The 144,179-nt window shown below is 44.6% G+C and overlaps 5 protein-coding genes and 1 long non-coding RNA gene across 10 annotated transcripts in view; 3 read left to right on the top strand and 3 right to left on the bottom strand.

The window, feature by feature from the left end:
- LOC310754378 overlaps positions 1 to 2,842 on the top strand; it is a 5,052-nt gene extending 2,210 nt beyond the window's left edge. Inside the window, exon 2 of the long non-coding RNA XR_014543779.1 lies at positions 808 to 2,842. This is a non-coding gene — a long non-coding RNA (uncharacterized lncRNA). The remainder of the gene's footprint in view (positions 1 to 807) is intronic.
- Positions 1 to 17,740, bottom strand: part of LOC310754289 (putative G-protein coupled receptor 34) — a 439,102-nt gene extending 421,362 nt beyond the window's left edge. Inside the window, exons 1-2 of the mRNA XM_083596101.1 lie at positions 17,690 to 17,740; positions 3,599 to 3,745 (exon numbers count right to left, since the gene is read on the bottom strand). Coding sequence (XP_083452227.1) covers positions 3,599 to 3,745; positions 17,690 to 17,735 — 193 coding nt within the window. The 5' untranslated portion in view covers positions 17,736 to 17,740. The remainder of the gene's footprint in view (positions 1 to 3,598; positions 3,746 to 17,689) is intronic.
- A 42,372-nt stretch (positions 17,741 to 60,112) lies between these two features.
- On the top strand, positions 60,113 to 67,121 carry LOC310754271 (40-kDa huntingtin-associated protein-like). Of its 2 annotated transcripts, none has more exons than XR_014543694.1 (2): positions 60,113 to 64,214; positions 64,382 to 67,121. XR_014543694.1 is itself a non-coding variant. In XM_083596056.1 (2 exons), the coding sequence occupies exons 1-2, from the start codon at positions 60,936 to 60,938 to the stop codon at positions 66,474 to 66,476; spliced, it is 1,269 nt and encodes a 422-aa protein (XP_083452182.1). In that variant the 5' UTR covers positions 60,113 to 60,935; the 3' UTR covers positions 66,477 to 67,121. The 2 variants fall into 2 exon arrangements, 1 of the variants encoding a protein (XP_083452182.1); XM_083596056.1 differs by having other exon boundaries at positions 60,113 to 61,998; positions 66,271 to 67,121.
- Positions 67,122 to 70,923: 3,802 nt separating this feature from the next.
- Positions 70,924 to 86,238, top strand: DKC1 (dyskerin pseudouridine synthase 1). Its single transcript, XM_083596703.1, has 15 exons — positions 70,924 to 71,016; positions 72,808 to 72,872; positions 73,349 to 73,435; positions 75,546 to 75,637; positions 76,509 to 76,693; positions 76,826 to 76,890; positions 78,207 to 78,333; positions 79,146 to 79,276; positions 80,383 to 80,526; positions 81,011 to 81,131; positions 82,609 to 82,727; positions 83,243 to 83,349; positions 83,713 to 83,776; positions 84,489 to 84,647; positions 85,145 to 86,238. The coding sequence occupies exons 1-15, from the start codon at positions 71,001 to 71,003 to the stop codon at positions 85,211 to 85,213; spliced, it is 1,551 nt and encodes a 516-aa protein (XP_083452829.1). The 5' UTR covers positions 70,924 to 71,000; the 3' UTR covers positions 85,214 to 86,238.
- A 2,483-nt stretch (positions 86,239 to 88,721) lies between these two features.
- MPP1 (MAGUK p55 scaffold protein 1) lies at positions 88,722 to 133,023 on the bottom strand. The gene is made up of 15 exons (XM_083596021.1): positions 132,937 to 133,023; positions 129,139 to 129,478; positions 125,483 to 125,612; positions 119,969 to 122,842; positions 106,104 to 106,247; positions 104,660 to 104,738; positions 102,705 to 102,790; positions 101,687 to 101,755; positions 96,353 to 96,549; positions 95,072 to 95,178; positions 94,554 to 94,634; positions 93,705 to 93,785; positions 92,412 to 92,614; positions 91,539 to 91,613; positions 88,722 to 90,023 (listed from the first exon to the last, which is right to left on the bottom strand). The coding sequence occupies exons 4-15, from the start codon at positions 120,068 to 120,070 to the stop codon at positions 89,847 to 89,849; spliced, it is 1,401 nt and encodes a 466-aa protein (XP_083452147.1). The 5' UTR covers positions 120,071 to 122,842; positions 125,483 to 125,612; positions 129,139 to 129,478; positions 132,937 to 133,023; the 3' UTR covers positions 88,722 to 89,846.
- A 1,863-nt stretch (positions 133,024 to 134,886) lies between these two features.
- The window catches only part of F8 (coagulation factor VIII), a 76,710-nt gene continuing 67,417 nt past the window's right edge, over positions 134,887 to 144,179 (bottom strand). For all 4 annotated transcript variants that reach the window (XR_014543675.1, XR_014543676.1, XR_014543677.1 and 1 more), the window contains 4 exons: positions 142,776 to 142,920; positions 141,988 to 142,136; positions 137,189 to 137,365; positions 134,887 to 136,375 (listed from right to left, as the gene is read on the bottom strand). Coding sequence is in view for 1 of the 4 variants with exons in the window: in XM_083595791.1 (XP_083451917.1) it covers positions 136,220 to 136,375; positions 137,189 to 137,365; positions 141,988 to 142,136; positions 142,776 to 142,920 (627 nt within the window). In the remaining 3 variants the exon portion in view is untranslated. The remainder of the gene's footprint in view (positions 136,376 to 137,188; positions 137,366 to 141,987; positions 142,137 to 142,775; positions 142,921 to 144,179) is intronic.

Genomic DNA, 144,179 nt, shown 5'->3' with positions numbered 1-144,179 from the left:
CGGTGCGCACCGACCCCTCTCACTCTCCAGGCTTCAGGGATGGCCTCTGGCAGGGAGAGGCTGTACATGGATATGGCTTCTTTAGCCCCGCGCAGCCTCTCCCAGCAGGGAGAGGTTGCACGGGGCTAAAGAGAAACCCAAAACAGCAAGCGGGATCCATCCTGCTGGCTGCCTTGGCTTGTGACATAACCGTGCGTAACCCCTCCGGCAGGGAGAGTTTGCCGCGCGTAACCCCTTTGGCAGGGAGAGGTTGCGCGGGGCTAAAGAGGAAGCCAAAACAGCAAGCAGGAGCCATCCTGCTGGCTGCCTTGGCTTGTGACATAGCCGTGCGTAACCCCTCCGGCAGGGAGAGTTTGCCGCGCGTAACCCCTTTGGCAGGGAGAGGTTGCGTGGGGCTAAAGAGGAAGCCAAAACAGTGAGCGGGGTGGATCCCGCTGGCTGTCTTGGCTTGTGCCATAGCTGCGTGCAACCCCTCCAGTAGGGAGAGGTTGCGCGCAGCCTACACGCTGCTCTTTGGGGCTGGGGGGGAAATAAGATTTTTTTTCTTGATTTCCCCCCCCTAAAAACTAGGTGAGCCCTATGGTCCGGTGCGCCCTATGGAGCAAAAATATGGTAATTTTTGCTTCAAATTATGGATGTATTTACATAGCAGAAAATTCATCACAAAGCACTGGTCCAATGTGGATTACTTCCCTGGGTGGCAATCAACGCTAATTACAGTCCTGTTATCTGCGGAGCTCCGAAGCCTGCTTGCTAAGCCGTCGCCATCTTGGAACCGCCCATTCCACAAGAGAGTACTGGGTATAGTCCCTTTGAACTTTTACTAGGGCGCAAGGTCAAAGGACCTTTAGATCTACTCTGAATGAATTGAGAGGATCACCCAGATAGTGATCCAGATTCAGTAATGGAATATCTGTATAAACTGCAAAACACTTTACACCGTTGCTTAGAAATAGCAGAAGAAAATTCAAAAGCCGCCCAGTCAAAGCAAAAAGTCTGGTATGATAAAAGGGCCAGAGAGAGAACCTTTGGGCCAGAAGATGAAGTGTTGCTGCTAAGGCCAATAAAGGGAAATAAATTGCAATTAGCCTGGGAGGGACCGTACAAGATTGGGTCCAAAATGAGTCACGTGAACACGCTAAAACCCTACCATAGAACAGAAAGCTGGGCTCTATATGCTATAAGAGAGGACTCAGAAGAAACAGACAACATACTGTGCTGGGAAGGGAGAGGGGTGCAACGTTGTAATCAGAAAGAAGTGAATCTAGCCCCGTCATTAACCCAATCACAGCGGGAGGAGGTAGGAAGTATCCTACAAAAATAGAAAGCCGTCTTTAGTAATGTTCAAGGAATAGCAAAGGGAGTGATCCATTGCATAGACACTGGGGATGCTAAACCCATTGCAGTGACCCCTTAGAGGATAACTGGGACATACATGGATAAAATCCACAACGTGGTGCAGGAGAGGCTGAAGGCAGGGATCATAACCCCCTCAGAGAGTCCCTGGGCAGCACCACTAGCTTCAACACTGACCGACTTGACTCGTAAGAAAGAACCGGAGCGTGTGGAGTGGCAGCAGTCATTTGAAGCACTGAAGAATGCCTTGACTACCGGACCAGTCCTCGTTGCACCAAAGAGTTCACCATCTTTACCCACCCACCACGCTCTAGGACAGCACAACTCCATTGGTTTGATAGACAATACAAGGTGAGAGACACAGGGCAACCCGGATGGGTTGGCAGGTAATCACCCTATATTGTAGATACGCAAGATGGCTAGCTTAAAAGCAATTACATTAAATGTGAGGGGGTTGGGAAACCCCATCAGAAGACAATGCATCACTTCAAATATAAACACCAAAACTGACTATGCCTACCTTAATGGATAAGGAACAGGAATTCATGGACAGTCCTATAAACATTGCAAGTTTTTGCACAGTTTCTGTATGCACATCAGGTATATGTATAAATGATCATCATCTTTATACCCCACCCATTTCGCTGGCTTTACCAAGGGACTCTGGGGGACTTAGAGCCTATCTAATAACATAAAGCATTAAAAATCTCCTGATACACGGCTCAGGATATAGAGAGGGAGAAGAAAGAGAAGGCAGGAAGGGTAACCATGTCAGACCACTAACTCCTTGAAATACAAATGTCTTCCGGATTGATTGCCCATAAACTCCACCCTTGGTCTAACACTGTTACCTCTTCCGTGCTTAGCTAATCTGTTCCTCCTTCCCTCTCTGAGTAAAATTTCTTTTTCCCGTTTTTCCATACAAATGTTTAACTTTAATATAACAGTATAAAAGACACACTAATATAAGCATCATCAAAATACCAAATAGAAGTATAATCACAGGTTGCCAAGCCAATTTTGAAATGTTGGTCATTGTAGGGAGCTATCCTGAATATATGTCCCACCAATGGTACTATGAAAGAGTTACTCCAGAGCTCGAAAAGAAGTATCCTGAGGGTACTGGGATACTGGAGCAGGACCTAGCCCCCTGTCACACATCAAAAGTGGGGAAGAAATTCATAGCAGAGCAGCAAATACAGGTACTTGATTGGGCAGGGAATTCCCCGGTTGAAAATCCCATTGAGAATTTGTGGGCTATATGCAAAAGTCGCCTCCGTGCTGTAGACTGTATGACTATGGAGAAACTCATTCAGGCGCTGATTCAAGTGTGGTACAGGGATCCAAAAATCAACAGTAACTGTTCAAAAATAGTAGACTCCATGCCAACCCGTATTCAAATGCTGCTTAAAAATAGCGGAGGTCATATCCATTACTAACGTACGTTTGTGTGAGTTTTGTACAATAAACTACTGTACTAAAGTCATTGTTTCAATTAATTTGTACACCACATTGTTATGTGTTTAGTAAGACATGGACACACACTAGAACTGTTCACATTATTGAACCTGAAACAGGTCAAACCCCCCTTAATTCAGAGGTGTGAGGAATTCACAATGTGAGTTCCTGCACTAAAACAGCAGTGTTTGCTGTGATAACCAGATAAATAAATCAAATTGACTTTCAGGTAATACTGTCTAGAATGGCCCCTGGGGCGCTGCTTCTACCTTTATGATATTCTACCGATTTTGGCCTAGATTGAGTATTATTGTTTCAAATCAGTATATATTAAATGTTTGGGGGGGAATTGAAAGGAATCCCACATCCCGCCCACCTTAGAAGTCCAAAGTTGGTTAAAAGATGAAGGTCTAGTTAAAAAGGAATTACTCATTTTGCTAAGCTCACATATTAACAGTTTCACCAAATTTAAGAAACTCAGGAAGAAGGATGGGCATGTGTGTACTTCCTGACCCTCTGAAGATACCCAGCCTCCTGTGCCTAACCCCAACTGGAAGGCCTTAGGACCAGTGGCGTAGCGTGGGTTGTCAGCACCCGGGGCAAGGCAAGTAATTTGCGCCCCCTAACCCGTGGATTTGCGCCCCCTAACCCATGGATTTGCCTTAACCCCAGATGTTGCGCCCGGTGCGGCCCGCCCCCCCTGCACCCCCCACGCTACGCCACTGCTTAGGACTTCTCAGCAGAAGCTCCACCGGCCTGGAAGAAGACCCACAATGCCACGTACCTTGTAGGGCCACTGCATTCTGGGTGGCAAGGAACTTCAACTCCATACCGGCCGATGGAAGAGCAGCTCCATGATCGACCAGGCCATGGCTGGGTATTGCCCCTCCATCTTCCAGAAGTAGCACATCAGGTGTCTTGGGATACATACCTGCAAATACAGTCCTGTGAAAACAAGGCCCTCCATGACAGCTGAGACCTAGGACCAAACAGCTAAACCCCAGATGGCCCAAGATAGCCCAAATAAAAACCTATATGGCTACATATAGGATATTTTCTGCAATCTACCCCCCCCCCACTCTTTAACCCAAATCTAATTCTAACCCCCTACTCCCCCACCCACCACACTCTAGGACAGCGCAAGTACATTGGTTCGATAGACAATACAAGGTGAGAGACACAGGGCAACCCAGACGGGTTGGCAGGGAATCACCCTATACTGTAGATAAGCAAGATAGCTAGCTTAAAAGCAATTACATTACACGTAATTATGTCTGTATTGCATAAATTGGGAAACCTCATCAAAGGAAAACACATCACTTCATATATAAACACCAGGACTGACCATGCCTACCTTAATGGATGAGGAACAGGAATTCATGGACAGTCCTATCACCCAAGAGGAAATAGATATGGTCCTCAAAAACCTCAAGCCACACAAAGCTCCAGGCCCAGATGGCTTTACAGCAGAATGCTAAAGGAAATTCAAAGAACCCCTGATGACCCGCCTATTCAATGATATCATAAAAGGGGGGCACATTCCCCAAACCTGGACCTACTCCAAAATATTGTCCATCCGAAAAACACTGAAAGACAGCCTCAAAGTAGAATCAGACCGCCTAATCTCATTAATAAACCAAGACTTCAAGATATTCACACCAAACTTGGCTAACCGCCTAAAAATTTTCCTACACAAATTAATAGCCCCAGACCAGACTGGATTTGTCCCTGGTCGCAATATAACAGACCCCATCAGGAAACTACTGAACATGATTGCACACAGTGCATGATTGCAACTAAATGCCCACTGACAATGATGGCCATAAACATCCTCAATGCTTTGGACTGCTTAGAGTGGAAATACCTATTAGCAGTACTAACATGAAATTTGGCCCCAATTTCCTGCAAATCCTCAAACAAATATACTTCCAAGCCTCAGCAATATGGAGGACTAACAATTGGGACTCCAATACCATAGCATTCCAAAAAGGCACAAAACAAGGATTCCCACTGTCTCTCTTCTTATTCATCCTGCCTCTGGAACCTTTAGAAATCTGAATCTGAGCAGCCACAGACATGAAGGGAGTGGAAATAAAAAGCAAAACCTACAAATTAGGACTCTTTGCAGATGACAGCACCAGAACTCATAACCCAACTACTCTCAGCAGCCAGAAATGTCATAACCAGACACTGGAGAGACCTGTCAGGAGTAAACATGGACCAATGGTACCAAAAACTATGGGAAAATAGTCCTATATTTTTCTAGCCCTACTAGAAAAATTAACCAATAAACTGAAACTGACACGGGAACAAATAGAAGGAGACACTTTCACCCCGGTATGGCTCCCCTTTATCACATATGTAGCCCAACAAGACAGTGACAAAAACCCACCAAAAGAATACAAATCAATATGGCTAACCTGATCCAAAAATCCCACCCACCCCACTCACACATGAAAACAAAGACCACCACAGCCAACCACAAATGAACAGCCACACCCTAGGCCAACCCCAACCTCTCTCACCGCCAAAGGAAGACAAGCGGACAGCAAAGAACCTGCACAAGCAACGCTGACACAAAACCCCACATATATTAAGTAAAATAGAATCACCCCCACCCCACCCCACCCCACCCCCACTCATCTCTTTTTTCCCTCCACCTTTTCCCCCCTATTCTTCCTAATGTCTCAACAAATGGGGGAGGGAATGTGTTATCTGGGGGGGGGGGATACAAGACAGAGACATTGCACATACCTTTGTAAATCAAGAAAATCTTTACTAAAAATACATTTAAAAAATACAAATGAAACTGACCTGTAGTAAACGTAACTTGAAAAAAGAAACATTGCACATACTTTTTTAAACCAAGAAATCATTAATAAAAAAGACATTTGAAAATATTTACAGTTTTGCCACATTTTAGAAACTCGGGAAGAAGGATGGGCGTGTGTGTACTTCCTGACCCTCTGAAGATACCAAGCCTCATGTGCCCAACCCCAGCTGGAAGGCCAGCCTGCCTTAGGACTTCTCAGCCTGGAAGAAGACCCACAGTGCCACCTACCTGGGAGGGCCACTGCATTCTGGGTGGCGAAGAATGTCAACTCCACACTGGCCTATGGGAAGAGCAGCTTCGTGATGGAACAGGCCATGGCTTGGGAGTTCCCCTCCATCTTCGAGAAGCACTGCATCAGGCGTCTTGGGATACATCCCTGCAAATACAGTCCTGTGAGAAGAACACCAGGAAACGTTTTGCTAGCACAGAGCCTGTCCTCTAAACAGAGAGGCAGAACCTAGGGTGCTCAGAGACTTGGGGCGCTTTGGCAAAGTAAAAGAGGAATATTGGAAAAGCTCTAAGGTGGAATCTAGATACACATAAAAAACCCACTAGTAAAACACATATTTAAAAAATACCAGAGGCCTTTTTCTTAGGTTTGGTAGGAGAAGAATTACCGAAGGATAAGAAAGTACTGTTTATGTATGCGATGACAACGGCAAGAATACTACTTGCCCAGGGATGGAAAGAAGAAAGACCCCATTGAAAGAATGGATAATGAAGATGATGGACTATGTGGAGATGGCAAGGCTGACCGGCAAAATCAGGCACCAAGGGTTTAACCAATTTACTAAAGAATGATATACCTCTAAAGAATATATTAAAGAACACTGTCAACATTTTAAAATGTTGACAGGATTGACAGAGCACTTGTAGTTTAAAATAACAAAGGATAAAAATGAAGTACCATAATTTGGATAAATGCAATTAGATGCAGTTTAAAAAGGAAGATAAATTTTGGAAGCCAAGGGAGGGGTGGAGGGAAGTCCGGGGGTTCAGGGAACCCCATAAAGGTACTGATATGGACTGTGGTTTAATGTAGGCATGTGTGTGTGTGTGTGTGTGTGTGTGTGTGTGTGTGTGTGTAAAAAATGTTTTGTTTTGTTTTTGAAACATTGAAAATAAAAACTGAAAAAAGAAAATACTTTAAGTGTTTTGAAAAATATATTGAATTTGACATAAGCGCACCCTCGCCATCTAGTGTCTCATTTGTATAGTGCACTTAAAACATTGTATATGCATCTGTATACCCAAGTCTTTAGTCTGTGGCTGTATTTTTGGCACCGTTTCCTCTCTTTCCACCAATCAAGGGTGGACCACATGCTTAACATGAGTCAACAGTGTGATGCAGCAGCAACAACAACAAAGCTAACACTGTTCCAGGCTGCATCAACAGAAGTATAGTGTCCAGATCAAGGGAAGGCATAGTTCCTTGCTATTCTGCCTTGGTCAGACCACACCTGGAATACTGTGCAATTCTGGCCACCACAATTTAAGAAGGATGTTGACAAGCTGGAACCTGTGCCAAGGAGGGCAACCAAGATGATCAAGGGTCTAGAAACCAAGTCTTAGGAGGAACGGTTGAAGCAGCTGGGTATGTCTAGCCTGTCTTTAGACAGTGGGACAGCCTGCTTTGGGAGGTATATGGGCTCTCCTTGCTTGGAGGTTTGTCAGTAGAGGTTGGGTGGCCATCTGTCATGGATGCTTTAGTTGGGATTCCTGCATTGCAAGGGATTGGACTAGATGACCCTTCAGGTATCTTCTAATTCTATGAAATCCCCATCCCCATCTGATGGGTCTGTTGGTATTCACAATCTGCTTTTAACAGTCCTGTTCTTAACAAAATGAATAACAGAAAGGGCTTATAGGAGAACCATGGTGAATGGTTTGAACAACTCCCAGCAGGTCCAGTCAACATGATGGGCCTTGTGGGAGTTGCAATCTGAAACACTTGGAAGACACAAACTTGGTGAAAGCTGCTGCACAGTGAGGCCTCTGCTCAAAAGAGCATGCCTTCTCTGTCAGAGCCAAGGTGTATCTAGTCCAGCACCCTGCTTCCATCAAGGACTAACCTGATCCCCCTGGATGTTCTTAAGTGGCTCCCCAGCAGTTGGTATTCAGTGGTAGACTGCTCCTTCAACAGGAAGTTCTATTTGGCTATTCAAACCACTGACCATTGATAGACTCAACCACACCCAGGTTCTAGAGAAGGCTTCACCAACCTGGTATAGCCCAAAACATCTCAGGGGGCACTATGTTGGCAAAGGTCCAACACAGGGTGTTGGAAAAAAATGTGGGGGAAAATTGCATTATTGCACTTTGAACGGAAATAATCTAGGAGAAAAGAGGGGAATTATTTTTAAATGACACCTTTAACCCAACAGAGCAAAACACTTGCTTTGCTACCAGGTACATAAGGGAATGCAAGCAGGACGTTTTCTTAAGATCAGCCGTATCAATGGAACAACTCCCCTAGGAGGAAAATATACAGCTTTCAGAACTTTGAAACAAGTTTAGAGAAAAAGCAAGTTAGAGGCAATGGAACCAGAGGTTCTAAAATCCTGCAGAAAGTGGGAAGGAAAAATGTTTTTCTCCCTCTCTCATAACACCAGAACTCGTGCAGGAACCAATGCAGGAAGATTCAGAGCAGATAAGAAAGTATTCACAAAAGAAAGTAAGAGGAGTCTACTGGATCTGGCCAATGGCCCCTCTACTCCATCATCCTGTTCACAGTGGCCACCCGGATGTTCCTTAAGGGAAACCCACAAACAGGACAGGAGCACAAGAGCAACTCTCCCCTCCTGCGGTTTGCAGCAGCTGGGATTGAGAAGCACTCCTGTCCTGCCCATGCAAGCAGTGCAGCCCTTAAGATTTCTAGAGACTTGCGCCCCCTAGTGACAAAAGTTCCTGCTCCTCTGCAGGTGCTCTGGGTTAGCAGTTGGGCTCCAGAAAATAAACATTTCGAGGAAAACCAAGAACACAACATAAAGAGGAGCTGCGCTGTACCAAATCTGACCACAGGTGCATCCAGAGTTCGGTACTGACTGTGAGGAGCCCACCATAGCATCAGGCAAGGGGACATTCCCAACCCTACCCAAGGATTATCCTGTGGAACTCCTGCCTGCACCTCAACTACCCCACAGAAGCTAAAGGCACCAAGGAGGAGGGCATGGGACGTGGGGCGCTCAAGCCAAAAAATGGAGGGGTTGGGGGGGACCAAGACGCAGCGGCTTTGCGTCCTTTTTTTGCGCTGGAGTGCGCGCGGCGCGTGCCAGGCCAACACAACCCACCGCGCCAGGCGCTGCCCTCGCCACCAACTTGCCCAGGGCGGGAAGGGTTCCGCGCGTCAACTCAGTCTGGCCACCAGAGCCAAGCGGGGCTGCGCTTCGCCCCTGCCTGCCCTTGCCAGGAGAAGCTTGGTCGGCAGGCAAATCCCGCTCCCCCACGCTGGCCTGGGACGCGCGGCGGCTAGTCCAAGCCGGGTCCTGGCGGCACTCAGGTCGGGACAGGGTTCCCTGCGTGGGGGCGCCTGGCTCCTGCCCCCTAAAAGTTGCGCGCTTGGGACTATCCTCCCCCGGCCCAACCCCACACGTCACTGCCCATGTCCATACACACGTGCTCTTCGCATTTTCAGACCGGACTCTTTCCCCAGCCCTGCCTGGAAATACTGCGGGTAGAGTAACCCTGGCCTCACTCTTCCCCCCACCCCCGCAAAGCTCTATATCCGCGCAGCAGCCCTTCCTCCTGAAACCAAGGACCCAAGATCGAGGGCCAACCGGACACATTCCCAAAGCCACAACGAAGTTGCTTGGCTGAGCGAGGCGGCTACCCAACCCCACTACCCGAAATGCCCGCCCCCACCCGCCCCTAACCCCCGCCAGAACCCTACCTACCCCAGGACTCTCCACCGTCCCGCAGCACTTGGAAAGGGCACGGATGCGCTCCGCCCGGATGCTAAGCGGAGCCGCGGCCAGGCGCGCACCCTTGGCCAAGGAGGAGGAGGAGGTGCAGCAGCGAGCGAGCTCCAAGCACCCATTGCCACCCTCCCTCCCGCAGCGCCAGGCAGATGGAAGTAGAGAAGACGCGGAGGACGCCCCAGCTGTTAGAAACAGAGATCCGCAGCCCCGCCCCCTGGCCAGTTTAAACTCCAGCGAGTTTAAAGGGACTCTGCTTCCCCATTTCACCCCCACGGGGACCACACACCCTCCAACAAATTAAACCCCTATATCTTGCAAATACACGTGTATTCAAGCTTATAGCCTGGTTCCCCAAGGAAATCCAAAAGACCCCATGGCCGCCAACTTTTCAGCCTCCTCCAGACCATGCCTTGAGGCTGCATTGTTTCCCTTTCTGTCCCTGGAATTGTCACCTGCAGATTTCTTTCTACCCCTGCGTTTCCCTTAAAGGCACAGGCACACCTGGCAGGCTGAAAGACAGCAGGTTAGCGAAGGCTGACTTAAGCATGCAGGTGGGAGCCACAGGCACAGCAGAAAGATACAGAAGCTTTAGCAAAAATCTATAATCTAATTTCCAAAGAACATCCAGCGTTTAGGGTGGCGATTCTAGGAAAGACCAGCTGTCCATCTGGGTCTTCTAACCAGCAGTCAAACAAACAAGAATTAAGCCCGTAAAACTTTTCTGTTTCTTATTCACCTCTCTGCCCCCAATCTCAGCTAAATAGGAGCTGACACTACACAAGTGGGAGAAGGTGGCACTCTGCACATTGTCGTAGTCATTGGGACTTTGGGACCCTGGCTGAAATTGGCTTTCAGCACACAATTACAGTGGTCCCTCAGGTTACATACACTTCAGGTTACATACGCTTCAGGTTACAGACTCCGCTAACCCAGAAATAGTACCTCGGGTTAAGAACTTTGCTTCTGGATGAGAATAGAAATCGTGCTCCGGCGGCAGCAGGAGGCCCCATTAGCTAAAGTGGTGCTTCAGGTTAAGAACAATTTCAGGTTAAGAATGGACCTCTGGAATGAATTAAGTACTTAACCGGAGGTACCACTGTACTTGGGAGTAAGTCCCATTGGACTCAACAATAGTAACTGTGGTTTTAGAAAAACTACAATGTTTAGAGGAGTGGCTGGTTTAGCAGATTTGGCTGCCACTGAGTGCTACAATGACAGAGTTCCTGGTTTGTTTTAATTGTTGCATTGGTGACCAGCTCAAAGTGAAGAAGCCTCCAAGCCTTGACAGAAACATGCTAGGAGAACCCATGAACTTTGGACACATTACCCACGTTGGAACAAGAGAGGGCAAATTCAGGAACAAATGAATTCCAAAGGAGGTTCCAACAACAATAATCCTTCAACTGCAAAGGTGTCAGATGTTTGAATGAGAGAATGTAATGCCAGTTTGGGGATGTGATGCTTTGAAAGCAGCTGGCTGTAAGGAGGAGAACTGACCAATTTTATTTCATACATTGTTATATTGAGACTACTAATCTGCTAGTAAGGCTGAGAAATGCTAAATTTAATGCCACCTCTTGTTTCTGTGGAAGCCTGTTCATGTTGGAGATTGAATCTTGACATAACCATTTAGCTATAGCATCATGACCACAATTTGTTGTCTAAAAGCAGCACTGAAGACGGTAGCTACATTTTAATGAACAACTCCACTAAAGATGCCTCAGGTTTTGTAGTTCTGCTGGGGGATTGGAGAGACTAGGTTACACTGCTTTGAATTTAGAAAATTGCAGAGTGATTCACAAACTTTGGCTCCCATAAAATAAAAACCTTCCAGTAAGAATCTTCAATTAAAAATCAATAACAAAAAACAATAGTAATTGTGAAGCTCCCGGTCATGAGAGGGTTCCTGATTCAACAGAATGCAATAAAAAAGAGATCTCAAAATGAGAAGAAAGCGAAAATTCTGGAAAAAATAAAACAAGGGGAGAAGAAGTTAAGAGTTAAACCAAACTCAAAAGAGATTTTAAGAGAGATTAAGTTATATCAGGTGCAATATATGAAATTGATTAATGAAGAAATAGAGTGGAAAATTAAACAAATGAGACAAAAGACTTTTGAGTCAGCTAATAAATGCGGGAAATTATTGGCGTGGCAATTGAAAAAAAGACAGAAGTTAAATACGATTACAAATCTTGAGATCGAAGGAAAAAGCATACAGAACCCGGAGGAGATTAGAAGGTGCTTTCAGAGATATTTTAAACAACTTTATACGCAAGGGCCGCAGAAAGAAACTGAGATAGACCAATTTTTAAGAACCAATGGATTACAAAAAATATCTTCAGAAAATAAATTAGTATTGAATCAGCAAATCACAGAACAAGAAATTGAAGGTGCCATTCAGAATATGCAACTGGGCAAATCTCCAGGACCGGATGGACTAACCTCCAAATACTACAGAACTTTGAAAGATCTCTTAATTCAACCATTAAAGGAGGTGTGCAATGAGATTTTGGAAGGGAAAAAGGCGCCTGAATCTTGGAAAGAAGCATACATCACATTGATACCCAAGACAGAAGCTGAAAAGACACAACTAAAGAACTACCGTCCCATCTCCCTTTTGAATGTGGATTACAAAATCTTCGCAGACATTTTAGCTAGCAGACTTAAAAAAGTATTAATGGAAGTGATACATAAGGACCAGGCAGGCTTTCTCCCAGGTAGACATTTGTCTGATAATACAAGGAATATAATTGATATTCTGGAGTTGTTGCAAAGGAATATTAACACGAAAGCTGTTTTAGTTTTTATTGATGCAGAGAAAGCCTTTGACAACATCTCTTGGAGTTTTATGAAGAAAAATTTGAAAGGGATGGGAGTGGGTCAGGGGTTCGAAAATGGTATAGGAGCAATATATTCAGAACAAAAAGCGAAATTGATTGTAAACAATGTGGTGACTGAAGATTTCAGGATAGAAAAAGGAACACGTCAGGGCTGCCCTATCTCTCCATTATTATTTATCTCGGTCCTGGAGGTGCTGCTAAACATGATAAGAGGGGACCGGTTTGTAAAAGGCATTCAGGTCGGAGCCAAACAATATAAATTGAAAGCTTTTGCAGATGACCTGGTTTTAACTTTACAGGAGCCGGAATCCAGTATGAAAAGAGCTTTGGAATTGATTAAAGAATTTGGTCATGTGGCGGGATTTAGATTAAACAGGGTAAAAACTAAAGTATTAGAGAAGAATTTAACTCCAATGGAAAAGGATAGGTTTCAGAATGAAACAGGTTTAACGGTGGTCAAGAAAGTGAAATACCTAGGGATTAATATGACGGCGAAAAATTTGAACTTATTTAAAGAGAACTATGAGAAATGTTGGGCAGAAGTTAAAAAAGACTTAGAAATCTGGTCTAACTTGAAGCTTTCCTTGTTGGGTCGAATTGCAGCTATAAAAATGAATGTATTGCCTAAAATGTTATTTTTATTTCAATCCCTGCAAATTTTGGACAAGATGGATTGTTTCAAGAGGTGGCAGAGAGACATCTCTAGATTTGTCTGGCAGGGCAAGAAACCTAGAATTAAGTTTAAAATTTTAACTGATGTAAAAGAAAGAGGTGGATTTGCCCTGCCAGACCTTAAATTGTATTATGAATCAGCAGCATTCTGCTGGCTGAAAGACTGGCTGCTTCTTGAGAATACAGACATTTTGGATTTAGAAGGTTTTAATAATGTTTTTGGGTGGCATGCATATCTTTGGTACGACAAGGTTAAAGCTCATAAGGCATTTAAAAACCATATTGTCAGAAAATCTTTGTTCAATGTCTGGATAAGATATAAAGACCTGCTGGAAAGTAAAACCCCAAGGTGGTTGTCACCTATGGAAGCTAAGGCTCAGAAAAAGCTCAATATGGAGGCTAAATGGCCAAAATATTGGGAAATTTTGGAACAAGAAGGTGACAGATTGAAACTGCAGAGTTTTGAAAAATTAAAAGACAAAGTGCGAGATTGGCTTCATTATTATCAAATAAGAGAGGCCTATAATTTGGATAGGAAAATTGGCTTCCAGGTGGATAAATCGAAATTGGAAACAGAACTGTTAGAGCCAAAAACTAAGATTTTGTCAAAGATGTATAACTTGCTGTTGAAATGGAACACGCAGGATGAAACGGTCAAATCAGCAATGATTAAATGGGTGCAGGATTTAGGTCATAATATTATGTTTGCTGATTGGGAGCAGTTGTGGACCACCGGTATGAAATTTACGGCGTGTATTGCCTTAAAGGAGAATATTATGAAAATGATTTACAGGTGGTACATGACCCCAGTCAAGCTTGCCAAAATTTGTCACCTGCCTGACAATAAATGTTGGAAATGTAAAGAAGCTGAGGGAACATTCTTTCACCTTTGGTGGACATGCCCAAGAGTTAAGGCTTACTGGGAAATGATATATAATGAACTTAAGAAAGTATTTAAAAGTACCTTTCCTAAGAAACCAGAGGCCTTTCTCTTGGGCATAGTTGGCCAATGGGTGCCAAAGAAAGATAGAACATTCTTTATGTATGCAACAACAGCAGCAAGAATACTTTTAGCCAAATATTGGAAGACACAAGATCTACCCACCGTGGAGGAATGGCAGACGCAAGTGATAGACTACATGGAGATGGCTGAAATGACTGGCAGAATCCGTGACCAGGGAGAAGAATCGATGGAACAGGACTGGAAAAAGTTTAAGGACTATTTACAAAAATACTGTAAAATCTTTGAGTGTCAATAGGATGTGGGAAGTAAAGGCAACAGGGTTTGTGTGACTTTGGTCAAAGGTGTGTGAAAAGAAGAATCTAAAAAAAGGATAAGGGGTTATGAACAGAACAATATTATGTCATATTTTATAAGATGAGGTACGGACTAAAATAATGGAAAATGGGGACATAATAATTAGAATATAAAATTAAGTATGGTTTAAACAAGGTTTTGAACTTGCTGAACTTGATTGGAATAAAGTGGAACACAAAAAAGGGGGATGTGAGGAGGTCAAGACAGAGGGGCATGGAACTTTATAAATTTAAGAAAGAGTGTATTTCTTTTTTCTTTTTTTCTATTTTCTCTTTTTTTTCTGTCATATATTTTTGTTTTTCTTGAGCTTTATGTATGGAAATGATACAATTTGAAATGATGAATTTTTTGTTTTGTAAAACTTTAATAAATATGTATTTTTTAAAAAAAAATTGTGAAGCTCCAACACCTTCTGAACCCAGGAAGGGCACTTAAATTCTAAGAATTAACAAAACTGCAATGTTTAAAATGTCCACTGTTTCTTTGCAAAAGTGGAGGATAGGGAGAGAATCAGAACAGGTAAGGGCCACACTACTTTTCACTCTTTTAATTAATCTGAAGAAGCACAAACTTGAGGAATATCCACTTTATGAAATCATGCTTGCCTACTGAACTTTTGAGAGCTGATCTAAGACATTTTGCTGAGGGAAAAGGAGTGGCCAGTTTCTTCTAGCACATGAGGCAGAAAAGCAACAAACAATGGGCAGGCAAACTAAGACCCGGGGGCTGGATCCGGCCCAATTGCCTTCTAAATCCGGCCTGCGGACGGTCTGGGAATCTGTGTGTTTTCACATGAGTAGAATGTGTCCTTTTATTTAAAATGCCTCTCTGGGTTATTTGTGGGGCATAGGAATTCCTTCCCCCAAAAAAATTTAGTCCGGCCCCCACAAGGTCTGAGGGACAGTGCTCTCCTGCTCCTTGTCCATAAAACATACAATAGTAATAAATTAAAATCAAGAACAACCTGTTGCCCCTCTCAGGGCATCTAAAATCAGCTGCCTGAGGCAGCCATCCTATAGAGCGAAGAATACGGTACATAGGCTGCCGCTCAGTGAAGTGCAACTTAAAGCCTAGACAGCAGATCAGCACAAGCCTCATAAACCTCAGAGACTTTACACTGTATTCAACAAATGTCTGCTTCTCAGAATTGGGATTGTGAGAGCTGGCACACATAATTGCTATACTGGGGGTGCTGCTGGCTTGGTGGTGGTTTTTTTAACTTGGCCGTGCCATGGAGAAGAATGGTTTGGAATGGCAAGCCAATATGCACATTATACCTTCCGGCACAAAGGTAGCCATCGCATGGAAACACCTTCATGTTGCTCTTTGTGGCTTACATTTTGTGGCGTCACTTGTAAGTGCTCCAGCCTTCACACTTGGTCAATTCTGTACTGCCCTTACAAATGTTGCTTTCTAGTGCTTTTTTGGTCTAAGAAATCATGGGCTAACTTGGTTTCATCAAGGGACAATAATATTAGATGTTTAGAAAGTGGGGGGGTGTTTGCAACTGTGATTGTAGTATTCATTTTTTTAAAATATAAACTTCGCAAGTTTTTGCACAGTTTCTGTATGCACATCAGCTATATGTAATAAATAAATCATCATCATCATCTTTATACCCCACCCATTTCGCTGGCTTTCCCAAGGGACTCTGGGGGGCTTACAGCATATCTAAAAACATCCAGCATTAAAAATCTCCTAATACACGGCTCAGGAGATCGAGAGGGAGAAGGAAGAGAAGGCAGGAAGGGTAACCATGTCAGATCACTAACTCCTCGAAATACAAATGTCTTCCGGATACTTTGCTCATAAACTCCACCTCTTGGTCCAACACCTCTTCCAACACCTCTTCCATGCTTAGCTAATCTGTTCCTCCTTCTCTCTCTGAATAATACAATGTTACCTCGGGTTAAGAACTTAATTCATTCTGGAGGTCCGTTCTTAAGCTGAAAATGTTCTTAACCTGAGGTACCACTTTAGCTAATGGGGCCTCCTGCGGCGGCTGTGCTGCCCCGCACAATTCCTGTTCTCATTCTGAAGCAAAGTTCTTAACCCAAGGAACTATTTCTGGGTTAGCAGAGTCTGTAACCTGAGGTACTACTGTACTATATGATTTCCATTCAAATGTTTAACTTTAACATATAAAATATATATATGTATGTTTAACTTATAACATATAACATACACACTAATATAAGCATCATCAAAATACCAAATAGAAGTATAATCACAGGGTGCCAAGCCAATTTTAAATGTTGGTCATGGTAGGGTTCTATCCTGAAAATATGTCCCACCAATGGATCTACAAAAGAGTTACTCCAGAGATGGAAAAGAAGTATCCTGACAGTACTGGGATACAGGAGCAGGACCTAGCCCCCTGTCACACATCGAAGGTGGAGAAGAAATTCATGACAGAGCAGCAAATAGAGGTACTTGATTGGCCAGGGAATTCCCCAGATGTAAATCCTATTGAGAATTTGTGGGCTATATGGAAAAGTCGCCTCTGCGCTGTAGACTGTACGACTATGGAGAAACTCATTCAGGCACTGATTCAAGTGTGGTACAGGGATCCGAAAATCAACAGTAACCGTTCAAAATGAGTAGACTCCATGCTAAACCATGTTCAAATGCTGCTTAAAAATAGTGGAGGTCATATCCATTACTAACATACGTTTGTGTGAGTTTTGTACAATAAACTACTGTACTAAAGTCATTGTTTCAATTAATTTGTACACCACATTGTTATGTGTTTAGTAAGACATGGACACACACTAGAACTGTTCACATTATTGAACCTGAAACAGGTCAAACCGCCCTTAATTCAGAGGGCACGCAATGTGAGTTCCTGCACTAAAACAGCAGTGTTTGCTGTGATAACCAGATAAATAAATCAAATTGACTTTCAGGTAATACTGTCTAGAATGGCCCCTGGGGCGCTGCTTCTACCTTTATGATATTCTACCGATTTTGGCCTAGATTGAGTATTATTGTTTCAAATCAGTATATATTAAATGTTTGGGGGGGAATTGAAAGGAAACCCACATCCCGCCCACCTTAGAAGTCCACAGTTGGTTAAAAGACAAAGGCCAGGTTAAAAAGGAATTATTCATTTTGCTAAGCTCACACATTAAGAGTTTCACCAAATTTAAGAAACTCAGGAAGAAGGATGGGTGTGTGTGTACTTCCTGACCCTCTGAAGATACCCAGCCTCGTGTGCCTAACCCCATCTGGAAGGCCTTAGGACTTCTCAGCAGAAGCTCCACTCTCCTGGAAGAAGACCCACAATGCCACCTACCTTGGAGGGCCACTGCATTCTGGGTGGCAAGGAACTTCAACTCCATACTGGCTGATGGGAAGAGCAGCTCTATGATGGAACAGTAATAAATAGAATTATTGACGAAGAAAAAGAAATTATTGACCCAAAACAAATCAAAGAAAGATTTATAAAGTATTACAAAAATTTATATAAAGTAGAATTGAAAGAGGAAAAGAAAATCCAAAAATACCTATTAGAAAATAGATTACCAGATAACGAAGAAGAAGAATATGCAATTTTAAATTCAAATATTGAACTTGAATAGATCAAAAAAGTGATTAAAAATATGAAGGATGGGAAATCGCCGGGACCAGACGGAATTTCAGTAACGTATTATAAAAAATTAGAGGAAATAATAACACCCAAATTTAAATTAATTATGAATGAAATTTTAGACAAAGGAGAAATACCCAATTTGTGGCAAGAAGCATTGATAACCCTTATCCCAAAGCAAGGTATGGATTTGAGACTTATAAAAAACTACAGGCCAATATCTTTATTGAATATAGACTATAAAATATTTACTGGAGTTCTTGCAAATAGAATGAAAACTCTGCTAAAAAGGATAATTAAAAAAGATCAGGCAGGATTTTTGCCAGCCAGACAAATAAAGGAATATGCCAAAATGAATCCAAGAAATTTCAATGCTTTTGTTAGACGCTGAAAAGGCATTTGACAGTGTCTCTTGGAAATTTATGATTAAAACCTGCAAAAGTTTAAATTTAGGTAAAAGAATTATGAATGGAATTCAAGCAATTTACAAAAAACAAAGAGCCAAATTAATCCTTAACAACGAAATTACAGAATAATTTGACATCGAGAGAGGGACACGACAGGGATTTCCTTTATCCCCACTCCTATTTATAACAATATTAGAAACTCTATTAATAGCCCTGAGAAAGGACGAAGAAATAAAGGGCATATCTTGGTACACAGTGTTACAAAGTAAGAGCATTTGCAGACGATGTGATTATTATAATCGAAACACCAAAAGAAAGTATAAAAAAGCATTAGAAAGAATGAAAGAATTTGGCGAAGTAGCAGGATTCAAATTGAACAAAGATAAATAAAAATTGATAACAAAAAATATAGGCGAGAAAGGGAAAAAGGAATTAGAGGAAACAACAGCACTAAAAATAGAAAATAAAGTGAACTACTTAGGGATATGGATTGCAAATAAAAATATAAATTTATTTAAGGATAATTATATCAAAAAATGGAAAGAAATTAAAGGGAGTATGGATAAATGGGGCAAACTAAAATTATCATTAGGAGGAAGAATATCTATGATTAAAATGATGATACTCCCCAAAATTCTATTTTTATTTCAAACGATTCCAATTGTAATAGGAACTAAATATTTTATAAGCTGGCAAAGAGATCTTGCAAATTTTATATGACAGGGGGAAAAGGCAAGGATAAAATTAGAAGTAATGACAGGCCCAAAGGAAAGTTGGAGGATTCGCAGTGCCAGATTTAAGAAAGTATTTTGAGGCAGCGTGTTGGTGTTGGATAAAAAAATAATGATGATAATGAAGTCCTAACACTAGAGGGTTGGGACAAAATATACGGCTGGCATGGCTATTTATTTTATGACAAAAAAGAACAACATAAAAAAATTATAAATCACATAGTAAGAAAGGCTCTATTGGATGTCTGCGAAAGAACCAAAGGAAAAATTATTGAGAAAACTCCCCAATGGGTTTCACCAGTGGAGACAACCACAACATAAAAGAGTAATGCAAAAGAGACTTGGCCAACATATAGAGAAATATTAGAAGATGCAGACAGAAATATTAAATTAATAACTTATGAACAATTACAAACATTTGGATTAAATTGGTTACAATATTATCAATTAAAAGCAACATATGAAAAAGACATAAGAAAGGGGGGATTTGGAAATAAAACTTCAAAATTAGAAAAGGAAAATTGCAAAGTGATCAAAAATACTTGCAAAAATGTATAGATTAATAATGAAAACCACCTTAGAACAAGAGACGAAAGGGGAAAACATGTTAAAATGGGAGCACGATTTGGGATATGAGATATATGTGGAAAGATTGAAAACTTTTGGGGAGAAAAACATAAATTTTACTGCGTGTGATTTATTAAGGGAGAATTTCAGAAAAATTCACCACAGATGGTACCTAACCCCTGACAGATTGTCAAAATTAAATAAAAGGAACAATGACAAATGTTGAAAATGTAACAGAACAAAAGGTACGTTATACCACATGTGGTGGACTTGCCCAAAGATTAAAACCTTTTGGGACATGATCCACGAAGAAATAAAAAAAATTGATAAGGACATCAAACAAAAAAAAGGCAGAGGCTTATCTATTAGGAATTCTAGATAAAGATATCCCAAAAGATAAAACTAACATTTCTATACGCGACAGCAGCAGCAAGAATTTTGATTGCTAGCTATTGGAAAGAAGACAGCATCCCAACAAAAAGAGAATGGTTGGGGAAACTTTGCAAGAACCTGGAACCAGTAAAACTGATGGATATAATAAGGAGAAAATCCAAAACTATGGTTATGAAGCAATGGGAGTTCTTAAATGATTATTTACAAAAACAGGGCTCGACTACAAAAATCTGGTTGTGTTTAGAATAATCTTGTGCATAATATAAAAAATACAAAGTGAGACATTAAGGAAAGCCAAAGGGAAAATACGAAGAACAGAGGATCTGACAAACGGATTATTAAAAACGTGTGAGGCAAATGGTGAAAGTCTCTTTTAAAAAAACACACTTTACTTAAGGTAGATAAGGACAAGATGAAATTATACAATTAAATATAAATATAGATGGGAAACGGCTATGTAAAGTGAATACTTATCTACTTTAAAACATTTCCACCTATGATCTTTTTCTTTTACTTCTTTATTTTTTCTTTGTTTTTTTCCTGATATCTTATCTTTCATTTCACTCCTTTATTGTGAATAGCATTTTATAGAGGTATATATATAACTGTAAATATGAAAAGAGACAAAGTATTCTCTAATTTTTTTTCCTTGGTTATATGTATTTTCTTTTTCTTTTGTATTTTCTTTTGTTGTAAATATGTATGTTTTCTAATTTGTACTTAATAAAAATTAAAATTAAAAAAAAAGAAATTCAAAGCAATGGCAGGTGGAAGGGAGGACACCTGAGGACACCTGTGAAACATGGCCCTCCATGCCAGCTGAGACCGAGGACCAAGCAGCTAAACGCCAGATAGCCCAATAAAAACCTGCAATTTCTGCAATCTACCCTCCCCCCCACTCTTTAAGCCTTAATCTAGTTCTACTGCCTTACTCCCCCCACCACCACACTCTAGTTCAGCGCAACTCCATTGGTTCAATAGACAATACAAGGTGAGAGACACAGGGCAACCCGGACGGGTTGGCAGGGAATCACCCTATATTGTAGATAAGCAAGATGGCTAGCTTAAAAGCAATTACATTAAATGTGAGGAGGTTGGGAAACCCCATCAGAAGACAATGCATCACTTCATATATAAACACCAAAACTGACCATGCCTACCTTAACGGATGAGGAACACAGGAATTCATGGACAGTCCTATCACCCCAGAGGAAATAGATATAGTCCTCAAAAACCTCAAGCCACATAAAGTTCCAGGCCCAGATGGCTTTACAGCAGAATTCTATTGGAAATTCAAAGAACCCCTGATGCCCAACATGAACCGCCTATTCAATGATATCATAAAAGGGGGGCCCTTCCCCAAAACCTGGACCTACTCCAAAATAGTCTCCACCTCAATAACACTGAAAGACAGCATCAAAGTAGAATCAGACCACCCAATCTCATTAATAAACCAAGACATTTATATTAAACTTGCCCAAACGCCTAATCATTTTCCTATACAAGTTAGGAGCCCCAGACGACACTGGCTTCGTCCCTGGTGGCAATATAACAGATCCCATCAGAAAACTACTGAACATGATTGAACACAGCACGGCAACTAAATGCCCACTGAAAATTATGTCCCTAAACATCCTCAATGCTTTTGATTGCTTAGAGTGGAAATACCTATTAGCAGTACTAACATGAAATTTGGCCCCAACTTCCTGCAAATCCTCAAACAAATATACCGTATTTTTCGCACCATAGGACGCACCGGACAATAGGACGCAACTTGTTTTAGAGGGGGGAAAACAAGGGAAAAAAATTATTCCGCTCTCTGCCCAGCGCCCCTTCAGCGAAGTGGCAGGAGGCGCTGCGCAGAGAGTGGGAGAATTTTCCCCCTCTTGTTTTCCCGCTCTAAAACAAGGTGCCGTTTAAGGTGCGTTCAGGCGGCTACCTTGGAAGCCTGGAGAGCGAGAGGGGTCGGTGCGCACCGACCCCTCTCGCTCTCCAGGCTTCAGGTTCCTTTCGACCTGCGCTTTGGGGCTGGCGGGGGGAAGCCCACCACCAGCCCCAAAGAGCAGGTCAGGGAGCAGCGGAAAGGCGCAGCGGAGAGGCTGCTGCCATAGTCACGCGTCACTTCTCCAGCTGGGAGAGGGTCGCGGGGGGCTGCTTTAGCCCCGCGCGCGCTCTCCCGGGTGGAGAGGTGACGCGCGCCTATGGAGGTTCCTGCCATGGGCGCGCGTCACCTCTCCAGCCGGGAGAGGGTTGCGGGGGGCTGCTTTAGCCCCGCGCGCGCTCTCCCGGGTGGAGAGGTGACGCGCGCCTATGGAGGCTCCTGCCATAGGCGCGCGTCACCTCTCCAGCCGGGAGAGGGTCGCGGGGGGCTGCTTTAGCCCCGCGCGCGCTCTCCCGGGTGGAGAGGTGACGCGCGCCTATGGAGGCTCCTGCCATGGGCGCGCGTCACCTCTCCAGCCGGGAGAGGGTCGCGGGGGGCTGCTTTAGCCCCACGCGCGCTCTCCCGGGTGGAGAGGTGACGCGCGCCTATGGAGGTTCCTGCCATGGGCGCGCGTCACCTCTCCAGCCGGGAGAGGGTCGCGGGGGGCTGCTTTAGCCCCACGCGTGCTCTCCCGGGTGGAGAGGTGACGCGCGCCTATGGAGGTTCCTGCCATGGGCGCGCGTCACCTCTCCAGCCGGGAGAGGGTCGCGGGGGGCTGCTTTAGCCCCGCGCGCGCTCTCCCGGGTGGAGAGGTGACGCTCGCCTATGGAGGCTCCTGCCATAGGCGCGCGTCACCTCTCCAGCCGGGAGAGGGTCGCGGGGGGCTGCTTTAGCCCCGCACGCGCTCTCCCGGGTGGAGAGGTGACGCGCGCCTATGGAGGCTCCTGCCATAGGCGCGCGTCACCTCTCCAGCCGGGAGAGGGTCGCGGGGGGCTGCTTTAGCTCCGCGCGTGCTCTCCCGGGTGGAGAGGTGACGCAAGCCTATGGAGGCTCCTGCCATAGGCGCGCGTCACCTCTCCAGCCGGGAGAGGGTCGCGGGGGGCTGCTTTAGCCCCCGCGCGCGCTCTCCCGGGTGGAGAGGTGACGCGCGCCTATGGAGGCTCCTGCCATAGGCGCGCGTCACCTCTCCAGCCGGGAGAGGGTCGCGGGGGGCTGCTTTAGCCCCGCGCGCGCTCTCCCGGGTGGAGAGGTGACGCGCGCCTATGGAGGCTCCTGCCATAGGCGCGTGTCACCTCTCCAGCCGGGAGAGGGTCGCAGGGCTATGGCGTCTTCGCTCCATAGGACGCACACACATTTCCCCTTCATTTTTGAAGGGGAAAAAGTGCGTCCTATAGAGCGAAAAATACGGTACTCCCAAGCCTCAGCAATATGGAAGATTAACAATAGGGACTCTGATACCATAGCAATCCAAAATGGCACAAAACAAGGATTCCCACTGTCTCTCTTCTTATTCATCCTGGCTCTGGACCCTTTAGCAATCTGAATCCGAGCAGCCACAGACATCAAGGGAGTAGAAATAAAAGGCAAAACCTACAAATTAGGACTCTTTGCAGATGACAGCATCAGACCCCATAAACACAGCAACCTCCTTAATCAGAGAACTCAACATATTTGCAATGGTGTCGGGCCTATAGGTAAATTTTGCAAAGTCAGAAGCTATGTGCTTCCCACACCCAAAAAGAACTTGCTAACGTCGCCAAGATAAAACTTTGCCACACCAAGTTCAGATACCATAGGGTACAAAGAACCAGAAACCTCAATGAAGTATACCTCCACAATTACAACCCCTTGTTGGCGGCAAATTAACAAAGACCTAAAGAGATGGAACAACATCAACTTCACTCTCTCAGACAAAATAGCCAAGATCAAAATGATCACCCTCCCAAAACTAACCTACCTATTCCAAACAAAAAACCAAGAATAAGCCCCAAATACCTGCACCTCCCCTCCTCAGAGGGAGGATGGGGAATCCCCAACACAGAAGCATATTACATTGCCAACCAAGTATGCTACATAATCCCATATATAGTAGAAGATGAAACAAAACAGCGGGTACACCTGGAGAGAGACACAATTGAAAATACCTGCACCACAGCATACCCAATTCCAAACAAACTAAGGAAAATTCCCACAATACTTAACAGGTACACACAGACCATGCTTAAAGCAGGGAAAGCAGAAATAGGCAAACTGTCCCCAACCCCATCCCCACTAATTCCCCTGCCACACCACCCATTATTCCATCACACAGCACAAAACCTCCAGATAAAAACCTGTCAAACAAAAGGCTTATATCGCCTAATCAACCTCTATAAAAACCCTTGCCAACACAAGAAATACAAGACAAACTATAAGACGCCCAAAGGCCCTGGTTAACACACCAACAATTACATGCCCTCTTAAACAATCCAGTAGTGGACTTCCGGCGAGGCAGCATGGCGGCTGCAACAGCAGAAAAGAGCTCCTGAAGCCAGCCAGAGTAAAAGGCTCTGTCTGGCCGACTCCGGGACTCCCAGGACTGCTGCCGCCAGCACTGCCAGCGGAGAGGAATTGGGGGTGCCCGGGGCGTCTATCAAAGGAGCCAAAACACCCCCCCCACAACCTTGATTGAGCCGGTAAGGCACCCGACCACCCCCCCCCCCAACAGCCGAGAGGAGCTCCAAAACCAGGAGGACAGTGAAGCTAAGGCAAAGAGGAAAGGGGGGAAAGAGGAAGAAAGAGGAAGAAAAAGAAAGAAAGAAAGAAAGAAAGAAAGAAAGAAAGAAAGAAAGAAAGAAAGGAAAAAGAGCCCCAACTTTACCGCTGCTGCCCCCATCTGTGCCTACGGGAAAGAAGAGGAGACGTAGGTGAGCAGAAAAAAGGCTCCAGAAAAACACGTGGCTGAGCCGACTGCAGCCTCCAGCGGCAAGGAAAACAGAGGAAAGCCGCATGACAAAGATCGCAGAAAGGAAGAAACTACCCTTTTTTTTTCTTTTCTTAAATCCCTTTTTTTAACCCCTTCCTCCCCCTCTCCCTTTTTTTTTTAAAAAAATTTCTTTTTTATTCCCCCCCCCCGCCATATACCTACTTTTATCACTTCTCTTTTTAAAAGAGGGGCCACTGCTGCAGCAGGCACCCTTACTTTTTTACAAACAAAAAATAATAATAGTAATTAGGGGGAAATAGGTTGTTTTTTAAAAAACAACACACCCACACAATTCCCCCCCCCCTCTTTTTAAGGCCCTTTCTATTCTATTTGTTAGCTTGTTCTTGAGGGGGGAACCTTTGGCCCCCAGCTACGACCACCACTCTCTTTTAAAACACAAATTTCCTCCATATCACTACTATTGCTATTGATACTCTCCCCCCCCCCGTTTATTTCTCTCTCCCTTTTTGCTCTCCTCTCTCTCTCCCTTCACCCCCCTTATTTTTTCCTTTTATCCCACCTTTCACTCCAATCCCCCCTCTCCCCCCTCCGTCTCCCCCCTTCTTCTTTCCTTCTTCTTCTTCCTTTTTCTCCCTCCACCCTTTACATATAGCCTATTTGTCTGTCTCTATTTCTGAGCGCACTCCCAACCCCAACTTCCACCTTAACTGGACCCCAATACCCCTTTTGGGTATATACAACCCCCTCCTAAACACATATTTCCCCTGGCCCCACCCCTCTAATCTCTTGTATCTCTACCTGCTAACCCTCCCCCTTTATATGCACTGTCTGTCCGTTAGTCTATCCATCTCTGCCTACCTGCCCCCCCCATGACCACCTAATCCAAACGCTCTGTAAAAGCCACCAGCCAGCAACGCCTGATCAGCCCAGCAACCCAACAATACCCAGGAATCACCACTGCCACAACTCCTAACCACCACACGCCCTACTCCAAGAGGACGCCAAGCCAACCTCAAACCAAAACCATTAGGGAGACTGAGATGACACCAACCAGGGAGATGGCAAACAATGCTAATACCGTAACTCCCCTTCAAGATGATGACCACCCAGTAACGAAATGAGATCTGAGGGAAATGGAAGCAAGATTAGAAGCACGATTAGAAGAAACACTGAAGGCCACAATGGCTCCCATGCAGGTACTAATCAACAATCTAACCTCCAAAGTGGAAGCTCTAGAGAACAAGAACCAAATGCAAGAAAGAATAATAGAGCAATACCGGGAGGAGAACGCACATGTGAACAAGAAACTGGACGAACTGGTAAACCAAATGGAAGCAGAACACAGAGAGATGAAAATTAAGCAAGCCGACCTTGAAGACCGCAATAGACGTTGTAACATCCGCTTCCGCAACTTTCCTGAAAAAACAGAGGAGAAAAGCCCAGCAGACCTAATTATACGCTGGCTGAAAAACACAATCCCAAACCTGAAACTTGAGGCAGATGACTTGGAGAGGGCTCACAGAGCCCTAAAACCTATGCCAAAACCCAGCGCCCCCCCAAGAGACATCATTGTATGCTTCACACGCTACAAAAAGAAGGAAGAGGTATGGAACAACCTCAGAAACTCAACCAACCTTCGATATGGAGAAACCCCCATTCTGGCCCTTCAGGACCTATCTCAGGATACCCTAAACCGGAGGAAAAGCCTGCGCCCATGCACCCAGCGTCTCCAACAAGCAGGGATCAAATACCGATGGGGCTTCCCCTTCCGCCTCATTGTAACAACCAATACAACACAACACATGGCTACCAACATACCTGAGGCCCTGCAACTACTAAAGAACCTTGAACTCGACCTCCCACCGGAATGGCAACCGACAAACCCACCAAGTGACAGCCCCAACCACGAGGAAACAACAGCAAACAACTGGACGACGGTACAGAAGAAAAAGAGACAACAGAAGCGGCACAACAACGCAAACCAATACAGACAAGCATCATGCTCAGAACCGTCCCGCCGGCCATACGACACAAGAAACCAGACCAAGATTAACCAAACCAATTCATCGCAGATGGACAACCCTACAACAGCAACAACCGCAGCTGAATGAAGCAACCAGGAAGAAACCACAAACTGAAGGACTGGTGATTTCCCCCCCCCCGTTCCCCCTCTCTCTCCCCCCCCAAAACATAGATTTAGTTAACACCATCAACATCCCCCCCAGCCCCGCACCCCCACAGAAATCCCCACCCCAACACCAGTCCAGACGACCTCAACCACATTCCCCATCACCCACACCTTCAACATCTCCGTACTAAGGAAAAACAACTCCTCCAACCTTAATAACACAACCCACAATCAGGCTAAAATCTGATAAAATCAACCAGCACTATGGTGGCACCAGAGCGTACCAGCACCCACACCCCCACCCCAACACACCAACAATGTTGCTCATAACATTGGCAACATTGCTTATGAACCTTATACTTGACAGCGACGTTACAAAGTCACTTCACACTGTCTCACTGATCTCCCCCTATCGCAAACAACAGGGGGGATGGCCTGTCCTTGAACACGGCCTTCCACACCAGCTGAGACCTAGGACCAACCGGCTAAATGCCAGATGGTCTAAAATACCCCAAACAAACACCTATATGACTACATATAGGAAACTCTCTACAACTTACCCCCTACTCTTTAACCCAAATCTTACTCTAATCCCATTAGCCCTCCACCCACCACACCCTAGGTCAGCGCAACCCCACTGGTTCTTTAAACAACACGAAGAGAGAGACACAAGACAACCCGAACGGGTTGGCAGGGAATCGCCCCACATAATAGACAAGCAAGATGGCTAACCTAAAAGCAATTACATTAAACGTGAGGGGGCTGGGAAACCCCATCAAAAGAAAACGCATCACCTCATACATAAACACCATGAAACCACATATCACCTTCCTACAAGAAATACACAACCCACCCAAAGGCAGCAAACTCCTGAGCGACCCCCGCTTCAGTCAACAGTGGGTCGCACGAGGCTCAGGGAAAGCTCGCGGTGTAGCCATAATACTCAGTAGAGACCTGAACTTCACTGCCACAACAGTCCTCAAGGACAAAAAAGGCAGATTCATTTTCGCTAAAGGGACACTAGATGGCAAAATCAAACTGACAATCGGCTCCATATATGCCCCAAACGCGAAACAATTAGAATTCTTCCAGAAGACACTAAACAAATTCCTCTCCTTCTCTGAAGGGGAAGCAATCCTAGGAGGGGACCTCAATCTAAATATGAAAGGTATATCCCTGAAAGACATCCACCCTACAACCCCATGGGCAACCTTCCTCCGAAGGAAACCCCCAACAACTAGGAACTCCTACAAGTTACTAAAAATGCTAAAAAACAGGGGTCTCTATGACATTTGGGGTGAGCAAAACCCGGGAGACATCAGCCATACATTCCAATCGGGACGTCACAATACAGTGTCCAGACTGGACAGCATTCTGCTCACACAGGGTCTGATCCCCTCAGTGGAATCAACAAACATAGGTAACATTAAAATCACAGATCATGCCCCAGTAGAAGTCACCGTTAAAATAGGAGAAGGAACACAAACCACCCCATCATGGTCCTTCAGTCCCATCCTAACTACAAACAAACAAATTAGAGAGAGTCTCACAAAAACCCTCCAAAACTACTTCAAGGAAAACGATGTAGACAATATAACAACCCCCCTCCTATGGGACACAATGAAAGCGGTCACCAGAGGAGCTTGCATAAAAGAGAAAACATCCCTTAAAAAACAAACCTCCTCAAAAATTAGCAAAATAGAACAAGACATCACAGCCCTCTCAACACGCTACAAACAAACAGGATCTAAAAAACTCCTCAAACTTATAGAACAAAAAAGGAGAGAACTAGACTCCCTAGAAATTAACAAAACAATGATCAACATTCTATATTCTAAACAACGTTTCTATGAATATGGAGGGGAAAACTCCAGATTACTAGCAAATAGATGTAGGAAAAAAGCACTCAAAACAAGAATACACTGCATCACCAAAAAAGACGGCAACATAACATTCTCCCCTGAAGAAATATCCTCAGAATTCGCAGAATTCTACTCCAACCTATACACCTCCCATAACCCACCAGAGAAGGAAATCAGAACATTTCTAGCAGGACTGACCATGCCTACCCTAACTGATGAGGAACAGGAATTCATGAACAGCCCTATCACGCCAGAGGAAATAGAAGTGGTCCTCAAAAACCTGAAACCACACAAAGCCCCAGGCCCAGACGGCTTCACAGCAGAATTCTATAGGAAATTCAAAGAACCCTTGATGCCCTACATGACCCGCCTATTCAACAACATCATAAAAGGGGGCCCCATCCCCAAAACCTGGACCCACTCCAAAATAGTCTCCATCCCAAAACCACTAAAAGACAGCCTCAAAGTAGAATCATACCGCCCAATCTCATTAATAAACCAAGACTACAAGATATTCACATCAATCTTGGCCAACCGCCTAAAAATCTTCCTACACAAGTTAATAGCCCCAGACCAGACTGGCTTTGTCCCTGGCCGCAATATAACAGACCCCATCAGGAAACTACTGAACCTGATCGAACACAGCAAGGCAACTAAACTCCCATTGACAATTATGTCCCTAGACATCCTCAAAGCCTTTGATTGCTTAGAGTGGAAATACATATTAGCAGTACTAACTAACATGAAATTTGGCCCCAACTTCCTACAAACCCTCAAACAAATATACTCCCAAGCCTCAGCAAAATGCAGAACTAACAATATGGATTCTAATACTATAGCTATCCAAAGAGGCACGAAACAAGGATGCCCACTGTCTCCCTTCTTATTTATCCTGGCTCTGGAACCCTTAGCAATCCGCATCCGAGCAGCCACAGACATCAAGGGAGTGGAAATAAAAGGCAGAACCTATAAATTAGGGCTCTTTGCAGATGACCTAATGGTCACAACACCAGACCCCATAAGCACAGCAACCTCCCTAATCAGAGAACTCAACACATTTGCAATGGTGTCGGGCCTACAGGTAAATTTTACAAAGTCAGAAGCTATGTGCTTCAACACCCCTCCTCACACCCAAAAAGAACTCACGAAGGTCACCAAAATAAAACTCTGCCACACCAAGTTCAGATACCTAGGGGTACAAATAACCAGAAACCTCAATAAACTGTACCTCCACAACTACAAGCCCCTGTGGCGACAAATTAACAAAGACCTAAAGAGATGGAATAACATGAATTTCACTCTCTCAGACAAAACAGCCATGATCAAAATGATCACACTCCCAAAACTAACCTACCTATTCCAAACCCTCCCAATCTGGATCCCCTCAACCCAACTCCGCAGTTGGCAGAGAAAACTACACTCTTTCATCTTCTCACATAAAAAACCAAGAATAAGCCCCAAATACCTGCACCTCCCCACCTCAGAGGGAGGATGGGGAATCCCCAACATAGAAGCATATTACATTGCCAACCAAATACGCCATATAATCCCATACATACTAGAAGATGAGACAAAACAATGGGTACACCTAGAGAGGGACACAATTGAAAATACCTGCACCACAACATACCCACTCCTCCCAAACAAACTAAAGAAAATTCCCACAACACTTAACAGGTACACACAGACCATGCTCAAAGCATGGAAAACACAAATAGGCAAACTATCCCCAACCCCATCCCCACTAATCCCCCTGGCGTACCACCCATTATTCCACCATGCAGCACAAAACCTCCAGATAAAAACCTGGCGAACCAAAGGCTTATATCGCCTAATAGACTTTTATAAAAATAACAAACCCTTGTCAACACAAGAAATACAAGACAAACTAGAAGACACCCAAATGCCCTGGTTAACACAACACCAACTACATGCCCTCTTAAACAACCCAACAGTAAAATCAGCAGCAACTAGACCCCTGACAACCTTTGAAAACCTCCTCCTAACAACAAAGGGAAACGGTAAAGGGGCGGTATCCGCAATATACAAAATACTACTCCAAAACCCCGCAAATCCCCTAGACGCAATCAAAAAACAATGGGAGAATGACATAGGCTATGAGATTAACCCCACTCAATGGACCAGAATGTGGTCTAAACCCCCCTTTAAATCCATATCAACGAAAAGAAAAGAACTCACACTGAAACTCACCTACAGGTGGTACCTAACACCAAGGAAACTAGCGCTAATACACCCAGGAACCTCACCAAAATGCTGGAGAGGGTGCACCTCCACAGGCACATACCTCCACATGTGGTGGGAGTGTCCCAAAATCCAACTATTCTGGACAACAGCCATACAAGAAATATGTAAAATAACTAAACAAGTATTAGACGTCACCCCAGAATTGGCCCTACTAAACATCTTCCAAGACAACAATGCCCATTTACACCACAAAGAACTCATAACCCACCTACTTTCAGCAGCCAGAAACACCATAACCAGACACTGGAGAGACCTGTCAGGAGTAAGCATGGACCAATGGTACCAAATAGTATGGGAAACAGCCCTACTAGAAAAATTAACTAATAAACTGAAACTGACACGGGGACAAACAGAAGAAGACACCTTCACCCCGGTATGGCTCCCCTTTATCACATACACAGCCCAACAGGACAACGACAATAATCCACCAACAGCATACAAATCAATATGGCTAACCTGATCCAAAACACCCACCCACCTCACTCACACACGAAAACAAAGATCACCACAGCCAATCACAAACAAACAATCACACCCTAGGCCAACCCCAACCTCTCTCACCACCAAAGGAACACAAGTGAACAACACAAGCACGCTGACACCAAACTCTACATACATTAAGCATAACAGAAACACCGCTACCCGACCCCACCCCCATCCATCTCCCCTCCCTCCACCCCCTTTCCTTTTTTTTTTCTTTTTTCTTTTCTTCTCTCCCTAATGCCTCATCAAATGAAACAGATTTGTAAAATTGTTACATGGAAGAAAAAAAAAATACGAGGCATTACACTTACACTGTAAAACAAGAAAACCCTTAATAAAATATTTAAAAAAAAAAAAACAATCCAGTAGTAAAATCAGCAGCAACCAGGCCCTTGACAACCTTCAAAAACCTCCCTCAAAAACCTCCTATGAGATTAACCCCACTCAGTGGACCAGAACGTGGTCTAAACCCTGCTTTCAATCCATATCAAAGAAAAGGAAAGCACTCACTCTGAAACTCACCTACAGGTGGTACCTAACACCAAGGAAATTAGCGCAAATAAGCCCAGGTAATTCACCAAAATGCTGGAGAGGTGCACCCACACAGGCACATACCTCCACATGTGGTGGGAATGCCCCCAAATCCAACTCTTCTGTACAGAAACCATATGAGAAACATGTAAAATAACTAAGCAAGTATTAGAAATCACCCCAGAACTGGCCCTACTATACATCTTCCAAGACAATAATACCCACTTGCACCGCAAAGATCTCATAACCCACCTACTCTCAGCAGCCAGAAGCATCATGACCAGACACTGGAGTGACCTGTCAGGAATAAGTATGGACTAATAGTACCAAATACTATGGGGAAAAGCCTTACTAGAAAAATTAACCAATAAACTGAAACTGACACAGGGACAAATAGAAGAAGATGCTTTCACCCTGGTATGGGTCCCCTTTATCACATACATAGCCCAACAAGACAATGACAAAAATTCACCAATAGAATACAAATCAATATGGCTAACCTGATCCAAAAATCCCACCCACCCCACTCACACATGAAAACAAAGACCACCAGAGTCAACTACAAATGAACAGTCACACCCTAGGCCAACCCCAACCTCTCTCACCACCAAAGGAACACAAGTGAAAAGCAGAGAACCCGAACAAGCAACGCTGACACAAAACCCCACATATATTAAGTAAAATAGAAACATCACCACCCAACCCCAACCCCCACTCATCTTTTTTCCCCCTCCACCTCTTTCCCCCTATTCTTCCTAATGTCTCAACAAATGGGGGGGAAATGTGTTACGTGGGGGGGGGGATACGAGACAGAGACATTGCACATAGCTTTCTAAATCAAGAAAATCTTTACTAAAAAAACATTTAAAAAATACAAATGAAACTGACCTGTATATTTCAAGAAAATGTAACTTGAAAAAAGAAACATTGCACATACTTTTGTAAACCAAGAAATCTTTAATAAAAAATACATTAAAAAATATTTGGTAGGAGAAGAATTACCGGAGGATAAGAAAGTACTGTTTATGTATGTGATGACAATGCCAGAATACTACTTGCCCAGGGATGGAAAGAAGAAAGAGCCCCATCGAAAGGAGAATGGATAATGAAGATGATGGACTATGTGGAGATGGCAAGGCTGACCGGGAAAATCAGGCACCAAGAGTTTAACCAATTTACTAAAGAATGACATACCTCTAAAGAATATATTAAAGAACACTGTTAACATTTTAAAATGTTGGCAGGATTGACATAGCACTTGTAATTTAAAATAACAAAGGATAAAAATGAAGTACCATAATTTGGATAAATGCAATTAGATGCAGTTTGAAAATGAAGATAAATTTTGGAAGCCAAGGGAGGGGTGGAGGTAAGTCCAGGGGTTCAGGGAACCCCATAAAGGTACTGATATGGACTGTGATGTAATGTAAGCATGTTTGTCTGTCTGTCTGTGTGTGTGTGTGTGTGTGTGTGTGTGTGTAAAAAATTGTGTTTTTTTCTTTTTGAAACTTTGAAAATAAAAAATTGAAAAAAGAAAATAATTTAAAGTGTTTTGAAAAATATATTGAATTTGCCATAAGCTCACCCTCGCCATCTAGTGTCACATTTGTATAGTGCACTTAAAACATTGTATATGCATCTGTATAGCCGAGTCTTTAGTCTGTGGATGTATTTTTGACACCGTTTCCTCTCTTTCCACCAATCAAGGGTGGACCACATGCTTAACACGAGTCAACAGTGTGATGCAGCAGCAACAACAACAAAGCTAACGCTGTTCTAGGCTGCAGCAACAGAAGTATAGTGTCCAGATCAAGGGAAGGCATAGTTCCTTGCTATTCTGCCTTGGTCAGACCACACCTGCAATACTGTGCAATTCTGGCCACCACAATTTAAGAAGGATGTTGACAAGCTGGAACCTGTGCCAAGGAGGGCAACCAAGATGATCAAGGGTCTAGAAACCAAGTCTTAGGAGGAACGGTTGAAGCAGCTGGGTATGTCTAGCCTGGAAAAGACGAGATTTAGAAGAGATATGATACCCATCTTCAAATATCTGAAGGGCTGTCACATGGAAGATGGAGCGAGCTTGTTTTCTTTTCTTTTTTTTAATAAAATATTTATTGAAGTTTTCAAAAAATTTTAAAAAAACAAAACACACACAAAACAAGAAAAAAACCAAAAACAAACATATACCTTTCAATAACATTTTTCCTTGACTTCCCCACATCTCCCCTTCTTGTATTCCAATTCAATTTTTAATTCAACAAGTTCCTATCCCCAAATTTTACCTTATTATATTTAAATCCTTTTTGTTTAACCAATTTTAACATAAATCTCAATCTTGATACATCAAATCTTATTCTTAATACCTTTTTTCTAAAGTCAACCCCAATTCCATTTCACGATTTCCCCATTTTAATCTAGAATAGCAAAACAAATTATTTACAAGAAAGAAAGAAAAAAAGAATATATTTGTACCGCCTTTGGATACCCAAAACCCCACTCCCCGCTTTTCCCGGTTTCAATCTCCAACCAATGTCCATCAATCCATCTGGTATCAGCCTGGTGATCTCACATCCGAGGCCCTTAAGTCTCTCTCCTTTCCTCTCTGCCGGTTTTTTTGATAGTCCTTTATGTTAAACGCCAAATCTCGGAGAAGCTCTGTCCCCATAAGGTCCATACTTCTTCCTGCCAGGCCTCCATATTTAAAATTGTAATCCAAATCTTGTTTTTTACTTCTTTTAAGTCCAAATGTCCCAGAGACTCCTGCTTCCACTTTGATCAGATTTGTCTTTTCCTTTAAATCCATCTTTACAGGCCTTTGGCCTGCCAGGTCTCCATATTTATGATTGTAATCCAAATCTTGTTTTTTGCTTCTTTCTTTAATCCTCTGCTGCATTATAGCTCCTCCTTCCTTTCCCTCTAAATTGTCATGTGTAGCTTCTTCAAATTTCTCAAATTCCTTTTCTTGTTCAGCTGCAAGAGTTTTTAGTTCAAGGGCACAGTCTTTTTGTTCTGGTACAGAGACTTGAGTCAAGTCCCTTCCAATTTCCGCAGGTTTGTTTGCTTTTTCATTCAATATTGTAACATTTCTAGCCAAAACAGTGCTTTGTTCTTGAAGTTTTCCCAGGCTACGAAAGATCTTCTCAAGTGCCGTCTGTATTTTTCCACTTACAGCCATTCTGTAATGTCCCAGAGCCCCCTCTAGGGGAGTACTGGTTACTTAATGTTCCTTCCAGTTGTAAATCCAAAAGTCCTTTATTTTCCTTGATTTTCGACAATTTGTTACCTAAATGTAACAAATATGACCAGCCGAGGCAATAGAAACAATGTTCTCTCTCTTTTTTTCCCCTCTCAGCTTTGACAGCTAGTTTGACAGCTGTCAAAGTCTTTTAAATCTCTCCAACAGGCTCCCTCGCGGATCGCTCCCGGATCCTGGGGGAGGGGTAACAATCCACTTTCAGAATTAACTCTTATCCTCCAGCACATTCACTTATACTGCCAAAACGTGAAATTAGTTACTTTTGACTTCTCACGAAGAAGATGTTCTTTTCAACCTTAGTTATCTAGTCCTTGCTTTAAAATGTTTACAAGAGGGGGAGACGGACTTCCTCTTTGCGCCTTCCCCGCTCGTGCCGAATCAAAAAAGGGGATTTTTAATATCCAATTTCCGTAATACTCACGGGTTGTTACTTTTAGTCCAAATTTCAAAGGAAGAAGTCAGCGCTCTCCAACCATGGCATGCGGCTTCGCTTCGCGGAGACGGGTAGACAGCTCTCAGCTCCGCGCCGCTCACCCCCGGTATGTTCCGGAGCCTTTAAAAAGGCTCCTTTGCAGCGGGGGGGGGACACAAATGGAGCCCGCCGAGCCTTCAGTTCACAGGCTTCCCCGCCTGTGATTTTTTTCGGGTCCCCGCTTCGCCGTAGCGGTAGAACCCTGGCTCCACGAAGCAGATTTCCTCCGGAGATCGGAGGAAATCCGCCATTACAGTTGCTGGCGCTGACCGGAAGTCTGGAGCGAGCTTGTTTTCTCCTGTTCTGCGGGGTAGGACTCAAACCAATGGCTTCAAGGTACATGAAAGGAGATTCAAACTAAACATCAAGAAGAATTTGCTGACAGTAAGAGCTGTTTAGACCATGGGACAGCCTGCTTTGGGAGGTATGCGGGCTCTCCTTGCTTTTGAATTATGGTGCTGAAGGAGGGGGGGCACTATGTTGGCAAAGGTCCAACAAAGGTTGTATGTGAAAAATATGGCATTATTGCACTTTGAATGGAAAAAATCTAGGAGGAAAGAGGGGAATTATTTTCAAATGGCACCTTTAACCCAACAGAGCAAAATGCTTGTTTTGCTATTACTGCCTTGCCATGGCAAAGGGGCTTGAACAACTCAGAGAAGCTATGAGCTATGCCATGTAGGGCCACCCAAGATGGACAGCTCATAGTGGAGAGTTTTGACCAAACGTGATCCCCCTGGAGCAGGAACCAGCAAGCCACTCCAGTATCCCTGCCAAGAAAACTCCATGGACAAAGACAACAGGCATATAAAAGTTATGACACTGGAAGATGAGCCCCTCAAGTCGGAAGGCGTCCAACATGCTATTGAGGAAGAGCGGATGACAAGTACAAGTAGATTCAGAGCTGATGAAGCGGCTGGGCCAAAGCCGAAAGGCCACTCAGTTGTGGATATGCCTGGAAGCAAAAGGAAAGTCCAATGCTGTAAAGAAAAATATTGCATAGGAACCTGGAACATAAGTTGGATGTGGTCAAAAATGAGATGGCAAGAATAAATATTGACATCCTGGGCATCAGTGAACTAAAATGGATGGAAAAGGGCGAATTCAGTTCGGGTGACCATCATATCTACTACTGCGGGCAAGAATCCCATAAAAGAAATGGAGTGGCCCTCATAGTCAACAAAAGGGTGGTGAAAGCTGTACTGGGATGCAATCTCAAAAATGATAGAATGATCTCGATACGAATCCAAGGCAGACCATTTAACATCACAGTAATCCAAGTTTATGCACCAACCACTGGTGCTGAAGAAACTGAAATTGACCAATTCTATGAAGACTTACAACACCTTCTAGAAATGACACCAAAGAAGGATGTTCCTCTCATTATAAGGGATTGGAATGCTAAAGTAGGGAATCAAGAGATAAAAGGAACAACAGGCAAGTTTGGCCTTGGAGTTCAAAACCAAGCAGGGCAAAGGCTAATAGAGTTCTGCCAAGCTGGTCATCACAAACACTCTTTTCCAACAACACAAGAGACGACTCTACACATGGAGATCACAAGATGGGCAGCATCAAAATCAGATTGATTATATTCAGCAAAAACAAGACCTGGAGCTGACTGTGGCTCAGATCATTAGCTTCTTATAGCAAAATTCAAGCTTAATCTGAAGAAATTAGGAAAAACCACTGGGCCGGTAAGATACAATCTAAATCAAATCTCTTATGAATACACAGTGGAAGTGAGGAACAGGTTTCAGGATCTAGATTTGGTGGACAGAGTGCCTGAAGAACTATGGATGGAGGCTCGTAACATTATACAGGAGGCAGCAACAAAAATCATCCCAATGAAAAGGAAATGCAAGAAAGCAAAGTGGCTGTCCAACAAGGCCTTACAAATAGCGGAGGAGAGAAGGCAAGCAAAATGCGAGGGAGATAGTGAAAGATACAGGAAATTGAATGCAGATTTCCAAAAAATAGCAAGGAGAGACAAGAAGGCCTTCTTAAATGAGCAATGCAAAGAAATAGAGGAAAACAACAGAATGGGAAAAACCAGAGAGCTGTTCAAGAAAATTGGAGATATGAAAGGAAAATTTCATACAAAGATTACCATAATAAAGGACAAAAGTGGTAAGGACCTAACATAAGCAGAAGACATCAAGAAGAGGTGGCAAGAATATACAGAGGAATTATACCAGAAAGATACTGATGTCTCGTACACCACAGGTGGCGTGGTTGCTGACCTTGAGCCAGACATCCTGGAGAGTGAAGTCAAATGGGCCTTAGAAAGCACTGCTAATAACAAGGCCAGTGGAAGTGATGGTATTCCAGCTGAACTATTTAAAATTTTAAAAGATGGTGCTGTTAAGGTGCTACACTCAATATGCCAGCAAATTTGGAAAAATCAGCAGTGGCCAGAGGATTGGAGAAGATCAGTCTACATCTCAATCCCAAAGAAGGGCAGTGACAAAGAATGCTCCAACTACCGCACAATTGCACTCATTTGACACGCTAGCAAGGTTATGCTTAAAATTCTACAAGGCAGGCTTAAGCAGTATGTGGACTGAGAACTCCCAGAAGTACAAGCTGGATTTCGAAGGGGCAGAGGAACCGGAGACCAAATTGCAAACATGCGCTGGATTATGGAGAAAGCTAGAGAGTTCCAGAAAGACATCTACTTCTGCTTCATTGACTATGCAAAAGCCTTTGACTGTGTCGACCACAGCAAACTATGGCAAGTTCTTAAAGAAATGGGAGTGCCTGATCACCTCATCTGTCTCCTGAGAAATCTCTATGTGGGACAAGAAGCAACAGTTAGAACTGGATATGGAACAACTGATTGGTTCAAAATTGGGAAAGGAGTATGACAAGGCTGTATATTGTCTCCCTGCTTATTTAACTTACCGTATTTTTTGCCCTATAGGACACTTTTTCCCCTCCAAAAATGAAGGGGAAATGTGTGTGCGTCCTATGGGGCGAATGCAGGCTTTCGCTGAAGCCTGGAGAGTGAGAGGGGTCGGTGCGCACCGACCCCTCTCGCTCTCCAGGCTTCAGGAGAGCCCCACCGCCAGCCCCGCAAACTCGGGGAACAGCGGGAGGCGCAGCGCGCCTTTCCCGCTGTCCCCTGACTTGGTTAGAAGGCTGGTGGGGGGGAGAAGCCTGCTCCTCCCCTTCGCCAGCCCCACAAACTCGGGGGACAGCGGGAGAGGCACAGCGCGCCTTTCCCGCTGTCCCCCGACTTGGTTAGAAGGCTGGTGGGGGGGAGAAGCCTGCTCCTCCCCTTCGCCAGCCCCACAAACTCGGGGGACAGCGGGAGAGGCACAGCGCGCCTTTCCCGCTGTTCCCCGACTTGGTTAGAAGGCTGGTGGGGGGGAGAAGCCTGCTCCTCCCCGTCGCCAGCCCCGCAAACTCGGGGGACAGAGGGAGAGGCGCAGCGCGCCTTTCCCGCTGTCCCCCGACTTGGTTTGAAGGCTGGCGGGGGGGAGAAGCCTGCTCCTCCCCGTCGCCAGCCCCGCAAACTCGGGGGACAGCGGGAGAGGTGCAGCGCACCTTTCCCACTGTCCTCCAACTTGGTGAGAAGGCTGGCGGAGGGCTTCCCCCTCCTCCAGCCCTGCAAGCTCCCAGAGCGATGCCAAAGCTGCACGCAGCTTCGGCATCGCTCTGGGTCCCGTTCTGGGGGCTGGGGGAGGGGGAAGCCCGAGCTTCCCCCTCCTCCAGCCCCGCAAGCTCCCAGAGCGATGCCAAAGCTACACGCAGCTTCGGCATCGCTCTGGGTCCCGTTCTGGGGGCTGGGGGAGGGGGAAGCTCGGGCTTCCCCCTCCCCCAGCCCCGCAAGCTCCAAGAGCGATGCCAAAGCTACACGCAGCTTTGGCATGGCTCTGGGTCCCATTCTGGGGGCTGGGGGAGGGGGAAGCTTGGGCTTCCCCTGCCCCAGCCCCGCGCCTGGGGTGGGAAATAATTTTTCCCCCTTTATTTCCCCCCCCCCAAAAAATCTAGGTGCGTCCTATGGGCCGGTGCGTCCTATAGGGTGAAAAATACGGTATATGCAGAATTCATCATGTGAAAGGCTGGGCTGGATGAATCGCAAGCCGGAATTAAGATTGCCGGAAGAAATATCAACAACCTCAGCTATGCAGATGACACAACCTTGATGGCAGAAAGTGAGGAGGAATTAAAGAACCTTTTAATGAGGGTGAAAGAGGAGAGTGCAAAATATGGTCTGAAGCTCAACATCAAAAAAAGGAAGATCATGCCCACTGGGCCCATCACCTCCTGGCAAATAGAAGGGGAAGAAATGGAGGCAGTGAGAGATTTTACTTTCTTGGGCTCCATGATCACTGCAGATGGTGACAGCAGTCACGAAATCAAAAGACGCCTGCTTTTTGGGAGAAAAGCGATGACAAACCTAGACAGCATCTTAAAAAGCAGAGACATCACCTTGCCAACAAAGGTCCATATACTTAACGCCATGGTTTTCCCAGTAGTGATGTATGAAAGTGAGAGCTGGACCATAAAGAAGGCTGATCGCCGAAGAATTGATGCTTTTGAATTATGGTGCTGGAGGAGACTCTTGAGAGTCCCATGGACTGCAGGAAGATCAAACCTCTCCATTCTGAAGGAAATCAGCCCTGAATGCTCACTGGAAGGATAGATCCTGAAGCTGAGGCTCCAATACTTTGGCCACCTCATGAGAAGAGAAGACTCCCTGGAAAAGCCCCTGATGTTGGGAAAGATGGAGGGAACAAGGAGAAGGAGAAGACAGAGGATGAGATGGTGGGACAGTATTCTCAAAGCTACCGGCATGAGTTTGACCAAACTGCGGGAGGCAGTGAAAGATAGCAGGGCCTGGCGTGCTCTGGTCCATGGGGTCACGAAGAGTCGGACACGACTAAACAACTAAACAACAACAACCTCGGGTTAAGAACTTAATTCGTTCTGAAGGTCCGTTCTTAACCTGAAACTATTCTTAACCTGAGGTACCACTTTAGCCAATGGGGCCTCCTGCTGCCGCTGCGCTGCCACCGTGAAATTTCTGATCTCATCCTGAAGCAAAGTTCTTAACCCAAGGTACTATTTCTGGGTTAGCGGAGTCTGTAACCTGAGGTACTACTGTACTATATGATTTCCATTCAAATGTTTAACTTTAACATATAACATACACACTAATATAAGCATCATCAAAATACCAAATAGAAGTAAAATCACAGGGTGCCAAGCCAATTTTAAATGTTGGTCATGGTAGGGCTCCATCCTGAAAATATGTCCCACCAATGGTACTATGAAAGAGTTACTCCAGAGCTGAAAAAGAAGTATCCTGAGGGTACTGAGATACTGAAGCAGGACCTAGCCCCCTGTCACACATCGAAAGTGGTGAAGAAATTTATGACAGAGCAGCAAATACAGGTACTTGATTGGCCAGGGAATTCCCCCGACGTAAATCCTATTGAGAATTTGTGTGCTATATGAAAAAATTGCCTCTGTGCTGTAGACTATACGACTATGGAGAAACTCATTCAGGCACTGATTCAAGTGTGGTACAGGGATCCAAAAATCAGCAGTAACTGTTCAAAAAAAGTAGACTCCACGCCAAACCGTGTTCAAATGCTGCCTAAAAATAGTGGAGGTCATATCCGTTACTAATGTACATCTATGTGAGTTTTGTACATGTATGTGTGAGTTTTGTACAATAAGCTACTGTACTAAAGTCATTGTTTCAATTAATTTGTACAGCACATTGTTATATGTTTAGTAAGACATGGACACAACTAGAACTGTTCACATTATTGAACCTAAAACAGGTCAAGCCGCCCTTAATTCAGAGGGCACACAATGTGAGTTCCTGCACTAAAACAGCAGTGTTTGCTGTGATAACCAGATAAATAAATCAAGTTGACTTTCAGGTAATACAGTCTAGAATGGCCCCTGGGCCATTGCTTCTACCTTTATGATGTTCTACCGATTTTGACCTAGATTGATTATTGTTTCAAATCAGTATATATTAAATGTTTGGGGGGAATTGAAAGGAAACCCACATCCCATCAAATGAAAACGCATCATTTCATATATAAACACCAAGACTGACCATGCCTACCTTAATGGATGAGGAACAGGAATTCATGGACAGTCCTATCACCCCAGAGGAAATAGATATGGTCCTCAAAAACCTCAACCCACACAAAGCTCAAGGCCCAGATGGCTTCACAGCAGAATTCTATAGGAAATTCAAAGAACCCCTGATGCCCAACATGACCCGCCTATTCAATGATATCATAAAGGGGTGGGCCCTTCCCCAAAACCTGAACCTACTCCAAAATAATCTCCATCCCAAAACCACTGAAAGACAGCTTCAAAGTAGAATCATACCGCCCGATCTCATTAATAAACCAAGACCATAAGATATTCACATAAAACTTTGCCAAACGCTTAAACATTTTCCTACACAAGTTAGGAGCCCCAGACCAGACTGGCTTTGTCCCTGGTCACAATATAACAGACCCCATCAGGAAATTTCGGAACGTGATTGAACACCAGACGGCAACTAAACGCCCACAGACAATTATGTCCCTAAATATCCTCAATGCTTTGGATTGCTTGGAGTGGAAATACCTATTAGCAGTACTAACATGAAATTTGGGCCCAATTTCTTTGAAAACAAGGCCCTCTACACCAGCTGAGACCGAGGACCAAGCAGCTAAACGCCAGATGGCTCAAGATACCCCAAATAAAAACCTTTAGGACTACATATAGGATATTTTCTGCAATCTACCCCCCCCCCCACTTTTTAACCCAAATCTAATTCTAACCCCTTACTCCCCCACCCACCACACTGTAGCTCAGCGCAATTCCATTGGTTTGATAGAGCATACAAGGTGAGAGACAGGGCAACCCAGACGGGTTGGAAGGGAATCACCCTATATTGTAGATAAGCAAGATGGTTAGCTTAAAAGCAATTACATTAAATGTGATGGGTTGGGAAATCCCACTAGAAGACAATGCATCACTTCATATATAAACACCAGGACTGACCATGCCTACCTTAACGGATGAGGAACAGGAATTCAATTTTTTAATTTTTATTACAGTGGTACCTCGGGTTACATACGCTTCAGGTTACATACGCTTCAGGTTACAGACTCCACTAAACCAGAAATAGTACCTCAGGTTAAGAACTTTGCTTCAGGATCAGAACAGAAATCGTGCTCTGGCGGCACGGCAGCAGCAGGAGGCTACATTAGCTAAAGTGGTGCTTCAGGTTAAGAACAGTTTCAGGTTAAGAACGGACCTCCAGAATGAATGAAGTATTTAACCTGAGGTACCACTGTAACTACAAATTAGAAAACATACATACTTACAACAAAAGAAAATACAAAAGAAAAAGAAAATACATATAAGCAAGGAAAAGAATTAGTGAATACTTTGTCTCTTTTCATATTTACAACTATTTATACCTCTATAAAATACTATTCACAAGAAAGGAGTGAAATGAAAGATAAGATATCAGAAAAAATAAAGAAAAAATAAAGAAGTAAAAGAAAAGGATCATAGGTGAAAATTTTTAAAAGTAGATAAGTATTCACTTTACATAGCCATTTCCCATCTATATTTATATTCAATGGTATAATTTCATCTTGTCCTTATCTACCTTAAAAAGTGGGTTTTTTGTTTTTTTTTTAAAGACTTCCACCGTTTGCCTCATGCGTTTTTAATAAGCCGTTCATCAGCTCCTCTGTTCTTCATATTTTCCCTTTGGGTTTCCTTAATGTCTCACTTTGTATTTTTTATATTACACACAAGATTATTCTAAACACAACCAGATTTTTATACTTGAGCCTTGGTTTTGTAAATAATCATTTAAAAACTCCCATTGCTTCATAACCATAGTTTTGGATTTTCTCCTTATTATATCCATCAGTTTTGCTAGTTCCAGGTACTTGCAAAGTTTCCCCAACCATTCTCTTTTTGTTGGGATGCTGTCTTCTTTCCAATAGCTAGCAATCAAAATTCTTGCCGCTGTTGTCGCGTATAGAAATAATTTAGTTTTATCTTTTGGGATATCTTTATCTAGGATTCCCCTGCCTTTTTTGTGTCTGATGTCCTTATCAATTTTTTTATTTCGTCGTGGATCATGTCCCAAAAGATTTTAATCTTTGGGCAAGTCCACCACATGTGGTATAACGTACCTTTTGTTCTGTTACATTTCCAACATCTGTCATTGTTCCTTTTATTTAATTTTGACAATCTGTCAGGGGTTAGGTACCATCTGTGGTGAATTTTTCTGAAATTCTCCCTTAAATAAATCACACACAGTAAAATTTATGGTTTTTCTCCCCAAAAGTTTTCAATCTTTCCACATATATCTCATATCCCAAATCGTGCTCCCATTTTAACATGTTTACCCCTTTCGTTTCTTGTTCTAAGGTGGTTTTCATTATTAATCTATACATTTTTGCAAGTATTTTTGATCACTTTGCAATTTTCCTTTTCTAATTTTGAAGTTTTATTTCCAAATCCCCCCTTTCTTATGTCTTTTTCATATGTTGCTTTTAATTGATAATATTGTAACCAATTTATTCCAAATGTTTGTAATTGTTCATAAGTTTTTAATTTAATATTTCTGTCTGCATCTTCTAATATTTCTCTATATGTTGGCCAAGTCTCTTTTGCATTACTCTTTTATGTTGTGGTTGTCTCCACTGGTGAAACCCATTGGGGAGTTTTCTCAATAATTTTTCCTTTTGTTCTTTTCTTTCGCAGACATCCAATAGAGCCTTCTTACTATGTGATTTGTAAATTTTTTATGCTGTTCTTTTTTGCCATAAAATAAACAGCCATGCCAGCCATATATTTTGTCCCAACCCTCTAGTGTTAGGACTTCATTATCTTTTAATAATATCCATTTTTTTACCCAACATAGGAACAGGAATTGATGGACAGTCCTATAACCCCAGATGAAATAGATATGGTCCTCAAAAACCTCAACCCACACAAAGCCCCAAGCCCAAATGGCTTTACAGCAGAATTCTATAGAAAATTCAAAGAACCCCTGATGCCCTACATGACCCGCCTATTCAATGATACCATAAAAGGGGGGCCCATCCCCAAAACCTGGACCTACTCCAAAATAGTCTCCATCCCAAAACCACTGAAAGACAGCCTCAAAGTAGAATCATACCGCCCAATCTCATTAATAAACCAAGACGACTAGATATTCATAATTACGTCCCTAAACATCCTCAGTGCTTTTGATTGCTTAGAGTGGAAATACCCATTAGCAGTACTAACTAATTTAGCCCCAATATCCTGCAAATCCTCCAACAAATATACTCCCAAGCCTCAGCAATATGGAAGATTAACAATAGGAACTCTGATACCATAGCAATCCAAAATGGCACAAAACAAGGTTTCCCACTATCTCTCTTCTTATTCATCCTGGCTCTGGACCCTTTAGCAATCTGAATCCGAGCAGCCACAGACATGAAGGGAGTGGAAATAAAAGGCAAAACCTAGAAATTAGGACTCTTTGCAGATGACAGCACCAGACCCCATAAACACAGCAACCTCCTTAATCAGAGAACTCAACACATTTGCAATGGTGTTGGGCCTACAGGTAAATTTTGTAAAGTCAGAAGCTATGTGCTTCCCACACCCAAAAAGAACTTGCTAACGTCACCAAGATAAAACTTTGTCACACCAAGTTCAGATACCATGGGGTACAAAGAACCAAAAACCTCAATGAAGTATACCTCCACAACTACAACCCCTTATTGGCGGCAGATTAACCAAGACCTAAAGAGATGGAACAACATCAACTTCACTCTCTCAGACAAAATAGCCATGATCAAAATGATCACCCTCCCAAAACTAACCTACCTATTCCAAACAAAAAACCAAGAATAAGCCCCAAATACCTGCACCTCCCCTCCACAGAGGAAGGATGGGGAATCCCCAACACAGAAGCATATAACATTATGCTACATAATCCCATATATAGTAGAAGATGAAACAAAACAGCGGGTACACCTGAAGAGGGACACAATTCAAAATACTGGCACCACAGCATACCCAATTCCAAACAAACTAAGGAAAATTCCCACAATACTTAACAGGTACACACAGACCATGCTTAAAGCAGGGAAAGCAGAAATAGGCAAACTGTCCCCAACCCCATCCCCACTAATTCCCCTGCCACACCACCCATTATTCCATCACACAGCACAAAACCTCCAGATAAAAACCTGTCAAACAAAAGGCTTATATCGCCTAATCAACCTCTATAAAAACCCTTGCCAACACAAGAAATACAAGACAAACTATAAGATGCCCAAATGCCCTGGTTAACACACCAACAATTACATGCCCTCTTAAACAATCCAGTAGTAAAATCAGCAGCAACTAGGCCCCTGACAACCTTAAAAAACCTACCCCCAAAACCTCCTATGGCATTAACCCCACTCAGTGGACTAGAACGTGGTCTAAACCCTGCTTTCAATCCATATCAAAGAGAAGGAAAGCACTCACTCTGAAACTCACCTACAGGTGGTACCTAACACCAAGGAAATTAGCGCAAATAAGCCCAGGTAATTCACCAAAATGCTGGAGAGTGTGCACCTCCTCAGGCACATACCTCCACATGTGATGGGAATGCCCCCAAATCCAACTCTTCTGTACAAAAACCATATGAGAAACATGTAAAATAACTAAGCAAGTATTAGAAATCACCCCAGAACTGACCCTACTAAACATCTTCCAAGACAATAATACCCACTTACACCACAAAGAACTCATAACCCACCTACTCTCAGAAGCCAGAAGCATCATAACCAGACACCTGGAGAGACCTGTCAGGAATAAATATGGACCAATGGTACCAAATACTATGGGAAACAGCCTTACTAGAAAAATTAACCAATAAACTGAAACTGACACAGGGACAAAGAAAACAAGTGAACAGCAGAGAACCCGGACAAGACACGCTGACACAAAACTCCACATATATTAAGTAAAATAGAAACATCACCACCCAACCCTAACCCCCACTCATCTTTTTTCCCCTCCACCTCTTTCCCCCTATTCTTCCTAATGTCTCAATAAATGGGGGGGAAATGTGTTACGTGGGGGAGGGGGAATACGAGACAGAGACATTGCAGATACCTTTCTAAATCAAGAAAATCTTTACTAAAAAAAATTAAAAAAATACAAATGAAACTGACCTGTATATTTCAAGAAAATGTAACTTGAAAAAAGAAACATTGCACATACTTTTGTAAACCAAGAAATCTTTAATAAAAAATACATTAAAAAATATTTGGTAGGAGAAGAATTACCGAAGGATAAGAAAGTACTGTTTATGTATGTGAAGACAATGCCAGAATACTACTTGCCCAGGGATGGAAAGAAGAAAGAGCCCCATCGAAAGGAGAATGGATAATGAAGATGATGGACTATGCGGAGATGGCAAGGCTGACCGGGAAAATCAGGCACCAAGAGTTTAACCAATTTACTAAAGAATGACATACCTCTAAAGAATATATTAAAGAACACTGTAATCATTTTAAAATGTTGGCAGGATTGACATAGCACTTGTAATTTAAAATAACAAAGGATAAAAATGAAGTACCATAATTTGGATAAATGGAATTAGATGCAGTTTGAAAATGAAGATAAATTTTGGAAGCCAAGGGAGGGGTGGAGGTAAGTCCAGGGGTTCAGGGAACCCCATAAAGGTACTGATATGGACTGTGATGTAATGTAAGCATGTTTGTCTGTGTGTGTGTGTGTGTGTGTGTGTGTGTGTGTAAAAAATTGTGTTTTTTTCTTTTTGAAACTTTGAAAACAAAAATTGAAAAAAGAAAATAATTTTAAAGTGGTTTTAAAAATATATTGAATTTGCCATAAGCTCACCCTCGCCATCTAGTGTCACATTTGTATAGTGCACTTAAAATATTGTATATGCATCTGTATACCCAAGTCTTTAGTCTGTGGCTGTATTTTTGGCACCGTTTCCTCTCTTTCCACCAATCAAGGGTGGACCACATGCTTAACACTAGTTAACAGTGTGATGCAGCAGCAACAACAACCAAGCTAACACTGTTCCAGGCTGCATCAACAGAAGTATAGTGTCCAGATCAAGGGAAGGCATAGTTCCTTGCTATTCTGCCTTGGTCGGACCACACCTGGAATACTGTGCAATTCTGGCCACCACAATTTAAGAAGGATGTTGACAAGCTGGAACCTGTGCCAAGGAGGGCAACCAAGATGATCAAGGGTCTAGAAACCAAGTCTTAGGAGGAATGGTTGAAGCACCTGGGTATGTCTAGCCTGGAAAAGAGGAGATTTAGAAGAGATATGATACCCATCTTCAAATATCTGAAGGGCTGTCACATGGAAGATGGAGCAAACTTGTTTTCTCCTGTGCTGCGGGGTAGGACTCAAACCAATGGCTTCAAGGTACATGAAAGGAGATTCAAACTAAACATCAGGAAGAATTTGCTGAGTAAGAGCTCTTTAGACAGTGGGACAGCCTGCTTTGGGAGGTATATGGGCTCACCTTGCTTGGAGGTTTGTCTGTAGAGGTTGGGTGGCCATCTGTCATGGATGCTTTAGTTGGGATTCCTGCATTGCAGAGTGTTGGACTAGATGACCCTTCAGGTCCCTTCTAATTCTATGAAATCCCCATCCCCATCTGATGGGTCTGTTGGTATTCACAATCTGCTTTTAACAGTCCTATTCCTAACAAAACGAATAACAGAAAGGGCTTATAGGAGAACCATGGTGAATGGTTTGAACAACTCCCAGCAGGTCCAGTCAACATGATGGGCCTTGTGGGAGTTGCAATCTGAAACACTTGGAAGACACAAACTTGGTGAAAGCTGCTGCACAGTGAGGCCTCTGCTCAAAAGAGCATGCCTTCTCTGTCAGAGCCAAGGTGTATCTAGTCCAGCACCCTGCTTCCATCAAGGACTAACCTGATCCCCCTGGATGTTCTTAAGTGGCTCCCCAGCAGTTGGTATTCAGAGGTAGACTGCTCCTTCAACAGGAAGTTCTATTTGGCTATTCAAGCCACTGACCACTGATAGACTCAGCCAAACCCAGGTTCTAGAGAGGGCTTCGCCAACCTGGTACAGCCCAAAACATCTCAGGGGGCACTATGTTGGCAAAGGTCCAACACAGGGTGTATGTGAAAAAAATGGCATTATTGCACACTGAATGGAAAAAATCTAGGAGAAATGAGGGGAATTATTTTCAAATGGCACCTTTAACCCAACAGAGCAAAACGCTTGCTTTGCCGCCAGGTACATAAGGGAATGCAAGCAGGACGTTTTCTTAAGATCAGCCGTATCAATGGAACAACTCCCCTAGGAGGAAAATATGCAGCTTTCAGAACTTTGAAGTTTAGAGAAAAAGCAAGTTAGAGGCAATGGAACCAGAGGTTCTAAAATCCTGCAAGACTTGCAGAAAGTGGGTAGGAAAAATGTTTTTCTGCCTCTCTCATAACACCAGAACTCATGCAGGAACCAATACAGGAAGATTTAGAGCGGATAAGAAAGTATTTACAGAAGACATATGAAAGACAACATTAGAAATGCTGGGGATATTTTGGAAAAGTTAGAAGCAAGAAAGAGTTGTAGAGCAATATTCATGTTTATTGTTGCAGAGAAAGCCTTTGACAATGTATCTTGGAGTTTTATGTTACATAATTTAGAGAGTATGGGGATACGCCATGATTTTTTAAATGATATTAAACCGATCTATCTAGAACAAAAAGCTAAAATTATTGTAAACAATGTGGTTTCAGAGGAAATTAGAATTGAGAAGGGAACCAGGCAAGGGTACCCACTTTCCCCTCTGCTGTTTATTTCAGTCCTGGAGGTCTTGCCAAGTATGATTAGAAAGGATGAACAAGTCAAAGGTATTACAGTAGGTTCGAAACAATATAAATTAAAAGCCTTTGCTGATGATCTAGTCCTGACATTACAAGATCCAGACTCCAGTGCAGTCAAAGCACTGGAGCTGATACAAGAGTTTGGTCAGGTAGCAGGATTCAAATTATACAAGAGCAAGAGCAAAGTAATTGAGAAAAATCTGGATAATTAAGAAAGAAAACTATTACAAGAAAAAACGGGCCTAGATTTTGTGAAAAAAAGTTAAATATTTGGCGGTGAACCTGACTGGGAAAAATTTGAATTTATATAAAGATAATTATGAGAAATTATGGAATAAAATTAAAAGAGATTTGGAGATATGGTCAAACCTAAAACTGTCATTAATGGGCCGGATTTCTGTGATTAAGATGAATGTGCTGCCAAAGATGCTTTTTTTTGTTTCAAGCCCTCCCAATTATAGATAATGTGAAATGTTTTAAAGAATGGCAGAAAACACTATCCAGATTTATCTGGCAGGGGAAGAAACGCAGAATTAAATATAAATTACTTACAGACTTTAAAGAAAGAGGGGGATTTTCCTTGCCAGATTTAAAAATTTATTTTGAAGCTGCTGCACTTTGCTGGATTAAAGAATGGATGCAATTAGAAGACATAGATCTATTAGATTTGGAGGGATTCGACAATGTGTTTGGTTGGAATGCATATTTATGGTATGACAAGGTAAAGGCCCATAATGCATTTAAAAACCATGTAATTAGGAAATTGTTGTATAATGTTTGGACAAAATATAAAGATCTTTTAGAAAGAAAGATGCCCAGATGGCTTTCACCAATGGAGGCGAAGGCCCAGAAAAAACTAAATATGGATACCAAATGGTTGAACTATTATGACTTATTAATAGAAGAAAAAGGTTACAAATTAAAACCATTTGATCAAGTTAAAGATAAATTAAATTGGTTACCAGATTAATGAATTGTATAAATTGGACAAGAAAAATGGTTTTCCTTTTAAAAATCTAAGTTGGAGACGGAGTTGTTCGATACAAAAGGTAAAAAATTATCTAAAATGTACAAGTTATTGTTGGAGTAGCATACAAAAGATGAACAAGTTAAATCTGTGATGATAGATTGAGCAAGAGATGTAGGACATAATATAATGTTTGAGGACTGGGAAAGATTGTGGAAGAAAGGGGTCAAGGTCTCTGCATGTACTGTGTTAAAGGAAATATAATGAAAATGATGTACAGATGGTATTTGACTCCTGTAAAATTAGCAAAGATATATCATAACTGTGACAATCTATGTTGGAAATGTAAAGAAAAGGAAGGAACCTTTTATCATATGTGGTAGACCTGTCCCAAGGAGAAAGACTTCTGGGAAAAGATTTATAATGAATTGAAAAAAATGTTGAAATATACATTTATAAAGAAACCAGAGGCCTTTCTTCTTGGAATAACAGGTTTGGAATTGCCCAAGAAAGATGTTATTTTTGTATGCCACAACTGCTGCTCGTATTTTGTTAGCTAAAAAGTGGAAAACCCAAGAATTACCAACAATAGAAAAATGGCAGATGAAGATGATGGATTTTTCGGAGCTAGCCGACCTAACCGGAAGAGTCCGTGACCAGAAGGAGGAGGAGTATCAGGAAGAGTGGATTAAATTGAATGATTACTAAGTTAAGTATGTTAAGTTAAATTAACTGAAAACAGCTTGCAGATACTTAATTGGCTTAGGATTTTATTTATGTTAAGTGATGAATTAATATGTTTAATTTCATAACGTGAAGATCTAAGGATGTTAATGTTTCAGTTAAATTTTATAAGAACTGTGATTTGGAAAACCATTAAAAGGATATGCAATGAAATCCAACCAAGGGGAAGCGAGGAAGTCACATAACAATGTTAATAAGTGTAATTTTCAATAAGGCCAGTGGCGTAGCGTGGGGGGTGCAGGGGGGCCGGCCGCACCGGGCGCAACATCTGGGGGTTAGGGTTAGGGGGCGCAAATCCACGAGTTAGGGGGCGCAAATCCACGGGTTAGGGGTGCAAATTACTTGCCGTGCCCCGGGTTCTGACAACCCACGCTACGCCACTGAATAAGGATATGATTTATGTCTGTTTGTCTTATGTGTTTGTTTGTTTGTTTGTTTGTTTATAATGTTGTGAAAACCAATAAAAAAATTTGAAAAGAAAAGAAAGTATTTACAGAAGAAAATAAGAAGAGTCTACTGGATCTGGCCACTGGCCCCTCTACTCCATCATCCTGTTCACAGTGGCCACCCGGATGTTCCTTAAGGGAAACCCACAAACAGGACAGGAGCGCAAGAGCAACTCTCCCCTCCTGCGGTTTGCAGCAGCTGGGATTCAGAAGCACTCCTGTCCTGCCCATGCAAGCAGTGCTGACGGGCAGGGAGGCTTCTTCCCTGTGCATTAGCTCTGCCCATCCACAGAGCAGCCCTTTGGCTGACATCTTGGTGGTCACGGTGGGAACAGGATGCTCAACTAGATGGTCCCCCTTTGGCCTGGTGCAGAAGGCTCCTCTGACATTCCTATACACTGCTGCTGAAGACAAGTTGCATGTGTTGCCTCAGAACATGGTCACTCCATCCCTGCAAGGGAGGGAGAAATATAATGCCAGATGAAACCTCAAACCATCTTAGTCAGCTCAACAGAAAAGTCCAGGCAGGAGAGTTCTCTATTCCCAGTTCAGCCATGGAGAGCCCAGCAGCAGCTAGATATTGAGAGCCAGGCCACCAGGAGCACATGCCAGCTTTCTTCCTGGGCACATTTGACAAGGCAGTACATCCCACTGAGCACTGCAGGACTCAATTCCAAGTAAGCATGCGCAGGATATGGACAGCATAGCTGCACTGCAGAAAGTCTCTCTCCAGGGCCAGGCAGGCTGCTGCACTTCAAGGACTAAGGAGAACTAAGATGCTGGTGAAAGGCAGCCCTTAAGATTTCTAGAGACTTGCGCCCCCTAGTGACAAAAGTTCCTGCTGCTCTGCAGCTGCTCTGGGTTAGCAGTTAGGCTCTAGAAAAAAACATTTCGAGGAAAACCAAGAACACAACATAAAGAGGAGCTGTGCTGTACCAAATCTGACCACAGGTGCACCCAGAGTGCTGTACTGACTGTGAGGAGCCCACCCTAGTATCAGACAACGGGACATTCCCAACCGTACCCAAAGAGGCCAAGGATTATCCTGTGGAACTTCTGCCTGCACCTCACCTACCCCACAGAAGCTGCTTCCAACTTCCATGTGCAGTACCCAAAAACGTTTTTCCCTCTAAGTGTACAGAAAAGCGTGGTGTTGTTTTTTAAAAGGAAAGAAACCATCATAGAGCAGCAGCATAATCCTACACATTTTTACAAAAGAGTAAACTGCAGCGAGCGCAGCAGGCTTTGCTCCCAAATAAGAAGACATAGGATTCATCTAACATCCATCACAACCAAGGATAACGTAAAAGAACCTCCATGGCCAGAAGAAATCTACCCTACCCAAAGAGCCAGGGATTATCCTGTGGAACTTCTGCCTGCACCTCACCTTCCCCACAGAAGCTAAAGGCATCAAGGAGGAAGGGATGGGACGTGGGGTGCTCAAGCCCAAAAATGGAGGGTTGGTTGGGGGGAAACCAAGACGCAGCGGCTTTGCGTCCTTTTTTTGCGCTGGAGTGCGCGCGGCCAACACAACCCACCGCGCCAGGCGCTGCCCTCGCCACCAACTTGCCCAGGGCGGGAAGGGTTCCGCGCGTCAACTCAGTCTGGCCACCAGAGCCAAGCGGGACTGCCCTTCGCCCCTGCCTGCCCTTGCCAGGAGAAGCTTGGTCGGCCGGCAAATCCCGCTCCCCCACGCTGGCCTGGGACGCGCGGCGGCTAGTCCAAGCCGGGTCCTGGCGGCACTCAGGGCGGGACGGGGTTCCCTGCGTGGGGGCGCCTGGCTGCCGCCCCCTAAAAATCGTGCGCTTCGGACTACCATCCCCCGGCCCAACCCCACACGCCACTGCCCATGTGCTTTCACCAGGGCTTTGTCAGGTCTCAGCCCCAGGACATAGTAACCATGGGGTCAACAAGCGAATAAGTTCCTTTTCTAAGAAAGCAGACCCCGAGTTCAGCGGTGTTCATACACACGTGCTCTCCGCGGTTTCAGACTCTTTCCCAAGCTCTGTCTGGAAATACTGTGGCTAGAGTAACCCTGGCCCCACTTGTCTCGCCCCCCCCCCCCCGCTCACCGCAAAGCAAATGCCCTATCGCACCCAAGGTTGGGGTGAAGAGCCAGAGGAGAATTTGGGGTCTCTGAAGTTGCGCAGGACTCCGGAGTTGCTCCGCGAAGGGAAGCGGCTACCCACCCCCACCCACCCGAAATGCCCCCTCCCCGCGCGCCAGAACCCTACCTACCCCAGGACTCTCCGCCGTCCCGCAGCACTTGGAAAGGGCACAGATGCGCTCCGCCCGGATGCTAAGCGGAGCCGCGGCCAGGCGCGCACCCTTGGCCAAGGAGGAGGAGGAGGTGCAGCAGCGAGCGAGCTCCAAGCACCCATTGCCACCCTCCCTCCCGCAGCGCCAGGCAGATGGAAGTAGAGAAGACGCGGAGGACGCCCCAGCTGTTAGAAACAGAGATCCGCAGCCCCGCCCCCTGGCCAGTTTAAACTCCAGCGAGTTTAAAGGGACTCTGCTTCCCCATTTCACCCCCACGGGGACCACACACCCTCCAATAAATTAAACCCCTATATCTTGCGAATACACGTGTATTCAAGCTTATAGCCTGGTTCCCCAAGGAAATCCAAAAGACCCCATGGCCGCCAACTTTTCAGCCTCCTCCAGACCCTGCCTTGAGGCTCCATTGTTTCCCTTTCTGTCCCCAGAACTGTCACCTGCAGATTTCTTTCCCTTAAAGGCACAGGCACACCTGGCAGGCTGAAAGACAGCAGGTTAGCGAAGGCTGACTTAAGCGTGCAGGTGGGAGCCACAGGGACAGAAAGATACAGGAGCTTTGGCAAAAATCTATAATCTAATTTCCAAAGAACACCCAGCATTTAGGGTGGCAATTCTAGGAAAGAATAGCTGTCCCTCTGGGTCTTCTAACCAGCAGTCAAACAAACAAGAATTAAGCCCGTAAAACTTTTCTGTTTCTTATTCACCTCTCTGCCCCCAATCTCAGCTAAATAGGAGCTGACACTACACAGGTGGGAGAAGGTGGCACTCTGCACATTCTCCTATTCATTGGGACTTTGGGACCCTGGCTGAAATTGGCTGTCAGCACACGCATACTTGGGAGTACGTCCCATTGGACTCAACAATAGTAATTGTGCAGTACCAACACGTTCTGAACCCAGGAAGGGCACTTAAAAACTGCAGTGTTTAAAGTGTCCACTGTTTCTTTGCACTAACCTTCCACATCTGCCCGCTAGCCCTGCTTCTCCTCTCAGCTACCCTCTGAGGTAGAGGGCAGTGGCGTGTCTTTCTCTCCAACAGTGGCTGGACGCCTTGAACTGATGTGCCGCTTCAACCAGCCTGGAAGGGACCTCAAGAGCACCCGCGAAAAAGTGCCTCAGACAGACACATACAGGAGCTGCTTCGCTCTCCCACGAATAAAAGGTTTCCCGGGTTGTTTCTCCTCACTTTCCTTGACAGCCGGGCGCTGGCGGCCTCTCTTTGGGTCCCCTAACTTTGCCCAAGGAAAGGGGGGGAAGTATCCCGTTTCCCCTCCCCACCTCCTCTCTGCCTTCCCCAGGACCAATAACAAGCTGCTCTGAGGTACACTAGTGGCGGGAGGGGGGCGGTGGAGGGAAGAGAAGGGAAGCGCTGTCCTGTTCTCAGATTGGGGACAGCCTCCCCCCCTCATTCTCCCCAACCTGTGGAACAACCAGATTCAAATCCTCGCCTCTTCACCCCTCAGCAAACCTTTTAGGCTGCATTTTAATGTTTTAATGTATTTTAATCTTGTTTTTTAAGTTTTATTTCAATCCATTTTTTTATTGGTTGTTAGCCGCCCTGAGCCGGGCCTTGGATGGGGAGGGCGGGGTATAAATAAAATTATTATTATTATTATTATTATTATTATTATTATTATTATTATTATTATTTTCCCCCTCTTCTCTTCTCCCCTTCCCCCCAAGTTTTTTTTAGGCTAAGAGGCTTTTCCTCACGCCCAAGTCTGAAAATCACCCAGAGGGCTACTGAAATTTCATGTTGGTGTTGCTGAAAGAGGAAAGGGGATGGGGAGTTGTGTGAGGAAGGTGGGGGTGGGGAGAAGGAAGTAAGGGCCAGTGCCACCACTGCAAGGACTTCCAGAGGGGGGGTGCCCTTGACTAGGGGGGCGCAATCTGGATGGTTCTGCCAGGTGCGCATGATCACATAGTGCACCACCTGATGACTTGTTTTTCAGCAGTCATCCTGGTTTGCTTACACAGCAATTCGACTATGTCAAATATCTACTATTTGTTCTGATATGTTTGTAGGAGTTACAGGACAACGAACTGCATTCATCCTGATTTGCTTGTGGGGTGTTTTCTCATTAGCCATTCATTCATCCCACACTTTCTAGTGAATTTTCCCATCACTTTTCTCACAGAAGAAAAATACATGTGTATTTTTTGTTGTTTTTTTAAACATGAACTTGTTATTCACACTTTTGCTTGTCCTGTATTTTTTTCCCAAAATTTTTATTGGTTTTCAGAATATTATAAACAAACAAACACACAAGACAAACCAACATAAATCATAGCCTTATTGAAAATTACACTTATTAACTTTGTTAAGCGACTTCCTCGCTTCCCCTTGGTTGAATTTCATTGCATGTCCTTTTAATGGTTTTCCAAATCCCAATTCTTATGAAATTTAACTTAAACATTAACATCCTTAAATCTTCACCTTATGGAATTAAACATATTAATTCATCATTTAACATAAATAAAATCCTAAGCCAATTAAGTATCTGCAAGCTATTTTCAATTAATTTAACTTAACAAATTTAACTAGATAATCATTCAATTTATTTAAATGTGCTTGTCCTGTATTTTTACCCTATTTGTGTACTAATCAGTTTATCTGGGTCTGAGAGCTTTTCTCGTTGTTCCACAGCTGTCTTAGGGGAAAAAACAATATTATCTGCTGAATCAGAAAGTTGACCAGCAAAATCTGTCTTCAGATTTTCTGCACATCTGATTAAGATCCAATCCAGCAAGTAAGTTCCTATTTTCACAAGGCACAGTCGTGGAGCAATGAGAAAAGGTCTTGGAGTTAATTGCTACACAACTTAATCAAAATACAGGTCAAGCAAAAGTGTGGACAAACCCAGAGTGCTTTAATCAATTTCAATTATAGAAAGCTAAAGTTCTAGTACACTCTTAAATCTCTCCTGCATAATACTGACAGTTTGGAGAGACCTCCAGATTCCTGCATCTGTTTTCTATATGTAGAATCTCAGCCATTTGTCAACAGTATTGCATTAAGGATAAACACAATTCAAATATAACAGAATTATCAATTGTGAACACACACTCACAAATATAATGAGCCTGTTGCACCAGCCAAATGGCCCATCTAGACTCCATTCACATGGTAGTTCATTCTACTTCCCCAATGTTTCCCTAACATTATTAGAGACAATGTGGTATAGTGGTTAGAGTGTTGGATTTGTACCAAGGAGACCAGGGTTCAAATCCTCACTCAGCCATGAAGCTCACTGAGTGACATTGGCCCAGCCATTGTGTCTCAGCCTAACCTACACCACAGGGTTGTTGTGGGAATTAAATGAGGAGGTGGAGAACCATGTGTGCTATCTTGAGCTCCTTGGAGAAAAAAGGTGGGATATAAATGAAATTAAGAAACAAACTATTAATTGCGGCATTCTCTTTGAACTTTAACACAAGGAGAAAGCTAGTTCCAGAAAATAGAAAATAGAGCATGTTTAGCACTCATTTCTGTGTTATTTGTTTCTACACAAAAAATCTATTTGCAGCCCCCTTAACACGGAAAAAAATCACATGTGTAAGGTGATGAGATTTGGAACAGTATGTCAGCATACCATTCTTAGTTGTTTGCAGGGAGGCACAACAGTTTTGGGGGAAGGTAGGTCTTGTTTATATATTTCTGGAATGAGAAAGTAAATCATATTTTTCCTTTTAATTTATTCACACTTTGATAGAGTTTTTATTATGTTATTTATCTCTTCATATGCCATTTCCTTGTTTTTCCTTTCCATTTCTTCTCTCTTTTTTATTTTATTTTGCATGAGAAGCAAGAACTTTTGATGCATAACAGTTTTGGTTACATATTGTCACAACATATTAATAAAAATTATTTAAAAATATATAGAGAAAATATAGATAACACAAAGAGAACATAAATTCAGACAGAAGTGCCAGTGTTGCAATCAGGAAAACTAACAGAGCATCACCTACATGTCTGATTGCAACCTAAGAGGACCAGGCCACTTTATGGTGCCGCCACACTTCCACTTGTCCAGTGCCGAGAAAGAACGGGTCTCAGCATTTTCCCCTGATATAGAAAAAATAGCGGTGGTTGGCTTTTGCTGCCCAACTCCCCAAGGGAGATTTTACAAAAACAAATATACAAAAACACATAATAATAAAAATTAAAATTAAAAAAATAATTAAAACATACAGAAGAAACCAAAAAAATTTAAAAACAATTCTTTTTCATAACTTAAAACTCATTTGCTTGTTTCATTGACTTCCTCACACCTCCCCTTCTTGTATTCCCATTTAACTAATCAAATCAGCAAATCCTTACCCTCTTTCATTCATCTTATATATATAATTTAACATTTTATAACTCAGTATTTTCATCCCTTATCAATTCCTTTTTCCATATTCTTAAAGCATTACAGCTGGAAACCACTTAATTTCTATCCAACATCATTCTAACATTCATTAATTTTGCAATATTTCTGTAGGTAGTCTTTAAATTTCTTCCAATCTTCTTCCACCGCCTCTTCTCCCTGGTCCCGGATTCTGCCAGTCATTTCTGCCAGTCCCATATAATCCATCATCTTCATCTGCCATTCTTCCAAAGTGGGTAAATCTTGTGTCTTCCAATACTTTGCAATAAGTATTCTTGCTGCTGCTGTAGCGTACATAAAAAAAGTTCTGTCCTTCTTTAACACCAATTGGCCGACAATGCCCAGAAGAAAGGCCTCTGGTTTCTTCAGGAAGGTATATTTAAATACCTTTTTCATTTCATTATAGATCATTTCCCAGAAAGCCTTAATCCTTGGGCACATCCACCAAAGGTGAAAGAATGTACCTTCAGTTTCTTTACATTTCCAACATTTATTATCGGGCAAGTGATATATTTTTGTAAGCTTGACTGGGGTCATGTACCACCTATATATCATTTTCATAATATTCTCTCTTAAGGCATTACATGCCGTAAATTTCATACCGGTGGTCCACAACTGTTCCCAGTCAGCAAACATAATGTTATGTCCAACATCTTGTGCCCATTTAATCATAGCAGATTTCACCATTTCATCCTGAGTATTCCATTTCAACAGCAAGTTATACATCCTTGACAAAATATTAGTTTTGGGTTCTAACAGTTCTGTTTCTAATTTTGATTTTTCCACCTGGAAGCCAATTTTCTTGTCCAAATTATATGCCTCCATTATCTGATAGTAATGAAGCCAATCTCGTACTTTGTTTTTTAGTTTCTCAAAACTCTGCAATTTTAATCTATCTCCCCCTAAGTCCATAATCCGTCAGAGATGAATGGATGGTGGCAGGATGCAGTGAAAGCAAGGCAGATCTTTATTTTTCAGTTGCAACAGAGTTCCTTCCCCTCCTAGCAAGGAGGCAAGAGACCCAGAACCCAGAAGAAACATCTCTTTTAAGGGTTTGCATTTTGGCGTGGAGAAGGAGAAACCCCCTCTACAAACAGTCAGAAATTACATCTCACAGAAGGTGGGGTTCCTGTGGCTCAGACAGGCTGAGTGTGATATTCTTGAGGATGATATTCTTGAGGAATATCAAGTGTGATATTCTTGAGGATTTAGCAAGTTTTACATAATTCCAGACACAGTTTGGGACGCGGGTGGCACTGTGGTGTAAACCAAACCAAGCTTTGGGCTTGCTGATCAGAAGATCGGCGGTGTGAGCTCCCGTTGTTCAGTCCCAGCTCCTGCCAACCTAGCAGTTCGAAAGCACGTCAAAGTGCAAGTAGGTAAGTAGGTACCACTCCAGCAGGAAAGTAAACGGCATTTCCATGCACTGCTGTGGTTTTGCCAGAAGCGGCTTAGTCATGCTGGCCACATGACCCGGAAAAACTATCTGCGGACAAATGAGCGCCGCAACCCCAGCATCGTTGGAGACTGAGCTTAACTGTTAGGGGTCCTTTACTTTTCTGAGACACAGTTTACACAAAACATTAGCATTTGATAAGACAATCAGGATGCCCATCCCTCAATGCGGAGCATCTGGGCAGACAATGACAATACAAAGGAGGTTCATAGATGTAGGAGAGGAATCCTTTCTCAGGCAAGGGGAATTAAGGAGGCAGAGGAAATATTTAGAGTCTTTAGGAGAGTCAAGATGGCTTTTGGATTGCTTTCCTGTACTATTTTAGACATGTGGTTCATATACTTATGTATGTGTGTTTACCTTGTGCAGTTATCAACGTTCATTCTATATTTGAAACCTTACAATTCCCATAACACCCCCTTGCCCTGCTCCTTTCCCACGGAAAACCCACTCTAACTTCAAACAGGAGAAAACGGCTATCCCACGGAAAACTCAACTGCTCCGACTGAGCGCTAAAGGATGATTTCCCCCAGAAAGACACATCATTTTGTGCTGTGTTTCTAGGCACGGGTTCCGTGTTCTAAAGTGCTGCGTCTGGTACGTTGTTGGTTGTTTCGCCCCAGCGCTTTCCCTGTGACAACCTCTTTTTGTTCCACCTGGATCTGTGCCTGGAAAGCAAAGTACAGGTAGGAGTGCGCTGAGATGAGCCCAGGGATGGGAACGGCTGCCTCCGCGGTCGCCATGGTTACACGGCCCTTTGCAACGCCTTCTTCTCCACTTCCTGTTCCGTCGCCTGGCAACCCTCTGTCGCCATTTCCTGCGGGGCCTAGCATAGGAGAGCTGTCGGTGAAGCCGAAGCAGTCGGGAAGATGCTGTCCGTCCCGGGTACCGGCGGTGGCGGCTTGTCGCCTGGTTTCAGCGGAGGGGAATCCGGGTCGGGATCGGGCGGCGGAGGCGACTTCCTGACCCGCTACCGGCTCGTGTCGGCCAAGCTCCGCCGGCGATTCCTGCGCAAGCCGAACGTGTCTGAGGCGGCCGAGCAGTTCGCGGCGCTGGCCAGGGAGCTGCGGGCCCAGGAGAGCCTCCCGTACGCGGCCTGGTGCCAGCTAGCGGTGGCGCGCTGCGCCCAGAGCCTTGGGCACGCGCCCGGAGAAGCGGCGGCGCTGGGCGAAGCGGCGCGCCTCTGGCTCAAGCACGAGCGGGAGCTCCGCCTGCGCCAAGGCCCCGGGCTGGGACTGTCTGAACACCTGCCGGCTGCCCAGAGCTGCGTGGCTTTCGGCTCCCGCCTGCGCCTCGACCTGGGCCAGCCCGCGCTGGCAGCCGGGCTTTGGCTCGAGCTGGGCAACGAGCTGCGCTCCGGCGGAGAGCCGGGCCAAGCCGTGCCGGCCCTTCTGCGCGCCGCAGACCTCCTGGCGGTCGCCCAGCTGCCCCTGGAGGCTCTGCGCTGCCTACGCGACGTGGCCTCCTGCCTGCTGCTTTGCCGCGACCACGATGGTGCTTTGGCTGTGCTCACCCAGGCGCAGCTGATGGCTCAGGTCGGCACAGGACCCTCTGCCGCTGGATCGACATCTTCGGCTGCCGCAGCCGCTTCTTCATCCGTTCCGGTCAGCCCGCCGCCGGGAGCCTTCCTCGACGAGCTGCTGCACTGCGAGGTGGCCCGCGTCCTTCTCCTCCTGCTGCTCCAGCCGCCGCCTTCCAAGCTGATGCCCGAGCACGCCAAGACCCTCGAGAAGTACTCCTGGGAGGCCCTGGATGCCTCGCCGGGCTACGTGCCCTCAGAGCTCTTCCTGCTGCTGCAGTCCGCTGTCATGGCTTGCCAAGAGAAAGACCTGGAGGCGCTCAAGGTGCTGCAGAAGGAACTCTGGCCGCTGCTCACTCCGGAGCAGAATCACCTCCTCCATCTGGTGGTACAGGAAATGATCAGTCCCTCAGGTCAGGGGATATGACCAAGGGTACTTTGGTATAGCGTACGGTTCTTAGACAACTCTTTTTTGTTTTTCACAGAAGTCTTGCAAAGAAGGTTTGCTTTGCTGATGGAAGTGACACTTCAGTCTCTGTCCTCCTAGCTTCCAGCCTGCATTTTCCATTAAGTCTACTGCACCTTTTCTCTGCATGAAGGAAACACGGTGGCAAAGCACTGCCTTTCATTCTATTGGGGCTTACTTTCTTCCTACCCACATCTATTCTTTCCTAACATTACTTAGACTTCACTAAGGACTTGAGAGAAAAACACGAGGTGTCCCACATTTCCCCCCGCTGTTGGGCTGATTTTATCATATTGGACTTTATAAAACACTTTCTTCATCGTTGGTTCCAGAAATTACACTTAACTTATAACACATTGTAAACTTGAAAGTAATGTTGCGGAATTTTAAATGTTGATACTTATTTATATTTTACATTTTAAAGTGTAAGTACACATATGAGAGGTAGCTGTGTTCTCTTGCACAGGGCTTTGTGTTGAACTGCTGGATTCTTGCTTGAAAACTATGCTGCCAGTTTTCTTCTTACGTTATTGGAACCGTCCACAACCAAGTGTCCTCTAGATTGCTTTGCACTACAACTTGTCTCAGCCCCAGCCAGCATGGCTTGATGGAAGCCGTAGTGTAGTCTAAAACATCTGGAGAGTACCAGGTTGGGGAAGGCTTTTTTAGTGTTTGAATACAAAATTCATTACAGTAAGCCCACAACATACGCAGGAGTTACATTCTGGGCTTCACACCTGGTTCAATGCCAGATGGGATTGCCAGTGTCATTTCCCCCATATATACACAAATTGCTGCGCACGTAAAGCTGAATGCACGAAAGTTAAATGCACTTAAGTTGCAGGCTTACTGTAATCATTATTCAAGTATCAAAAAAATCCTGTCCGTTTAAAATCAGATTTAAGAGACTTTCATGTAGGCCTAGACTGCATAAAGCCAGCAAATTGAAAACCAAGGCTGATGCTTTAATGTGTGCTTGTGCCCCAAGGAGATCACTTAGGTGGTGAAAACTGAGCAAAATAAAAATGATATTGTGCAGTGTCACAAGTTGCTGATTTGAAACTTAGCCTGAGTGCACCACACTTTTCCTTTGCCTTCCAGCCTTAAATCCAGATGAGAGTAAAAATGCCTGGGACTTGCATAAATGCCTCATATAGTCCTGGTCTTGTATTGCCTTATGAAGCTTTGTTAGAGAGCAAGCCTATTTGTTACTTATATCAGTAAGTAATGGGTAGGAGGGGGAGGTCTTCTCTGCGGCAGAAAAGGATGAGGGTGGTACTGGTAATGCTTGAGGTGTGTGCAGTCTTATTTCCTAGTACAGTCGTACCTTGAATCCTGAACACCTTACAAGTCAAACGTTGTGGCTCCTGAATGCCACAAACTTGGAAGTGAGTGTTCCGGTTTGCAAACGTTCTTTGGAACCCACCTTCCAATTGGCTGCAGGAGCTTCCAGCAGCCAATGAGAAGCCACACCTTGGTTTCCAAACGTTTTGGAAGTTGAACAGACTTCAGGAACAGATTCCATTCGACTTCCGAGGTATGACTGTATTGTTGTAATCGCTGATGATGCTAACGATAATATATGTAGTAACTTTTGAAAATAATCCCTTTATATATATCATAGACTTTAAAAGAGGCAACAGCAAAAGATGCATCTGGGAAGTGGTCAAAGTACAGATTTTGAGCAGGAATAGGTTGCTTAATTATTTATGCAGGCAACCCCTTACTTACGCATGTTCAATAGGTGTGCAATTGTACATACAGTGGTACCTCTGGTTACGTACTTAATTAGTTCCAGAGGTCCGTTCTTAACCTGAAACTGTTCTTAACCTGAAGCACTACTTTAGCTAATGGGGCCTCCCGCCACCACCGCGCAATTTCTGTTCTCATCCTGAAGCAAGGTTCTTAACCCGAGGTACTATTTCTGGGTTAGCGGAGTCTAACCTGAAGTGTATGTAACCCGAGGTACCACTGTACGTGCATCACATCGAACCCAGAAGTGACCTTAAACATTCCAAAAAAAGGGGTGGAATGGATGTGTGTGTGCACAGGCTTTTTCAATGGTGTTTCAAATATATGATTTCACTAACATGCACGGTGCCTCAGAACGTAACCACCACATAAATGGGGGGGGGGGTGCCCTGTATTTCAGTCCATTTTTAGGCTCATGCCTTTTCTACTTTAAAGGTCACTCACTGGAAGTTACATGAAGTGTCAAGTTAGACAACTGAGCTCACAAATCTTAGCCCATACTTCATTTATGTTGTGAGCTTGCAGTCTGAAAAAAAGAAGTGTTGGAAGAGCATAAGAGCCAGCTTCTTGGGGCTGAGGTCTGTTTGGGCCCTCTAATAAAATATTTGAGGGGTCCACCCCACACACCCCCGTTGATGGGCTTTGCCATTCAAATGGTGTATGTGCGCTGTGTCATGTGTTTGGTTATGCATAGTGGGGCTTACCTGCCCCCACCCCAATATTTTATTTAAGTTGGTACCCCTGTGGAAGAGGGTGCTTCTACTCACTTCTTTATACCACCCAGACTGCTTTATCACCACCAAACAACTCTAGTGCCAAAGCAATCTCAGGTATCTTGGCAGCATATATGTGATGGAAGTAATAAATAAATGTTTCTTATTCATGTTGCGGTTCCAATCCAGAATGAAAAACTTTTTCATTCTTAGTGTTGTGCTACACAAAAGATCAGTTTGAAATTTGGCATATTCATAGTCCACAATGGGTAGATCACGTAGGACAGACAATGTGGTGCTCCTCAGATATTCTATAGAACATTGGGGCTTATAATAATGGGACTTCCTTTGTCTTTTTTTCCTACCCTTCTTAACTAAAGGGAATTCCTGTTCCTCTTTGATTGTAAAAATAACTTGCTTTGTTTGGAATTTACAGAGAGTAAGGTAAACATTTTGTGCCTTTACCACTCAATCCTAAACCAGTTAACTCAAATGTCAGCCTTGTTTTATTATTTGGACACAGCTTAAGTCATATGCATACTAGATGGTAGAGATGTCAGGCGCCAAAAAAAAAAAAAACCCCAAAAAGACTTCAGGTGCCATCCTGGCACCTAGGCATCTTCACTTGGTTGCAAGTGGCTGATAGCCAGATGCAAAATGAGGTACATTTAAGCAAATCTGTTTATTATATTACAGGTGCACTAGCATCTACTTCTATGTGTAAATGCCTAGCTATCACTAGATTGTAGTGAGCAGTGTTAGAAACTCAGATATATAAGGTAGGCACAAAATGGCTCCTTAAGCCAAGGTTACAGTTGCCCAAATGGAATATCTGGTTGCCATTTTTGGGCAAGATGGCTTTAAAAAGTCTTATTTTTCAAAGGATGGACAGACTGATTGATTCTCAGTTAAACATCTGGCTAGTTCAGATGACAACCTTGAACTAGGTTAAGAACTTTGAGAACATAAAAGGGAAAAAATCACTTTATTCATAGACAGTCCACACTGGCCTATTCCTACCTCTTTTTCTTAATGGTGACACAGACAGTTCGTAGCGTAGGAATATTCTTCACAGTTGTGAGCAGGGTAGTGGGGTGGGGTAAATGAAGACAAGTGACAACCATTAACTATAACGTGCACTGCTCCAGCTCAGGCTGCACAGAAAAAGCATTTTGGTTTCTGAAATCCATTCTGATTGTGCAGATAAAATATAACTGATGGAATTATACGGGATGTGGTATTAGTATGTGAAAACAGTCAAGATCCAGGCATGCACCTCCAGATAGTGGAGATGTCAGGCACCATCCTGGTGTCCAGGTATCTTCAGTTGGTTGCAAGTGGTTGATAGTCAGGTGCAAAATGCACCTGGTGCCTGGCTAATTTTGAACACTAGTGGTGAGATGCATTTAAGCAAATCACTGTTTATTATATTACAGTTGCACTAGCTTGGCTTGGCAGAAAGATTGTCTTGAGTTTCAAGTTTTGAGGAATTACATTATTCCCTGTTTACTTGGACTCAAAGTGAATTCACCAATTCATCAATAGCATAACAGTTGTGGAAGCATCCGCGTGGAGGGAGGGTAGCCTCCCACGCCCACCTGCCCACGTCTCCCCCCCCCCAGGCCCTCCGCTCCCTCACCCAGCCCCTCAGTTCCCAACTGGATTGTGGAACGTCCAGCTTCTTGTTTCTGTGGGAGGAAGGCGGGAGGGCCCAGAGTTACAGTGAGTAACAGTCCCACTGATCTCCCCTCCAGGCTCTGGCATGAAAGCTCCTGCGGGAACCTCGCCAGAATGCCAGGTGAGCGGCAGGTACAGGAGAAGGTGCTCCACTGCGAAGCTATCATCGGTGAAGTTCTGCAGAGGGGTCTCCAGAGGGTTCTGGAGCAGCAAGATCAGGTCTATGAAAATGTGGCTCAGTAACTTCAGCTCAATAATATTATTGAGTGGTTGCAGGAGATAGGAAGCCAGGAGCTGACGACTCAAGTGGATCTAGGCTACAATTTCTATGTCAATGTAGAAGTGCCTGATGTCTCCACCATATTGGTAGCACTGGGTTATGGGTTATTTGTGGAGTTGACTCTTCCTGGGGTGCTTGCCTTCATTGAGAAGAACAAGAAGCTACTAACAGAGTTCAGTGAAGCCCTTACCAAAGACTCTGCCAAGATCAAAGCCAATATTAAGATGGTTTTAGAGGGCTTGCATGAACTCCAAGGTCTCCAAGATTTGCCTGAGGAGACCAGAAGGGACATCTTCCTTTAGGCACCTGCCCTTCCTAGAGGGAGCGTTTTCAATGTGATATGCTGGAAGAAGAGTTAGTCTCTTGGGCATTTTGGTGGTGGCAGCAGGAACTGTGTTTGTAACTGAGGAAACCCTTATGAGTTGGGTAGGGTGAATGTGCTTACAGGGATAGCAGATCAGAGAGTTTGAGAGAGAATAGTTTCTCTTGGGGTGGTTGATTTCACTGCTTCATATATTCAACCCTTCTCTGCCTCTGTTTCCCCAGAAACTGTGTCTTAGTTTTTATTCTGTGTTCTTAGTTCTGTATCTTATAAGTTCATATCAGTTTGTGAAAGTAATAAATAAAGCTGATTATTTTAAAAAACAACCCAAAACAGCAGTTATTGATTTTTACCAGCCATGACTTTGGCAACCCACTACACAACTATGCAGAGCTGATCATTTATGCCAATGCTTCACCCTTTGAATACTGCAAAGGATCATTTTAAGCTTTGTGTCTGGTACCTCTCTCACAGCCATGCTCAATGCTGTGATGTGAAGCATGGAGGTTCTAGGTTGCAGTGAGGTCTCTGCAGCCATGATGAATACATCAGCTCCAAGATCTAAAAATGAGGGGGTCCAAGCCCCATACAATGAAAATTCTGTTCAGTGGTAGTGAACACTGCCCTCCGCAAAACTTTTTTCTTCTATTTTACTCCAACGCCCATCAGCCCCAGCCAGCATGGCCAATTCTCAGAGATGCTTAGATTTGTATTCCAGCAACATCTGAATAGCCCTATATTGGACCTATTGGCTACTCCTGCCTTAGGTCCATATACATTGCTATTGTTTTATAGCATTTACCTATTGTTTTATTAAATATACACATAACCTGACACTTCAGAAAACTTTCTATGCAGTTCACCATGAGTACAAAATCATTAGAATATGAAATCAATCAACTCAAACACTCATGTAATAAAACAACAGAGGGTTTTTTTAATAGCGTAAAAGTGAAATGAGAACCCAAGAGATTAATCATTCAAGAGACTTTTCCAATACTTTACCCTCAAAGGATAAACAAAACAAAAATTTTTTTTTCCTTCCAGTAGCACCTTAAAGACCAACTAAGTTCTTGGTATGAGCTTTCATGTGCATGCACACTTCTTCAGATACACTGAAACAGAAGTTGCCAGATCCTTCTATATAGTGAGAAGGATAGTTAAGCCCCTGGCATCAATAACAACTTTTTAGAAGCCTACACCTTCTGTCCGGCTCAAGTAAACCAGTTTTTTTAAAAAACAAAAAACCAGGCCTAAGTTATAACAAAATTAAAATAGACCAGGAAAAAAAGATTGAAGAATGGTACCATTCCTCAATCTTATTTTTTCCTAACAAGAACAATGATTAGACAAACAGGATATGACTTATCAGAAAACAATCATGACAAAAATGTCACATACTCAAGGACGAAGTCTCAGATTAATAATCAACAGTTTCTTGATTATACATTGGCTGTGAGTCTGGCATTTGCACATTGGATTTGAGGCACACACCATTGGATTTTTTTATTGGAAACCAGATACGAACTGGAACTCGCTTTCACCTCTAACAGCCAATGCAACGTATAAAGGAAGGAATACTTCTTTGGCGATCACTCACAGCCAAGTAAGAATGTCTTCCATAAACACGGTTTTAACAATGAGTCCATAAGTGACTGTGGAGGCCAATTCTGGAACCACACAGCCTTCCACAGTAGGGACATTGGTCTCCAGACGGGAGTTGATCATGGTATGGATTTGCCAATCGTGCCTTCCTCTTAGTACATTTCTCCCTTGCATCCTGAGTTCAAGTGTCTTCAAAGTCCATGACACCTTTGGTAAAGGCTGTTCTCCAATTGAAGCACTCGCAGGCAAGTGTTTCCCAATTGTTGGTGTTTATACTACATTTTTAAATATTTGCCTAGAGAAGGAATACAAATGCAATGGGATAAAGCAACACTACTGCACCAATAGAAAAAGAGTATGTTTTAATTTATTAATCCCCTTTTACATTGTTACAGGGAATTTTTACAATGATGGGGGGGTTGCTCCTCCAGCACACAGTGTGCACCCCCTCTTTGTTCACACACACAATGTCTCCTCAAAGCACCAGATAACACACGACACCACACAATTTCCAATGTTCTGTTCAGGAAGGAAATGGCTACCAAGGAGGGAGCTTGGGACATGAGTGAGGGCAGCCATAACCCATAAAGCGTGAGCTCAGGTACTCAGCAGCCCCTCTGCCTGAGTGATAATCTCTGGCATCCTGATACCTGAGTTCCAGACAGGTAATAATAATAATAATAATATTTTTTTATTTATACCCCGTCCTCCCCACGGCTAACACCAAATATAAATTACAATAAAATGTAATAGAAAAGAGTTAATTAAAATACAACTTAAAATACAGCCTCATTTTAGTGTAGCCCATAAATCAAGACCATAAAGGGAGGAAACATCAGATATTCACCCGAGCCAGCTATTCATGCTGGTCCTACATGGGAAATTTCCATGCGAAATCCCATATATGGGATCAGAGTGAGTCCATGCCGAAGGCCAGGCAAAACAGCTCCGTCTTGCAGGCAGCCATTCCAGAAACAATAGCAAACCCAGATCAAGACAAAAGGTTGTGATTAACTTAGCTGGGAAAAAGGGACATCTCTTGTGTTTGGTGGAGGTCAAGGTAAGGGATGGGCAAGCCCTGATCCTCAAGTTTCTGTCGCCAGACCCTTCCAACACGTGATGTATTTGTGATATATGCATGATGTAATTTTAGGGGTGTTGTGGGTATCTTTGTAAAACTGATAAAAGTGGGAGCCACTCTTTGTTCTCTGCTTCTTCCCCCTTCTCCCATGTGGTGGGTGGAAGTCCTGTTTCAACAGTTATTTGAATGAAGACCAGGCCTATTGGCTGCTGTTTTGCTCCTATATTCCTGGCTGGTGTCTTTGTTTGGTAATCCAAGTGAGCCCAAGGATTTTCCTATAACAAACATGTGCATCAAGGCAACTTACAAAACATTTAAAACAGCTAGAAAGAGTTTTTAAAAACAGTAGAAGTAAAAGGTAATGGTAAAGGACCCCTGGACGGTTAAGTTCAGTCAAGGGTGACTATGGGGTGCAGCACTCATCTTCCTTTTCAGGCCCCTTTCTGGGTCATGTGGCCAGCATGCCTGGAGGCTTTTTGATTTTATAGTAGACCAATATTTTAAAAAATTATTTGCCGTTTAAGCCTTATGGCATGCAAGTGGTGTTAAAACGTAGTATAAGTCATAGCTGTCAACTTTTCCCTTTTCTTGCGAGGAATCCTATTCGGAATAAGGGAATTTCCTTTAGAAAAAGGGAAACATTGACAGCTATGGTGTGATTACTTTGCTTCTCCACATCTGATCACTATGTGTTGCTGGATGGTTTGGATTTCCAGGCTGTAATGGGAGAATAAATGCTCAGTTGGAAGAAGTCTCTTGATTTGCTGTTTCTTTTTCATCCAGATGTCCCACCCTAATATGTTGGTCTATCATTTTCAAAATCAAACATCTTTATTAGGACACCTTTATGAGGACTGGCCGAAATACCATAAAAAATGTGTGGAAGCGTCAGATTTCCAGAAATTTTCATAATACTACATACGCCTGGCAGGTGTAATTTGCCCACGTTTCTCTACCATAAAATAACGTGCTCAACACACAATCCTGGTTACACACCTAGGATCACCCCCCATTATCCACTTGGCCAAGCCGCCTGAGCCTTGTTTCCACGAGATCCCCACTTTCTGTACAGCCCTGCACCTCTCCCAGCGGGGTTTTATTGCCATCTGGCTCGTGCAAAACCTGCTGGGTGCCGCTGGGTAATTTACAAAAAAAAAAACCGCCTCTGCCTCTTGGACTCCAGCTCCCATCTTCCCTGGCTCGCTGACTGGGGGCTGCTGGGAGTTGGAGTCCCTTCATAGCCTGAACTCCGGCGCTGTTTAAAAACCCGCCTCTCGGAGGGGAGGGGGACTGTAGGCACCTAGCCTCTCTAGGGCTTTCCTGCCCTCTATGGTGCACCCCCCCGCCCCGCCCACCAGCTCCCTGCTTACCCAATCGCCGCTCCGTCCCTCTTTTCCCGCGCGCCGCGCCGCGCTGCTTGTCGGGACAGGGAGCGGAAGTGGGCGAGGGGATCCCTTTTTCGCTGGCGGGAGGCGAGGTGCGCGCGTGTCTCTCAGAGGCAGCGCGTGGCGAGGGCAAGATGGCGGACGGTCCAGGTGGGTGCGCGGCGTGCGCTCGGGGTCAGGGCTGTCTTCTCCGGACCTGAGGCGAGCTTCGGGCGTGGATATGACCTTTTCGGGTGCCCTCCATGCGGGCGCAGTGGGGCCTCCTGTAACCTGAGGAAGGATCGCGCTTCTTTCGGGTCGCGGAGAGGATCGCCTCCGGGGAAGAACGGGAATTAAATGCTTAGTTTTTAAGGGGGGGAATGGGGGCGTAGGAAGAGTTGCTGAAGTTCACAGATTTAGCGGAGGGTAGTGTTTAGCTTTCTCAGCCCTGTCCTGAGTCCGATCGTGGCGAAACACGTGGCTACTTGTACAGTGTTTAGAAACGACTCTGTGCATGCTCGGATGTAGTGGGTTTTTTTGGGGGGGTGAGCGATTCCACAAAGCGAGATTGGCCCTCGCCTCCGTCTTTCTTTTTGGGGAGGAGGCTGTTGGGGAAACTTTGCCGCCGGGTAAGGGTGCATGGGGCAAAACCCGTTTTTACTCCATGGTGCAGCCAAGTCTGAACATGCTCCTTTAAGTCCTCATATTCCTTCAATTTCCACTTCCCTTCTTGTTATGTTAATAAATCTCTGTGTGTTGGCCAACCTCCTTAAGTGATGATGCTTCAATAGGAGATAGCCACCATGGGGTTTTGGGTTCTAATAATATATTTCCCCCACACTTTAATCATTGATTTTTTTATTATGTGATTATAGAACCCTTTATGTACTTTATCTTTTCCATACCAAAGATATGCATGCCAACCAAATCTGTTATCATGTCCCTCCAACTGTTGTTTCCTCCTCCTCTAACTCCTGTCTCCGCTTGTGCGCCTCCGTCTTTCTTTTTGGGGAGGAGGGTGTTGGGGCAACTTTGCCGCCGGGTAAGGGTGCATGGGGCAAAAACCGATTTTGCCGTGGATGTCCGCATCTCAGCGCCGGTGGGGGGAGGGAGAGGTTGCAGTTCTCCCACCTTGGAGCCGATTGTAACGTGTTCAATGTTTCACAGCATGTTTGTTTCCTGGGGGGTGGGGGGGCAGATTCGCAGGAACTATCGATATTCCGTGGCTGCAGGAAAAAATGCATTTCGAGGAAACGGGCTATTGCTTTCCAGTTTGCCCACTTAAGGCACTAAGGCGCTTGCCCACGTGGGTGGCTTGCATGAGCATTGACTGCAGCCAATTTATCCCATGCAACTGTTTCCTCCAGTACCTCTCTTGCAGGTTTCTTTGGTCACCCACAGCACGCTCTTGGTTTCTCATAGGTTGGAGTGCTTGTTATTTGCAGCGCCTGGCAACAATTCTCTTGCAAACCTAGAATAATGGTATTAACTGTAATAGCGCCATATATAAGGAATCTTGCACTGTACTGTAAACTCTTACAACCGTTTTCATGCTAAGGGCCCTGTTCCTTTCTAGGTGCCATGTGCCAGTGGTAGGTGGGGCCAGAGGAAAAAGGAGACAAAGGATTAAATGCAAATTTGTACAGTAAGCTAGTTTCTTCACACTCTGCTCTATGCAGTGCAAGAAAGAAGCATGAGCCAAGTTCAAGAATGGGTTCCAGACAGGCAAAAGCACAAAGCAAGGCTGTGGGTTGGGGAGTATGTATGGCCTGGGAAGAGTTCAGAGGGCTAGATGGAGAGGCTGGAGGGTTGCATTTGGACTCCAGGTCATAAGTTTCCTATCTGATCTAAAATTTGAAATCAGATTACTAATTTTAGGTTTGATTTTAGATGGGTGAACAATGCCAAGTTTACTTCTAGTTCCATTTATTTGTAGTATTTTTATTTTTTGTCTTTCTGTAGGCTCTGTCTCTAAGAAGCACAAGAAAAAGAAAGAACATAAATATCTGGTAGAGGAAGATGTTGCTGTGAGTTGCTTTGTGATATTGCTTAATTTCCATTACTAGAATTCTATTTAGGGCAAGAACTTTTAAACCTCTCTGCACCCTGTAGCCTACATGGTGCTTTGCAGATGTTGCTGGACTACAGTTCACACCATCTACTTCCTGGGAATATGCTGTTCCCAGGGGTGTGCAAACATTCCCTCTCCTTTTCAGCACTGTAGTTATAACTTTGGCTGATAATTGATGAGGGCAATTGATTGTCTAGAGGCATGCATTCTGGGCAGGAGCTAATAGTGATAGCATTTCTCTCTTTGTAGAAGTCCCCTTATAGATAAAAATTGTTGCATGATGAGGAAAAACAGCAGCATGAAGAGTGCAGTTCTAGTTATTTGCTCTTTATGTCTAGACTAGAGAATATTCTTGATGAGTAAAGGAACATGGTGGCCAGCATTCTTCATTGGTGGTTATAGTTGCTAATTTGCCTATTTGATTGTTCCTAGGATATACAGTATTCTGAAGAATTCTTTATCAAGCCTGAATCCAGAGTGGCTCAACTGGACACATCACAATGGCCTTTACTTCTCAAGGTAAACAGAATTGTGCAAATGAACTACATATTTAATTATTAGTGTTCTATATAAAGCTTACGATATAATTAAATTTAACTAGAGCAACTAATTTACAGTATAATTAACTCTCAAAATTCCATTTAATTTACTGGCAAAAAGAAATGTGAAATTTTTGTGGCTGAGGTTTTTTTTTATCTTTTATATTTATCTTTATAAATATTAAGATTCTTAATTGATAACCATATTCCTAAATATTTCACCTTTTTATGAATCTCTATGTTTATGGATTGGGACAAGTCTTTCTTCTCTGATTCTTTTAAGTTCTTAACTAATAATTTGGTCTTGTTTTTATTAAGTTTAAATCCTGCCACCTGCCCAAATTCTTGGATCTTTTCTATAACTTTAAGGAGAGAATTATTGGGTCTTCTACTGTAATTACTAAATCATCAGCAAATGCTTTCAGTTTAAATTCATTTTTACCTGTTTTTATTCCTACAACATCTTTATCAGCTCTTATATTCCCTGCTAATACCTCTGGGACCATAACGAACAGAAGCGGTGATAGGGGGCAACCATGTCTGGTTCCCTTTTGTATTGTATATTGATTTGTTATCACCTGATTAAAAATCAACAGCATTATGGTCTGAGTAAACAGCTTGGACTCCCCTTATCAGTTTTTCTCCAAAATTCATTTCTTCAAGAATTTTTTTCATGAAATCCCATGAGACATTATCAGATGCTTTTTCCACATTTATAAACATTAAGGCAGTTTGTTTTTCATTTCTTACTTCAAGATATTCTATTATATTTAAGATACTCCTGATGTTATCTTTAATTTGTCTGTCTGGTAAAAACCCTGTTTGATCTTGATGAATATATTCTTGCAGGACTTTTTTCATTCTATTAGCTAATATCTATGCAAATAATTTATAATCATTGTTTAATAATGAAATAGGCCTATAATTTTTTACTAGGGTTAAATCCAAATCTTGCTTTGGAATTAATGTTATATATGTTTCTTTCCATGTCTCTGGGATTTCACCTGATCTTAAGATCTCATTCATAGTGTCTTTTATGGGAATCACAAGCTGTTCACCCAATTTTTTATAATACTTTGCTGAGAGTACATTCAGTCCAGGAGATTTACTTGTTTTTGCTTAGTTTATTGCTTCTGACACTTCCTGCACTGTTATTTGGTTTTGTAAAAGTCTGAGTTTTTCTTTTATTTTTGGTTACTGTTTTTTAAATATTGATTTATCTAACTTTTGCTCTCATATCCTTTCTTATATAAGTAGGTAAAATATGTAACAAAGGCTTCTCTTATTTCCTTTTTGTCTGTAAATTTTCCATTCAACTTTAATAGTAATAACAACAACAACAACAACAACAACAACAATAATAATAATAATAATAATAATAATAATTTATTTATACCCCGCCCATCTGGCTGGGCTTCCCCAGCCACTCTGGGCGGCTTCCAAAAGAATATTAAAATACTGTGATACATCAAACATTAAAAGCTTCCCTATTTATATATATATTTGTTCATTTTTCCTCATTTGCCATGCCAGCAGTTTTTCTGACTTATTGGCATATTCAAAATATTTCTGTTTCACTCTCTTAATTTTCCACACTATTTCTTCATTAATAATAATTGAATATTGTATTTGTAATAATTTGATTGCTTTTTAAACTGATTCTTTCTTTGGTTTTTTAACTAATTCTTTTTCTAATATTGCACCCAAAATTTCTTTTTTCTTTTTTTCCTTTTAATTTCTTTTGAGTTGCATTTTGTTGGACAGTCCCCTCATCATTGCCTTACTAGCATCCCACACTACATGCTGCCTGGTAACCAGATTCAAATCAAAATAGTCTCCCAGAACCTTTTTTGCTTTTTCCAAAAACATTTTATCATCTAATATGTCTTCATTCAATCTCCATCTAAAGGAAGATTGATTTTCCTTTTTGAGAGCAAATCTTAATCAGTTATATGATTTTTAATCGGCCGAGCAACTTGTTCTATATCAAATAGTTCCAATGAGTTTTAAGACATTGAGATTTGGCTCCAACCTAAGAACTCCACAGCATTAATTGTTCATTAATTCTTGCTTGCTTTGGATTTTTGTAGAACTTTGACAAGCTGAATGTGAGGACAGCACACTACACACCCCTTCCTTCTGGTTGTAATCCCTTAAAAAGAGAGATTGCCGAATATGTAAGGTAAGGCGAGATAGAGCTTAAGAGTAGATTTCCCCCACATGGCGTTCCTTCTGTAATCTGGGGGAGGTGGGTTAGTTATTAAACACTTGGGAAAGGCACAAATGAAGCTTAGATGAACACAAGTTTTGGATGGGGCTCCACTGCCCACTTTAACTCTTCCAGGATTTTCTCTAGAGGTGACAACCATTACCGTCCTCCATGCCCGTCGACCGAGTGCACATAAGTGCAACTTGTTTTGACCCCGTACTTCCCTTTTCCAGGTTCAAAAGGATCTGCATGTTGGCAATTGCACACCATTTGGACGCGCCTGAAATGATTGCCACCTGTATAGTGACTTGCATACATTGGCCCTTAAATATTGCTTTGTATCACAGCTGCAGAGTTTGGGGTGCTGGATATTCTGTTGACCCTACTATATGTTTTGGAGGGTTTTTTATTCTTACTTAATACCTGCCAGTTACCGTAGTTTCTTTGTTCTATCCATGAATGCTTTTGTTTGGCACAATGTCTCTTAACTTTTACTGTGCCATGTAATTTATAATGTAAAAATTGTTAGTCACAAACTGTTTGCTAGTTAGCAAACTGGGAGGAGGGTAGGTAAAAAAGAGTTGAGGCTGTGTTACTACAACTGTATGCCAAAAAAATGTGGCATAAATATCAAGCACAAAATTAGCACAATTCAGTATTGCCATGGACACTGTATCCTGCTTGAAATCCCTAGCTGCTGGTAATGCTAATCTCAAAATTTAGGTTATTAATATGTCTTGTTTTAAGGTAGATTTGGGTCCTAATTCAGGTTTGTTCTTTGAAGAGCAAGCAGAGTCCACACCTATATAGATTATTGTTAACAGTCCCTGTGGTTCTCTTCCAGGACGGGCTTCATCAATCTGGACAAACCTTCTAACCCTTCTTCCCACGAAGTGGTTGCCTGGATCCGCCGCATCCTACGTGTTGAGAAGACAGGGCATAGTGGCACATTGGACCCCAAAGTGACTGGGTGCCTGATTGTATGCATTGAGCGAGCAACACGCTTGGTCAAGTCTCAACAGAGTGCAGGTATACCATCTGCTTTGTCTCTTTATCAAGCCTAGAAGTGCATTGCTAGACATAGAAACAGCACAATCACCGGTATGGTGAAAAAAGTAAATTAAAGTGGCCTCTCCTGACTACTCTTCTGTCGTCTTCCAGGCAAAGAGTATGTGGGAATCGTTCGGCTGCACAATGCAATCGAGAGTGAGGTTCAGCTGTCAAGGGTAAGTCTCTGCTAGGCAGGAAAATTTGAGAGGTGTGTGTGTGTGTGTGTGTGTGTGTGTGTGTGTGTGTAGTCATGAACATCACTGTGAATGATGGCAGTAGAAACTTTTCCCAAATTAAATTTAGCTGTAGGGGTTATGATGAGAGCAACTATTTCTTCACATGGATATCTGGGTAGCATGCAACAGGCATGAATGTTGTTTAAAATGCCACAATTAATCACTGTTAAAATAATCACAAACAAAAATTAGATGCAAAAACAAATCAGAGTAAGTTTCAATTTTCAAGAGTAATTGACTGTTTCTTCAGACCAAAAGTGGCAGCACAAAGCAAATTGCCGCTTGTTTCACTTTCTGCTGGGTAGATACATTTCTAGGAACCACAGGTATGCTGTTCTGGGTTCCATGAGCCAATCTTTGGAATGTTTCTCTTTGTTGTGAATCAGCTCAGATTGCCAGTCTCAGTCTATCCTGTTTGTTATGGGAAGTATACTTTGGACTGTAGTTCTGTGTCCCTTGAAAACTGTTAAGATGTATGGGAAGGGCAGAGTGATGATGCCGTTTTATCCATTCTCTGAGTGGTGCTGTTCTATCCTTCCTGCAACATCAGGATTCCTGTTCTAGGTTCTTGGTGCTGTGCAGCTTCCAGCTGCCTGCAGCGTAGACATAGAGCAAGCAGAACTGAGGCTCCTTTTATTTGGGCCTTGGTTTTCTAAGATTAATGACAGCTCTGACTGCCTATAGCCGCATGGTATTGAAGCCACCCTTGTCATTGCTAGAGATGCCTGGGGGCGGGGGGGGGGGCAACAACAACAAATATTGATTTAGTGGTCTCTGTGATCTGGGAGCAGGTTCATAGCCACTTTAAAGAAGTTGAGCTGCCTGCATGGTGGTGGTTTCTTCAAAGATCAATTGGAATTTCCCAGGAACATTCTGTGCATACTTGTGAAGCAGAGTGTGCGCCATTGCTCAGCACTTCATGTAGCAATTGCAGTTCATTTTGTTCTTTGGTAACCATGCTGATTAATGATCAAGCTAGTTGATGAGTACAGCCCCGTGCTTGCCTTGATTTAGCCAGATGTTTTGCCAACTCATGGTTTTGCATTACCATAGCTGTTTTAACTGCATTAAGCTTCTTAAGACCACATCGTACCAAACCAAAGTTGAATTTACTTGGTGAATGCAGTTGATAAAATGGAGCTTGGTGTGTTTGGGGAAAACACCTGAAATTTCATCCTTCCTTGCATGTGTCAATCATGTATTACCACAAGGGTGCGAGCATTTTAAAGTGGTATCTGATCTGCTTCCTTCTGCAGGCAATAGAAACACTGACTGGTGCCCTCTTCCAGCGGCCCCCACTCATTGCTGCAGTGAAGAGGCAGCTGAGAGTCCGAACAATCTATGAGAGCAAATTGGTAGAATATGATCCAGAAAGAAGACTGGGTAATGAAACTGTTTTATGTGAGGTCTGCAGAGGAAGGGGGGAGCGCACCGCCCCTGGCAGTGTGATCCCAGTGGGGTGCCATCGCCCCCACCTGCTTTCCACCCCCCCGGTACCGGAACATGAAGCTCCGCCACTGTGCAGTATTAGTGGTTTTCCTATAATGCACTCTTTGAAGAGCTGTGGTTGGGAGAACTATAGTTCTCTTCATCCCCCACCATTAGCCATGCTAGTTACAGCTGATTGAAGAGTGCACCAGCATCTGAAGGGCCACAAGTTAATGTGCCTTAAATCATGAGCTTATGCTCAAATCACATCTGCAAAGCAGAAGCTGAGCTTTGAGAAATTGGGGGGGGGGGGGAGATTCCCCCCCTACTGAAACCCTTTCTAGGTTACTTCCTAAGCCTCTCCAGCCTTTCTTCTCCAATTTTTTTAATACACTGTTCTGGGTGACTAGATCACTTCCTTGACCGGTTTGAAGTTTTCTTAGGATGTTTAAAGCATGGGTGGCTAACTTGTGGTCCTCCAGTTGTTCTTGAACTATAGTTCCCAATAGCTCCAGCCATCATGGTTGATGTTCAGGTACAATGGGAATTGTAACTCAGCAACATCTGGAAGGCCATAGGTTAGCAACCCCTGGTTGGAGGCGTTTTCTGAGCCAAATGATGTAAAACAGATCACATAGCACACAGTGCAAAGATGACTTACATCTATCACCCAATACTGATGGCTCATGGATGCTTTCTGTTCGAACTCTTTAAGTCAACAGAACTCCATAACTCACACATCTGCTGTGACTCTGCCCTGTTCTCAGGTATCTTCTGGGTGAGCTGTGAAGCTGGGACCTATATCCGGACATTGTGCGTGCACCTGGGCTTGTTGCTGGGAGTTGGAGGTCAGATGCAGGAGCTCCGGCGAGTGCGATCTGGGGTCATGGGAGAAAAGGTACGTTGCAAGGTGTACGTCAGAGCACATGATTGTCACTACCCAAAGTGTTGAGTTCAGTACAGGGCTGACTCCCCTGTTCTGGTAATTAAACTTTGGGACAGTGAGTAGTTGGGAGGTGTCAAAGGCAGGAAGCTTTGTTTCTGCCAGTTCTGTCCCCCAACCCACAAAAATTACCCATGGCCCCTATGAGACTAATTGCACAGAATCCATTATTGACTGTTCATTACAGGTGAATAAAACTAGTGTTTCTGGAACTTTGATAACTTGATGTTTGCTGCGCCCATGTCACCTCCGCAGAAACTTGGCTTCCAACTCCTATTCAGTCCTCTTGTGTAGTTCTGCTCTCTGCAGTCCTCTAGAGTGGGGAACAAACAACCGCTCAGTAGTCCAAACCTTTCCCTGCATGTGATTTTGGAAAGTTCTGCAGAGCAGGCTAGCGTTGCTGGTGACATCTTCCACATGGGGAAAGAGCTTTAGGCTACGTGAAGAGAATGCTGTAGAATTTATGAATGGTCAAACTTAAATAGCTGTATGGAATTGCAAAGGAGAGGCATTAATGCTGTCTTTCCCAATCTGGTGTCTTCAATGCATATATTAGACTGCAGCTCTCATCATCCCTGACCATTCCTTGTTGGCTGGGGCTGGTGAGAATTGTTGGCGAAAACATAGGAAGAGCACCAAGATGAGGGGGTTGCTTTACCTTGTGGCTCTTCACTATTCACTCTTTTGTTTTTGTCTGCTAACACTTGCCTTTGTGTGTGTACCCCAATTCCCAGTGTGTTCAGGACATGAAGCTTGTACGTGGAACTATCTTCTTTTCTCCCAGCCCTTTTGCCATGGGCAGTGGCCTGCAGGCTGTGAGGAGATATGGCTCAATGATGCAGTGCATGGCTTTGGATTTAGACAGTTCTAGATCAAATGATTGGCATCTGCAGCTGGTGCAGGATCAGATTGCAGTGATGGAAACTAAGAGACTAAGAGTTGCTGCCCGTCAGAGTAGCAGTAGTTGGGATGGATGGTAAAAAAAAACACCCTGGCTTTTGTGTCAGGCTGCTTTCTGTATTCCCAGTTATATAATATATTGGGGTGGTTTCTGCTTCTAGGACCACATGGTGACTATGCATGATGTGCTGGATGCCCAATGGCAATATGACAACAACAAGGACGAGACGTACCTCAGGAGGGTGATCTTCCCCCTGGAGAAGCTGCTGACATCCCACAAGCGACTTGTTATGAAGGACAGTGCGGTGAGTTCCCGGGACTTATAGCCAAGGCACCACAGTCCTTCGCTACTGCTTTAACAACGTCACTTTTTTGTCAGACTGTCTCTTAGAAGAGGCATTCCTTGTTTTCTTACATTGCTGCCTTCTAAGATGATGTTCCACTGTCTGCAAAAGTACTTTTATTTAAGAATCTTCAGAAAATGATGCAGCCTGACTTCTTTAGTCCTAATTTCTGCTTCCAGGGCTGTTTACAGGTGGGAGGGGTGGTGGCAGGTACCATAAGGGAGTAAATGCCACTGTTGGTGGTTACAGTATTGACAGTGCAGGATGCTGTCCAGTATGGAGCTTTTCTTACCACCATGCCATGCAAGCCTCTTGGTGAGGAGGTATAATTTTTGTGGGCATAACTCCAAAGACTTGGGAGTACATGCATTGAAAACTGAAAAACAGAATTTTACAGTGATAGCTGTTGGTCGAAGCATGATCATTTTTACTATTTTCTGCTCAGGTGAACGCCATTTGCTATGGTGCAAAGATCATGCTTCCTGGCCTGCTGCGGTATGAAGATGGCATCGAACTCAATCAGGAAATAGTTGTTATCACCACAAAAGGAGAGGCCATCTGCACAGGTGAGAACTGGCAGCTAGGCACTTCCCTTCTTAGGTTGTTTTAATTGAGTTATTGCAAACATAGGTGCTGGCTCCCTGGGTGCCCAAACACCTACAGAAGGCCCATGAAGGGCCGGACACCCGCAAATTTCTGTTCCAGGGCCATGCATGCTGCATGGCACCCAGGGCTCCTGGGCATCCACAGTTGTGGGGCCAAAACGGCACTCGTGATTATGCTTAGTGTACAGGAAGTGGGTTGTAGGAGGAGGCATCATTCTGAGCTCAGACCTTGGCTGCCTAGCCTAGTAATGTTTCTTCCAGCTAGCAACACAGATTCCAGCATATCCAGCAGAGGTTTCTCTCCCCAGCCCTGCTGCCTTTTTTTCAGGCTCCATTGGCAGGTGATTATGAATCAACACTTCATTGTGTTGTACTGGAATGGGTGGCAGTGACAATATGCCTATTTGACATGAGACTACAGTGCCATCTAGTGGCAAATCAAAACATAGTTTTCTTACTGTACTTTTTTCGATCTATTACGTCTCCTATTATGCACTGCTTTGGGTTCGGTACTTTCAGTAGGAAAGTGCTCGTGAAATGAAATAAAAATGGAATGGACGGCATTACATATTTTGTTGGAGAGAAGATGCGTGTTCAACTCCACACTCTAGCTTTGAAAAATGGTCCTGCAAGTGTGACCTCAGATTATGGACGCCTGCCTTGGGCTGGGCAAAAGCAAAGTGTCTTGGTGAGTGAGACTGAAACAGTGGGAACAACTATGCAGCTTAGCTCTCTCCCACTGAGAAATGAGGCCCATCTTTCCTGCTGACTCCCAAAGTGTGTGGGGAACTACATAGTAATTTTGAAAATTGCCTTCCCCTTTTAAACAGCTTTCTTCAACTTCCCCACCTGCCTGCACTTGCTCAGGGCCACATGTGAAGTGATGATGAAGTTTATCCATTCTCTGAGTGTTGCTGCTCTGCCCTTCCTGCCACATCTTGATTCCTGTTCTTGGGTCTTGATGTTGAGTGGCCTCCAGGCACCTTTCAGCCTTCCAGTGTTCTACTGGGGGGCATGGGGATGCTTGGCTGGCTGCTGGCAGGGCCTGGGTGGAACAAGCAGGGTCAGAGACCTTTATGGGGCTCTGACTCAACCAGGAAGAATGAAACTGTCTGATCACATAGTGCTCTGGCGTGCTTTTCCCAAACAAAAAAAATCTGAGTGCAAGAATGTGGGGAAATGGCATTAAAATACCCTTGTGGGTGGGTGTTAACCTGTGTCTTGCTTACACGCTTCATATGCGTGTGTTTCTCACACCAGAAACATACATTCTGCTTTCTAGAAGGAGAACCTCCTTAAGTAGTAAATAGGGATGCTACAGGGGATGATGTTGTAAGTCTTACTCTGGTGGGTTACAGAAAGAGCATGTGTTGGGCAATGCCAGGTTCTGTACTGTGTCATTCCTTAGGGTGCTCAACCTGTACTCTTCTTCCTGCAGCCATTGCCTTGATGACAACTGCAGTGATCTCTACTTGCGACCATGGAGTTGTAGCAAAAATCAAGCGTGTGATCATGGAAAGAGACACGTACCCTCGCAAGTGGGGACTTGGCCCAAAAGTGAGTATTGAGATGGCACTGCGTCATTTGGCTGTACAGGGGAGCAGATTCAGAAGAGCAGCTTGATACTTGCTCCTGGAGCAACAGAATTTTCAGGGAACCGGGTGCATCATCCCACTGGGCGTGTGTTTGAACTGTTCGCTTGGTGCCTCAGCTTTGTATCAGATTGTACATGCCTGGCTGCACTTTCAAAGATCTTGGCCGCACCTTGCTACCACAGAAACGAGTAGAATCTCTGGTCACGTGAAATGGTTGCTTTTGCTGTTGGTGAGCCAAATGATGTTAAAGTAGACTTCAAGAGCACTCTGTGCAAAGATGACCCAGATCTATCACCCAAGACTGATGGCTCTTTTAGGCGCTGGACATAAGGGGTGTTGGGTCCTCAAGTCGCATAAGAGCAAGAGAGATTTGTTTTATTGCTGCTTGTGGACCTTGAGGGTTATGGAAATGGCAGCAATAAAAAAGCACATGCCCTTGCCTTGTGACATGTGTCTCCTCTGCTTATTTCCCCATAGGCTTCTCAGAAGAAGATGATGATCAAGCAAGGCCTGTTGGACACACATGGCAAGCCCAATGAGAAAACTCCCCAGGCCTGGAAGACTGATTATGTGGATTATAATAGGTAATGTTTGCAGCTCCCATTGCCTTAAGTGGGGGTGGGGTAAGGTGTGCTGGTTTGGGGTATACAAAGTGCATTGTGCTAGAAAAGGCAGGGCAGGGGTTGCTATTTCCTTGGGGCGGGGGAAGCAGGCAGTTATCCCTTTCTAGCCTCCTTTCTATGGCTCTAGAGGGAGTCAGCCTGCTAAATGAAATAAGGAAAACTGCAGCTTGCCCCCCATGCATTTTGGGTGTGTTTACCAGCTTTCCGAACATCACCAACACCAGTGTTCCAATTCTAGTATAAAAAGTTAGGCGGAACAGGGTAGAATTGTACATAATGCACAGGTGGCTGAAAGATGCAAATAAAGCTCTTGTTTTCTCCCAGGGTTGCTGGAAAGGAAAAGGTAAAAGAGGAAGTCACCCAAGAGGAGCCAGAAAGGCCACCAAAGGTTGGTTTGCTGCGGGACTGCATTCCAGCATTTTATTTTTATTTGGGCAGTGTCTGTTAGAGCCTACCTTTTAGTATTGTTTTGAATGTGTGGGGTTTGGGGGGGCCATTGAGAAGACAGCAGGTAAAGATCTCCAGAGTAGCTGTGGGTGGTGTGATCATTAAAACCTTGTAGCTGCCTGCAGTACTGGTGACCGTCATTCACACTGAAGCTTGGTCAAATTCAAACTGTTTTGTGTGGCAAGGGAGGCTTGAAAAACCTGTCAGTTCTCTTGGAGGGGGTGTGTGTGCAAATATTCTTGCCACCTCTCTTCCTTTCTACTCGATCATAGAGAGAGGTAACATGGTTACAGGCTGATCTCTCGTCTTATTAGAAGTTTGCCCAGCACCCTCCAGTTCTGCCCAGGTTACCACCTAGTCTTTGTCAAGGGAGATGTTGTCTCCTGGTGCTGGGTGAGCAGCCTTATTTCATCCTCTCTCTCACAGCTAACAGTACAATCAAAACCCTAAAGTAGTGCACTTTGCTCCTTGCTCTGCAGGTAACTGCGTGTGAATGGCTTGAAATCCCTGGTTTTATCTCTTGTTGACACATGCAGGTGCCAAACATGAGCTCCTTTGCAAGATCTGTCTTAAAATGCTCCCATAGAGCAGCCTGTATAGTAGTACCCTGTTCTTGGCTGAAGCCTGTCTGGTGTGTCTTGTTTCCCACTCAGCGGAAGCGGGAGATTGAAAGTGATGGGGAAGCCGGTGCAGCAGCCTCCTCTCCCCCAGCCTCTCCAGAGTCGCAAGCAGAAATCAAGAAAGCGAAGAAGAAAAAGAAAGAGAAGAGGAAGTCGGAGCTTTCTGAGAGTGGCAGGGAGCTAAGCGAAATGGTAGGCCTTGTGTAACCCACTGTGCTTGTGTGCCAAGGAATCAGGTGGTATATGCACACTTAAAAGAAAAACCAATTTGCACACATATGTGCATGACAATTGCTGTGAACAGCTCAGCATTTATCTTCCATTTAGGAAGAATCTCACTTTCAGTTGTGGCTTTCTGATAACTCATGGATGCAGTAGCTTCTAGTTATGTAGTTTGCACGTGTCTCTTGATTCCTTTGGGGCGAGGGACATGGATAGGTGGAATGATAGAAGGAGAAAGTGAGGGGGAGCCCTCTGCAAGCAATGAATTCAATTTCTTGCAGCCCATTGTGTGGGGTGACAAGACAAAGGCAATGATTCTGTTCACTTTTGACCTGTGGCCATTTTTACAGTTGCCCAACTCCTGCGTGACCTACTCCCAGCAGGAAAAAAACACTGATCCTCAATACCAGAGAGGTAGCCAAAAAAACAGAGTGGCTCTTCTGAACTCTCGTTGTTTCTCCTCTCAGGGCAGTAACACCAGTGTGAAGAAGAAAAAGAAGAAAAAGAAGCAAGAAGAAACTGAGAGCTCAGAGTAACCAGCAAGAACCATCCAGAGCAGGCAGCCTGGGCCAGCATAAGAAAGAGTCTGAAGGCCTTAATGAACGTGCAGACTGGATCATTGAGCAGAGACTTGACCTGATTGCTGTGCAAATTAATGTACTTTTGTGGGGGGGGCCAGCATGACAAGCTCCCTCTGTCCTGTTCTAAGGATAGCTGGAGGAATTGGAGGCCACAAACCCACCCAGGCCTAGGTGACTGTGAGGAGTTGCCCTGAGCTTGTGAGACTCCTTTTCTGGGGGTAACACAAGGCAGCCCTTGATTTTGGCACTAGTAGCAGAGTCTTCCTTTGCCCCTCCTGCCTTCTTCCTTTGTTTTTCCCTCTGCTTGAATGTGCAGGAGCTGCTGAATGGTAGTGCCAGCTTGTCTATGGGTGGGGGTGAAAAGGGATTTTGTTGTGAGTGGTCAGATGCTTCACTTTAAAAATGCTTTTGTATTGACCTCCTTGTGCTTATTTTGACTCTCTTAATGAGCCAGAATCCAAACGTTTTCCCTCAGGGTACCATACCGCCTCCTGTTGCTTTTTAAAGCAGATACTGATTTTGGCGGGGAGGAGAGATCACACCTAGAAGTCTTGGAAGACTTGCTTCTGGTCCTTGCAAGCTCACATTCTCCTTGGTCCCAGATGTCTTTCATTCAGCAAAATTGTCTTGCTTCCTAATCTGGTTGGGGCTAGTTGAAAAGTGATGCTGAAGCAGAGCAATAGTCCAGATCAATGTTTTATCCCACGTGCAGTTTTTATAGGGGATCAAGCCTTCCGTCCAGCCTTTTTGACTGGGCTGAGAAAACAATTGGAAGTCTGTACCCCTGTCCTGTGCTCACATGCACATGAGGTCAAGGGACCTCTGCATGTGGCTGTCGCATTTGGGGGCAGATGCTGTGGTCTATTCCCACCCCTGTTTTCCTTTTATTTCCCCCCATACCCATTTTTAGCCAGAGTACCAAAGTTGATTTTAAAAGGAGGGATGGTTCTTAATTTTTTATTAAATCACAAAACTTCCAACTCTTTCTTTTGGTTTCTTGTGGTGGTGGTGGTGGAAGCTTCTACAGAAGGTGGGGGGAGAGTCGGGCCGGTTCTATCTTGACTTCTTTGTTATGCTTTCAGTTAACTGCTCCAGCCATTCTTCATGTTGGTTTTTCACAAGCGGTGGGGGTTCCACGCACAGTGCAACCATTTAAAAGAAATTATATGTTGACTGACTTTGTCGCAGGCCAATGGTGAAGTGACATAGGCAAAACCTTGAAGGAGAAGCAGTAGTGATGTATTAAAAGGGTAAAGGATCCCTGGACAGTCAAAGGCGACTATGGGGTACGGCGCTCATCTCGCTTTCAGGCCAAGGGAGCCGACATTTGTTTGCAGGCAGCTTTCCATGTCATGGCCAGTGTGACTTAACTGCTTCTGGCACAATGGAGCACCATGACGGAAACCAGAGCACACGGAAACGCCATTTACCTTCCTGCCGCAGCAATACCTATTTATTTGCACTGGCGTACTTTCAAACTGCTAGGGATAGAGCAATGGGAGCTCACCCCGTCACGGGCATTCAAACTGCCGAGCTTCTGATTGGCAAGCCCAAGAGGGTGGTGCTGTGATCCTAGTATTGTATTAGGCAGGTGTTTTTTTATCCCAAGGGTGGTATTCTGTTGTGGAAAAACGGGGGGGGGGGCAGATGCCAAAGGGAATAGAACAATGGCTTTCTGCTACTTACCTTTTGGGGCAGTAGGTTACATTCCAACTATTCAGAAACCACACGCTACCCTCCTTCCAAGCAAGCAACAGGCATTAGTCTACTTCAGTGACACATTCATTGGGCTGCCAAGAACATTCAAGGGTGTGCCTGGGAAGTCCTCAGAACCAAATAAGAGGCCTTGAAGGACTATGTGATGGTCCTGAGATTCTCCAACTATTGTAGAAGGCTGGGGCTTAGCAGGTACAGCATGTAGAGTTGGGGAGTGCACTTTTGAAAACGGAATATGCCTTCTCCAAATTTTACACTACCACCACAATGGCTACTATAAGGTTCCCAATCATAGCTGTCAACTGTCCCTTATTTGGCGGGAAAGTCCCTTATCCCAGTGCCGTGTCCCGCTGCTGTACCTTATTGATGATGTCCCTTAAATTTCCCAGATTTCAAAGGAAGCAGCTCCTCTCCCTCCCTGCCGGCCAGGCAGGAGGGAGGCTCCAACTGTGTTGCTTGGCTGCGTTGCTTACCCAATAAGGAGTTTAAGAACGATTGGGGGGTGGAGCTTGCATGCCTTGTGCCGATCAAATTGGTCGCGTTGCCTGGGGACTCGCCTTTGCTCAGCGCTTCCCAGCGGAGAGGTGACGGTGGTTTCCCTTGCTGCATCCCCTTTGCCGGGTTGCTGCGCTGTGGGAACCACCACTTGAGGCTTCGTTTGGCTGCTGGTTGACTAAAATCCCTTATTTTGGCTGCTGATGCCTTATTTTCGAGCTGCTGGTCCGTTATTTTCAAATCTGTAAGTTGACAGCTATGTTCCCAAGGCAGGATTTTCCAGGGTTGCTTTGAGATCCTGCTGCCTAAATATCTGGATGCCAGCTCATGCCACCACATCTTTGGATCTGAGTAAGGAGGTGGTCTAGAAAGAGCTTGATGCTAAGGGAAATTGCTGTATTGTTTTGTTTGGGCCAAGGTGCCACACTTAAAACTATAACCACCCGAGGATATGCCACATAAACAAGCTTTGGGCACAGTGTTTCTACTGCTGCTTCTGCCAGCTTAACCTTCGATAAGTTGTCTTTGTGCCCTCATCCTGCACCAACAGTTTACAAAGCTAGCGATCAAAGAACTTCCTAAAAATATTCACTCGGAAGAGAGGAAGAAACAGCCTAGCAAATCAACTGGCAAATAATAGGCCTTTTCTAGGTCCCAGGAATAGCAGCCTAGTGTACCTTGCCCTTCTGATGAAAAGAGCTTAATGTTGGTAGAGGATAATGCTCTGCAAGACATTCCTCAAAGGAGTGATGCAGGCTCTCCAAATCTGCTTAACCGCTGCAACCAAAGCTAATGTAGATGCCTCTGTGCCCAACATTGGAGGAGGGGAAGTAGAGTTTAGAAAACAGGAATCACTGAGCCCCAAACCTATAGGTACGTCTGCCAGAGAAGCCCATTTTCCCCAAGTATTTTTCACAGTGTGGTAAAAAGAGTAAAAAGGGAAAGAGTAAAAAGGGTTCAGTGGACAGGCTGTAAGGTCCCACTTGTGGCTGCTTTAATTGCTGGCACAATTGCTCCAAGGGATGGAGATTTAATGCATCAGAAGCTGGCTCTCTAGCCTGCCTCGGGAACCATACATTTGTCTCCTAGGAGCAATGGTGGTTGGCTGTTGTGAGTGACCATGCCGGTCTAGTGGGGGATACCGCCAGCTGCAGGTGGGCAGCTTTTAAATTGGCACATTTTTTGGTCCTCGTGGGTAAGCGTCGTCTTCTGCCATCTGGGGAGTAGTGGGGGTAATAACAAACACAAGTCCTGCAATATTTCAACACTTTATTGCTGCTTGATTTCCCTGTAATGGACTCAACCAAAGGTCCCTATTGCACATCTTTTGGGTCTTTTTGGTATCCTCAAAGGTATGAGGTTTCAATGCAGGTCAAGCTTACACCCCTACACCCTTAACCGCTAGTTACATATCTCAATCTTGCTTTAGACATGGACAGTTAGTTGAATAACAACCTCCCACAAAGGTTGTGCTTGCAGGTGGAGGTGGAATGAACTTGCTCTGTTAATCGTTTTTGATAAGGCAAATATGGGAGGGAGGGCAGTTATTTTGCATATAACAAGTGAGCCACCCTAACGTGAGAAATGTGCCATGATCAATTTCTTTACAGAACACAGCATGCAGGTGCTGAGAGTCTTGCGTTTTTTCCTGTTCCCTCCTTGTGTCATGAGCTGCCAGTTAAAACTTAATAGCATCTACTCTGGCTCCCAAGAGTGTGTTATTCACAACTGTACTGATTCTGAGCATGAACAGTTGGACAAGTACAAGTCTGTAGAGAGACAATGGTCCACATGTCTGGGGAAGGAGATACTGATCACTAACTGCCTGATCACCCTACAGTGGGTGACAGCAGATGTGTAAAATTCAAAGAAGCATCCACTCAGAAGATTAGTGTGCAATATGTAGGGAGCTTGAAGGAGCAGTGGTGTATTACAGTAAGGAAATCTCACTTGACAAGATCTAAAGAATTAGGGTTCTAAAACAGGTGGCACTGTTCAGTTTAAAACACGGCTCAGCCTGCATCTTGGCATTCACAGCATATGGCTTTCACACCAGAAGGTGCTCTTAATATCACTCCTGAAGACATCTTAATGGTTTTGGATAGGGGTTTTCCTCCTTGTGTGCCAACATTTGTATGTGTGGGCTACCCTGTGCTAAGCACAAGCCATGCACATACTCTTATGAGGGTTTTTGCAGCTGGAAGGATGGGGCTCTTGCCCTGGCAGTAACAGAGCAACAGCTGCCCTGAGGAATGGGGACAGGATGAGGGGGTTGTGCATTGGACAAAGCACAGAGCAGGCAAATGGGTGACCCTCTTTGTCCTCAACTTGCTGTAATGAGGGCAGGCAGAGGGGATCTGGGAGCTACCAGGCCAGCTCAGTACACCCAAGACACAGGAACCCACTGGGGAGAGTTGCAAGCGTGCTCAAAGGCCGCCTGGAGTTGCTCAAGGCTCTCGTCAACGCCATTGTTCACCAGCGACAGGTCGAAGTAGTGGGCATATCTGCTCCGGATGGCCTCTGAATCTTTCTGAAGCTGCAGCAAAGTATCCGACTGCAAAGGAAGAGGAATTGTTCTCAGTGACATCAGGTAGACAGTCTAGCTGAAGCTGCTCTGTACACTGCGGGGTTTCTCAGTTCAGCATGCAACGGCCTTGATGCGGCCTAGAACTTTGCTAAACTGCTTGCAAAATGGCTAGGCTGCATGTATGTGGTGGTGGTTCTTGAAATGTGCCAATTAATCCTGGGTGGCCTTAGTGATATCATTCCCATGGTCCGCTCATTAGCTCTATGCATTTTAATTCATGTGTACAAACACCAGACCTCTCAACACTTAGGATCTTTTAATACTAATCAGCACACACACACACACACACCGTGCATTCTTTGCTGGGTCAAATCACGGATACCTAATCCCCCTCCGCAAGAATCCAAGCAGGCACCAGGTTAGGGGTGGGCAACCTGTAACTTTCTAGATAATTGAGTCCAACCCCACCTACAGTATGGCCTGTGGACAGGAATAAGACAATCTGTAATCAACAAGAGCTGGAGGGCACCAGGCTGGCTGCTAGGTTATCTGGTGATCCCTAACAATTTTGGTGGTGTAAGCAACATAACTTGCTCTAAATCAAAGGAGCTGCATGGCAGAATGGGTGGATAAAGCCGGATTAAACCCACTCTACCGAAAGTTGCATCTTAAGGGAAAAGAGATCTTGGCTTCATTAAACTGCTGTCTGGCAAGAGGTATGGAAGAAAGGTTAAGGCAGTGGTCGTCAGCCCCCGCCCTCTTGTTTGGTCCAATGGGCCCATTTGGGGGGAAGTTGTCATTGTGTTCTGCTAAGGAACCATGCCCCAGAATCTACTGCTACATGCAGGCACTCCATAAAGGTAAAGGGACACCTGACCATGATGTCCAGTCATGGCTGACTCGGGTTGCGACGCTCATCTCACTTTATTGGCCGAGGGAGCTGGCATACAGCTCCGGGTCATGTGGCCAGCATGACTAAGCCACTTCTGGCCAACCAGAGCAGCGCACGGAAACGCCGTTTACCTTCCCGCCGGAGCGGTACCTATTTATCTACTTGCACTTTGATGTGCTTTCGAACTGCTAGGTTGGCAGGAGCAGGGACCGAGCAACGGGAGCTCACCCCATCATGGGGATTCGAAACACCAACCTTCTGACCGACAAGTCCTAGGCTCTGTGGTTTAACCCACAGCGCCACCTGCGTCCCGCAGGCACTCCATAGTGTGACTTATCTAAAGGCACACAGTCGTACCTTGGAAGTCAAACAGAATCCATTCCGGAAATCCGTTCGACTTCTAAAATGTTCAGAAAAAAAAGCATGGCTTCTGAATGGCTGCAGGAAGCTCCTGCAGCCAATCGGAAGCGCCGTCGGATGTTCGACTTCCAAAAACAGTTCGCAAACCGGAACAGTCACTTCTGGGTTTGCAGCATTCAGAAGCCAAAATGCTCGAGAACTAAGCTGTTCAAAAACCAAGGTACAACTGTACTACAAGGGTGGAGCATAAGGAGATGTCATGCATCTAATGTAACACTGACACCTCTTACCTGATCTGCCTTGTCCGTGGGAGCGATAAACACAATGAAGGGTGAGAACTCAGCTGTGTGGATGATCTTCAGTGTCTGGGGGAAAAGAAAAGAGCCATTGGGGCATAGTTCCTACAAAGCTAAAAGGCTGCATACCCACACGCCTCCCTGCCTGCCTGAATGACAAGCCTGTCCAGGATGCTGCAGACTTGCGTTACCTCATTTTAGGGCAAGATGCTCCTGCAGCACCTTTTCCTTTCAGTTTTGTTCTTCAAGAAAAAGGGGAACACACTCACTAAAGCATCTAAAATGCAACTACAGTTCCCATCTGACTTAAGAGACAAAGCTAGCACAGTACCCCCCAGTTTCAAGCCACTCTGAATACACGGTGCGAATGTGTCCAAAAAAAGTGAGGCAAGGAAATCAGCAGTCCTTGCACTTCAGTAAACATGTGCACAACTCTGACTTTTGCATTGTTCATTCGCCCATGCCAGGTTCTCGAGGAGTTTAAATACACGTGTCTCTTTAGCACTTTCTCCTGGGCTCAGCGGGGCAGAGGAGAGGCTAAAACAAGCTGCTGTTCACTTACCAATCCCCTTCCCTTTGATCCTACTCCCATTCCCTTCCTGCGCACCTTCAGCATAGAACATTTTGTGGCTAATATTGCCCTCTCCTCCACCTCTGGCTCCTAAGCTCTTGTCCCTTTACAAAGGTTTGCAACAAGCTAAACTGTGGAGCAGGGCGAGCAGGGCTAAGTAGCTGGGGATGTTGAGAGATGGAGGGGGTTCAACAACACCTGGAGGACCACACGCTCCCCATCCCGAAGCTAAAGGTACAAAGGTGCTTCCAGAATGCTTCATATATTTTTTCAAGCAGCAGGCTGCACTTTCCTACCTGTGGCTCAATGTCCAGAATAGCAATTTTGTCCTGCTCATGAATCTTGTGCACAGTCTCAAATTTGGTGCCGAACATATTGCCCTGGTAACTCCCAAACTCCAGGAACTCGTTGGCAGAGATGTCTTTTGTCATCTCCTCCGTGGTGACAAAGTGGTAGTCTTTCCCATCCACCTCGTTCTTCTTCTGAGGGCGGGTGGTGTCTGCAGAAGAAGGGGCACAGAGAGACATGGGAGCTGGGCTGCTGCAAGGAGATAGCAAATCTGCCTACAGGTCCAGTTTGAGTTATTTGGGAACTTGGGGAAGGAAGAACACAGCTGGAATTCGTTACAATCTCAAGTGGAGGAGGAAGAACAGAGTGCATTAGTCATCAGAGGACCTTCTCCGCATGTTGGAAAGTGCTGACATGAGAACCAGCCTTCTCAGTGGTAGCCCCCGTTTTTGGAATGCTCTCCCCAGGGAAGCACACTGGGCACCAGACTAAAACACTTTTATTCACTAGGCCTTTCACTGTTAATTTAGAGAGTTGTGTGTTATGGGTGTGGGGGGGATGTTTTAATGCTCATCTTTCAGTGGGGTAGACAGAGGTCCTTTTAAAAATATTATTGAATGAGCATGTTTAGGCGTAGTGTTTTATTAAATCTGCTCTGGAGAGTCCTCTAATGCTTTGAAGCAGGTTTGGACAGAAAAGAGAAGAGGGGAAAGTTACATTATTCAAGAGGAGGTCTGCTACATTATCAGCACAGTAGCACTGAATACGGCCCAATGTCTTCTATACCACATGCTACTTTGGTGACACACTGCAACCGAAAGAAACATGCAATGGAGCGAGTCTGGTGTTATAGTTCAAGTGCTGGACATAAGCCTGGGAGACCAGGGTTCAAATTCCCACTTGGCCACGATGCTCACTGGGTGACCTTGGGCCAGACCTAAATTCTCAGCCTAACCTGCCTCACAGAGCTGTTGTGAGGATAATATGGAGAGGGGAAAGGAGCACATATGCTAACTTACAAGCAGTGGCGTAGCGTGGGTTGTCAGCACCCGGGGCAAGGCAAGTAATTTGCGCCCCCTAACCCGTGGATTTGCACCCCCTAACCCGTGGATTTGTGCCCCCTAACCCGTGGATTTGCACCCCCTAACCCTAACACCCAGATGTTGCGCCCGGTGCGGCCGGCCCCGCCTGCACCCCCCACACTACGCCACTGCTTATAAGTCTATGAAGAAGCTGGGACAGAGGCTAAGCAATGCTAAATAAATGCCACAGCGGAAAATTTTGCGTTCTGGGTGACTTACATGGAATGGGGTATCCAAACGTCTCCGGGTTCTTGCTGAGCAGGGTGTTCTTAATGTGGCTTCGGCCAACTCCGCTGGCCCCTGGCCCAAGAAAGGGAGAAAAACAATAAAAGGAAAATGATGCTCCAGCTCCGTTTTCTCATAACCGAAGAACTTCCACTTACATCAGGGAAAGGGCACATCACAATGTAATGTCAAAGTCGGCCTCTTTTGCCCTCTCTCTAAGGATGAATAGTTTTGTTTGGTCTGCATATTTTTAAGTGAGCTAGATCAGAATGCTATTATCCATCATATTTTGTGATACCCCACCCAAAAATACTACCAAAGTGTGTAATTTGTGTTTGTGCACATGTGCATGTGCATAATGTGTTAAGGAATGTGTACATTGAGATAATTCTTAATTATGAGTAATCACAAAATACATAGTTAAATGAACATTTTCATACACTTCTTTGTGTCAAGATCATTTGCAGAAATGGGACAGAGCAGTTATAGGTGCACTCATTAAAAACTGACAAAGAGCAGACATAGACCAGACACAGACCAATTCATCCATTCCCTACGCTTATCTGACCATCTTAAACCTATACCACTGACCAGCTTTAAGCAGAATATAAATGATTTTATCTAGCCTCTGATCTCCGCACTCCACAATCCTTCTTTGTCCATTCACTTTACCACCTCTACTCAGAGTAGAACTAGCATTGGGTTGAAATCCATTGGCTGCTGGAGTGGGGCTGGCTATAAAAAGCCACAGCACATATAGCTGTGACTACATGCTGCATATTTCATTTATTCCTTTATCATTTAGAGACAAGTCAGTACTCTGTGGGTTGCACTGTGTCATACCTATAAGCACCAGTGTCTTCCGCTTGAAAGCTGGCAGCCTCACCACCTCCTCATAGGACACCACATCCAATTGATCAAAAACTAGGAGAGAGACAGAAAATAAGATCCTTCACTGAGCCCCAAAGGTCCCCACACCCTGTCAATCACCTGACATCACAATGACATCAGGAGATGAATGCCAGGACTTCAAAGCACCATGCAGGGCCTGCAAAGATCTTTGAAGCACCACGGCTCAACAGGCTTGAACAATGGGTGGTGACTTGAAGCCTGCCTTCTGCATGGATCTTCCCCCTGAGGAACTCTTGACGAACAGCTGCATCACTCCCTGCCCTGCACCAGACATCTCATATGGTGCATGTGGTTTGGGGAAAACAGCCTCCCAGGCTGAATTAACACCTGTGCTGGGCCAAATCTGACCCACCGACTAGAAGCTCCCAACCCCTGGTTTCACCCTGAAGGCAGAGAAAATAGGAATGTGGGACAACAGTGGAGGAGGAAGGAGACAAGGAGGTGCTCACTTGAGCTGTGCTTTGCCAGGTACTTGTCTTTGCATTTCTTCTTCTTTCCGAAAGGGCTACAGCTTTGGGTTCCGCTAGAGTTGCCCTGGGGCATGCTTGCAACGCGCCTGCAGGAAAGGGGAAAAGGTATATTGTAGTAAGAAGAAAGTGGCAATAAAATCAGGCCTCCTCTTTTCCTTTCCCTGACCAAAGGCTGGGAGCAGTGCTTCAAACTGATGGCTTAATCGAGGCAATGAACTCTGTCCTTAAGTATGTGGGGGGGGGGAGAGAGGAACAAGTTTGAGGACTTTCTATGGCAGACGTGGGGAAACTTTGGCACTTCAGATGTTGCTGACTGGCGGTGATGATGATTACCTCATTTAATTTCTATACTGCCCTTCATCCAAAGATCACAGGGTAGTTCACAACATAAAGATACAAATTCCATAATAAAATTAAAACAAAAGAAACCAATAATCACCATACCACAAACACATTTAAAAGACCACGGAATGTTTAATCAGCTGAAGGCCTGGTTACAGAAAAATGTTTTCACCTGGTGCCTAAACATATGGAATGAAGACGCCAGGCAAGCCTCCCCAGGGAAAGCATTCGACAAACAGGAAGAACTACAACTCCCATTAGCCCAAGAAAGCAAAGGCCAAGGGTGATGAGAGTTGAAGCTCAGCAACATCTGGAGGGCAAAAGGTTCCCCACATCTGTTCTGCAGAACTGAGGCATGGATCTTCAGGAGCATCAAAAGGCAAGTGTAATGATTCGTAGGTCAAAATGAGGACGCATTGGTTGCCTCAAACATTTGAGGTTTTGTTTTGGCCTTTGGAGCACCTTAGCTCTTCTGAAGCCAACAAATCTATAGCATTATTTCTGTCTCTGAGATTTGCAGCGCACTCTGCTAAATTGAAGACAGGCTCTACCAACAATTGGAAGGGGTGGCAGGCTCAACCAACAACTGCAAAGGGGTGGAATTAAGAGTTTTGAATACTCATGAAAAGAGAAGGCAAGGAACCCAAATGCCAATATGAAGATGCTGCAGGCTACTGGTCTTTGTATAGTGGGTCACAACAGGAGCACTACCACCAAGCAAAGAATATGGAAGAAATAAATAGGTACCCAATGCATGTTTGGGTTAAAAGTGCATCCTGGGTCAGAAAAGGTTGAAGATGCCTGCTGTAGGCAACACCAGAGATCCTATCACAAGATGGGAAGAGCCTGAAGAGATCCAGCCGGGAACCTGGAAGGGAGGAACACTAGGCAGGCAGGGGCCTCATCCAAAGGACATACCACTCCTGTAGCTCCAGGGAAGGGATGAGTCCTGCGGATCCATTGGAGGAGCCCTCCACCCGGCCCTGCCACCAATTGCTGTCATCCTTGTTGATGATCTCAATGATGTCCCCTGTTTGGAACTTCAGCCCAGCTTCTTTGCAAGGAATCAGGCTGTCCTTCCGGGGGTCATAGTCAAACTGGGCTTTCATGAACATCTGTAGCGAGAGAGAGAACCAGAGCTCAAGATTAAAGTCAGGAAATACCCTTCAACTTGCAGGAGGTAGCACTGCTTAGGCAGGCAAGGGGTTAAACTGGATGCAAGAAGGACTGGAATGTAGGGCAGCCAAAATTTTAATAATTGTTTATAAGTCTGTCTACAGTAAATGATGATGATGATGATGTTACTGATCTGCAAGACAGCCATTGCTTATCCCATTGTAAAGAGAAAGCTGCTGCCAAATAGATGGTCAGCTTATTATCTGAAGTTAGCAGGATACACAGCTGACCTCTTAAGTCTTAAGACTTCCCTTGTGAAACATGAAATACATGCTGGGGTGAACAAGGACTATTGTGTTTAACTGCTTAGCCGGAACAGAAAAAAAACGCGTATTAAAGCCTCCCTATATGGGCTAAAATTGTAAAACAAAAAACAAGAACATCCGCATTTGCCGAGAGCAATTTGTTGTCTCAGAATCAGAACATGAGTCCACTTGACCTAAATGCTTATTCTTAGATACCTGAGGAAGCCCCATTGCACAAGTTGAATCCTGTGCATAGTACCTGGTTCATATGGTAACCTCTGTTTGAGTGGGCCAAGGCTTGCAGCATTAATAGGTGTAACATAAACTGTGGTTGGTACTGGAAAGCGAGGGAGGAAACTCCTCCAGAGAAGGGAGGAGGAAAAGTAAAAGAATGATGCAAGCTTATGCCCCACTCCTGAATGTATTTAAACAAGGTTGAGAGATTTGCAATGTCAGAGCCTTGTCTCTGAAAAATGTATCATCTGAACACAGCTTTAGTTGTGCCAATACGTGCCTTCTCTATTTCAGCACCCAGAACCCTTTTCCAGCCAGAACTCACTCAGTTCCGACACCTCTCAGGTAGGTGCCATTGCCATTATAAGAGAACAAGGGAGGCATACATGCTGAGTTCTAGCACCTCTTTTCCTAGAAAAACAGCACTGCCAGGACCGGAATTCCATTCTCTTTCAAACTCCTCCCCACCCCCCTTCTCATGTTACCTTTACACTTTAGGAAACACAGAAAGCTGCCAGGTTAGACACTTTGTCCATCTGTGTTTCTTTCAAAGCAAGCAAGCAAACAAAAGGGACTGCAGAAAGGGACGGAGTGATCCAGGTTGGGACTGTGGCCGGGGCGTTTCCAGGTATAAATTGCTCACTGTAATCAGCTACCTGGCACATCTTTTAAAACTGAAATGCCAGGGATAAAGCCTGGGAAAGTATATGCTCACAGAGCCACAGTTCCTCCTCAGGCTTCCTTCAGTGCATGGGTTGGTGAAGAACCCTTGGACCTCACAGTGCAGAGGGGACCCAGGCTGCAATCTCCACACCAGCCCAGCACCTCTCTTTACTCTCTTTACTCTTTAGTCTCATTTGCTGCTTTGGCCTCTTCCCCACCATCCTTTGTCCTGGCCATCTCATGCAGAGTGAAGGTTGCCAACTGCACCTCTTAACAGCTACAGAGCAAGAGGACATTAAGGAAGGAGCATTTCTCTCAGCACTGGGTCACCGTGCCTAAGGAAAAGCTTCCCCTGCAGAGTTTCTGCTTTCCAGGCAATGGTTAAATAGGCCAGGAAGGGCGGAGGGAAGTGTGAGAGAAAATGCATTTTGTGGGCTTGGGAGTGGATGGGAAACATATTGTGAAATCCCAGAAACCAGCATCATCGCAGCAGAGGGTTCAGCAGTGGCTAGAGGGTGGGGCTTTAGCTGTTTGAGTACTAACTTCCCCTTCCCTACGAGTAGGAAGAGTAGAACTGCACAAGTGACTCCAGAATCATCTTTCTGCATGTGACCCTGCTGCGCAAAAACTCTGTTTGCCTTCTAGAGCCTTGCTTTGGGCCCCCCTGTCAGAAGAGATATGGAAAGTGGGCATCTGAACAGGATATTTTCAGCGGTGCTGTCCGAGATTTGGAACAGCCTTCTAAGAGAAATCTGCCTGGCCCCATCACTGCTCACTGTAAGGTGGGCAGCAGAGTAAGTTTTATTCTGGTAGTCTTCCATCTCATGCAGGGCATTAAGTCCCAATGATCAACAGGTCATCCACAATGGGGGGGGGGAGGCGGGGATTTGTTACCTGCTGGGTACATAAGGCCCAGCACTCAAAGATCGGAGACCACAATAAGTGTATGTGATGACCGCTGCATGCATTTTTTCCTAGTGTAAACTACCTTTAATATTTTGAGAGGCACGGAACAGATTTTGATAATGGATAGATGAGCAACAATATACAGATGCAGCATGTCTAATTTCTACAAATTATTTTCCCAGATGCAGAAATTCAGTTTGTTCTTTTCGTTTTCTTTTGCTTAAAATGTGGGTTCTATTGGTGCAGAATTTGACTATTATTTTTAAAGCAAAGAATACACCACTGTTGCCATATGGATGTAATTAATGAGGAATGAGCACTAAAAATAGGACAGCAGTCTAATTGCCTCAGATTAGACAAACTCAGAAGGAGAGGAGAAAAGAGACTGGCTGGATGTTCTGCAGCTGGTGGAATTCACACGAGGGCTACTCAAATAATTGTGCTGCATCAAGTGGGCACAAAAATGGCAAAATAGAGACACATTCTAGAACCCACCTACCCCTCAAAAAACTGAATTGGTGTAGAGAAAGAATTTCCTGGCATCTTATAACAGATTTATTGGAGAATTTAATATGGCATAATAAAATACTCTTATACTTTAAAGTGCCACAAGTCTCCTATTTTTGCCACTGATTTTTGCTGTAACAAAGGAACGCAGCTACCCCGACCCTGGGAAATTAACAGCCTGGGGAGGAAAACAGCAGCCCAACAACTTCAGGCATCTGCATTGCCTTAGCAACAGAAGCACAGCACAGGCCTCTACGTTGTCTTGGTAACAGCTGCACAGCCTCAACAGTACCACGAGTGGGCTGATTTCTTCAGGAAAAGCTTGACCGATCCCACATCCCATACAGTGTCAGCGGGTGACAAAGCAGCATGAAAGAGTGGAGAAGATCCCGCTTTGGAGGGCAACTGATAGGCAACCATACCTGAGCACAAAAGTAACAGGCACCCAAACACACACACACACTCTCACACACAGAAGGCCATAAGCCTGCTATTTCCTGTTTGGCACAGCAAAAGAGGATGACTTGGGAACTGTCTGGCTATCTATATTACCATGACAGGTGTTAACTTCTGCTCACTCACATGTCTGGCTAAAAGGACTACTAGGCAAATTATGGGTGACTATACCTTTCTGCAGCTTTAAGCCAGGGGTTGACAATGCGGTTTTTGGACTACAACTCCCATCATGGCCAATGGTCAGGGGAGATGAAATTCAGCAACACCTGGAAGGCACCACCTTGGCTATCCAAAGCAGGTGTGGGGAACCTCAGGCCTAGAGGCCAAATTCGACCCTCCAACCTCTGTCTGCCCCTAGGGACTCTTCCCAGGCACACCTCTCATCGGCCTTGCTCCACACCTTGAGTGTTTTTGACTGGGTGAAAGAAGTCCATCGATAATGCCTCTTGCTTGCTTGCGTACAAAGCACCCTACAGGGAATATGTACATCAGTTGCCTTGGCCACTTTTGCCTCTTGCTGTACCCACCATGACATCAGGTGACACTTTCTCCTTTGCCTGCGCAGTTCAATATCAGGCAAAGGCACCAAGGTTTGTAGCCAACACCAACCAGTCTTTACCTGCCCAGCACCAGATGCAACAGATGACACCAGGATTAAGGCAGGTGGGTGCAGTTTGGGAGGAAATTGGGTGATAGATCAATTATTTTCCATGCACATACCAAATTCCCCCTTTCAAGCAATCTTAGGCCCTACATTTAAAGCACTATTATTGCACTTTAAACAACCATGGCTTCCTCCCCGCACCCCAGGATCCTGGGAACTGTAGTTTGTTAAGAGCGTTGAGAGTTGTTAGGAGATCTCTATTCCAACAACTCCCAGAGTTCCTTGGGAAGAGGGATAGATTGTTAAACCACTCTGAGAATGTAGCTCTTTGAGAGGAACAGGGGTCTCCCAACCACTCTCAGCATCCTTAACACACTACATTTTGGACTCACAGCTGTCCATGGAGGTGCAGGTTAATTCTGTGTCCAGGGCAGCTGTCTACCAGCTCCATCTGGTATGCAGGCTGACATCTGGTATGCCTGCAGACTTTCTCGCCAGTGGTGCATGCTCTGGTTATCTCCCGCTTGGACTACTGCAATGAGCTCTATGTGGAGCTACCTTTGAAGGTGACCCGGAAACTACAACTAATCCAGAATGCGGCAGCTAGACTGGTGATTGGGAGCAGCCGCTGAGGCTACATAACACCGGTCCTGAAAGATCTACATTGGCACCCAGTATGTTTCCAAGCACAATTCAAAGTGTTGGTGCTGACCTTTAAAGCCCCAAATGGCCTCGGCCCAGTACACCTGAAGGAGCGTCTCCACCCCGATCATTCTGCCCAGACACTGAGGTCCAGCTCCGAGGGCCTTCTGGTGGTTCCCTTACTATGAGAAGCAAAGTTACAGGGAAACAGGCAGAGGGCCTTCTGGGTAGTGGCTCCCACCCTGTGAAACACCCCCCCATCAGATGTCAAAGGAATAAACAACTATCTGATGTTTAGAAGACAGCTGAAGGCAGCCCTGTTTAGGGAAGTTTTTTTAATGACTGATGTTTTAATGTATTTTTAATCTCCTGTTAGAAGCTACCCAGAGTGGCTAGGGAAACCCAGCCAGATGGATGGCGTATAAGTAATAAATTATCATCATCATCATCATCATCACAGTACGGAGGATTCTTTAGGGGAAGCCATAAACTGTTTGAAGTGGCATCACAGAGCTTTGAATGTATGGTGTGAATGTGGCCCTAAGTGTGTGGTGATGATCAAAGGATTAGGATAAGGGTGGTGGAGACTGCATAGGATTCCCAATGTCCAGGCACAGATCCTGACACCACATCCTTCTTTCTCCCACTCCATGATTAGGCAAAAGCAGAATGAGGGGGGGAAACGTACGAATATGCACCTATTTTACATACCAGCTGCGGAATTCATCTTTCTGCAATGCAGAGTTTTGGCTTAGAGGCACAGAATTTAAGCTCATGCAACCAACCTACTGCTTTGAAGGTGGAAGTACTACCACCTACCTGGAGCGCAGGAATGCGGCTTTGCTGGTTGGGAATGACCTTTAGGGAAATGGTTCCCTTAGTTTCTTTCTGATGGACAAAGGAAAAGGAGAGAATCAACCTCTGCTAAATCAACCACACAACGCAAATCACAACCTCTTCTTGCATAGCTCAGGGCTCCTGCAGTTGCAACCTGTCTCCTAAAACTGAGAAAAGCTGCACCAGCTAAAGTTCTCTCTTCAGTGCAACCGTGAAAAGCATAAGAGACAGAGAGATGGTGCTTCCTTGATGGTACTTCTAGTTTTCCCATCTTAAATTTCTATACTTAGCTTTCAGTGCAGAGATGCCCAGGCATTCTGTGCCCACAGAGAAGAAGTGTGCAACCTCTGACTCTCCCCATGCTTGTTGGACTACAACTACTAATATCAGCCCAGAGGTTTCTGGAATAAAACTTCCATAACTGTGATCATTATCATCAATTATGTACTGCCTGTTGCCAAACTAGGCTTCTAAGCAGTTTACAAAGTATAAAAACCAGTTACACAAACATTAAAACATAAACATCCATAGGTACACAATGAAACGAAACAAATCCCATTAAAACAAGACAGCAATTAATCATTCCTGGTCACTGGCCACACTGGATGGGAGTTTCAAGTCCAATAACACCCAGAGGGCCACAAGCTGCCCATCTCTGCAGTAAAGAATCAGGGCTACTGCTGGCTTTTGGTTTTCTCCAGGATATTTCAATCGAGCCTGCTTCTGGCTCTCATATGAGCCCAGTCCTTTTCTACACCTTGCTGATTTCAAGGCAAAGTCAAGAGACGCTCCCAGCAAGAACACTTTAACTTCCTGCTGGTTTTTCCTGAGCTCGGAGAAATGATAAAACAAAGAGGTGGGGGGGTGGAACCTAAGGTCCACCGGCTCCTACAGATTGGAATAATTCATGCTCAATTATCTTTTAAAAGGTCAGGAAGAATCACAGCAGGTTGCTGCTCCTGAAAGAGAAAACTCAGGTCCCTCCATCCCTGGTACCTACCAGTATCTTCTGCAGTTGGTCTACAGAATGGTTGGCGACACTCTTCCCATTGATTTCTAGGATCTCATCCCCCACATGAAGGGAGCCTGGCAGAGTAGGAGACATGAACCTCATGAAGCAAGGCAGTGCCAACAGCAACAGACAAGAGTCTTAATAGTAGCTAGAGAGGACAACAGCTACTGATAAACAGGCACCACGCTGGCAACTCCTGGGACTACACAAAGGCTACACTTTTACTAGATTGTAGTAAAAATGAAAATGATTTTTTTTAAAGCGCATCACTAGCAGCAGTTTAAACATACTACTTGTGGGACTCACATTATTGAACTGAAAAAAACAAAACTATGAATTCACATGAGTGAATATGCCTGAAATGCTTCAGAATCAGGTTTGCTTTTATAAAAACACACTGGGAACCCACTACTTGAGCTATTGCTGCTATTCATGCAAAAGGAGCTCACTTCCTAAGTTCTTCCTTAGAGAGTTAACAGCTGCTTTGAACAGGAGGGAAGGGTGGCTCCTTTCAAGCAGGCACGGCCATGGACTTCGCAAGGGCTCTAGGACTCAGAAGGCCTCATCGCTGACTGGCCTCATCCTGACAACCCATGCTGCTTCTAGCAATCACTCACCTGGGCACTAGCAAGACTTCTGAATGAGAGCCAAGCCCACCATCACAGGTGCCACCATCACAGAGAGGCCAATGTCACATGTGCAACATCAGTGAAGCTGAATGCGACAGCAGCACAGCTTCAATGGCCACTGCCTTCTCCTTCTACTGCTGTCAATGGAGCCACTCTGCACTTGGCACAGTGCTTGGCCGCCTCCACCCTCTGACTGGGGGCCTCAAAAGGGCTCGGCTCCCAGGAGTTGGCGCCCCTGCCCACCATATTGGAATAAGCAAAATGCAATGCCTGACCTCGTAATCTAACATGGCGGGTGGCATATCAAAGCCAGGCACTGGCTTGGGTCTCGTTCAAAACCACTGCTCGCCAGTGCAACATGACCAGAGGCCTGGCAGCTGAGAGACTGGTGATGGAGGGAGGAATGTCCAGCAACGAACAGCAGCACCAGGCAGAGGTCCTACCACTGGCCCAAACTCCTTGCTCTCTGGTACAAGGAAGAGAGATCTACTCTGATCTCCATCGGGGTGCTTAGCTGTCCAAGTCCATCTCTTCCCCCACCACTAAAACATCTCTATTCTAAAGGCAGACGGGAAACTCTCCATTCCATCTAATGGGGAAAGGAATAATTTGCCTTTCCATGCAGTGAAAAATCTCATCATATTCTCAGAAGAGGGACAAAAAAAATTCCAAGCATCTATGGAACCAGGAGCTGGAGGAGGAAATGACAGGACCGTCACCCAAGAAGTTATTGGGTGGTTCCTATTATTTTGATTATAGTCATACCTTGGAAGTCGAACAGAATCCGTTCAGGAAGTCCGTTCGACTTCCATAACATTAGAAAACCAAAGCATGGCTTCTGATTGGCTGCAGGAAGCTCCTGCAGCCAATCGGAAGCAACGGAAGCCCCATTGGATGCTCAGCTTCCTAAAATAGTTTGCACACTGGAAAAGTCACTTCTGGGTTTGTGATGTTCAGGACCCATAACGTTTGGGAACTAAGTTGTTCAACTTCCAAGGAACTACTATATACATTTTGTGGTTTTATTTTTGATTTTGTTCTGTGAACCATCCTGAGACCTCTGGGTATAGGGCAGTAGGAATATAAAATTCAATAAATAAATAAAAATAAATAAGTGGGCTTGGCCTGCAGAACTCAGGAGGTAGGAAGAGAGACACAAAAAGTAGAACTGGTTGGCTCCATAAGTAGAATTGGGCTCAGGCTCTGCCAACTGTTGGGTCTCCTTCCTTTCTGCCCAATAGACATCAGCTTCCATTGGCGCTGGTTCCTAGGGATTAAAAAATATATATTTCCAGGCCTGCTACTGCTCTTTACCTTGCCTGTGGATCATGCCTCCATGGAGGATTCTGGCCACCATACAGCTCTTCTTCTCATTCAGCTTCAGCGTGATACCCTGGAACAGAAAGTCTGTGACAATCTGGATCAAAGCTACAGTGTGAAGACTCTGCTTCTCTGCAGAAGCTTCTCCTGCCCTATCTAGGCAGCCCCAGGAGATGCATCCAGGAGGGGAGACTCCTAGCCAAACTCAATCTCTGTTCATTTCCCTTGTACGTAACAGCTGCCAGCTAACACTTCGCTTTCCAGGTCAGAACTTGCACAAAGGGTTGGCAAGGATTGGGATCTGCCAAGGGCCCCACACCCCAGCGGGGGATCCATGCAGCTGACCAGAATACTCTGAGCCTGGCTCATCCTCTTCACCGCTGCAACCTGCTTTCTCATCTGCCTTTCACAGAGAATGGGTCCCAGCTCAGTAGTAGAACATCTGTTTTGCGTGCAAAAGGCCCCAGGTTCTATTCCTGGTATCTCTAGATAAGACTGGGAATGTCCCCTGCCTGAAAGCCTGGAGGGGTGCTGTAAGTCAGTGTAATTAGATGGACCAAGGGGCAGCCTCACTCTGGCCCAGACAGCAATGGAGCAGATGACAAGAAGGGTCAGTTGATGCCACTGCCTGCTTGATAGCTGCCGTATAGGTCAGTTGCTAGTGTGAAACTCTTAATTTCCGTGGGTTTGAGCCCCAAGTTGGGCAAAAGAATCCTGCATTGCAGGGTGTTGGGTTAGATGAACCTCACGGTCCCTTCCAACTCTACAATTCTACAATTGGCTGGCAGTAGCAATAATAAGGTTAGAGGAGGAGGAGGAGCTGCAGATGGCAGCAACGAGGAACTAGACTCACTGGGGAGGCACTGGGGGTAATTCCGAAAAATGGGAACTGGAACTGCTTCTAGGACAAGAATGGGGAAACCTGTAGCCCCCCAAATGTTGCTGGACTCCAACTCCCAACAGCTCCAGCCAGTATGGCCAATAGTCAGGCACGATGGGAGTTGTAATCCAGCTACATCCAGAGGGCCACACGTTCCTCATGTTCTAGGTCTTGCTCCTGGAGGCTCCTTCCATGGCTACAAGAGAGTTAGGGACAGAACATCTCTCAAGTGAAGAGGAAATCTCAACTTCAGCCAAGCTGCACACAGCCAGAAGCTTCGAGCTCATTAAAGCCTTCCACCTCTGTCCGTCTAGGCCAGCCTTTCTCAACCTGTGGGTCCCCAGATGTTGTTGAACTACAACTCCCATCACCCCTAGTTAGCAAGGCCAGAGCTCAGGCATGATGGGAGTTGTAGTCCAACAGCATCTGGGGACCCACAGGTTGAGAACCGCTGGTGTGGGCCCAGGAGTTTGCCCAGGAGAAGAGAAATATTCCACCACCACCACCCCACTGCCTACAACCACAAGGACTTGAAGCACTCTAGCTTCACCAGCTCACCATGGGCTCCTCCGCGACCTTTTCAAACTGGATGAACCGCATTTTCCGTATCTCCCGGCCATTTGTGTGGGCTGGGCTGCCCAGCATGGCTGAGCCATTGGAGTAAATATCCTCGGACACTGCATTCATTGAGGATGGAACTGCCTGTAAAGGCAAAACAAAACAAAACCCCAAGTTTAGGAGCAGTACCCAGGCCCTGCTGTATCCTGGTCTCCCAGAAGCCACACCAAACTGGAAAATTTAGCCCAAGAAGTATTAAACTCAGCCATCCATTCCCTGCTCCTATCCCTGAGTCAATATCGTGCTCATGATGGCAGCTGCTGGGTCCTAACACAGCATGGATTTATGTTTTGGTTGCCTAGCTGCTACATGTTCTCTCTTCTAGCCTTTAGTGATTGAAGACGGTCACCTTCAATGCACTCAGCTGTTTCTGAAAACATTGCAGCCATGGGATGACAAGTCAAATTGGCCACAATCATGGCTGTCATATACTCTTGGCTAACATGAATGAATAAGTCAAAATCTTGCACCAAGGAATGCTTATTTCCTCATCTTATATTCAGCAAAAATATCAGGAGTGCACTTTCTATGCATGACCAACTCTGCCAAGACAGAAGAGAGCCCAAATTTAAGACCAGTTCTTTTTAGAACAATCTGTTTCAGCGGTTCTGAGACTCAGGTGGTTCACAGAAACTGTCACAGAACAGGGTAGAATATCCATACTTGCCTTTACGCTTTTCTTTTCCTGCCAGAGATCGAGGTCCTTTTAGGGCCCGATTATCGAAAACACTAGCAAGTCCCTGGCTGGAGTCCATGATTTTAATAATATTGAGCTAGTTTTAACAATGAAGATGGTGCAGAAGAAACGTTTATTTTCTTCATACTTAATCCAGAAGCAAAACAGCTTTCCTTCCCACGAAATTGTTACTGCTCTAGTGGTTGTTCACATGTTACATTCAACCAGTCTACAACATGTGTACCTGCATACTAAAATAATTTAGCTGTACAGTTGTGCAGTTATTAACATGTAATGTTCTACAAGTGTACATAGCAGGCTGTGTACATAGCAGCTGAGCTGTACAAACTGACAAGTGTGCACTCTTTCACACAAGCATTTGTACATGTGTGGAGACATCCTGTACCTGTGTCCAGTGTAACATGGGAACAAGCCTACAACTGCATGGATGGTACCGTCCTAGCTGGGCTATCGGGCAGTCTGAGCAAACCAGCCAGCTCCACCATGCCCCAGCAATTTTCAAAGACTCTATGGACGAAAAAGTTTAGGAACGACTGATCCGTTTCATTTCATTTGCTTGATTTTATCTTTAAGTTGAGTAAGAAGCCTTTGGGGAACATGGGGTTCTGGTTGTCCAAGAACTATACACTCCTGTGCTCTTACACTTTGCTGGCGCGGGGCTGGGGGGAATTGTCAGCTAAAAGCTGAGGTGCACTTACAAAAGGGATTAAGTTTGACTTGTGTCCAGTTGCAACCAGTGCTTTGAAAACATAATGCACTTAAGCTCTACCCCCCACCCAACCCACATTAAATGTTGTTCTTTTACAGACGGGGTGGGGGCTACTTGCAGATGGGCAGCTTATTAACAAAACAAAAAACAAAAAATGTAGTTGCTAACCTGCACTTTCTAGCACAATTATGCCTTCACATTTTCTAATTGCAAAAAGTCTGGTAAGAAAAGTGAAGGGAAATGGCACACTGGAAAGTGTGGAATAACAACCAGATGCTGGCAACATCATTCTAAGCCTCTGCATGGACCTACCAGGATGAACGCTCAACAAACAGGCAGCATTATATGACCTCTGTGCAAGTTTTGTACAAACACGTCAGCATTAATGTTCAACAACCAACTGTTCCAAAAGCTCCTACAGCTTTTGAGGCTTTGCCAGCAATTGCCCACACATCATCAAACCTATGATTGCAATTTACATACATAAGATAGAATCTTGTTGTGTGTAATGAAAGAAAAGGAGGAGGGGGAGGAAACCTCAGCTTCTCAGATGCTGAATTCTGGGCTCCAATCACACTGCCTGAACTTGGATAGTACTGCAGATTGTGCACTGGTCTGGCACCGAACCTTCTCTCAGGAAAAACAGGCCTGCACTTGAACCAGCTTTCAAACACTACACTCTCAGTTGTCACCAGAGTCTTGCAAGTCCCGGGAGAAGAAGAGTTAACACACACAAACCACAAACCAGAGATCTGGTCAACCTCAGAATGGCTGTTTTTAGGGTAAAAAAAGCGACAACTTCAAAAGGCTGGATGACAAACATATATTCGGCTTCATTCCAGTAACAGCAGCCCAAGCTCACCCATGTGCAAAGCCACATTTTGAAGGATACCCCCTAACCAGAGTCCTTTCACATAGTTTAGCCCTTGCTCTTGCTCTTATCTTCCAGAAGCAGACAAAGGACGCAATGGATTGGTGATTAAAGCCTGTTAAAGAACAAAAGCACAACAAAAACATATTAACAGTCCCTGGAAAGGTCTTATCTCTTCTAGACTATAAGCCGGTTTCAAGAAACTGAGCATATATAAACAGCACTGACTGTTTTCCATCTCAATGTCAGGGTGGAAAGGTGGATATGTTTAGTTCATTAGGCTGGTACTAGACTGTTGGGGGAACTGGGGACAAAGTCTCCTCCTCCCCTACCCACTTCTGCTAAAATGGCACCATCCTCTCAAGAGATAAGAGTAAACCCATCTACACCAACCTGGGTCTCTAAAGCAAGGATGGGTAATCTTTTGGAGAGATCAAGGGCCACATCCCTTGGAGGCAAATAGTTGGGGGTGGTGTTAGAAACTCAGATATATACCGTAAGCTAGGTGCCAAATGGCCCCTTAAACCAGGGTTAGTCACCAAAACGAAATGCTTAGTTGCACTTTTTGACCAGATGGCTCAAAAGTCATTTTTTTCAGTATGACTTTTTAGTTCCTGAAATTCATTCCGATGATGCAGATAAAATATCATGGGTAGAATGTGTTTCTACATATTGGTGGGAGTGAGAAGGGTTGAAGCAAAATTGTGGACCACCCCTTCTTTCTCTCACCTTTATTCATTTGCCATCCATTCATATTCTCTCTTCCTCTCTCTGGGGTTGGAGGGTGACACAACAGATGGGGGCCTGGTAAGCAGGTTGCACATCTGTCCTATAAGGGAGTGGTTCCCAATTAGCTAAGTACTGTGGACCCCTTGTCTTTCAAAAGCCAAGCCATGGGCCCCCTCCTTTTGAAAATGTTGCTATTTCTATGGTAGTTTTTGTTATGTGAATGTTGCCAGAGACTCTGGGTGGGTTACATGGACCCCCTGGGGACCACTGCAATTGGGAACCACTGCTTTAAGAAACCAAAGTTATACTGCCTCGGAGAATGGAGGCTCCGTCTAATTATAACAGTCAGTTGCCACTGACAGTCCACCACTTACTAAGGCTTATTAGAGTCTGCTGCAACCCTTACAATCACTGAACATTTAGCTCAGGGGTCAGCAACCTAAAGTCCATGGGCCACAAGTGGTGCACAGGGGTCGTTTAACTGGCCCACGAGCCGCCCGCTCAGCAAGTCCCCGCATGCTGCACTAAACCAGTGCGGTGCATGGAATCACTTCCAGGGCACCAGAAATCGCGTCTGCACAGACGCAGGCGCTGGAAATCGCAGGCACATGCACTCATGTGCACACGCAATCTGGCCCACGGAGAGATCTCCGCTGGAGTGAATCGGCCCAGGCGAGGTAAACCTTGAAGACCCCAGATTTAGTTCAAACCAACTTCAGGTCTTATTCACATTAAAGAGTCAACTTATTCCAATAACAAAGACAGATTTCCTACCTCCTGTCCAATTTGGATGAATACACACACACTCACTGACTTCTCTGACCAATACAATACTCTCACCCATTTACTATTTCTGAGCTAACCTCACCAGGTTCAGTTTGCAGCACACCTCATTAGCCCCCTTGGCCTACCCCTGCCCAGTGCTATTGGCATACATCTCACTGCGTGTTCAGCTCGTGTTTTCTACCATTCCTCTGGAGATAGCTGAAGAACCACGACCTTCCAATCTGAGCCTCTCCAAGCTAATGCAAACAAACCCAGATGTTCCTGGTTAGATATTAGCCTATGGGTTTTACCACTTCATTTAGCAGGCTCTGCCCATCCACACAGAAACCGTTGCTAGCCTAGGAAGGTGATTCTTAAGTGCTTCGGACCAGTAGTGATTAAACATCTGCAAACATAGCCTAAAGCAGGGGTAAGTCAATGTGCTTCCTTCCAGCTGTTCTTGGACTCCAGCTCCCATCATTCCTGACTACTGGTCATGCTAGCTGGGGCTGATGGGAACTGGAGTCCAACCACATCTGGGACGTCACATTGGGTACCCCTGGCCTAAAGGAAACAACATTCATACCAAAACCACACCCATGGACAATTGTGCAGCAGTGGGCCTTTGGACTGATCTAGAAGGTAACAGAGATCCTCTGGGTATACAGTGCTGAAGAAGATGGACTAGTTGGTTATGTGAGAACAGGGTGCTGGACTAGCTGGATCTTTGGTCTGATCCAGCAGACTCTTCTTATATCCTTTCCCTTTGCCTCAGCGAAGTTGCTGGTGGCAACCCTGGCCTGGGTTCAAAGTGCCCGTCAGGGGATCTGACTCAGCCTAGAGTCATCTCTTATCTGTTCTTCCTTCCTTGAAGCAGCCTGTCACACAGTTCAGTGCCAGACCTCTGGGCTCAGCAAAGATTTCCCCAGAGTGCAGCACATTCCAGGCCATTAGGCTCAAAGGTTGGCCTAGTCAAGATGTCCCCACCCCCTACACAGTCTTTCCCCCAACCATCGGCACAGCCAGGATTTATGTTAGGGGGTGCAGGCTTTAGGCTAGGAGGGGGGCAGAACCTCAGTTAGTTAAGTATTTTGCATTGATTGGATAAGCTCATGTCCCCAACCTTTGCTTTTTGGCTAAACAGTGCCTTGTCCTGAAGATAATCCGGATGTAATCAGGAGAAATGAGAGCTAGAAGCAGGAACTTGGGGATTTGTGGACAACAAAGCTTATCCTTGAGGGTCAGCAACCTTAGGAGCAGCAGCAGAAACCCAAGCACCTTCCCAGAAGTGTATGTAGCAGCAGGGAAACCACCCTCCATTTTGGATTTCCCACAATGACCCAGAGGTGGTGTTGCAACAACACTGAGGGACTGTGGGAATGGTGGGCAGATTCTCAGACCTGACTGCTATTGCCAGGGAAATTAGGCACCTGTGTAGCAGCAGCCAGCCCTCATCAAGGGCTCCCACCAATATGGAGTGGGACTCACCTCAGAGCACTTTCTAACCAGGAGGAGGCCTCCATTCTCTGGGCAGAGAAGGGTTTCTGGGCTCTGAAGTGGCTCCACCCACCCTAGTCGGCCATCAGACTCCCCTGACATACTGTAGAAGCCTTCTGGGTCAGGCTAGGACTTTGCCTGAGCAATAAACAGTTCTAACTCCTTGGCTTGAAATTCTTGGGAAGCAATTCTAGGTTGTAACCTCCTGCCTCTTGATCAACAACACGGACAAGCTTAAACTTTGCCTCACTTTTGAAGAATGAATGAATCCCTGGCATGTTTGCAGTAGATGCCTGGTGATCAGGGCATCAAAACTCTAGTGTGTTTGCTGGGGTAACAGCTGCTCAGCATCACAAAAGAGCACACACAATCCGCCCACTCTAGGCAGCTTCTGGCATATTTTTTTTTAAAAAAACAACATTAAACTGTTTGTTTATTTAAAAAAAAAACTTCCCTAAACTGGGCTGCCTTCAGATGTCTTCTAAAAGGCAAATAGTTGTTTATTTCCTTGGCATTTGATGGGAGGGTGTTCCACAGGGAGGGTGCCACTACCGAGAAGGCCAAAACAAACCAGGAATGGGGAGCCTGTGGTCTTTCAGTTGTTGTAGAACAACTCCAATCATTCCTGGCCATGCATGCTAGGGCTGATGGGAGTTGAAGTCCAATGACATCTGACAGGCCACAGGTTTTCCCACCAATGCACTGGTTCCCTGTAACCAATGCACTGGTTCGCAGTGAGGGAACCGCCAGAAGACTCTCGGAACTGAACCTGAATGTCCAGGCTAAATGATGAGGGTAGAGGCACTCCTTCAGGTATATAGGGCCGTTTAAGGCTTTAAAGGTCAGCACCACCAACACTTTGAACTGTGCTCAGAAATGTACAGTGAAGATCCTTTAGGTGTTAAATGGTCCTGGCGGCCGTTCCCAATCACCAGCCTAGCTGCTGCATTCTGGATTAGTTGTAGTTTCCGGGTCACTTTCGAAGGTAGCTCCACATACAGTGCAATGCAGTAGTCCAAGCAAGAGATAATTAGAGCATGTGCCACTCTGGCAAGTATAAGGATGAGTCTCTGTGAAACATACAAAGTGCTGTGCTTCGCCATCTAAATCAGAGGTGGAGAATCAGGTTCCAAATGCAGCCCTCCCTATCTGGTCCTCAAGATTCTTCCCAGGCTGCACACCCTTCCCAACACCAATCTCCATGAGCATTTTTGGTAGTCTGGAACGTGCCCTTTAACTCTGAAAATGCCTGTTGTTTGCCGGTATAGGCAGGGGTGTAGGCGTATGTGTACAAATCAGCCTAATGTACAAAAGTGATATCTATTTATATATTTTATTTTAAAATCTGTATCTCACTTTTCACTTCTTCAAAGAGGCTTAGGGCAATCAGATACATAATGCACAAAATTGAAAAAAACAAATTAAAACTCCAAAACGTAAAGCCCCAAGAATTTAAAATGTAAAAAAAAAAAAGAGAGAGAGATCTGAGAAGCATTCAAGGTACAAAGGCCTCCTGAAATAAAATGTTTTGAAACTCAGTAGAGATTTACATCCACTGCTCCACTATTTTTGCCTCTGGTCCCACTCACTATTGGTATCCGGCCCCTGAGAGGTTGCCCAGAATGAAATGTGGCCCTTGGACAGAAGACGATTCCCATCCGTGATCTAAATGCATTCCAAACCGGTTCACCACAATCCAGTCCATTTCCCCCATCATGACCTCCCCCCAAAACAGACCAGTTGTTTTTCTCCTGCACAGTTTAGTCTTTGATCTGACACTGTCCTTTTGGAAGTTGGACCTGAAGGGAATATGTTTTTCTGACAAGAGACCGAGAAACGTGATGCTGATGCCGTAAGCACTTGGATTATCTTCCCAGGGCTTCCTGAAACTCAAGTATTGTAGACAATTGTGCCAGTGCCCAACCCACCCACCCCCAGCTTTCTTTTTCAAGGAAGGAAACAGCTGCATGAGGTTACAGCTGTTACAGACAACTCCCAGAACTTGCCAGATGCAACAAAGCATGTCAGAGACAGGCCAGCTCAGCAGAATTCAGCAGCAGCAGCAAAATAGTAGCTACTGAGGAAGTGACCAAGGGTCCAGATGGTCTGAGATACCCTGCTATGTCTAGGATAGAGACGGGGCTTCTGTGACCCTCCAGATCTCATTGGACCCCCATTAGATCCAGTATGGCCCACTGGTTATGGGTGCTGGGAGTCATAGTCCACAATTTTTCTGGAGAGCCACAAGTTCCCTATCACAGGGAAACCCTAGGGTAAGAACAGACAAGGAGGTCTCTATCAAAGCTTCTGGACAATCAGTGCCCTGGTGACTCACTACACAGGTACAGTGGAGAGGTGGAAAAGACTGAAATGGTGGCATCCAATGGGCTATTGAACTGACCAGTCCCATTAGTGGAAGCCCATGTAAGGACTTTAGCTAGTGCAATGGGGCTTTCCCCCGACCTCCCTCAAGTTGGGGTTTGGAGAACCCCTAGAACAGCACGTGAGGGAAGGTCCCATTCCATTGGACAAGCTGAAATGCTTGTGCCAACAAAACATTTAGGGAGGAGTGATGTTGAATTCTCCTCATATTTTTACTCACAGAGGTGAGTAGGCAAGACAAACTTTAGTATTTATACAGCACTTTCACAACATTATCACTGGGATTCACAGTAGGAGGAACTGCACAAAAGAAGTGGGACCTAGGGAAGGGGGATTTTTGCCCCGTTCATGGTTCAAGCCAGCCATTCACTCCAAACAGGGCATTCCTCTCCCCAATGACTTCTCCATTTTCTTATTTTCTTTCCAACCACCAACCGGTACTCCGTAATAGATGAACATGATCCATATTCTCTGTGATGTATTTTGAGGGTTTGAGACCGTTCACGTTTATGTTTCATTCTGTTAGTTCTCTTGAACTTCTGCAAATCTTGGTGTTTCCTTGACTATGCTAATACCACTGCCTTATTTCTCATTTGGACCCCAGTTTCTCATTTCTCATTTGGACCCCAGTTTCTAATGGCATTCACCATCCAAGTTTGCTGTAGGAAGGAATTATAACAGCAGCAGCAGCAGCAGCCAGCTCTTTGATGCCTTTTTGCAAGCAAAACCCGAGGACTTTTGCTGTGTATCCAAAGCTGACAGCTGGTCTAGAGATTTCTTTTCATTACACACATCTTAGCGGCAGTTTTAAAAAACCAAACAACCCAAAAGCAGCCTTGGTGGCTATTATGAGAGGAGGCACAGGAGCAAAGATAGTGCTTTATTCTTTCTCTGTTGCCATTTACCACTCAAAAGTGCTACCCTAGTGCAGTTTCAGGTGGGTATTTAAACAAACAGCAGCTTTTTTTCAAGGAAGGAGAAATGAGCAAGGCTGCTTTTGATTTTTAAAGATGGTGCTTCATTCGCATTGCCTTGTAAACACATAGTCCCCCCCCCAAAAAAAAAGATTCAAGAAGCAAAGGCAATGGCTTCCATCTCTCCAGTATGTGAATGGTCAGGTCACCTGACTCAGGTGTAAATCCAACAAACAGATGCAGGTCTTGCTGCTCCCAGTTCGGGAAATGCTCTGCAGCTCTGGCAAAACAGCAAAAGATGGAAACCTTGGAAAGGAACAAACAGCTTCTCCCATCATCAAGGGTTTCATTATAATACAAAGCAGTCAAATGCAAAGCAGTGCATTAAAATATTTAAACATTAACAAGACTATTCATTTCCAAGTCATTAAAAAGGTAAAGGTAAAGGGACCCTTGACCATTAGGTCCAGTCATGGACGACTCTGAGGTTGCAGAAAGAGTACAGCATGGCTCAGGGTTGACTTCAGCAATGCACCCTCTTGAAAGCACATGATACCTTGCTGAAGCTAAGCAGGTCTGGATCTGTTCATTGCCTGGATGAGACTGCCTGGGAATACTATGTATACTGCCTTGAGATTTATGGAATAAAATTGGAATATTAGCACAGCAGATAGATTAATGAACATGGCATAACATGAAATGTATCTAAAATGTGTGGGGGTGATGCCTGTGAACATATTGACATGCATTTCACATGATTTTAGATGTGACTTGCACAGTACAGCATCCATTCTAGCTCCCCAGTTTGACTAGAATTATGTTAGTTCATTGTATGACCTACACATTGTATGAAACAGAGCTGTTTTAACATATAGCAGAAAAATATGATAGTCTATTTCTCCCCCATCCTCAGTCACTGCCAAATGGAAATATACAACTGCCGAGCCATGTTTTAATTCATCAAACGGTTGGATTCTATGGACAAATGGATCTTCACATGGCTCCCACTGTCGTGCAGCAACTGTTTTCGCAGCTAAGGCATCATAAGCAAACCATCCAAAGACATTCTCTGTGCAGATCAGGCCAAACATGAAACATTATACAACAATGGTGCATTTAACAGGAGCATCACACAAAAACCCCAAGAAACAACAACTGGACTACTTTTCACAGCAAGGCGATTTCATTTGCAGCACTGTCTCCAGTTCTGCATGTGCCACACGGTTCAAAGAGGGTGCTGACCAGTCAGAAGGTTTTCAGAGGAGAGTGACAAAAAATGAGTGTCTCCAGGATGCCAAGTCATGTGGTAGAAGATCGAAGAAGCTGGGTATCTTTAGCTCAAAGGAAAAAAGGGTTGCACAAGGGCACGTTGCCAAAAGGTACACTACATAGATTTGATAAAGCCAAATTCCCCCATTGCCAAGTCATAAAAGCTAGACATTATCCAAGCTAAACTACTTACTATGCAGGAGATCTGCAACTTGATCTCCCAACATATTTACGTTAACTTAAAAGCAGCTATAAGGCAGTGGGGAGGGAAGGAAAATTGGACAGAAGAAGCAGCTCAAACAGAGGATGTGTTCAACCATTTCCTTCCGTGCTATTTCCCTGGTCTAAATACTCCCCAAGTTGCTGTCTGTACCATGCCAGTATTTTTTTGGAACAACTTCAAGATAACACTTCTCTTACCATGAACTGGTGCCACATCAGTGAGCTATCAGAGAGGTATCTACTCCTCCCACTATTGTTCCACTGTGGTCACTGAGACCTGCTGGGGAAATTTGCTTTCCTTGACTGCCCCTAATCTGTATATCAACAGCATCAAAAGCAGCGATAGTTCCCAGGATAAAAAACACACACCAAGAAGCCTGTTAGGGCCTGAACCTTGTGAGAGTCCAGGAGCAATGCAAAATTGTTTTTTTGCTCAGACTTGTTTATAGCAGCAGCTGGTGATTAAAGGAAGAAGAGATTTGTACTGCATTTTTTAAAAAAGTGTTTATATATTTTTAATAATACTCTGTGTTACAAATATGTCTGCAAACATGACAGGAAGGCTGGCAACTTCAACCCCGCTGTCTGCAAATCCCTTACAGACAACCAAGTTCCTGGAGATAGTCAGGTTGTGTATCCATAAGCAGTGACTAGAGGAGAAATGACTGCTGGGAGGAGCACAGAAGACCACGGTGCACTTGTAGCGGCAAAACCGGAGGCTTTCATCTGGCCCAGCTGCAACAAAACATGTCTCTCCCGTATTGGTCTCTACAGCCACAGCAGGCGCTATAACCTTCGAACAGTTTGACTTCACTCCCCCAAAGGCACACTCCTCCACTGTCTCCCAAGGAAGACAGATGTCAACAAGTTCAAGTATCCAAAGCACTTCAGAAGTGTGAACTCATTCGCACAACAGCCCCATAAGGCAGACCAATCATATTAAATAGCACAGATCGGAGTGTGGAGGCAAGGAGAGAAAAAGCCGAAACAGTAGTGCATTGGTGGGAGAACCTGTGGCCTGTCGGATGTCAGTGGACTTCAACTTCCATCAGGCGCAGCATGCATGGCCAGGAATGATGGAAGTTGTTCCACAGCAACTGAAAGGCCGCAGGCTCCCCATTCCTAGAGTCCTGGCTTGTTTTGGACTTGCTCGAAAGCACAAATGCTGGACCTGAGTACAACAGCATTCTCCGGACCTGTGAATCCCCCAACAGTAGAGGCAGAAGTTAGCCATTATGTCTAGCAGACCATGATAGTCTTATCAATGTGGGGAAGAGCCCTGCATGAGATTCTGAAGAGCCAATATTAGAGATTGTGAAGGCATAGAAAAACAGAAAGGGAAAAAAAATCCCGAAGAAGTTTTCCCTCATTTTCTTTATTGGCCTTCACATCTCTAGCTATTGCTAGCAAGAATAGGCACTGCTGGGAGAGATGTACAAAGAAAACTGATCTAGTATATGACAGCTTCTTACGTTCCTATCATCACTTCCTCCAAACTGGATAGCTCTGCAGCTAAATCAGCAAAAGCCAATTGCCACTTCCAGTTCTGACCAGATGCAACTTTGCAGCAAAGAGAGAGAGAGAGAGAGAGAGAGAGAGAGAGAGAGAGAGAGAGAGAGACAACTTCCTCTGAAGTAAAGCACTGAATCCTTCTCACATACACAATACACGCACAGGCTCTACTCAGAAACAAAGGGACAAGATGACCAGCTGCAAGATGCAGCTGTGCCCCCAGACTCTTAATACTTGTGATTAGCTTGCCAATAGGCAACAAGGGAGGAGGACACACAGGCAACAAGAGAAAAGCAAGCAAAAAACAAGCCCCCTCCCTTAAAAGGGTCAGTCTCCATGGTCTCCCTTAAAATGTACTTGCTATAACAGTTCCAGAAAGAAAAAAGTGTATTGAGAGCCACATTTCCACCAACTACATTCAAATTGTCTGAATGATCTATGAACTTAGCAACAGTAACCCAGCACATCATGTTTTTCCAATGTGTGGAACACCTTGCACACCTGCACATGAGCCTCTTTGATGAAGGTCTGTCCTCACACTTCTGTCCCCCGCTGTGGTGTTTGCAAAGGGAAAGCCACAGAAGGGCCAGTCAAAGAGATCCAACTTGCAAGAGGCCCTTGTTTGCAGCAGGATGCATGAGCTGCATAGCATATCTACCCCAATCTGTCCTAGCATTCTTGTTTACCTGGATGGCTCCACAGCTGGCTATTCTGTTCTGACTAGCCATTCATGAACATGTTCTGCAGATCTCAGCACCTTTGCTTCAAGGAATAGCTCTAGTCCAGGGTTTCCCAAACTTGGGTCTCCAGTTGTTTTTTGACTACAGTTCCTATCATCCCTGACCATTGGTCCTGCTAGCTAGGGATGATGAGAATTGTAGTCTGAAACACCTGGAAAAGTTTGGGAAACACTGCTCTAGTCGAAAGTGTCCAGAGGTCAAATTTCCCAATGCGTCTTCTCCAACTGATTTCCAAAGTGCCACTCTAGAAAAAAATGGGGTATCCTCCACAGCAGCTTTCAATCCAATGTATCAGGGTTATTGCTAGAAGAGAAATCCGGAAACCCCAGAGTACAGGCAGAAAAAACATTGGTTCCACGCAAGGGACTGTGTTCGGATCTCAGCCAAAAAGCATGAAACTGAGAAGCACCCCAATAGACCATGTACTGTAACCCACTTAAAACAACTGTTCTCCGCCACTTGCAAGGAGTGTGGTGGTGTCCAGCCACCACAAGAGCAAAAATCACTGGAGTTATTCGAAATGAAAGTGGAAGAGGGAAATCTATCATCAGCTGGATCCCACAGACAATCGTGTCCCACCAGACTCTGCCACTTCCAAAGGGAAGGGAACTAGCCTAGTGACAGAGGACAGGAACATAGGAAACTGCTGTCTACAGAGTCAGACCACTGGTCCACCTAGCTCAATACTGCCTACACTGACTGGTAGCAGCTCTCCAGGATTTCAGAGAGGGGTCTCTCCCAGTCAGTGCTAGGCATTCAGCCTGGTGCCTTCTCCATGCAAGCAGTTGTTCTGCCACTAAGTTGCAGCTCCTCCCTGCTTTGCATACAGAAGGTCCCAAATTCAATCCCACCGCATCTCTAGCAAGGCTGGAAGAAGGACGCATGCCTGCCACTCTGCTTAGGTGATATCAAACTGCATGGGGTCAGTGGTCTGTCAACGCATCAGGCAGAAGCTCCCCACGTTCCTTTTTTTAAATAGGGTGGATTCAAAAGTACATCTCCCGCGTGCATCAGCTGGCCTAAGCTGGTCCATTCTGCTTCCTAGATAGCATTGCTGGTACCCAGGTAACGCAAATGACATAGGCAGACCTTCGCATGCTTAACGGGACGTATACCCCACTGCGTGCAACAGCGTTTACTCTCTAGTCAATGGGTTTCAGAATTGCAGCCCGAAGTCTCACTTGCGAAGTCACATAAAACTCAAGACCGGTTGGGGCCACCCTAGTCCATGCCCAAATTTACCCACCCCAACGGGATATGCGTTAAGTAACAGGCAAGCAATGCATTTGCATCGATCAGCATATAGAGTAACTGGACAACGTGGGTGGGTGGGGGCCTCCCGCCCAGCATCGGAAAGGTAACAACCCGCTCCTTGCTTTAAACATGAGCGGGAGGGAGGGGCTTGCCCACCTCCAGCGCTACGGCGCGTTCAGCGGCCGTTGCCACGTCTTCCCACCGGCCACCCCCGCATGCCCCGATCTCCAGAAGCGCCTCTCACCTCGGCCTTAGGCCTGTTCTGCAGAAGGTGCTCCAGGTACAGGTCGGACAGCGCGGTCCTCATGCTGCTCACGCTGTCACTCCGGCTGGATTTGAGCGTCATGGTTGGTGGGCGCCAGGCGCGAGTAGCTAAGCACCTCGGGGTAGTGTGATGCTATGAGACTCGGAGTCGAACGGCGTCTCGTCAGCGGCCCGAGGGGCTCTGCTTCCACCCGCAAGGCGAGATCGCTGTCAAGCCGCTGCTGCTGCTGCTTTTGGAGCCGAGTAGACCCCGCGCGCGCACTACAGCCGGCCGGAGCGTCCTAAACCGAAAGGGTTGCAGAGTCACCGTGCGCCGGAGAAGGCAGCAGAGGGGAGGACCAGGCCCGCCCGCTGGGAGTGGCTAAATAGGGAGGGATCTCTCCACCCGGCCCACAGCGGCTGCCAAAGCAGCAGCCCTGCGTTCCCCTAGCCACTTAGCGCCGCCGAGCGCCGTGCGCTGGGGACAGCGGTGCAAGCCCTATCCAACCTCTCCAAGCCGCGCGCGCGCCCTCCTGCGCCCCCTCCTGCCAGAGCCGAGTGTCTTTCTGCTGCCTGCCAGAGCCACCGCTTCGCTTACGCAAAGCACGAGGCTCTGTCTGCAATGTTGAACGAGCTGGGCCGTGCAAGCAGCAGCGATTGTTTTGGGGGCCGATAAGCGACGTCACCTCAAGAACAGAGGGGGCTGCCTTCGGGCGAGTAACACTCGCTGGCAGCAGCGGCTCTCCTGGTTCTCAGGCAGGGGTCTTCCTCGGCCTTCTGTGGACAGTGTCCGTGACTGGACTTGGTCTCCACCTCTGCAGAACAGGCGCTCTCCCATCAATTCATGCATAAATACGGTGCTTTTTGTGGTTGCATGGCAATCGGCGATTCAACTGGTGATCTAGGAAGCTGACTTGTACAGAACCAGACCCTTGGTCATTCTAGCTCAATATTGTCTACACGAACTGGCAGCGGCACTCCCATTATTTCAAACCAGGGTCCTTCCCTGCCTTACCTAGAGTTGTCAGAAATTGAACCTGGAGCCTTCTGCATGCAAAGGATGTGCACTAACAATGAGCCATGTACTGTACTGTACTGTACTGTACTGTACTTACTGGGAGTAAGTCCCATTCAATTCAGCGGGGCTGCAAAGAGAAACTGAGTGCATCAGCACTCAGTATTCCAAGACCTACTGCCTCCAACTGTGGAGGGAAGAACATAGTCACCAGGATTAGTAGTCATTGGCTGGTCCATAAATCTGCCTAATATCTTTTAAAGTCATCCAAGTTGGTGGCATTGCTACCTCTTGTGGGAGTGAATCCCATAGTTTAACTATGTACCGTGTAAAGAACTTTTGTGTGCTGTGAACCTTCCAGCTTGTGCAAGTCATCACTTGATGTTGGACTGTTATCAGGTGCTAAGTATTGCATGCCTGTGGGAACAGGGCCCTTTTCCCAAGGAAATGTTGAAATGTTCCCTGGCTTGCTTTTGATATAATATCCTTATTTGGTATAATGACCTTATTGAAACAAAGGGAAACTGAAATGTAAAACTGCTGAATAATAATTAAAGAGATTTAACACTATCACTTGTGGATTAAATAGGGACAATGGATCTTTATCAGTTTACATGTGTAAATTGGCTCACCAGCGCCCTGCATGGATTACCCTTCCTGCATGTGATGAAGAGGGCTCTAGTCCCCCAAAATTTATGCCATAATAAATTAGTTTAGTCTTGAGGGACCCCCAAGGCTCTCTTTTTGTTGTTGTTGTTCATTTTGTAGTTCATTTTCCATCGTTCCGTAGTTCATTTGTAAAAGCTGTGCTGCAGAAAAATTTAGTTTTCGATCCATGGGGAAACTTCCATCTTTTTAAGCTATTGAAAAGTATGCATGCTTTCATAATCCTGAAATGGAAAGCTTGATCCTTTCTCATTCACCATTTCCATGTATTAATCTTCCTCCACCCCAAAAGCAGTGTAATAAGCATGCATAACAAGCCCAAATTGGTGTACAGTTGGTATATTTTGCACAGAGTACAACAGCCCCCAGCAAGGAACTGCAAGCCTGTGAAACCACTTTCTCCACACCTGGGAGCTGTTGCAACTGTGACAGTTGCGATACAGGTAACGGGAGAGCCACGCAGCTTCCTGTTTGCCAGATACTCTTGGGGTTTTGGCTGGGCCTCAAATGCCCAGTGGTGGCGCAGTTAGGTAATATTAATTACTAGGCTTATTGTTCTTATGGGAATGTATTTTTAGATGGCAATGTGCATTACTTCCCTTACTTCAAAATGCAGTAGACAGCCATTTGAGAACCTCCTCATCCCCCTAAGCAGGGGCTTGATTTCCGCCCCAAGGCCTCTCCTGATAACCATGTGACAATTGCCATAATTAGTATGAATCACAGAATTGTAGAGCTGGAAGGGACCTGAGGATCATCAAGGCCAACCCCTTGCAATGTGGGAATATGCAGCTATCCCATATGTATGAGGAGATTAACAGGAACAGTCACAACAGCATTCTAAAGTCCCAGTCCTTTTCAAAATATGCATACAAAACATATACCGTATATTGATGACCTGATTTCCTGATTTCTTACCCTTTGTGATCAGCCTAACAACCACAGTTTATGCAAGCATTGCTGCATGTGAAATGACAACATTTATTCAAAAGGAGTAACAACAGTAGTTTGTTTGGTTTCCCACCCCCACCCCCCTCTGAATAATCAGATCAGGTAATGTGACCATCCAGGATTTTGCTGAGATTAGTGATGGGGCTGAGTTTTCAAACCTGGTGAAGGATCACAAAGATATTCAAATGGATGGCTGAAATATGCTGATCGCTTCCGGCAGCACCTCCTTAATCCATAAGGACTCTGGAAAACACACACAAAAGGCCACACTGATGAAAAATGCATTTGTGTATGAGTAAATGGACTATAAAAAGAATAGAAACTGATTGCCTAAGAAAAAGCAGGAACCCCCAGAATTGCGGAAATACACAGAAAAGTGAAGGCAGTGTTCTTTATTTTACCAACTCTTCCAAACCACACAGTCAGTGCCGGATTTATGTATAAGTTAAACAAGCTATAGCTTAGGGCCCCACTCTCTTGGGGCACCCCAAAAAAATGAAAGGAAAAAAAACACCTGGATGTACATTTCCAAAATATAAGATAAGTTCAACAAATACTTTGATAAAATACATATTTTGTTATGTGCAATTGGCTATAGATACCTATTAGGTCCATAAATTACCATATAGCATATACAGTGGTACATTGGGTTAAGAACTTAATTCATTCTAGAGGTCCGTCCTTAACCTGAAACTGTCCTCAACCTGAGGTACCACTTTAGCTAATGGGGCCTCCCACCCCCGCTGCCACCCCGCTGCACGATTTCTGTTCTCATCCTGAAGCAAAGTTCTTAATCCAAGGTACTATTTCTCAGTTAGCGGAGTCTTTAACCTGAAGCGTCTGTAACCTGAAGCATCTGTAACCCAAGGTATCACTGTATTCAACACAAAAAAACAGTGACAATTTGTTGACAAAGGACAGCTGGACATATAAAGGGCCCCATTACCTTCAGTAGCTTAGGGCCTCATGAAACCTAAATCTGGCCCTGCACACAGTACTGAAAACTGGCAGAACTTAGAATGCAGCTGTCCCCCATCTTATACTGGTGCTGCTCGTTTTTTCCTGCTTAAATGCAGAACCTTGCATTTCTCCATACTGAAATTCATTTTGTTAGTTGGGGCCTGGTTCTTCAATCTGTCAAGGTCATCTTGAACCCAAATTATTTCTTCTGCAGTATTTCCTACCCCTCCCGGTTTTGTGTCATCTGCAAACTGAATGAGCAGTACCTCCTCAATTCCTTCACTTAAGCCGTTTATAAAGACGTTGAACAACTATGGGCCCAGGACAGAACCCTGTGGCACCCCACTTGTCACTTTTCCCCAGGATGACGAGGAGCAATTAGCGAGCACTCTTTAGGCTCTGTCGGTCAACCAGGTACAAATCCACCTTATAATTACTTCGTTTAACCCGCATTTTACCAGCTTCCTCGCAAGAATACAATATCATGGGGGACTTTGTCAGAAGCCTTACTGAAATCAAAATTCACTGTGTTCACAGCATCCCCCAGCGTTATTCAGCTAAAAGCAAAATAAGACCCCCTCCCTTGTACTCTGAGAAAACAAAAGCCTTTTGCTGTTTTGAATTTCTTTTTTTTTTAATGTTTCACGTACTCTATGTATCCAATTTAATACCCTGAAGTGGTTAACAGTAAAAATAAAGAAAAATTTTAAAAAATTGTGTGTGTGTTCAAGTTTCAAATCCAATACAATTACAACCCTATTCCCAGTGCTTTTTCTCTAGAAAAATAGGTGCCAGTACTCACCGTGAAGTTGTTACAGTACATGCCACACTTTTCTCCAACATACCCCTGAGTACTCCCTGAGGGAGAGAAAAGCACTGCCTATTCCTGAAACTAATTTGTTGAAACTGATTTTCATTTCTGAATATTAAATTGGGACCTGCTGGTGAATGCAGGGTAATAAACGTAAGGATCATGACAACAGGAACAACAATCTGCACTTAGAGGGCTCATTGAAAAAGTATAGTCTTGACAAGGTACCGAAAATATAGAAATGGGGCCCAACTCCAATGGACTAGGGAAAAGTTCTAAAGGGTAGGGGACACCACATTACAGTAAAAGCCTAATTTCTACATTGCATGGGCAGATCATTTGATGTGATGATATCTGCAGGAGACCCTCTGAGCATGAGTGCAAGGATAGGTAGAGTACATAAAGGCTGAGAAAATATTTCCTAAGAACACAGGGAGCTTCCTTATACGGAGCCAGACCATATACTGAGCACTGACTGGCAGTGGGTCTCCTGTGTTTTTGCCTCACTACCACCTTAGGGTCTTTTTCAGTTATATTTCAATATTCCCCACCACCATCTGCCTCTGTGAGCCTCCCTCCCTCTGAAGGTGAGTGCTATTTAAAGCTGGTCACTAGAAAGGCAGCATTGACTGGTTGCCTCTGACTACAGACATCTGACAGGATTGCGCAAGAAGACAGTCTAATTGAGGAAGTTCAAGCCAGGGCAACCTTTGGACAAAGTTACTGCAGGTCATTCAGAGGAAAACAAGTTTCATATCTCAGGCCCATCTGCACTTACATTTAAATAAATATTATACCACTTTATACAATCATAGTTTCCTTCCACCCCCGAAATAAAAGAATTATGGGAGCTGTAGTTTATTAAGGATGCTGTGAATTGGTCCCTATTCCTTTCATAGAGCTACAATTCGCAGAATTTCCTGGGAAGAGGGATTGGCTGCTAAACCGCTCGGGGAACTGGACTGGACTGGACTCCCAATTCCCACCAGCTCCATCTGATCAGAGATTATGGGAGTAGTAATCCAGTGATGGTTGGAGGGTCTACAAGGCCCTCATCCCTACCTTAGTTCAGACATTGGGAGGTGGAATAAATCCCTTGCCATGACGCTTACGTGGCACAGCAGAGAAGGAACAGGATCCCCAAAGCAGCCGGGAAGGCGTACAGAGCGGATCTTGGAAAAGAGTGGAAGACATGAGTCCAGACATCATCCAGGTAATCTGACAGCCAGGACCGGCGAACACCTGCGGAGGAGACAGTGAAGGCACAAAAAATAAAACTGACAATGTGAGCAGACACAGGTCTCAGTGGCTCCCTGTGTGACCACTTTTGGTGGCTGGAAGAACTCACCTGAAGAACTCACACTCCAGAGCTAGCTGGGAAGGAAATTTGATTCTGTTTGCATCTCTAGGTTATTCTAGAGCCTTTCTACCTAAATTTTATAGAAATTTATTCATGTATACAGCAGCAGCAAGAATGTTACTTGCCCAAAAATGGAAAGAGGAAAAAGTCCCAGCAAAGAATATGGATACAAAAACTTACGGAATATGGAGAAATAGTGAAACTTGCCGGAAGAATAAGAAATCAAGATAACAATTTTTTATAAAAGAATGGAAATGGTTTATCGAATATTTGCAGATAAATTGTAAACAGATAAAAATACTGGCAGGATTATTGTAACAACCTGCAGCTACATAAGAGTGTATATATATAAAGAAGATAAGTAAAGTTAAATTAATTTGGATATGCAGAAGATATTAAAAATAAATTTAAGGAACTGCAGAAAGAAGGGGAAGGAAGTCAAGTTTTAAAATGTCAAAATGATTGTAAAATCAGTGAAATGCATATATCTGAAAAGTATATAAAAAATAAAAATAAAAATTTGTAGGTGAATCTATCAAAAATTGGGTTTTTTAAAAAAAATCTTCTCGTGAATTCTGATACAAAAGCTCTATGAGTGATCTAACATGGTGTTATTGTTTTGTTCTGTTCTGTTCTTTTCTTCTTCTTGGTGGTCTGTTTGTTACTTTTTGGTTATGGTATACTGTTTACTGAAAACAATAGATGTTTGTTTGCTTGATTTTTAACAAATTCTTTAACCCAAATTCTTCAGATTTCCTTGCCCTGCTCCACTCTCCATGTCCCATTCCATTCTTTTCCAGAGGTTTCTCAACCCATAGGAGTGGCTTTTGGCCTGGCGCAAAGCAAAACAAGTGCACATTGCACAAGCAGAGTTCCACTAGCTCTTCTCTGGATTCAAACCATTGTTGTTGTGGTTTTTTCCTCTAGAACAGGTAAAAGGAGCATAGTAGCAGAAGTATCATAGTAGCCATAGTAGCACCAGGGGATGGGTTGTGTATGTTCCTAATTATACATTTTCCCCAGAGAGATGTATTAATTCAGAGGTAGCCGTGGTGCCCTTCACATCTTTATTGGGACCCCAGTTCCCATCGTCCCAGTCAGTGAGGCCAATTGATGGGGTTTTTGGGAGTTGTAGTCTGACAGCATTTGGAATGCACCATGTTGGCTACGCTTGTATTATTGACTGTAGATAGCTGCTGACTAGGGAAAGACACAAATACATCACTTGTGATTGCAGAATCCTGGACATCCTCTTGTTCCTGGGGCTTTTATTTATTAGTTCTTGTATTTTTTAAAAAACAGTATAAACTGCCCACCATAAAATATATTGTGGCAGTGGACAGAATAAATAAACAAACACAAGAAAACAAAGGTAAAAACACGAAAGATAGTTTAAATTAATTACACTCAGGAAGAATTTTGGCCAACCTAAGCTTGGAACAGCCAGGGGATCAAAGCTCACTGAGTGGTTCCAACTGACAAACTAAAAATAAATTTCATGGTGTGTTTTTCCAGTATGAAAGTCAAAGTCTGGAAGAACTTTGACCCCTTATTAGTATCAGCATCTCAAGGAGGCAAAGGTTTTTTCGCAGAAGCAGTGCCTGAGATCCTTGATCTCATTTGCTGAGCCTTCAGATGTATTTATATAAAGTGTAGGCTTTAATTCTGAGCTCATATTCTTTGCACGTTCTTGACCAATATGGAACCCTAAAACAGAGCTGACCGGCCTCAGGCAGTAGATCCCACCTGCCAGTGGTGGACCTACCCTCTGCCTGTTTGCCACCACCACCACCTGCCTCCTTGAGCTGCCTCAGGTGGCATGCAAGTGAGCAGCTCTGTGTGGGTGTGTAGCAGCAGGTGAGTGGATGGGCAGAGGCATTTTCAATGTCCTGGTCTGGCTGTGTGCCTAATGATAGCACACTGGAACTAGATTTCTTTACGGGGGTGGGGAACCTGCAGCCTTCCAAATGTTGCTGGACTACACTGCCCATCATCCTGGACTATTGTACACTCTGGCTGGGGCTGATCCAAGCTGTGGAGTCCAGCAGCATCTGGAGTCAAAGGTTCCCCACTGTCACCTTGCAAAACTTCCTGGTCTAATTGTTTTACCTCCTCTCTTAATAGTTATGCTTTTTAACTAGCTTGCTTTGAGGCACATTTTGTTTTCAGTGCTTTATTTTGTATTTTAATGATGCGTTGCCTTTTCAACTGATTTATAAAATCTAAACTGGAGAAGGACCATAGCTTAGTGGCAAAGTATTTGCTTTGCACGAAGGTTTCAAGTTGGCATGAAGAAGGTTTGATCCCCACACCGCCAGGTAGAGCTGTGAATGTTACTTGCCTAAAACCCTGGAGAGCAACTACCAATCAGTATAGACCAGTGTTCTTCAAACTTAGGTGCCTGTATATTATTGCATTACAACTTCCAGTGGTCTTAGCCAGTGGTCAGGGAAGGTGGGAGTTGCACCTGAGGTTGAAGAACACTGCTACAGTCAGTGAAATTGCAGATAATTGAAACACATTGAAAAAGCCTGCAAGCACCCCAGTCTGCCCCCATTCCGCCCTTTCGGTGATGTTTCCATGACATCTTTATGATGTCTCTGGGTCACTTCTGGGTTCAGTGTGATGCATGTGATCACTCACATATAGGATGCGGGTAAACTTTAGGCTGCTTCTATACAAAATACTGAGCTAGATGGGCCAATGGGTCTGACTCAGTATAAAAGAAAAATAAAAAAATTAAAAAAAAATTTTTCTTCCAGTAGCACCTTAAAGACCAACTAAGTTACTTCTTGGTATGAGCTTTCGTGTGCATGCACACTTCTTCAGTAAGTGTGCATGCACACTTCTTCAGTATAAAAGGTAAAGGACCCCTGGATGGTTAAGTCCAGTCAAAGGCGACTATGGAGTTGCGGTGCTCATCTTGCTTTCAGGCCAAGGGAGCCAGCGTTTGTCCGCAGACAGCTTTCCGGGTCACGTGGCCAGCATGACTAAACCACTTCTGGTGCAACGGAACACCATGACGGAAGCCAGAGCGCATGGAAATGCCATCTACCTTCCCACCACAGAGGTACCTATTTATCTACTTGCACTGGCATGCTTTCAAACTGCTAGGTTGGGAGGAGCTGGGACAGAGCAACGGGAGCTCACCCCCTCGCACAGATTCGAACCGCCGATCTTCTGATCGGCGAGTCCAAGAGGTTCAGTGGTTTAGACTATAGCGCCACCCACATCCCATCAGTATAAAGCCTACGATCCTGTGGTTTTATACATGTAAACCACTTGGAAGTCATTTGGGCATGAAAGCAGCATCTAAATTAATAAACAATGAAAAAATAATAAGACAACTATGTAATTTCCTCACTAATGATTATGTGGCTGTTCTTCAAATGAAATTAAAAAACTTACGGTGAATTTCAAGGCCCAGATCCATTTTCTTTGTGTTCGCCTGCAGAGACAGAGGAGGCCTCCTGATTTGTCTTGAAACGGTGCCCCTTCTAAACCCATTGAGAGTGACAAATGCACGGGAAATCCTTGCAGGGGAGGAGATGCCCTGAATGCAGGAGGTACAAACTGCCAGGCACAGCATGTGGGCATGCACTATTTTGTGCCGTGTCAAATCCATGGCTTTCGCAGGCTGCAGGGATTCTGTCAAGCCTAGTGATTTCTCTGGACTGTCCACACAAAACATAAACACACATACAGCCGTCTTGGCTGAGCAAACCCCCGTCTTTGAGGCCAGAAGAATCTAAAAAACACAAGCGAATGGGGGGTAGGAGATGAGGGAAAGGACAAATGATAAGATGCAGCAACTGCCATATGGTAGACATAATCAGATTCTCTTCTGCTCTTCTAGAGGGTAGGACTCCAATCAATAGATTCAAGTTACAAGAAAGGAGGCTCCTACTAAACATTAGGAAGACAGACCCTCCAACTGTCCCTGATTTATAGAAGCCATCCCAGTTTCTGATTGGATCCTGGAAAATCCCGCTTTTCCTTAGGATGTCCCTATTTTCACTGTAGAAATTTTGGAGGGTATGGATTTGACTCCCGAGCTGTCTGAAGGCAATCCTGTAAAGGGAAGTTTTGTTTAAAAATGGGCAGCTTCCAGCACATATAAAAACATAGTAAAACACCAAACCTTAAAAAGCTTCCCTATACAGAGCTGGTTTCAGATGTCTCCTAAAGGTCTGCCTGCTGAGGGCCTGAAGGGCTCTGCTCCTTGCCTCTTTCCACCTGGCTTAGGGTGGGGCTTGACAGGCTTCACAAGGACTGCGGCTGCTGCTTAGCAAAGAGGGCTCCTCTTTTAAATCGTTTTTAATTTTTATCTGTGTTGTTTTAAATGAGACCATCTTGGCTGTGAGCCCTGGAAGACCTGCACCCTGCCTTGCTGGCCTTTTCCCATCTGGCCTGGGAGAGTGGAGTGCTGACTGACTCCAGCTACAAAAGCTGAGGCTGTTGAACAGATTCTTGGGCTGGCGTATTATTTATGGGGGGTTGAGAGAGTCATTGCTGTTATTGATATTATTGTTGTATCTTTAGTTTTAGAGCTTATGATTTACGTGGAAATTGTTTCCATTTGGTTGTGTACTTTTTGATGTGTTTTATTTATTGTTTATGACTTCTGTTATGTTTGTAATTATGTAAATCTTGTCATGTTGTAAGCCGCCGTGAGCATAGTTTCAACTATGGAAAGGCAGCATACAAATAATAATAATAAAAATGATGATGATAATTACTCATCTCCTTGACATCTGATGTAAAGGCATTCCACATGGTGGGTGCCACTACCGAGAAGGCCCTCTGCCTAGTCCCCCTGGTCCACTGACCGCATGCCAATGGGCCATGACTAGGATTGCCAGACCTCCAGGTCTGACCTGGAATCTCCAGGCTTGCCTGGCCCCTTCCAAGTGGCAAGTGGCAGGCCTGAATCTCCAGGTGGGTGAGAGTGCCTTTAATAAAATAAAATAAAATTTATTAAGAAGGCTGTGCATGCAGTAAGCTTCAACTCCGCAGGAACCAGCTACAAATTCTAGCACAGATACTGGGGTGGCTCTGCCCTCCCCTCTCCCAATTAACCTCCATCTCTAGGGCCTACTCCCATGACATCAGCAGGGGGCATCCCCATGACATCACCAAGGGCAGTCCCTAAGTCTCAGGTTTGGCCCCTGATATATCAGGGTGTAGGACTCTCCTGGCCCGGCAACGCTTGCACTCTGTCGTCCAGTTCTAGGTCACCAGCACACTTGCCCATGATGGTTAAAGTATGGTTACCAGATTTTTTCCCCAATAAATCCAGGGACACTTTTTTTTTTTGAAGCTGGGTAGCAACAGGGAGTCAGTAGTGGGGATGGTGAGGCAAAAGACCCTGGGCCCAAGCACACATGCATATTGTATAAAGGAGTAAAGCCCTTCTTTCGCACCGTGAAACATAAAAGTGAGTTTTTTAAAAAACTGGGCAATGGCACTCTGTGTGCCCGTGACTCCCGAGCCTTCCCCAATCTCCTTCCCCCTTCCCCCTTTGTTTTGACAGATATGGGAAGGCTCGGAAGTCACAGGCGGGCAGCCATTGCCCAGGAGGGGCCAGCCTGGTAGTGCAGTTGGCTCTGGCTGGCTTCAGGAGCTGATTGCTGCCATGGCGCTGAAAAATGGCGGGTGCCATGGCAGCGAGCAGTGAGCAGCTCCTGAAGCCAGCCAGAGCCAACTGCAGTAACAGGCTGGCTCCAGGATGCTGCCTCTGCCATGTTTCCAGGGGACACATTTTCAAATCCAGGGACCGTCCCCGAGAACGTCTGGCAACCCTAGGTTAAAGCAGCAGGGGGGAGTCATTTCAGATGTATTCCCACCCACACCCCACTTTAATTGTGGATCTAGTTGGAATGTTGAGGGGGTACGGGTGGCAGCATGTCTAATTTCTCTTTGTTTCAGGCTTCAGCAGTAGATAGACAGCACCCAGGCTAGCTCTCTGGCCAGTTTTCTATCAGTTTTGTCAACCCCCTGTTGCCAAGGCCCGACTGGCCTCTGCTAGGATTCTGGCATTTAGTGTCCCCGGGCATTTAGTGTCCCATGCTGTAAAACACTCTTCCAGCAGATAATAATAATAATAATAATAATAATAATAATAATAATAATAATCTATTTATACCCCGTACATCTGGCTGGGCTTCCCCAGGAACATTCTCTTCTGACTTCCAGGCATCTTTGCATGCTGACAGGCCTTTGCAAGCACTTTCTGTGGTTATTTGCAGCGTTTATAATGGTGTTTCATGTTGTGTTGTTGTACACCGTTCTGATATCTTTATGATATGAATCATAGAATAATATTCTATGCAGGAATATGAAGCTGTCCCATATGGGGATCGAACCTGCAACCTTGGTATTATCAGCACCATGCTCTAACCAACTGAGCTATCCAGTCCATAAAAGAACCTGAGCCTCCCATGTGACAGGTGGGAATACTAACCACTATTTTAAAAAATATTTTCTCCTCCCAATCTGGCAAGCTTTAAAAACACCAGCAAATAATTTTCTTTTAAAGTATTTCTGCACATTTATAGGCCTGTTGCTGTGCGGTATTAGGAAAAACCTGCTCACCCAGAAATCAGAACCGTATCCATTTTTAAAACGATGGTTTGACAGGGCAATGTTCCTTTAATCCAGAGCAGCTCACAGGCAATCAACAATTTCCTTTCCATTGTCTTTCCATTGCCCTTATTTTACTGAGCAGATCATGCTGCAGATATACATCATTTGTCATAGCAGAGGCAGGCACTTCACACCCCATTAATCGCTCAGTGGTGCAGAATGCAATTTGTTCCTCCTGAGACAGGCTTGATTTGAAGCAGTATTTGGCCTTGGAACATTTGGGCATGTCTTGGAACCTGTCCAGTTACATACCTTGGAGGTGTTTTGCAATCTATCGCTTCCCCTCCCCCCCTTTTTTAAAAAAGCCCAGCTTATCACAATACACATATATGAACACACTAAGATGCACACTAATTTTACACTTGTACTGTCACAATCACAGATTCCACGCATAGCTCTTGGGGCTACCAATAGCAGCTTTAAAACCACCTTTAATATGTTATTGATTTTGTAATAAGTGCTGGGCACTGAGCTGACACTTCCATTATCAGATATAGCAGAGTCAGCCCTGGTTAAAAGGCACATAAATAACCCATGTTTTTAGGACTATGCTCAACATACCGTGATGCAGATGCCAGTGGAAAAACCCACAACCAGTGTCCAGCCTTGCAGAAGCCCTGCCTGATTTCCACAATATCCACACGGAACCAGACAACCTTTATGACATCACAGCTCTCAACTATATGGGAATACTGGAGCATGACCTCGAAAGGAACCCCTGTATCTTTAACAGCAACATTCCTGGGAAGATGTACAGCAGAATCCTATAAATGTCCACTTAGAAACATGGGTACTTTTAGGGGATAGTCCAGAGCACCTGAGCCCTGGGTCTTCTGCAATGGATCTCAGATCTATTGCAGCTTTCGCTCCATAGGAACCAACTCCCAGAGGCCATGGGGGCTTCGTCCCCCACCATAAAATATTTGATGGACACAAAGTTGATGGGCTTTCCCATTCAAATAGTATGCATGCACTGTGTCATGTGATCAATTATGTGGGGTGGGGCTTACCTGGGTACCCACAATATTTTATTTAAGTTGGCACCCCTGTTTCCCTCCTTTCTTCTTCCCCCCTCCCCCCAGAGTTTACTTTGCTTTATAGGGAAGTTAGGCTCACTCTAATAAACAGTGCTGGCAAGAGCACAGCCATACCCAGTCTTAATTTCCCACATCCAGGCATGGAAATTAATACACACAACTTTTATTTAAATTTATGTCATGGGCATAAATTCAGGTATTTTGCAAAGTCCTGCTGAGTTTGATGGCACTAACTCCCAGGAAAGTGGGGGCAGTTCTGTAGCCTTATTTATTGAGTCACTATATTAATAAAATTGTCTTTCAGCTATAATGGCTCTCAGAAGCAGTTTACATTAAATATTAAAACACTAAAACAATTCACAATAAATAAATAAATAAATAAATAGTGTTGGGCTGTGTCTAGGGAACCCTGGGCTCAGCCACGAAATTCACTACGGGGCCTTGGGTCACTCACTCTTAGCTAACCTACCTCGGTGTTGCTTAATTTACTTGTTGGAATGCAGAGTCATGTTCTTTAAAAAATGTCATTATCTTTAATTTGGTAGCAGCTAGGATAGCATTGACAAATGATTGGCAGCCTGTGCCCTGTTCCATTATGCAGTGTTGTACAGTCAGCTGTTTCACCAGGTAGCAGCCAAGGCTCCAGCAGGGGCTTTAGCACTCACAAAACCTAGATGTCATGGATGCAAGGTATCCCTGCGGCCACAATCTGCTGTTCCTTCTCAAATGCCCAAGGACCACTTGTGTCCTAATGATAGTACTGTGGCCCTAAAGTCAACTTCAGAGGCCCTATTCTCTGCCCTATGACCTGTTATGCTCTGATTGGCTGGTAACAAGGGCAGGGTCTTTTCAGTGCTGGCACCATGGTTGTAGAACTCCCTCCTAGGGAAATCTGTCAAGCCACCTTTTACACATGCTGCGAAAACCATTTTAAGCTTAAGCCTTATTGCCTCTATGCCAGCTCTTAGATTCTCTTTTAAAAAATTGTATGCAGGTATACTTGATGGTCACATCCACACCATACAGTTACAGCAAAGAATCATGGGAACTGTACTTTCCCCCCTCATGGAACTAGAATTCCCAGCACCCTGAACAAACTACAATTCCCAGGGGGCAAACTACTTTGTGGGAAACCATGTGCTTTAAATGACTGGTGTGTGTATATGACCAAAGTTGTTCCTTTTCAGACTGCTTTTCTTGCTAGTACAACACACAACGTTGGACAGGTCTTTTGAAAGGTGGTGTGCAAATCAAGAAAAAAAATCAAATAATAAATCAAACATGTTTTGCCTCTCCAGTTATTTGAGATCCCAGGAGTTTATAGAAAATAACTATAAACTGCAGAAGGAGGCCTCCCTCCCTAATTAATTATTACCTGATATTAATGCTGACTGTGCTTGCAGCTAGGACTTTTAATGCTGGGAAAGCTCAGGAATCAGTCAAGGGAGGAAAACAAGAGGAGAAAGTACAGATCTTAACAAGACAAGTGGTCTTTAATCATGAGGTACTGTTCTCTGACTACAGATACGCACAGGTAGAAATCTGAAAACAAAAAGGCATAAAAATGCTTGACACACTCACATTCTGTAACAACATCCAAAAGGATCGGAAATGTATGTATTCTCCTGATGGAAAACAATGGTTAAGATTGTGGAATTGGCTCTTACACAGCACAAAGAAGGAAGTGACTTGATAGGTTTATCAACTGTCCACCTTCATGTGAAGGATGGTTTGAAACGGAATTAAGCAAATAATTGGAGACACCTGATTGCACAACAGTAGACTAGACTGACCTTTGGTATAATCCAGCAGGGCTCTTCTTATATTCTTATGTAACAAATTCTAATTCAGGGGTGGAGAACCTGTGGCCCTCCAGATGTTGCTGGACTACAACTCCCATCATTCCTGACCATTAGCTGGGACTGATATGAATTAAAGTACAACAGCATCAGGGGTTGCGTGGGGGTGGGGGGCTATCCCTGTTCTACTGACTATATCTATTTCTGTCTATTTAGGACTCATTCACATTTTATATTTCAATGGGTTTTTATATTTTTCTCATAACACTGATGCTAGAAAATATTTTACTCACCTTAATTCTATGCATGTGTGGACCAAAATAGGATGCACATACTTCTGTGGGCCTTACTTCCAAGTAACTGTGATTAAAATTACAGCAAGCAAACCAAATAATATGGCACTGATTACATGATTTAAATTCACATGTCTAGTTTTTTTAAATTTCAAAAGCAGCCATGGGGCCCCCAGTGAAGACCATGCTCATTATGGGACATCTCACTCTCTCAGAATCGCCATTCATTCCAGGTGAGAAGTTGCCACTGGCATCATAAGAAGCTTTCATCATTGGGTGAATAAGAGCTCTTTTTTGAGGGCTGCAGCACTGCAGCATGGAGAACCATCATTTTACCTCCTCCTCGTGTGCCATAGATCCAATCCTGATCTCCCGGCCCACACTCATAACTGCTTTTTTAAAAAAAACCAACAACAACTAGACACATTAATTGCAAACACATAGTTAATATTACCCCTAGTTTAGCCCTAAGAACCACGATGCAGGTACGTATTGCAAGAAACAATATGTTTCCAGTAATCGGTGCAGAAGCATGAGCCTTACAATGATTTTTGTTTCTTACACTACAAAAACATTATCAAAAATATATGGGTGACAGAAATCACTTTGCTCAAATGTCACTGATATAAGCTTGTTCCAGCTGGCATGGCGTGGGTGGCTTGCACAAGGGCTGTTTAAAGTTCGCTGCATTGGCAAAAGTGCAGGTGCATCCAGGCTAGGCCATCTGCTGGGTGTCGCAGCCCAAAAACTCCATTCTCAGTGCAATGTGGTTATTCCAGCGGACAGGGTGTATCCTCAAATATTGAGCAAATAGTGGAGGGTCTAGGAGGTTCACCACTGGGCTGAAATGATCTTGGTTTCCCTGGAAAATCTGAAAAGAAGGTGGGTGGGATAATTAATTCTTCCTTTGACCTCTAAAGCTGTTTGAAAAAGACAGTAAGTTTACAGGGGCTGGGTCAGGCCTTTATTGCCACATAGCAGCCTTGGACCCTTGTGGGACCCATTAGGGAAAGGTAAAGGACCCTGGATGGTTAAGTCCAGTCAAAAGCGACTACGGGGTTGTGGCACACATCTCACTTTTCAGGCTGAGAGAGCCAGCATTTGTCTACAGACAGCTTTCCAGGTCATGTGGCCAGCATGACTAAACCGCTTCTGGTGCAACGGAACACCGTGACGGAAACCAGAGCGCATGGAAACGACGATTACCTATCCACCGCAGCGGTACCTATCTACTTGCATTGGCATGCTTTCAAACTGCTAGGTTGGCAGGAGCTGGGACAGAGCAACAGGAGCTCACCTTGTCATGGGGATTCAAACTGCCAACCTTCCGATCGGCAAGCCCAAGAGGCTCAGTGGTTTAGACCACAGTACCACCCACCCATTAATGACACCTGCCCAGGCTTCTCCTTCTAAAAAACTTTGGATGTCCAGGAACTACCCACATATATTGTTGGCTTACACTGGAGAAACAGCCATCTTAATTTTCCACAATGCTTTTTTCCCCTTTTCCTCAAAGCATGTTTAGAGTGCCATATAGTTTGAGTTAAACAAGGAAATAAAATTGCCTCCCTGCCACCTACCCACCTGGAAGACATATAACATTCAAGTGAAAAAAACAAGGGAGCCGTCACTGGCTAGAATAAAGAGGCACCAGTGACACCCCAGAAGTGTAGGCCTTATTTACCTTCTCTTTCCCGCCTTGTAGGACAGAGGCCCAGTGCTTGCCATCCAGGCTGCTCGAAAGAGAAAATTCCTTCACAAACATTTTGGTGAAGGCAGACTTTGCACCTTGAGTCATCAACCCAGTCACCCGCATGGTCTTACGAAAGTTCACCTGAAGCCACTCCGCTGAGCTGTCAACCTGTGGAAAAGACAGTGAGGCCTTCAAGTGCCTGTTTTTATGGCTGCTCTGGGACACTTCTTTAAACCTCTCTGGTTTTTCCCATTTTAATTTCAGTGCTCTTCAGCGCATTGCCCAACAAAAGATAGTAGGGTCAAAGGCCTGTGTCAAAGTGGTGCGTCTTCAAGCATACAAAATACTGTACAATGTAAGTACAACACATCTTTGTGGGGAAGGAATTCAACAACTTAAGGGGGCTGCCACAGAGAAGGCCCACTCCCAGGCCATGAGCCCATGAACCTTTTGAGGGTGGTGGAGCTAACTAAAGGGCCCCCTCTGCTGAGTTTAAAACTAAAGAGAATCTGTAGAGAAGGAGGAGTCTTTCAGTATTGGTGACCTAAGTTATTTAAACATGAGTGCAAGCACCTAAAATTGGACCCAAAAATTAACCGGCAACCTGTTCAGCTACCGTATTTTTCGCCCTATAGGACGCACTTTTTCCCTTCCAAAAGTGAAGGGGAAATGTGTGTGCGTCCTATGGGGCGAATGTAGGCTTTCGCTGAAGCCTGGAAAGCGAGAGGGGTCGGTGGGTACCGACCCCTCTCGCTCTCCAGGCTTCGCGGACCTCTCCGCAAGCAGCGGGAGCGCTCCCGCTGCTTGCGGAGAGTTGCCAGCATGCGGAAGCCTGCACACGCTGAGATCAGCGCGCCCAGGCTTCGCGGACCTCTCAGCAAGCAGCGGGAGCCAGCGCTGGGCTCCCACGGCTTGCAGAGAGCTGCCTGTTTGGGGGCTGGGGTCAGGGGAAGCTCGAGCCTCCCCCGCCCCAGCCCCGCGCCTGGGGGGGAAAATAATTCCCCCCCCCTTTATTTCCCCCCAAAAAACTAGGTGCGCCTTATGGGACGGTGCGTCCTATAGGGCGAAAAATACGGTATTTTGAAACAGGGGTCATATGAGTTCTATAGGAAACTCCAGTCGGTAATCTGGCCACTGAATTTGGATGCTATCTTCGAGGGAAAAACCCACATAGGGTGCATTGCAGTAATCCAATTGGGAAGTAACCAAAGCATGGAATACCATAGCAAATTTGTTTCTGTCCAAAAGGTGTCATAGCTGGCAAAATACATTCCTAGTCACTTGAGCCTCCAGTGACAGTGTTGAATCCAGGAGCACCCCCAAGCTACAGACCTGCCCCTTCCAGGAGAGTGCTGCCCTGTCCAAGGCAGGACATCTCCCTGCCTCGTGGACTCAAGGACTCACAACACCTTTCTTTTCAGGGTTCAGCTTCAATCTACTGGCCCACATGGAGTCCATTATTGCCTCCAGGTACTAGTCTAATACCTCAACCACCTCCAGACTCTTTTGGGAGGTAGTGGACGCTTCTTCATTGGAGGTTTTTAAGCAGAGGTTGGCTGGCTACCTGTCATGGATGCTTTAGTTGAGATTCCTGCACTGCAGGGAGTTGGACAAAATGACACTCAGGATCCCTTCCAACTCTATGATTCTCCTGATTCAGATTGAAAAGAAAGGCAGAGCTGGGTGCTATCTACATATTGGTGACACCTCACTCCAAATCTCCTGATGACAGCTCCTAGCAGCTTCATATAAATGTTAAATAGCATGGGGAACATTTTTTTTTTTTTAAGTCCTTCACAGCTTGTGGTCGCAGCTTCTGAAGGACCACCTTCTCCCATATGTATATACCCTGAGAGATGGGCAAATATGCCCATTTTGATTTCCATATTTCCAGTCTTCACTTCTCCAAGTTTCCACATCAGTTTATGATTTTTATTTTTTTTTAAATCGAAATGTCCCCTAGAAATCAGTTTCTCCTAATATATACTTTTGTATGCACTTTGGCTAATGTACACATTTTTGCAAGAAATTTTCCTATTATATTACATTTTGATATGCCATCATATTTAATTTTAGGCAAACTTTCCTCTAAAATAAGCATTTATGTATGCATTGTTTGGCTGGAGAACTGCATCACAAAATTCGGAAAAATGTGACTTTAGAAGGATAGCTGTTTTTCAGTAAATGTATTTTTTAAAAAAATAATATTTATTGCTTTTAAAGATTACAGAAAAAGAAGAAAAGATAAAATTTAAAGACAAACGAAGAAAGAAAACAAAACAAAACAAAACAAAAAAGTGAAAAAACACCACAATACAAAACAGTATACAAATAATATAAACCCCAACCCAATCCCATTAAGCTAAACACATAAATAAATCTAAACAAAACAGTTTAAAATACATCTCTCCTTTTCCATATTCTATCCTTCATTTCCTTGTTTCCTCGACTTCCTCACATCTCCCTTTTTGTATTCCCATTCTTCTAATTATTTCAGCAAATCCTTTCCATCTTTCTCTGTTTTTTATCGTCTTATAAATAACATATTTTTTAACCTTATTTCCCTTTAAAACTAAATTACTTATCTATTCTTAACTTCTTCTAACATGTCTACTAAATCCATATAATAACATTCCATGATTTTTCTAACAGTCATTAATTTTGCAAAATTTCTAAATATAAGCTTTAGCTTCCCAATCTTCCTCCACCCTCTCCTCTCCCTGGTTTCGGATTCTGCCAGTCCTTTCCATCAAATCCATATATTCCATCAACCTGGAGATCTTATGTCCGAGGCTCTTAATTCTTTTCCAAGTCCCTTCTGCGGATCTTCTTCATATTCTTTGATGCTCAGGAGCAAATCCCGGGAAAACTCCAACCAAACAGAACTTTTGTTCCTTCTGAACAGCTCAGCCAAATTTCCATACTTGAAACTAAGGTCCATAGGGTATTTCAGAACGTATTTCAGAATTCCTCCAAGTCCATAGGCCCCCACAGCTTCAAGCTCCTCCAGGCCCCAACCCATGTCCCAGATGTCAGTTAATTCCTGGATGAAGGGGTCTTTCCAACTTTCGTTCTTCAGTCCAAGCCAGGGTCCCATCCTCAAGCTCTGGTTTTTGCTAAAATCAATCATGCAGGGCCTCCTTTTGTGATCCTCAATTTGCCTCTGTAGAACTGAGGATCCTTCTTGAGTTACTTTAAGTTTCACAACGGCATCTTTCTCCTTTTCCTCCACCATTTGTCTTACCAAGATATTTTCCTGTACCAAGTCCATGTTGTTGCTTGCTTCTTGATTCAAGTTAGTCACTTTCTGTTCCCGGCTGTCAAGTTTGAAGATCATGTCATCTACATTTTTGTGCAGCTGTTCAAGTGAATTATTTATTTTGAGTAATGCAGTCACACTACCTTCTCCTATCAGCTTTTTGAATAGTCCAAGGTCAATCTCTGATTCTCAGAAACTTTATCTTGCAGCTGGAGTTTACCTTGTTACACTCCTGTAACAGTTTCACATGCTCCCTCTAGAGGGAAGCAGTTTCAAATTGTATCAGTTCTTTCAGTCACAGAAACAGTTTCGATTTTCAGTTATTTTTCACCCTTTAATAAACTCAGATCAATGGAAACAGTAACTTTCTAATTTTAAGTATCTGTCAAATCCGTTCTGTCAGTGAACCTTCCCCAAACGTCATCAGGCAGACCGTCCCCAGGTTCAGAGCAGTGGTAGTTTACTTTTCCCTCTCTCCTGCAGGTTCTCCCTAGGTCCACGGCTTCCCCCCTCTTCTCCTGCTTCCAAGGGGGGGTTTGATATTTTTAACCAGTGGAATTTTAATCCTTTATCCAAAAACTTTCAGAGACTTTAGTTTGTAACGCCTTTGCTTCAGTCTATTTACAAAAACGGGAGGCGGACTTCCTGTTTAGAGCCTTCCTGCTACTTTGCCAAATTAGAATATTTGAAGATCCAAATTTTCCAGTCTACTCACGGGTAGTTGTTTAAAGTCCAATTGTCCACAGGAAAAAGTCAGCGCTCTCCGGCAACAGCAATGCGGCTTCACTCTGTGAAAGAAGCAGTCGATTCAAAGCACCGCGCCACTCACCCCACGTCGCTCCGGATCCCCAAAACAGGGTTTCCCCGCAAGTAGGGGAGGCGCAAAAGGTGCCAGCCGAATCCCAAGTTCACAGGCTTCTCCCGCCTGTGATTTCTGTGGGTCTCCGCCTTCGCCGTGGCGGTCAGACCCTGCTTTTCACGGAGCAAGTTCCTCCCGATCAGAGGAGCTCCGCCCTTGCCGGAGGCGTCAACCCGGAAGTCCCTTCAGTAAATGTATTGGTTAACAGAGTGTGAATCAGGTAGGTTTTGTTCAAATGCATGCAAATCAAATTCCTCTCCCACCTCTGGTTTCTACAGACACACACACACACACACATATTCAGGGACACCTTCCAGGCACTCAAGGAGGGCACAGAGCACAGCTGGGAAGGGAAGGAGCCAGGAGGTAGGATTTAAACAGGACTGCACTGCACATAGTCCACCACAGATAATGCTTCACACCATAATGCTTCATACCATCTCCAACTCAATGCTTTGCAACAGTCAGTTCACCCATTCACCTGCTAATCATACAATGCTGAGTAACAATTTAGAGCAGGAATGAGGAACTTGTGGCCCTCCAGATGTTGTTGGACTACAACTCCCATCATCCCTGACCACTGGCCATGCTGGCTGGAGCTGGTATGACACCAGGAGAGCCACAGGTTCACCAGCTCTGCCTTAGATCCTTCCTGCCCATGCACAAAATTACCTTTGGTCTCCAAGCGTTGACTCTCCCATTCAAGTTAAGCCGGGCCAGAAAGGGGGACCAAGTGTAAAGCACATTGCTGATGTAGGAAGAAGCTGAGACCTGCTCATTGGAGATAGCATTGCTTTCCATTCCTAGTGGCATAGAGCAGCCTAGGAGAGAAAAGTGGAGAAACAACATGACCCTCACTTGCCCTCAAGAGCCCTCTCCTTCCCACCCTGCCAAGGGAGGCCCTCAGTTCCTGAAGTGGCCCTGGCATACCTTCAAGTTTACATATACCGTGATAGATGTAAATGCTCTTTGACCATTTGCCATGCACTGACATGGTTGTAAGAAACCTTATGTTGATTTACAACACTTCTTGTGGGTTAGAAACCAAGTCCTATGATGAATGGTTGAAAGAGCTGGGCATGTTAACCCTGGACAAGAAATAATTAAGGGGAGGCATGACTGATGGAGCAGACCTGTTCTCTGATGCTCCAGAAGACAGAAGGAAAACCAATGGGTGGAAACAGAAGGGAAACAGATTTCAGGTAAACATTAAGAGAAAGGGAAAGAGTTGTACAACAGTGGAACAGACCACCTCAGGAGGTGGTGAGCTCTCCTTCACTGGAGATATTTAAGCAGAGGTTGGACAGCCATCTCTCAAGGACGCTAGAGTTGCATCTTATATGGCAGATTCTTCAGTAGGCAAGGGGGGGGGTGAAATAGAGGACCCCCAAGGTCCCTTCCACCTCTGCAATCCTATGGATTCTATGAATGTGAAGGATGAGAGGGCCTCACTGCCATACTGTTCAGGTCGCATCCGATGAGCTCCATGCGCAATGTGTTGCGGATGCTGAAGTGTGTCGGGTGGAGACGGATATAGCGGGCTACAATGGGAGGGTTAAAGCTGTTGTCTCTCACGCCTGCTGCATCCACGTTCCCAAAGAATATCTGCAGGCAAAGAGAGAAAAACACAGAGGTGGGAATGGAAGTTGTGATCAGGGGCTATGCAAAGCCTGCATGGAATCCACACCGGCACTGAAGGCAAGCTTCCCATATAAAAACAAAGAGAAGTTTTACGAAGTCATGAAGTCAATAACACACACCCTTTAAAAATATTAATTTAACCGGAATAGCAAGGGAAGGGCCATAGTTCAGCAGCAGAGAACAAGCTTTTCTTACAAAAGGTCCTCAACTTAATATCTGTCATTGCTAAATATGTCTGAGAAAGACCCCAAGAGAGGGGCTGCCAGTCAGTGCAGAGAATATTGAGCTAAATGGACTAATGCTCTGACTCAGTGTAAGGCAGCTCTCTATATTTCACCTTTTTACTCTCTATACCTAGTTTTGAGGCATCTTACATAGGTGGTGTGTGCTAAAAAAAATAAAATTCTATGCAAAGATCATCCAAATTATTTGCTAAGAAAAGCTGAATTCCTTCTAAAAGTATGCCTGTTCAGTACACTTGAATATTTCCCGTTTGGCCCAACTTATTCCAATTTTGCTAGTTGTAGAGAGGGGCAAAAAACATTGATGCCCTGCTCCTGGTCACAGGTTTCTGAGAGTTCACTAGGAATTCCCTGCACATTTAAACATAGCCTATCACTACAGTCTTAAGGACTACAAACTTGGTGAGGTGTTTTGCTTTGCATTTAAGTTAAAGCTGAGGTTCTAAGGATGCTGAATCCTTCATAATAATACCACTGATGTTTGCACTTCTCTGGTACAAAGTGTGACTTGTGGAGTCCATGAAGCTCTGAGCAAGGTTAAAAATACCTGGGTGCATGACAATAACTGCAGTACCCTCTACATGACTTCTCAGAAGTAAGTTCTGCTCAGCTTAAGAGAACTTACTCCCTGAAAAGCGACTATGAAATTGCAGTCTAAAATTGTACATTTTTAAACTGCCCAAAGGAGAGTATGCATTAACAAAATAAAGAAGTTAATATTCAATAGCTTTCTGGCATATGACTAGTCCTCACAAGTAAGTTCTGCAACTTCACGTGATTTCTTGAATGTATGAGGCGCCAATCCTAAATCTAAATCCTTTTACTAGGGAGTAAGTCTACTTGACCTCAATGAGACTGACTGCTGAGTAAACATTAGATTGCACCACACATAGTGTGGGATAAGCAGCTTCATTTAATAAACATGCATAAGTCTAATTAATGCATGAATAATACCATAGAGTAAGATGTCCTGCCAGGCTT

The sequence above is a fragment of the Podarcis filfolensis genome (assembly GCF_964270895.1).
Source record: "Podarcis filfolensis genome assembly, chromosome: Z".
NCBI lineage: Eukaryota > Metazoa > Chordata > Lepidosauria > Squamata > Lacertidae > Podarcis > Podarcis filfolensis.
The sequence above is the reverse complement of the archived record's forward strand: the minus strand, read 5'-3'. Positions and strand labels throughout refer to the sequence as shown.

Excerpts from the sequence above, each read along its gene's own strand:
- MPP1 (XM_083596021.1), bottom strand. The coding sequence starts at position 120,070 with ATGACGCTCAAATCCAGCCGGAGTGACAGCGTGAGCAGCATGAGGACC. Across the intron at positions 106,248-119,968 it reads AGAACAGGCCTAAGGCCGAG|GCAGTTCCATCCTCAATGAA; the intron begins GTGAGAGGCGCT and ends TTGCCTTTACAG. Across the intron at positions 96,550-101,686 it reads GCCGCATTCCTGCGCTCCAG|ATGTTCATGAAAGCCCAGTT; the intron begins GTAGGTGGTAGT and ends CTCTCGCTACAG.
- DKC1 (XM_083596703.1), top strand. Across the intron at positions 78,334-79,145 it reads TGATCCAGAAAGAAGACTGG|GTATCTTCTGGGTGAGCTGT; the intron begins GTAATGAAACTG and ends CCCTGTTCTCAG. Across the intron at positions 83,777-84,488 it reads AGCCAGAAAGGCCACCAAAG|CGGAAGCGGGAGATTGAAAG; the intron begins GTTGGTTTGCTG and ends TTTCCCACTCAG.
- LOC310754271 (XM_083596056.1), top strand. The coding sequence starts at position 60,936 with ATGCTGTCCGTCCCGGGTACCGGCGGTGGCGGCTTGTCGCCTGGTTTC. Across the intron at positions 61,999-66,270 it reads GGAAATGATCAGTCCCTCAG|GCTCTGGCATGAAAGCTCCT; the intron begins GTCAGGGGATAT and ends TCTCCCCTCCAG.